The sequence below is a fragment of the Vanessa atalanta genome, chromosome 30, assembly GCF_905147765.1.
Source record: "Vanessa atalanta chromosome 30, ilVanAtal1.2, whole genome shotgun sequence".
Taxonomy (NCBI): domain Eukaryota; kingdom Metazoa; phylum Arthropoda; class Insecta; order Lepidoptera; family Nymphalidae; genus Vanessa; species Vanessa atalanta.
Window position 1 is genome coordinate 1,464,041 of NC_061900.1, and position 128,757 is coordinate 1,592,797.

The 128,757-nt window shown below is 35.0% G+C and overlaps 6 protein-coding genes across 9 annotated transcripts; 1 reads left to right on the forward strand and 5 right to left on the reverse strand.

Annotated features, from left to right (window-relative positions):
• Positions 1 to 1,576: 1,576 nt before the first annotated feature.
• LOC125075345 (alpha-1,6-mannosyl-glycoprotein 2-beta-N-acetylglucosaminyltransferase-like) lies at positions 1,577 to 53,053 on the reverse strand. Of its 4 annotated transcripts, XM_047687071.1 has the most exons (13): positions 52,725 to 53,053; positions 33,409 to 33,629; positions 31,345 to 31,404; positions 26,486 to 26,584; positions 25,700 to 25,839; positions 16,101 to 16,244; positions 15,900 to 15,997; positions 15,404 to 15,549; positions 14,436 to 14,596; positions 11,262 to 11,393; positions 6,712 to 6,929; positions 5,630 to 5,809; positions 1,577 to 4,292 (listed from the first exon to the last, which is right to left on the reverse strand). In XM_047687071.1, exons 2-13 carry the CDS (start codon positions 33,521 to 33,523, stop codon positions 4,223 to 4,225), a joined length of 1,563 nt encoding a protein of 520 aa, XP_047543027.1. In that variant the 5' UTR covers positions 33,524 to 33,629; positions 52,725 to 53,053; the 3' UTR covers positions 1,577 to 4,222. The 4 variants fall into 4 exon arrangements, with proteins under 4 accessions (XP_047543027.1, XP_047543028.1, XP_047543029.1 ...); XM_047687072.1 differs by lacking the exon at positions 31,345 to 31,404; XM_047687073.1 differs by lacking the exon at positions 11,262 to 11,393.
• A 1,469-nt stretch (positions 53,054 to 54,522) lies between these two features.
• Positions 54,523 to 58,239, forward strand: LOC125075347 (EEF1A lysine methyltransferase 2). Its single transcript, XM_047687077.1, has 5 exons — positions 54,523 to 54,748; positions 55,658 to 55,857; positions 56,561 to 56,697; positions 57,026 to 57,185; positions 57,715 to 58,239. Exons 2-5 carry the CDS (start codon positions 55,662 to 55,664, stop codon positions 57,873 to 57,875), a joined length of 654 nt encoding a protein of 217 aa, XP_047543033.1. The 5' UTR covers positions 54,523 to 54,748; positions 55,658 to 55,661; the 3' UTR covers positions 57,876 to 58,239.
• Positions 58,240 to 64,410: 6,171 nt separating this feature from the next.
• LOC125075346 (motile sperm domain-containing protein 2-like) lies at positions 64,411 to 67,585 on the reverse strand. Its single transcript, XM_047687076.1, has one exon. The coding sequence runs from the start codon at positions 67,471 to 67,473 to the stop codon at positions 66,109 to 66,111; it is 1,365 nt and encodes a 454-aa protein (XP_047543032.1). The 5' UTR covers positions 67,474 to 67,585; the 3' UTR covers positions 64,411 to 66,108.
• Positions 67,586 to 74,850: 7,265 nt separating this feature from the next.
• LOC125075216 (motile sperm domain-containing protein 2-like) lies at positions 74,851 to 77,028 on the reverse strand. Its single transcript, XM_047686907.1, has one exon. It carries the CDS (start codon positions 76,934 to 76,936, stop codon positions 75,590 to 75,592), a length of 1,347 nt encoding a protein of 448 aa, XP_047542863.1. The 5' UTR covers positions 76,937 to 77,028; the 3' UTR covers positions 74,851 to 75,589.
• A 3,494-nt stretch (positions 77,029 to 80,522) lies between these two features.
• On the reverse strand, positions 80,523 to 82,686 carry LOC125075217 (adenosine 5'-monophosphoramidase HINT3-like). The gene is made up of 3 exons (XM_047686908.1): positions 82,174 to 82,686; positions 81,423 to 81,616; positions 80,523 to 81,216 (listed from the first exon to the last, which is right to left on the reverse strand). Exons 1-3 carry the CDS (start codon positions 82,493 to 82,495, stop codon positions 81,190 to 81,192), a joined length of 543 nt encoding a protein of 180 aa, XP_047542864.1. The 5' UTR covers positions 82,496 to 82,686; the 3' UTR covers positions 80,523 to 81,189.
• Positions 82,687 to 108,377: 25,691 nt separating this feature from the next.
• LOC125075385 (hornerin-like) lies at positions 108,378 to 116,653 on the reverse strand. The gene is made up of 4 exons (XM_047687127.1): positions 116,630 to 116,653; positions 115,210 to 116,293; positions 111,808 to 114,831; positions 108,378 to 111,555 (listed from the first exon to the last, which is right to left on the reverse strand). Exons 1-4 carry the CDS (start codon positions 116,651 to 116,653, stop codon positions 108,380 to 108,382), a joined length of 7,308 nt encoding a protein of 2,435 aa, XP_047543083.1. The 3' UTR covers positions 108,378 to 108,379.
• Positions 116,654 to 128,757: the final 12,104 nt, after the last annotated feature.

A 128,757-nucleotide genomic window follows, 5' to 3' on the forward strand; every position in this document is an offset into this window, starting at 1 on the left:
ATTTAAACAATACAGTTATTTTACAAAAATAAAAATGTATTAAAAAAAACAATTAACACAGATTTAAAATACATAAATCACGCAACAAATATATTATAAAACAAAAAATAATTAATTTTCCGAAATGCAGTCAGTAGTTTTAAATATACATTTTATTCTTGTTTCTTGGAAAAGGTATTGCACTAAACAGCCTCAACAATAATTATTTAATTTTGACGGAATCTCGTATAAAAGCAAAAATTTTGTAAACGTTTTGTAAATGTTTAAAGGAAAATAAACAAAATCATCTTTAAAAGAAACGTTTTATCATTCAATATATTAAATGCAAATTTTGTCAAGCAATATTTTTTTTAACGGCAACACTTTTTAACTTATTTTGTACGTCTAGATATTGTTGAAACCTTTAGAGCGATGCATTCCTCTGACTTCGTCAGCGTCCTAAGAACTCTGAACTCAGGCACCCAACATTTTGTTTCAGTATTTTAACCTAGTGATTCTGTAGAGGCCATTAGAACCAAAAAGTCCAAAAAACAAGACCTTGATGTCCCGGTGATAGTGCAGAGGCCAAATAACTTCAGTCAACAGTAAAGCTAAATTTAACGAGCTCGACAATTACATATTTCGACAATAAGTCGCAACATTCAAAGTTCAAACTCTCTCATAGCTAACAAAATAGCCAATATAGCCTTAAAGCTGCGTTCACACTTCACACGTTCAACGAAACATTCATAGCCACTGAACGGACGAGTGACGGTTTTTGGGAAATTCCCAAGGATGAAGGTGATTGTTTTTCTATCTCGTTTTTGTTGTGTACTGGATAAACGATAATTCATAATACAAAAGATGTCGGATCGGTCAAGAGGCATTTTCCATGTATTCACAAGATTGAAATTCGCGGTGTGCGTCATGCTCGCACTGGCTGGCGTGTTGTAATGCGTGATTGTTTAGTCCGCAGAACCGTCCTGGGTTACTTTTCGGACTTTCCAGGACTGCATTACCAATAGGTAATCGGAATACCTACTTGTAGCATGTCCATTACGACATCGTTACGACCCATCGACAAGGCGTCTATACGTATACGGTGTACAATGGCTACGTCATAACTCCCTCTCAAAGTCAACGGTGTCCTAAGCCAAGGTCCAGCCTCACTACACCATTAGGACGTAAGTAATTAACCCCTTAATTGGATTCCAGACATCTGACTTAAGTTAAATCTCTCGATTCAGTGATGATGACGTCATCGGGCCGTAAAAAACCTGATGAACTAAGATACAAAATTTTTCCTCATATTTAAACCATACGATCATTGATTATTTTAACGCTGTGTGTTGTTCTTGTAATGCTATTTATTAACAGTTCATATTAATATATGTTTTTAGCAGCCTGTAAATTTCCCACTGCTGGGCTCAGGCCTGCTCTGCTTTTGAGGAGAATGTTTGGAGCATATTCCAATGCGGGTTGGTGGAATACACATGTGGCAGAATTTCGTTGAAATTAGACACATGCAGGTTTCCTCACGATGTTTTCCATCACCGTCGAGTACGAGATGAATTATGAACACAAATTAAGCACATGAAATGTAGTGGTGCTTGCCTGGGTTTGAACCCGAAATCATCGGTTAAGATACACGCGTTCTAACCACTGGGACATATGTTGCAGTCAATTGCTTCAGTCTTAATGAACCTTGACTGGAAAAGTTGTAACACCTTGACCAATATCGACTTCTTAACGTCAACTAGGCAAACATTACATGTTACAGTTCACAGGCGTGTGCGCAAATAGAGCTTATCTACCGTCTCTGATTTTCCAATTGAACTGCGAATAATACCTGAAAAGTGTTCAAGTCAAATCTACCGTCTCCCTCTGATTTTCCAAAGTCAAGAGTCCAAGAGGTCGCAGTCGCAGAAACAATGGCTGTTTTGAAGATTGGAATGTTAGCGAATTGACTGCAAGATATTTTGCAGTAGATTTTAGCCGAAGCCGCTTGAAGTAATGCTTACATCTGCCTCGCAGGGTATTCCTTCACTCTTTTAATTCGATTGGACGGCAAATGCAACTCGATCGGAAAGAGTTCAGGCGCGTCCCAAAGGCTTCACGTCCAAGGCGAGAGTGTCATACAGCCAATGTTATAAAAAATATGTTATAAAAATTCTGTTAAAATTCACTTTTTAAACGGTAAATTCCGGTGTTTTCTCCAGGTTCTCGGAATATAATGATTATTAACTAATAGATCAACGGTGAATATTTTAATAGTACTGAACGAATTAAATGAACGCACTTTGATTAAGTCCATACATAATTCAGATAAATTTAAGAAGGGGTACAGTAATTAGAACGCATAACAAAAACTTTTATACAAAGAAAATATATTTCAGCACAAAAATAATAATTCCAAATTTAAAAAAAGTACCATCAGCATAAAAAATAACAAAAAAAAAATAATAAGATGCGTAAGACAGACATAATCTTCCTCAATTTTCTAATATCACACATATATTCCAAAACAAAATTTCAATATAAAATATATATTTATACAGAAAATAAACATATATATACGATACTGTAAATCCAAAAGGTCTTATGAAAAAATTTGTTAAGAAAAAAAATACTTAGAAACATTATAAATAAAATCGTTGCCATGGAAACACTTAAAAAATATATATAAAAGGAAATTAGCATTTATGCTCATCTATTAAGTACAATTTTAACATACGACCTTTGGCTCAAACAGCAGCGCTACCCATCTCTTTCTCGCATAAAAACAATTCATATATTAGACAAGGACAGATATAACAATTCAAGTTTATAATACTGTGATTTTAACATATCATTTATTAACTCACGATGCAAAACAACTAGAAACTTCAAAGCACCTTAATGTTTGTGAAAAAAAATAACGAAATTATATAAAAAAAAAAATTATCTTATCAATACAACTTGTCATTTTAATAACAACATTTCGACAGCTCACTTGTTTTGCTAACCCTCAAGTACGATGTGGTCTAACAGACCCGAACTTTTAACGCTGCCAAAAAAATTAGTACAATGCATTGAATCGTAACATTTGAATGCCTGAACAGATTTCGATGTAATTTGTATCTGTAACATTCATTCAGAGTTTTTATATTTGAATAATTAAGATATATTTATTTTCTAATGGTATTAGAAACTGACAGCTGAAAACTTATACCTAGAAGTCTACGAACTAATAATTCTGTTAGATTTTGGTGAACACGTCCTTGTTCATTTGTCTTAACGACTAATATGATTAAAAACTATACAATTATGGCAACATATAATAATTTTGCACTAAATCTAGACTAAATGAGCAATGTCTTTGTAATAACTAACTGAAAAAAACCTAAAAACCAATACATAAAACTTATACCAGCTGACGCAGCTCGTTTCGAAGAAGGTTTAAATCAAAAGTTTTCTGTTAAGCCGATTTTAGTGATAATTTGGGTCCTAGAACTTTTAGACTGTTATTTCATTCGAACGAACGTACGAGCCAGAATTACAATAAATTTCAATTAAAAATGATTACTTAACAGACTAGATTTGTTCTTTTTGTTTTTAATTATAATACCTAATGATAAATAATCCAATTTATAAATATTAATAATTTAAAAATACTTGATCGATTTTGATGCGGTTACAATATCGACTTTATATGTGAGAATAGGATTCATTGCGGTCTGTGAGACCAGAGTTCAGTACTTGAAGGTTAAAACAAATATATCTATATAATTATATCGTACATGTCTGTACGTAATATTTGATATAAAGACTATATTATAAATAATTAAAAATAATTTTTAAGTTCGAATTTGTGCAACGTTATTCGTGTAACGCTTCTGACGCATAAACGTTTCAATTAATAGTGGATCAAAATATACATCTTCACGTAACATTAAAACAATTTAAATGTTCAATCAATCAAGAAATTGTAACACATTCTCGCCGGTTCTGAATAGAATCTATATTCCAAACCAGCTAAACATTAATTTTAAATTTATATTTCGAATACACTTTAAAAGTAATTTAAAAAAAAAAAGAGTATATTTTGTATTCAATTCGACTACACAGCCGTCAGTTACAAAAAATGACAGTTGACAGATAAAACAAGATGGCGGACGGATAAGTACATCGTGAGCTGTCAAAATATAATTACTCGTTTACGTTTTAGTTTAGTATTTGGTATAGCAGACCTGTATCATATAGACTACGTGTAATATATGTACTTTCTCATTTGACGCTCAACTCTTGTCATATTCGTGCAAAGTTCTTGATCCCTGGAAGAGATAATGTTAACTTAACTACCAGTAATTCCAGTCAAATTGATCACCAACGTCCGTAGACATTGGCGCTGTAAGAAATGATATCCCTTGAGACACACCAACGCGCCACCAACCTTGGAAGCCAAAATGTTATGTCCCTTGTGCTTTTAGTCATCCTTCAAATCGGAACACAACAATACCGAGTATTGCTTTGGCGGTAGAATACTTCATGAGTGGGTGGTACCTACCCAGATGGGTTTGCACAGAGCCTGCCACCAAGTAAATCTTATATTTCTGTTAATTGTGTATTTTTTCTTATGTTTTTTAATATACGTAATCCATCAATGATGCAGTTCTAAAGGATTTCGGCTACTGCAACCAATCTTAACATCAGCCAACGAGTGTAAAAGCTTAGCGCAAATACAGGTGCAATCTCTATGACATCACTCTCATAATTAAATTAATATTTATAGTATCTAAATAGTAATTAAAGTTAACTACTGTTATATAATTACTAAAGCCTAATTTGTAATCGATAAACGTACCTTTACAAAAATATCAATGGCAGAATAAAATTGGGCACATGCCATGTTATGAAAAAAAAAAAACTACCAAAATGACTACCGAGCATCTATTGTAAACAATCTCTTGTTATTTATCGTTTTATAATTGAAATTGTTCTTTGATACAACTAATTATATCGTTCTGACCAAAGTAGACCAGTCAACTACGATCACACGAACAGCCAATTAAGGACATATTTAGTGCACGGGTGTGTGCCCAAACACAGATACAATCTCAATGACGTCACCCTAACAACCAGATGGGATGGGAAATCCGTTACGACCTGGGAGAGTTCAGGATGCTACTGAGAAATTCCGACGAAAATCTCCAATAATTTTAAGCCTCGGCATTTGCGGTCTTATCTTGCCAATATACCAAAGATACCCTTAAACATTACTGATAGCTACGGCTTAAAAGCATGTGTCCGATACATCAAACTAATCTAAAATCGGATGACGTCGGAATATCAGATCTCATCGATTTGATGTTGACGTTAAAAAACTATGATTATCGTTCTGGTACGTAAAAGCATTCAAAGTACGATAACATTAAACTCATGAAATATTCGCCCTATCTCTCTTCACCTTTACAGTAACCCATCTGTGAGAAAGAGATGAAGCGAGTGTTAGTCGATAAAACATTTGTTTCATCTCTTTCTCACATATCGTACAATGTTAAGTTAAACAAAGACAGGGCGACATCTAATCCAAATACTCTTTAGACAACCGATGTCACAAAAACAGATATCGTCCATGCCTAACGGCTTACTTGTCCCTCCCCTATCTTACCTCAAGTCCCCCCACCCTCCATTCCCCTTAATTAATTTCTTATTGTGCTTCGCGCCACCGGCGCTGATCGTCGCCGTCACTCGCGGCGGGAACAGGTACGACTTCGCGTCCTGAAGCAACTTCTGCACTTTGCTGATAACCGTTGACGCGTTGCAGTTGGATTTCTTATGATGAAAACCGCTGGAAGAGATTATAATTTTCCTTTATACAAATTTCATTATCAGTGTATCTATGAGCCGAGATGGCCCAGTGGTAAGAAACCCAGACAAGCGCTACTGAATTTTCATGTGCTTAATTTTTGTTTATAATTCATCTCGTGCTCGGCGATGACGGAAAACATCGTGAGGAAACCTGCATGTGTCTAATTTCAACGAAATTCTACCACATCTGTATTCCACCAACCCGCATTGGAGCAGCGTGGTGGAATATGCTCCAAAACCTTCTCCTCAAAGGGAGAGGAGGCCTTAGCCCAGCAATAGGAAATTTACAGGCTGCTAATGTAAAAAAAAAAATGTAATGTATCTATACTAATATTAGTTTTCGCCCACACGCGTTTTAAGGGTTGTCAGACCTTAGGCATAAAAAAATTTGATTCAGTTCGGCCGAACGTTGGCGACTTTTAGTTATATTATTTATCTTAGATTCAAAATGTTTGGACCAATAGTAGGACCTAGTTATAAGACCATATGGACCTGCAAATGGAACACCTGATGGTAAGTGGATACTACCATAAACAGGGGCACACCTTCATCAATGATTAGATCTACACATATAACTACAAGTATTATAATAAAAAAATTATCCCACTGCTGGGATAATTTTTTCTGCCTTCTCTTCTTATGAGGAGATTTCGAGCTCCTCCACGCTGCTCCAATGCAGATGGATACATTTGTATACAGAATTAATTTGAAAAAACACATGCAGGTTTCAAGTTCCCTCGCGATGTTTCCTTTCACCAAGTACGAGATTAATTATTAACACAAGTACATGAAAATTCAGTGTTTTGAATCCGTAATTACGGTTATGGACGCGTTCTAAATACTTGGCCATATCGGCAATATGCAATGGGTAAATCCACTAACCATTCTCCAATATGGAATACCCTGGGACCTTTGCAGAGTATCACTTTAAACTTCTCCCTTCCAGGTCTATTCTGGGACAGGTGCAGTAACGAGTAGTCCCAATTGTAATCATCATAAGCGCAGAACTGTTCTTGGAGCTCAAGAATATTAGTCCAGACTGTTCTATTGAACACCATGCCCATGTTGTGCATGCTGGAATGCCATGGAGTTATTTCCACCTGGAATTTTAGAGGAAATACAATGAGACGACATTTTTTTTTTCCTTATCTTTCAAAGTCAAAATCTGTCACCTTGAAGCTAGAAGAATGTGTGTTGATTAATACAGATAATACAATAGATTAGGCGGAATAATTTAGACTTTTGCTTGATCATTTTAAAATTTGTCGTTAAAAATAAATCTTCTTTTTGTAATATTATTAAAATGTACTTATTTTATTTCAAACATACTTTTAATTTTATTTTTAAAAACGATGTGTGATTTCACTTACCTATTCTACGTTATTATCTGTAAGAATTTAAACTTAGATTTTAAGTTAAATGCAAATACAATATTTATTATAAAGTCATTCTTTACAGCCTTATAATATATATAACTATTGATATAATTACCAAAACCACATTTGTAATTGATAAATCTCTAACGTCTTTTCAAAAATACCAATGGCAGAATAGAATGGGACTCATGCCATGCTATGAAAAGAAAAAAAACTTGCAAAATAAAAATGACTACCAAGCATCTATTGTAAACAATCTCTAGTTACTAATAATTAAAATTGTTAATAATATCCTCATCTGTAACTAATGATAACGTTCTGACCGCTTTTGGTTTCAGAGGGCAACGTCAAAAAATATAGGTGGTGCAGTGCACCAGGGCCCCGCAGCTCAAGGGGCCCTCTAACTTTGACGTTGGTTCAACCAACTCGGCAGCTCCCAAAGCAAGAAAACCTCGACCCAAGACATGATATTTTTTTTCCTATCTATAATTTTGAAGGGCAATATAAGTTAAAGAGGGGATGAGGGCCTGATTTTTTTTCTTGGGCACCTTGTCCACCTACGCCGCTGCAACTATACAGGACATATTAAAGTGCACAGATGTGTGCACAAACACAGTTACACTCTCATAATCCGATGGGCAATTCCATTCGGAAAGAGTTCAGGCGTAGAACCAACAGCTTTAAGTCTTTCCAAGGTACGGAACACATTTCCAACGGTCAGACTCCGAGCTGTTACTGAGAATTTTTGGACTGATAAACCCATTAATCCTATATCGGTCCTACATCGGGATCTGCGGTCTTATATCTAAGTACTAAATCAACGAGATAGACAACATACACACATAGTATATCCATCCCTTTCTTATGTTACCTAGAAAGGACATTTGCATGTGTTTATGTAATAGGTAGACGGACGGGCTGATGTATCACTTGATGGTAAGTGGTCACCGTTTCCCATAGACAGAGGACATTCCTTACATAACCCCAAAGCGCCAACAAACTCGGGAGCTAAGATGTTATGTCCCTTGTGGGTGTAGTTACACTGACTCACCCTTCAAACCGAAACACATAAATACTAAGAATTGCTGTTTGGCGGTAGAATATGTGATGGGTACCCAGACAGCTTTCAGAAACAAGCAAGTAAAGTTTTGTATTATCCGTCAGATAAATTAAGAAATTGTTTACACCAGACCTTGACATCACTACGGTACAAATAAAAAAAAACGATAACTATTAAGAGTCATACAAAAGTCTATTTGAACAGACACATATAAATGCACAGATAAAAAAATCATGCGTTAAAAACTAAAGAAATCGTATTCAGAAATGCTCTAACGCACAGAGACACACCTAAACGAATTGAGATTTAAAAATAGAAAAACAATTTTTTGTATCAAGTGTCAATTTTTTTTTTTTTTTATTTACTATAGCAAAGACATAACATTATAAGGCTTGGAAAAAAATATAAAATTATTAAAGAATAACTAAATAATATACATAAAATGTTAATAATGAAAGCTTTAAGACTTTGGAAGCGTGTTTGTGTGACATATTTACTAATTTTAGATGCGAAAGTAACTCTCCGTTGTTCTTCAACCACTGAATCGAATTTGATAAGATTTGTATAAAGCAAGCTTGAACCTTAACTAAGGACAAGTTTCTTCTTTAAACCTCAAATCTACGACCGCCACCAAATACCACTTAAATTCGATTCATTCAATTCACAGCGTGTATTGAGAAATGTATACTTGTCTCTTTTTAACAACAGATTCTCTGTCTCCTTCGTTTAGAAATTATATTATATATGTTACTGTAAAAGCTCGAACTACGGTAAATCTTAAGATTTTCCAGTTAAACCTAAGATTTACCGATTATAATTGGTAAATGTCCATAAAACTTTGCGATTCGAACTTTTACCATCATTCACTTGGTAAATCTTAGGATTTACATGTTAGGTTAGGTTAGGTTGGAATGGCAAAAGTTCGAAAAAGTCGTCCCTCTATAATAAATACTTACATTTACCAACTCATGTCGGTAAATCTTAGGTTTTACTGGAAAACATTAAGATTTACCTTAGTTAAGAGCTTTTACAGTAACATATACATTGAAAACCACGTCATATATAAGCCATTAAATCATCTAGTTTCTGATACACAGATCAAAATAAAGTTCACTAATTTAGCTTTAATCTGAATTGTTATTCATTCATTGGTCGATAGAATAAACGTCAGATGATGACGTGATCAACGGCCAATTAACGTTTAGTATTAAATCACGGTTCAGTATCATATCACGTTACTTTGTTTCGCTTTCCGTACAAATAAATAACACTGAAAGGTCATTGGTCAGTGGCTGACGATGACGTGATAGCCGACCAATTACAAGAGGTATAAATCAATCCTTATTTCAAAATCAACTTGTATATACAACTAAGATGTTCTGTATTTAAACCGGATCTCTGATTACTGTGAATGTTATGTGAAATGATTGATGATGAATATCTACGTGCCATTATATAATTAAATACATTAAACGAGCTAAGCAAAGATAAATTATATGCATCTCACCGTATAATGTCTATAACAAAACAAACATCATTATAATTAAAATTTTGTAACTGAAATTATTTTAACGGGCAACACTTTACAATTAGACGTCTGTCATCGGCCATTTTAGATTTCGATGACGTCATTTGTCCCGTTCTTAACTAGTTAACTAATAATATAAATAAACAATAAGTACTAGTTGGTTTACTTTTATTAAATTTGAATATAATGACGTCATCGATTCAATATGGCGACTATGACACGTTCAATATATTCGTTATATGGTTAGTCCGTTATTAAGCCATGCTATATGATTCTAATGGCAGTCAGAGTACAGATAACCAAACCTTTGATTTACATATTGCTTGTGATTCCACAATTAATACAACAGATGAATTATTGACCAGTGACGTCACGACAATTCAAGGTCAAAGATGTTTACTACCCCAACTTCTCCTCCCATTGAAATGGACTGTACAAAGTTCTACATACAAAAATCTATGGATATGTTTATATAATCTAAGTATATGAGTATTAACATATAATATACATTGAAATGAATCAATATGTCAGTTTATTTGGAAACCATTGTTATAAGATCGATTTATTATTGATTTAACTATTTAATATAACATATAGAAGGTATAAAAACTTTGACACATTATATTTATTGAAATACTCTCTATTAAAAAAAAAGATTTATCTTTAGAGTCCCTTGTGTCTGTGGTTACACTGACTAACTCTTCCAGCCGGAATACAAAAAAAAATCGGCCTATTAAACTCTACCAAGTAGATAATAGTATTCCAATCGTGACATACTCATCCATTTCTTAATAAATATTTACAATTTAATCTATAATTACCGATATCATGCATCACTACGTGGTATGAAACTTCACTACGGCCGAACGAAACGTCGACATAAAAAAAAAATATGTCAGATGTTTTCTAACTTATATTTTTCATTGTTAAACCATATTACAGTGATCTGATTAGTTACTAAAGTCTTAACCTTTATTTTTTAAAACTTTATCTCTATAAATAATTCGAAAATGTTTTTTGACAGGTCGATTTTATTGACATTACATAAATTACCACAGATACGGTAAAACCAAAACAAAAAAATAATCTGTCTACATTTAATCTGTGGTTTCCAAGTAGTTATATATTAGTTTAGATTATAAAAAAGGAAGATGGAGTACATGTGAAGCAATCCATCCAAATTACACAATTAAAATCACGTGTGCGTTTTTTTAATTAACTAAATACAGTACTAAAGCATGCCAAGCTTAAGCCGTGTTAGTAACATGCAGATTTAACAATAAAAAAAAAATTAAAAATACATTTATTTAAAACAAAAGAATAATAAAAATTTCGAATCATATTTAAAAAAAAGATCTTGCAAAATTCGACACCGAGTTTTGATCACAAAAAAAAAAACTAACCATTCTAGCAATGAACTGGGGTATCTAAGGAGGTTCGGTATAAAACAGTTTTCAATGTACCAAACCTTTTGCGTGTTCGCATATAAATTCGGATAGACTTGGTAGTTCCATGTTTGCGTGTCGTGTTGCCGTTTTCTTCTCTCTTCGCTGATAGCACGGACTTGCTGTATGTAGTTCAGGGTAAGGTGCTTCTTTCTCTATTAACCACGTGATAAGGTTCAAAATCGATTGTCATATTTATCTATTATACAACATTGTTAGGCGGACGGTTACATGGGTCACGTGATGGGTTATCACCAATTCCCAACAGACATTGGCGCTGTAAGAAATATTAACAATTCCTTACACCGCCAATTCGCCACCAACCTTGGGAACTAAGATGCTATGTCCCTTGTGCTAGTAGTTACACTGACTCACTGATTTTAAGCCGGAACACAGCACAGCAGCTGTTTGACGGTAGACTATTTGAAGAGTAGTACTCAGACAGATATTAATTAATTAATAAGAAAATTATTCATGACTATTCGAATATAAAAAAAAAAAACAAAATGACTCGTCATTTTATGAGGAATAGTTACCGAGACCAACCCCCCTCCCCCTTGCTGCCACAGACATAAATACCGATTAAATTAATACAGGAAGATTAACCATTCGTTACTTTACGCGAGACAATGATAAGATCCACGTGTTGTCTGTTACTAAATCGAACAAATGCCACTGCATACAATTAAAATTCTGGGTTGCCATATAGAAAAATGTTATTTTAATTATTTAGTTTAATATATTTATGATTTTCATTCGAAACATAAAATATAGATTACCTTATTTAATAAAACATACAATTTGTAATCAAATACATAATTAAAACTGTATATTTCGAACGTAGAGATCAAGAGTTACTTACAAATTTTACAATTCCAGACAAAGACAAAGCTACTGTGACTACACCTGTCTCCCTTCTATATTTATCAACGAAATTTACGCGGGAATTCAAATCAAAGATTGTCAACAAGACATCGTCAGGGAACGTCAAGTGAAATTCCCAAACATCTGCTATCACGTAGAGGGCCATGTTAGACAAGCTTTGAAATCGCTTCAAGATATCTTTGTCTCTTTCGCACATTACGATAAATATAATTTGAACGCATTTCATTAATAGATAAAACTTGCTGAACCTGTGGCTTTACTCGCACGAAATTTATAAAACACCAACTTCCAACCCCCGTTTTACCCCCTCAGGGATGGAGTTTCGTATAATCCGCATTTAGCGTATGTCTAGACCCTACAAGGAACATACCTGCCAAATTTAAAGTATAAAGGTGTTATAGTTTCCGAGATTTCGTGATTAATCAGCGAGTCTTATTTCGCTTAAATAGTAAATATTGATTCCGTTTGGTTATTTTTTAATTTGTTTTTACTAATTTCAATTACTTTGCTATGCATGTATTTAATTTTCTATTAGGGGATGAACTAATTATCCTTAACACGGTCTATGTAAATAACTCGTAAAGGATAAAAGGTTATCCTTTAAGTTTAACTCTTTTTAAAGTAAATGATAATGTTTAAATACAGTCTTTTTAGAATACTTTGTAACCTCACATATATAAGCTTACTTTGTAACACTGTAACCTTTCGCCAATAAATTATTAATCAGCAAGCGATTTATTAACAAACGTAAACAATGCAAGAATCGATTACAATAATCGAATAGCAATTAAAATAAATCGATATTCGAAACGTCATAATTTTAATACAGATTAGAAATTAAATAAATAAAACATTGATTAGGCTGTGCGGATCTATTTTTTTTTTTTAATTATTAATGTTATTTGTGTAAAAACAACAATCGCTGTGTATCATTTTTTTTAAAAGCAACAACATTGAATGATTTACAGATGATCTGTGAATGGATGAACGTAAACCGAATGAAACATTCTTTAATAGATTTTATTAATATCAAGTATTTGTGAAACTTTCTTTGCCTGTCAGAACGGCAAAATTAAAAAAAAAAATATATCGGTGTTGTCATAACTCCACACTTATACTTCCCAAATATATGTAAATAAAAAACAATCCCTTAGAATCGTTATTTCGTCGTACACATTTAATAAACCAATCGAAAAAGGAGTAAAGCTAAACAAACCACAGATATACATATTCCAAGCGAATTGATAATAGATCAGTACAGGTCTTGATGAATATTTATTCGACGACCTCCGTGGTCGAGTAGTGTGTACACAGGCTTTCATGGGTACGCCACTCCGAGGTCCCGGGTTCGATTCCCGGCCGAGTCGATGTAGAAAAGTTCATTAGTTTTCTATGTTGTCTTGGGTCTGGGTGTTTGTGGTACCGTCGTTACTTCTGATTGTTCATAACACAAGTGCTTTAGCTACTTACATTGGGATCAGAGTAATGTATGTGATGTTGTCCGATATTTATTATTTATTTATTTATATGTATTATATATTAGTAACGTAAGCCGTTTTTTGTCCCGTTGTTTGTGACTAGGGACGATGGCTGCACATAAAAAATCGGCTATGGTCTCATTTTGAAGAGCTCCAGCCGTAGATGTGCAGATAATTAAACAGGACTCCTAATTGCAATTTACTAAATTGTTACGACTTAACAAAGAATTAAATTTAGAGAGCGGAAATAAGTTACTTGTCGGTTAGAGAGCGGTACTACGACTGTATAAGAAAAAAAAACGTTAACAAAATTAAAGTAAATTTTTATCGACAAACAATAATTATAACTGAACTAGTGTATACTATTCGGTATTAAAAATTTCAATTAAAAAAGGTTTCATCATTTTGGCGCCAAATGTAGCCGACATTGACAGTGACAGTGACAGTGACTTGCAGTTCACAATGAAATTAAATCAAAACAAAACCTGTCATAGGTTTCGAAATTGCCAAAAAATCTTTTAAATAAACGCGACGTTTCACTGGAGACCCACTAGTCTTTATATATAATAAAACACTATTCCACATAAATACTTAATACACACAAATACATACATACACATTAATTCTACTTCCAAGTTCCGATGACGATTACTAAAAACGCATTTTTTCTCGTATATAGGAATATCACAGATCATACGAGCTCTCGACCAATGACATCGCGTCAATTCAAGGTCAAGTGTTGTTTATTTAGCTTTACTCCTCTCCTGATTGGAATAGGCTTTAGACAGAATTATATTCAAAAAAAAATGTATGAAAATGTTATGCTACACATACCTTATCGCTCGTGCTGTGGTACTGATAAGTCTTAAGATATGTCCCGAGACATAAGATCTCGCATTGGGGACACGTTTTATCGGCGGTGGTCCGGAGTAGATTGAGGATGTGTATGAAATCCTCCGCCACATAGTGATCCTCTTCTAGAAATACCACCATACCTGTAAAGCGAAAACATAATTGTACTAGGGTAGCATATTCTGTCAACCACATAGGACGTCTGTAGACATTGGCTGTTTAATATTGAGACGAGTAATGTGAAGTTAGGATCGGGTGGAACAGGCGATATATTAGCGGTGTGAAGTGAGGCGAGTATAGGGGACAGCGTCCTGATATCACGACGGATACAAGGTTTAGTTGGTGGAAGGGTTTTGTGCAAGCCCATCTTGGTATGTACCACCAACTCATCATATATTGCACTGCCAAGCAGCAATACTTACGAATTATTTTTTGGAACACATCAATTCTAAGTATTTTTTTTGTTCCGGTTTGAAGGGTGTGAGCCAGTGTAACTACAGGCACGAGGGACGTAACATCTGGTTCCGAAGGTTGGTGGCGCATTGGCGTTGTAAGGAATGTTTAATATTTCTTATAGCGCCAATGTCTATGGACAACGGTCGCTAAGATGTTATGTCCCTTGTGCCAGTTAAGAGAACTGTCAATTCAATGTCTACTGTAAACCCTGCCACGTGCAGAGAACCTGTCCCTTTCTCTCTCGTTATCTCCATCTCTTTCTATTATATATAAAAAAACGAATTTTTAATTCACATAGCATTTTAATAACAATTTTAATTTCTTGTAATTTATATATCTCAAACGCTGCTAATTTATTTAATCGTATATATTTAATACATAATATATACCGTAAGCAACTTCGTTCCAACCGGAAGTCCAACTATTTAAAGTTTATTTATAGAACGTCTCTCTAGTACCGTTCGAACAACTAACGACACTAATATTATTCATACCCGTGTGGCTCGCTGTACACTGAAGCTGATTGAAGATCCTGTTCGCCTTCCACCACCAGTGGTGTTTCGTTTGTGCATACTTCGCCTCCCGGTAGTGTCCGTGCAGGTCGGGGTGCAGAGCATTGTTGCATTTTAGTTTTAACGCCCTGCAATTTTTGCAAACAGTATTGTTATCGAAGAGCGATGTTTTCCCATTGATTACAAGACGTGAATATTATTATGAGATTTTTGTGTCATGTTCGACAGTGGAAAACATCGCGAGGAAACTTTCGGCGGACAAAAGATTGGAGCAACGTGGTGGAGTATGTTCTACACCTTCTTCCCGAAAGGGAGGGCAGGCTTTAGCCCAGCAGTGGGACATTTACGGGCTGCTAATGAGCAGGAGGCTCACCTGATGGAAAGTGATTACCACCGCCCATGGGCATCTGCAACACCAGGGGGGTTGCAGGTGCATTGCCGGCCTTTAAATAAAATAAAATAAAACTAAATACTCAACTGTTCCAATTTCGCATCACGAGGGCAGTCATTGGGATCCATCCCCGGAAACTCCAGGGGGTGGGTCTGAACGGAGTACGGGTAGAAGATTTGCATAACCTAGTAACATGCTTAAATTTTAAAAAACACATTACAGGTAACTTTGTCGCGACATATTTTTAGATCTTACCAAATTTTTGCAATTAGATAAACAATTCCTTACCTTCGTAAAATCAATACTCCTGACTAAATTATTGATTTCTTCATCATAGTAATCATGGGAGAAGATCAGCAGGGTCCTGTCGATGTCCTTCGCCTGGGCCAGAGACACGATCAAGTGACGGAGGTACGTGAGCCGAGTGTGGACCTGTGTATGGAATTGGGTAAAATGTCAAAGTGAACGTCAAATTTTACATCATTTTAAAATCACAGCGTTCAGAAAAACTACCGATGGACGATCACCTTTGAAGTTTCGCGAAATGCCGCTTTTCGTCAATAGCGCAAGCTTATCATTTAAATTTCTTGTATGTACTAATAGTAGTACATGTATACTCTATTCCTGTATGTGTAATTTGCTGTTAACATTTGACAGCAAATTGTCGCGATATCATTGGTCGAGAGCTTGATTAATCTATGATATTCACTGTGGTAATGCGAAAAAATGGCGCTTTGATCGTCGACGAAACTGTTATCGGAATTTTCGAAGTAAAAATTAAGTGGAAATACAATAGTGTTGTATTATAAATAAAGATATACATTAATCATAAACTCTTAATAGTGCACGAATTAGCTGAGTTATTAGCAAATCGCATGAAATACGTAAATCTAAGGTTTGTTTATCGTTTTCCTACGTCCATTGGAAAAGGTTATTTGTACGAATATAATCCGTCATATATAATTACAAAATAATTAAATCGCAACGAAATAAAACGATGAGCTTGTCTCGTAAACTTTTCACCCTTGAACGGTGTGTCTAATACTCAGTATTGTTGTGCTCCGGTTTGAAGGGTGAGTGAGCCAGTGTAACTACAGGCACAAGGAACGTAACATCTTAGTTTCCAAGGTTGATGGCGCATTGGTAATGTAAGGAATCATCGCAATTTATGTTTATCGATATATTTAATAATTCAACGCAACAAATGATAAATATTGAATCAATTACATAAAAATATAGAATCATTAATAAAAAAATATAATTATTTAAATAAAATACAGTAAAGAAGGATATAGTAATATAAACTATTTATGTAATTATTTTTTTGGCTGTATGATCAAACATCCTTAACCGAATAGAAAATTTAAAAAAAAATGTGTCACTGTTAATGTCAAACAAAATTACAAATTTGTTTACGCGTTTTAATTTTAACGTTACATTAATTATGTTTTATATATAAATTTAATAATATCGAAACATAATATCGTTGTGGTAAGAAAATATATAACTAATATTACCCATAGACAAAAACGCTGTTAGAAATATTACCCATTCCTTACATTGCCACCAAACTTGGGAGCTAAGATGTTATGTCCCTTGTGTGGGGTCTCGCCAAAATAGTGTACAAGTTACTCAAAGTTCAGCCATTGTTTATTCCCAATCCGTCACAAACAAATCAAATGAAATACTTTGATTCAAAATAACCGCCGGTTCGGAAAATAACATACCCTGACCTGAGGAGAACTGGCCAAAGAAACTTAGCGGGCTTTCAATGATATCCAATATCTAAAACAAATAGCATATGTCAAGTCAGTCTAGTTAAATACTATTTGTGACGTTAAATTTGACAGATAAAAAAGGAATTCAGAAATGCCATCACTGAGTAAGAAGAAAATAATTATACCACGACGTGTCCCATCCGCCGTCATCCCTATTAGGAAGCCGGTTTTCATCACGGCTGATAAAACTACATGTTTAGAATGTCCATGTTTTCCCAAGGAGGATCGCTATGTTAAGAATAAGTATGTAATTTTGTCATAGGTTAAAAGACAGGCGAAAGTCGAGTCACCAATTTGAGTAGTATTTTCTACGGAGAAGAATCAGCTAGGTTCTCAGTAGTTAACCATCTTTACATAGTATAAAACAAAGTCGCTTTCTCTGTCCCTATGTCCCTTTGTATGCTTAAATTTTTAAAACTACGAAACGGATTTTGATGCTGTTTTTTTAATAGATAGAGTGATTCGAGAGGAAGGTTTTTGTATATAATATATAGATAATATAGTTAAGTAACACTGATAATTTTAAAAGTTTCTAATGTGATGTCGTAAATTTATACATTTTTTGCGCTTACATTGCAAACGCTGGCTGAAAACCCTACGAGATAGATCAAAATAATGTACAACAGCATTGTACACCTTAAATAGGTATTCAAAAATGTCCGCGATCTCTTATGGCTAACCCACAATAACCATTTTTTATCCTTTACTTTTTACTAGAAATAATGGCTTATTTTCGAAGCTATTTTAAGAAGTTTAGCATTAATGCTTATCCAATTACATTACATTACATACATTAGCAGCCTGTAAATTCCCCACTGCTGGGCTAAGGCCTCCTCTCCCTTTGAGGAGAAGGTTTGGAGCATATTCCACCACGCTGCTCCAATGCGGGTTGGTGCAATACACATGTGGCATAATTTCCTTGAAATTAGACACATGCAGGTTTCCTCACGATGTTTTACTTCACCGCCGAGAACGAGATGAATTATAAACACCAATTAATAAGCACATGAAAATTCAGCTCTTATCCTATTAAGTACCTTAAATACAATGTTCATTTAATATAGATCAATATGACCTATTACAGCATGTAATTTAAATGAATATTTTCGAAGATATTACAGATTTAATACGCAGGGACATAGCGATTTGTATTTTCTAATGACTGAAAAAACTACATTTTGTAGTATATTTAGTATCAGTCACCCGTGTGAAGCCGGGGCGGGTCGCTAGTGAAACATATAATTGTTTTACTCGTTTCCGTCCACGGCTTTGCCAGCGTAAAATGGGGAGGAGCTGTACCCCTGTACCTGATACCGTGTATGCTGATTTCATGTTGATTTTATAAAATTAGTTACTATATAATAAACCTTGCCAATCACTTGGCAAAATTAATTTGTGTATTGCACTACAAAAGAACTAAAACAACTTCATTATCTCGGTGTGCGTGACAGCTACGCTTAACACTCGCCGAACGTCATACTACTTTACTAGTGTGCGTGTATTTAATGGCCAATAGTTGGTTACTATATTTTTTGCCGCGTTATCAGCTTTGTCAGTCTATTTAGACATGTACGTAATCAAAGATTTTGTTATTAAATGTATTTCAGGAAAATTAAACCTTGCCAACAGTCTCCTCTGACATTATACGAATTGGCGGCAAAAGTCGTTGACGGTTTGAAATTGACAGATGTATTTGATTGGTCGGAATCTGACGTCGCAAGATGGCTGGCTGATGACGTAGGATTACATCAATATACGGTAACCTGAAGTAAAGATAACATATCAAACTTTACAAAGAAAACACGAAACCGTCTGTTTGTAAAACCGTATGTAAGTCCGTTTAGTAGTTTTTGATTTAAACGCATTCAGACACGACTGGTGCCCAGGGCGGTAAAATAATAAAAACAAAATCTTGGTGTTATCAAAAATCTTTTTTAAAATATATAGTAAGTTTCGTTAACTATGCGCCATTTGCAGTGCGGAGGATTGTCGCTAAGGTTGAATTCGGCACCAAAATCATTTTTTATATATAAGACACACATTTAAAATCATTCAATTTTATTCAGTTTTCCCTTCCATCTCGCTCGTACACATACATATGTTTATATTTAGATTTGTACGAGCGTGCAATGCTTGTGTTAACGCTTCAATGATGACACTTGCAGGAATGTTTTTTAAATAATCACATCAATGGAAGACGACTTATTCTACTGGAAGATCCATCGAATTTGGCTCAAATAAACATAAAAGACTTCGAACATATAAAGGTACGTGACATTAATTGATTGATTCTTGCTGCGGCATAATTCTCAGAACCATAGAAGGGAAACTTTTAGAAATATAGCTCTTTCACTCTACGTCATATCTTTCGTCTCTTTCATGTAACGAAAGCTCCTTAAACGTGACGCGTCCTTAAAATTTTCCTTTTTTTTTTTAATGGCATTGGTTGGCGGACGAGCATATGGGCCACCTGATGGTAAGTGGTCACCACCGCCCATAGACAAAGGCGCTGTAAGAAATATTAACCATTCCTTACATCACCTATGTGCCACCAACCTTGGGAACTAAGATTTTATGTCCTCTGTGCCTGTGATTACACTGGCTCACTCACCCTTCTAACCGGAACACAACAATACAGTGTACTGTTATTTGGCGGTAGAATATCTGATGAGTGGGTGGTACCTACTCAGACGGGCTTGCACAAAGCCCTACCACCAAGAAAATTCGTCCCAATTATCGTCCACCTATTAATTGTCGAATCGAAGCTAAGTCCTCTAATTTTCATGGACATTTTCTTTCAGATAATAACATCAAAAATACGCAAATTATTCGACATGGAAATGATAAGATTCTCAAGAAATATGAATTTACCGGAAAGGAAACCTTTGACCCTATGTACCCTATTCAAATCTCGAACTGGACCTACATGGGGGATCAGACGGACGTGGAACAGGTACGAATATTTCATTCATTTAGAGAACAATCTGTATACAAATGTATCAAGGCTGGGCTTAGTACCTTTTTCTCCTCGGTTTGTTAACTACTTGGTAGGGCTTTGTGCAAGCCCGTCCGGGTAGGAACAACCCACTCATCAGACATTTTACATAAAACAGCAATGGGGTGGGAGGGTGAATGAGCCAGTGTAACTACACACACAAAGGACAAACATCTCATTTCAATCGGTCGGCAGCGCATTGGCGGTGTAAGGTATGGTTAATTTTCATACAGCGCCAATGTCTATTGGCAATGGGGCCCAACCATCAAGTGAACCATTTGCCAAAGCCCCCCACCCCACCTACCTATTTTATATATTTTTTTTTTCTTCGCTATGTTTCCCTTGAACGTCGAACACGATGATTTATAAACACAAATTAAACACACGATATTTCAATATTGGTTTGTTCAAGCAATCTTAGGTTAAGACGCACGTCTAACTAGGGGACTGGGACCTGGACGGAATGTCCTATCAGATACTACAACGCGTAGACCTGGACATTTTAAGAAATATTCATTGAACCGTATTATGTGATATTAACCGTATTATTGATTTATCAGCTTTTGTTTGTTTTTCTTTTTTTAAGTTACCCTATTTTTATTAATTAGCTTATGTTTTATAAATATATATATATGCCGTATATGTTTTCGTATAGTTTTATTTTTTATGCTAGCTGTAACTACCTTTAAGTGAAATTATATGTATAATTGCAACCTAAGGATAGATAAATTTAATGTAAAATATCCACATGTAATTCCAACAAGAGGTGTTAAGTAAAAAAACAATTTGGACCTTGACTTTCGCGATATCGAGAGCTTGAATAATCTGTGGTGTTCATATTGGATTGGCGTAAAAATTGAGTTTATTATATTGTCTAAGTTGGTATCAGTTTTTTGTCAGTAAAATTAAAGTGTATAAAAGTATTTAAATTGAATTGTATTGTATTACTAATTTATTAATAAAAATGTACTAACCAAGAACTGTTTATGATACACAACATAGCAGAGCTATTAATAAATCTCATGGAATATGTTAACCTGAGGTTCGTTTATCTGAGGTTGATTTTTTTAGATGCGACATTCTTCGCTGGATGAAGATACTAATGCCGAAACCAGAACATCTGGATCATTGGGATCGTGTATGGTAACCATTCTCAATCGTTAATTTAGCCAATAAGATAAATCTCAAGGCTAGGAGATATTATCCACTTTTTGTGTCGTTAATGCACGAAAAACTTTGGGAACTAAGGCTTTATGACCCTTGTGTCTGTTGAAACAACTGTTGTGTCTGTAGTATTGCTATATGGAGGTAGAGTGATGAGTTAGTGGTGTTTACACAGTCCGGCTTACACAGAGCAGTATCACAAAGTAGATTAATTTTATTTCAACTTTTATAGGTATCAAAAACCAGATTTTCCGAATGTCAAGTTCTGTAGAATTGAGAGACCTTTGTCAATTCCATCTAAATACATCCCCCACTACAAAGCTCAGCCAGATGTCTGTCGGGAGATTATAGTAAGTCGTATTTAATTTCATTGCGAGTTGTATGTATTTTATCATCTCCATAATTATCACCACGATTATAATCAGCATCAACATCACCATCATTATCAACACCATCATCACCATCACCATCCTCATCTCCACCATCATCATCATCATCACCATCTCCACCATCATCACCATCACCATCTCCACCATCATTACCATCACCATCTCCACCACCATCATCATCATCATCACCATCTCCACCATCATCACCATCACCATCTCCACCATCATCACCATCACCATCTCCAGCATCATCATCATCACCACCATCTCCACCATCACCATCTCCAGCATCATCATCATCACCATCATCATCTCCACCATCATCACCATCATCACCATCACCATCTCCACCACCATCATCATCACCATCATCATCCCCACCATCATCATCTCCACCATCATCACCATCATCATCTCCACCATCATCACCATCATCACCATCACCATCATCATCTCCACCATCATCACCATCACCATCTCCACCACCATCATCATCACCATCATCATCTCCACCATCATCATCATCACCATCATCACCATCACCACCATCATCACCATCATCTTCACCATTATCATCTCCGCCATCATCATCATCACCTTCATCATCTTCACCATCATTATCAACACGATCATCATCAACTTAATTATCATCACGATCAACATCACCACCAACAGCAACAACATCCTCTATCATCTGCGCCGTTGGTCTAGCGAGGTTAGATAGTTAACGTATAGTGTATATTATGTATCCAATCAATAGTACTAAAATCTGTCTATATAATCTAAGCGTACAGACGGAAAGCGACTTTGTTCTATACTATGTAGAAAATTAAACGAAATTAATTAATTTCAGGTCCCACGTAAATTCATCATTCAAATAGACATACCGGAAACCGAACAATACATATGGATGGAAAATAGACCAGAACCAATAACAGACGATAAACCAGAGATAATAGACATAAAAGCAAGAAAATCGAGATTCGCCATTAAGAAGATCAGCCTGACCGGTTTAAAAGGGAAAGATCTGGTGCTCGCCAGACGAAAAATGGCGAAACCGAAATTTTTACCATAGACGGGTCACCTTCGAATTCTGAAATGATTAAATATATAAATTAAATGATTTTATTGGTCGATTGTGACTGATGACGCGATAATTAACCAATGAACGTGCAGTATTTATTAAGATTGAAGTTCGCCAATTGGTCGAAGAAGAAATCTAATTTTTAACATTTATTTAAACGATTACTTCCAATAGTTTTATTGATACGATACGACCCTACAAGTTTATTAATAAAGAAAATCATATGATATTTATATAATTTATTATTGACTTTAGTGGTAGCTCATGGCTTTGTCCGAGTGCTAGATGCAGTGATTGATTTTAAACAGCAAAAACATTTACAATATTGGTATAGGTAGGTCTCGCGAGATTGTGAATTATCGAATTTGTATTCGTTTATTGTAAACTAGCGACCCAAATATACTAAAGGATTTCTTCATTTATTTCTTTTTTTTTTATATTGGATAACATCACGTACGTTACTCTGATCCCATTGTAAGTAGCTAAAGCACTTGTGTTATGGAAATCAGAGGTAACGACGGTACCACAAGCACCCAGACCCAAGACAACATAGAGAACTAATGAACTTTTTCTACATCGACTCGGGACCTCGGAGTGGCGTACCCATGAAAACCGGTGTACACACTACTCGACCACGGATGTCGTCAAAATATTTATTGCATATAAAGATATACCATAGTATATATATTATCATATAATATCTTTATTCTTATTGAATTGCAAGGCATTACAAAAGCCCCCCCCCCCCCTTTTATTGCCCACCAACGCTTCATAACAAAAAAAAAAAACATCTCATTTATTTATCAATATAGATTTAACAGGTACAATAACTAAGCACTTTGGTTAAAAAATTAAAAACGTCATTAGAAACGACACTTAAATCCATTTATAACAATTCACGAGGCAGACATGCCTATTCGGAGCTCTTTGTGTAAGATTCGAAACGCTTGAACAATTCCGTCTTTAAGACTTGCGTAGTTGAAAAGTAAATACTTATTTTCAAAGGAAACATTTGTTCACACACTATGTTACTTGAACGAGTTTTATTAAGAATCTTATATATTAAATATCGTAAGCTAATTGTCCCGGTGATTATGGGACGATGGCTGCACATAAAAAAATGGCTATGGTCTCGTTTCGAAGAGCCACAGAGACTAAACATGAATGTGCATAAATTTACTAACAAATAATTAATTTTTACGAATAATTTTGTATTATTTTATTTCATTAATTATGTAACTTATTAATTTAATTACGTACACTAATTGTTATATAACTTGATTCTTACAATTATTTTGGCGAAATCGATGTTACTATTTATTGTTTTGTTTTTTTTTTTATTTTGTTTTTGCTTTTGTAATCTGTTAATTCATAATTCTTTTGTTTTTTTTTTTGTATAATTATAATTAACGAATATGTGCAATTTAAGTGTGTGTAAATAATAGAGCAATGTCGCTTTGTTGGCGGGTGTTAGTAACTGCACCATAATTTTTTACTATCGCAGTTATTAACGTTAACATCTTGTTATTGTTCAATATTACGCTTAAATAATTAAATTATTATAATTAATTATTAGTAAGAAGTATTAATCATTCCTTACATCGCCAATGCGCCACCAACCCTGGGAACTAAGATGTTATGTCGCTTGTGCCTGTAGTAACACACTCATTCAACCTTCATACCAGAACACTGTATACTGAGTACTTCTGTTTGGCGGTAGAATATCTGGTGGTACCTACCCAGACGGGATTGCTCAAAGCCCTGTCAGCAAGTGAAAAATAGGTATATCTATATACGTATATAGCAACTTATCGTCCTAACGTCGATCGATCACAGCGCCACCTGCCAGTTCAAATCTAAACCTCCAGCAACCATCGAAATCTGTCAAACCGTTCAGTGTTTAACACCAGAGTAAAATCAAAGTATACTATATATACGAATATCCTTTAGGGATGAATTATTACAGAAATCGAACGCTGATCCTAATGACTGTAGTCATAGAATAGACAATTTGATTGATTTTTAAAATCCATTTTATACTATTTAGTAGAGATTAAGGAACCCAGTAAAAGTTGTTTTTTTTTTAATTCTAGTACATATTTGCTAAAAACATCAAATTAAAAATTCCATATTTAAATAGCGCGCGAAAACGCTACTTTGACAATATGGCGCTGCAATGGGGTCGGTGACGTCACTCGCCTGTATCGTAATCTGCGGCACATATAATCCACATACAGTAGGCAAACGAGGTTAACAAGCAAGTGACGTTATCATAAGCCCGACCAATCAGAAGCGTTTCGTGTTGCGTGACAAACGTTTAAAGAAATGCATTGTCAAATATTACACTAGATATAGAAATGCAGTAGACACAAAATTATAATTTTGGGTTTGTCGCCATATTGACGTCAGTCTTCGGTTAATGTCGGCGTGATAACATTAAGGACACCAAAGCTTCCTTAGTGTTTATTTAAACTCACCTGAATTGCAATAATAATTGTGTCATTCTGAACCGGACCGAAAATGTCTTCGTTGTAAATAGTTTGGGCATCGTTCACCCTCTGAATGGCGCGCAATATGTCCGAAACATTCTTGGGACTGTATCGTTCTGTCGCGTTCGCTGAAACCATTAGATATTATTCGTTAATTATGGGGATGTTAATTCGATAAGGTTGCAATTAGCAACGTCTAGATGTTTCGAATCATTGATAATTATTTAAATAAATATAATTATAATGTATACGATATTGAGAGTAGAGAAGAAGAATCAACATCGACCTTGAATTGACGTGACGTCATTTGTCGAGATTTGAACGATCTGTGGCATCCATTGTGAAGTCGTGTTAATTTTTAATTAAAACAAGTAAGATAATTTATACTTTAATTTATTATAAAGTACGTAAATATATCGGCTAGCAATGTTCACAGAGTATATATAAAAAAGGAAGGAAGCTTGACACGTAACAGATAACGAATGTCAAAATTGAACAAACGGCTCGAAATTTAAATGTTACGACAATTCGTGAATGGCGTTTTGAACGTCGACGATGTTGCTATCGGAACTTTGGAAGTATATTTAATTGTATGTGACTAGTTAATTGCAATAGTGTTGTATTATAAATAAAGATATATTAATTGTGAACTGTTTTTAGTGCCCAATATATCTGAGCTATTAGAATAACGCAAGAAATGTGTAAATCTAAGTTCATCTTTTCTTCTTCCATTGGAATAACGTATAAATTTAATAGTTATAAATTGAAACGTACCGCTGCTGTTCCTCGGATGAACGGTCAGGTACTTGTGTAACTCAGGTGGTACCAGCGCCAGGACCTGTTCCGACGTTTCATTTGAATTCATCAACTCTTCTGCAATTGGAATAATTGTAAAATCATTATGGACATTGTCATAAAGTTTATATCCTTTACAGGTGATTTGGAATTTTGAGTAATGTCAGCTGACTGAGTTCCTTGGTAAGCGTAACGACAAATGATCCACCTGATGGTAAGTGGTCACCACCGAAATATTAACCATTCCTTACATCATCAATGCCTCAAAAGGCAATATTTTGTATTGTTGTGTTTCGAGACACGAGGGACATAACATCTTAGTTCCCAAGGTTGGTGGCGCATTGGCGATGTAAGGAACGATTCAATTTCTTGCAGTCAATGACTATAAGCGGTGTGAACTTCCCATCAGCTGACCCATTTGACAGTTACACCTTTGCCTGCTATATCCGAAATTAAAAAAAAAACATAAGCATAACATTACCCTCTCGTTACCACATTGACAGTGTAAATAAATACATAAAAAAATTACAGTGCTAATGTTTTAACAGAACACAAAACACCACCACCGTTTACACATCGCACTTTATTGAATAACATCCCATTGCTTCTATTGGGTGACATTCCTACCACCAGCAGACGCAATGAGGCTGGTTTACTCACCCAGAATTGGGCAGACTATACTAATATTAAAAATGCGAAAGTTACTCTGTTACCTCTTCACTCTTAAACCGCTGAACCGATTTAGATGAAATTTGGTTTAGAGATAGTTTGAGTCTCATGGAAGGATATAGGATACTTTTATAATACACTTCCGAGGGGGTAAAATTTGGGTTGACATGTTTTAGTTCTCTATTATTAATATTGTTGTGAATACTAGCAACACCAAGGGTAAAATTTGATTGTTACCATCAGTTATCCGACCCCCTCCCCCCTCTTTTCGCAGCGAATGATCTTTTGTTTGGACGTAATTCGGAATCTTTTAAATAAATAAATTCTTAAGTTTTTATCAAAATAATTTTAAAAAAAAATGCTACATCTATTCCAATATTAGGATGTAAACTTAGCACGTCACTTTTAAAATTGTATAACGTCATCGGTACTCTGACGCTACGTCTGAGACACAGGCTTGGCCTAGTTCGCGCATGTAACTATTTAATAAGTACGTGCCTAATTGTAACGTATTCATAAAATAAAGACAATAAATGTATACATTATTGTTATTTAAATGAATAACATTAAATATTTTTAAGACATTTTATGCCTCGCAGAAACCAACCACTCTGTGGAACCAGCTTTCGCCGGCGGTTTTTCCGAATACGACTTGGGAACTATCAAGAAAAGAGCGTACTTCCTTAAAGGTGTTGCAGATGTTCATGGGCGGTGGTAGTCACTTTCTATCAGGTGAGCCTCCTGCTCGTTTGCCACCTATCATATATTTTAAATATATGTCGGAGAAGCAGGATGCCGAACAGTTGGGTTCGGGGATTGATCCGACATTTGTAAGACTATGTGGGTGTGCAATGGAGATATTCATAAAATAAAACGTATTTAATATCGTCTAATCACTGTATTCATTGATTCAATAATCGTACACCACAATAATAATTCATCTCGATTAAGAGCAAATGGGTTTGCAAGCAACCATCGCATTTGAGAAGCTTGTCAAAACATAACGACTCGCGTTGCCATGACACTTACAACTCCATTCGGGGTGACCCGCTCTTATAAGTAAATCAGCCATCAAACATTATTGCCAACTACTCGATTCATTAATTATCCAAATCAACAACTAAAGTAACCACGCTCCGATATATATATATATATATATATATATATATATATATATATATATATATATATATATGTATATAACGGGCATATAATAATAATGTTTGATGGCTGATTTACTTTTACCCATTTGCTCTTAATCGAGATGAATTATTGTAATCGGTTCGGTTCAACTGTTCGGCATCCTGTTCCTCATATATATATATATATATATATATATATAAATTTGTAGCCCTTTTTAATTATATTAAAGGAAAAAGTACAAATATCCAAAATGTTTTTATACGTGTTACAAATACGTTCAACTAAATAACCCATATTCCAAATTGTTTTGGTCCTATTTGCAGTTGGTAGACTTGGACTTTTGGATACAGTATAACACCTTATTGCCTCCACTGGTGACAGGGCTGGTTCGTTTATTGACCAGAGGATCGGAATTGCGATTCAACGGTGTAATGCTGCTAGCATTCTTGCCAACATTCCACAAGGTCATGATATATATACAGTAACTGTTTTTAATTCTTATTTGTATATAGTTAAGGACTTAATGTTAATAATTCTTAATAAATATTTATTAAATATTAAAACTATTATCTTTATTTAAATAAAACATCCCTATATAGTTCACATTCATACCGCCAATGACAACACACGTCAAGTCAAAATTTAAAATCAATGACGTTTGTTTGACACTTTGTTTGTTTTTTAATAGTAATAATGACAAGGTATCGTCCAGCTGAGCCTAATTTTTCGTCATTCGAATGAATGTATCTAATATTTTAATTAGCATAATATACGAATTTTGACGTATGAACGACCACTTAGCCTTACTAATAAGCATTAAAGATCATTTTTGTCCAAACTATAATTAGAAGATACGACGTGAGTGACAATTGAAAAAAATCTTTTTAAAAATACAATAAGGATAATTATTGTTGACACTTTAATTCTTCCACACCATTATGAGATTTAATACAATGCATTAAGGATAATTTTTGTCTGTTACTTATAGCCGGACGTGACCGACTGTTGTTTAATAGTATTTAATATAAAAAATATGGAATTCTCACGTACTATTATACATAATACATATAAAATGTAACATTACGTGATATTTATACATATTTAATGAGATTATTAATATTTGCTTAGTATTAAAACAGTTTAACTACATCGTCGTTCTCGTGGCTGCTGGTAGCTTGTTCAGCGGCGTATAAGCCTTTTTTCAGTTTCAGATAATCAAATAAACTATCTATTCATATAGGCAACAAGAACTTTTAAGCTATCGGTATGACTGTCTACGGAAAAGAACAAGAATCTCTCTAATACGTGATAGAGTATCGAAAAATTGCATTTTTAATTACGGATTATTTTTTTATCGGACAACCCGGTATTTGAATATAGAACGTCAGGACGTTGGGAATTATTTACTAGCTATGACAATTATAAAATCAATTCTATTATTTTAGAACGATGTTCTTTTACTTTGCTGTAAGCCACAGTGGAGTGAGCTGAAGTCGTCACGTAAGGAAGAGCCTTATGCCCAAGCGATCTTTCCCTCTCTCTCTCTATCATTCTCGCGGTCTCTTTCTAATATATACAGTTTTATATAAGAATATTTTTTATTATTTTTTTAATTCACACGGGATTTTTTTTATTCTCAAATTTTCTTCTTTGTTTTATTTGGTTATTTATTACATATGTAGGCAGAATGACAAATGGGCCCCCTGATGGTAAGTGGTCACCACCGCCCATAAACATGGTCACGTCATAATGCATGTTATGACCCGTTTACGATAGATGGCGCTGATTGAAAATGACACGTTTCTGAATCGCGCTGTCCAAATATTCGCTACTGGGTATATATGTTATTGTAAAAGCTCGAATTACGGTAATTCTTAAGATCTTCCAGTAAAACCTAAAATTTACCGATTATGAATGGTAAATGTCCATAAAACTTTGGGATTCGAAATTTTACCATTTCCATTCACTTGGTAAATCTAAGGATTTACATGTTAGGTTAGGTTAGGTTGGAATGGAAAAAGTCGTCCCTTTATAATAATAACTTACATTTACAAACTCATGTCGGTAAATCTTAGGTTTTACTGGAAAATCTTAAGATTTACCTTCGTTCAAGCTTTTGCAGAAACATACATATAAATAAATTGTAGAATAACAATCAAAGCCCCACCGACTACGTTCTAAGCCGAGGTGTCTCATAGGTGACACCCTCAGGACGAACGTCAACCCCGAGCCCGAAAAGGCTCAAACTTCAAGGCTGAGTCTAGTACTCGCTCCAACGTCCGGTGACGCTGTAAAGACCAGAAGGGCCAACAGCACTACATCATTCAGGAAAAAAATAATCAAATATCATGGATTCTTTCGACAATTGTATCTCCCGATAATATTTGGGCATTATGACTTTATCAGCGGCAATCGACCAATAACAGTCCAGATTAGTTAAATCTGACTTTGATCATATTACAAATTAGAGTTTAGTGAAATTAGTTTTTGTGTAGTGTTGCGAACTATCGATAGTTGACCTTGGAAATTATTCAGGATAGTTGAGGATAGTGATAGTACTATCGATGGTATCGTCTTGTGTCGATACTATCGAAGCTAGCTCTCCGTGAGCTATACTATTGATAACAGCGTAATATCGATAGTATCCATGGTTTGGGACTATCGATAGCTTTTCTTTAATCAAAGAATTGTTAGAGCCGTTACTTATATCAAAAATCACTGGCTATCAATACTACGAAACCATCAAAACTATCGATAAGTTTTAGTTAAAACGAATAAGATTTTTGCAACACTATCGATAGTATGAATGTTATCAATAGTATTGCTAAGGGAAACTATCGACACTGACACGTGACGATATTATCGATAGACTGCCGATACTGTCGATAATGTATCCCGATAGCGGACTATCGATATTCAAAACTATTTTAGTGTACAAATCAGCTATGATAATGACGTATAGACACATAAAAGACACAAACAAAAGTGGGACGAAAAAAAAAAAAAAAAAAAAAGAAAAACGGAACCTGTAAACGGCTCTTCATTGTTAGTGAGATTAGTCTGTAATAAATCTGCTAGTATGTTATCTGAAAACCATAAAAAAAAAAAAAACATTTTATTTCGAAATTCAATAATCCACCTGACAAGAAACCACCACCAGTTATTGGCGTTGTAAGAAATATTAACCATTCCTTACATCGCCAATGCGATCCCTTGGCGTCTAAGATGTTTCGTCCCTTGTGCCTGTTAAACTTGCTCAATCACTGGCACAACTATCGAACCGGAAGCGAACAAGCGCTGTATGTTTTAAAAGTTTGATTAGACGACATAATCGCTGCAGCGAACTTTAGTTCTTATCAGTGTTTGTACAAATTTTTTACTTGAATATATGTATGTCAATGACTATTACGAAATGAAATATCAATAGAGAACCGGGCAAGTGCGATTCGAACTCGCGCAGTGAGGGTTCCGTACCACCAGACCGGAAGGCAAATTTAAAACTTTCCTATAATTCAATTTTAAACGAAACTTTAAAAGGCGTTTGTTTGCTAAAGGATATTACAATACTAATGACTTTTTAGTTCTAAACACACATCGGGAATGAGATGATCGGATGATCGCCTTCAGGCTGTTTCAAATAACGTAATATTTATTGTTATCGTATGAAAACAATAATTGTTTAATATGACATTTAAAAAAAATCCAGCTGAATTTCTTTCGCGGAGTTCTCAGGTCCGAGGTGTTTGTTTCCGAACCGGTGGTAGATTTTTGACTGTCAACAAGCAAGTGAACACTTCTATATTAAATAAAGACTTTTGACCCTGAATTTAACTGTGCTACAAAATATATTGCTTCTTGTCAAATGTCAGGTTTCTAAATTTTTTCTCTTTGATTTGATTCCCTTTGAGAATGTATTGGAAATAAGCCATAAACGGCTACATCGTTTGATTTCGTAGACTTAGAGCCTTAAGACCTCAGTATTTGGTACTTATTTCAACTTACCCATACGCGTTTCTAATAAAAAGAGCTTTCACGGACATTTAGATGAACAACGAATTGATCTTTTAATTGCTCCGTTTTTCCTTTACAAATACGGAACCCTAAAACACAATACAACTCTACTCAAAATAATACTCAAGGTCTGGTCAATACTCTGGTTCCAGGTCAAACGACAGTTCTTTTCTATTCATTCTGGTCGTAAGCGGATTTATCATAAAAATAGATTAGAGACTACCTAAGCCTTAAATACAAGGCTTTTTATGTTTTTCTGTGATTCAAGATCAAAATCAAAGTATACTTTATTCAAGTAGACTTTTAAATTAAGTTTACCACCGGTTCGGAATGTAGATTCTACCGAGAAGAACCGACGAAAAACTCAGCAGCAAACACATCATGTCAGTTAAATACAATTACATATGTATCCTGACTGAGATTTTTATTTATGATATAGGTAGGCGGACGAGCAAATGGGCCACTTGATGGTAAGTGGTCACCATCGCCCATAGACATTGACGCTGTAAGAAATATTAACCATTCCTCACATCGCCAATGCACCACCAACATTGGGCACAAGATTGTCCAACTACTGAGTAGAGTTGTTGACTCCATTTCTATTCTCTCCTGATGCCCCATGCTTTTTGTCATCTACATAATGTCGTAGTGAATAATATGCCTTATGTGTGGATGGTTTAACAAATGTTTTGAGTTCATGAATCGGCAAAGTTAAAAATATTTTATCATAGAAAATTTGCCCCAAGATTATTCAAACTAATATCTCTGTATCTTTTACAATCAAAACTAATATTATAAATGCGATTGTCGTTATGTCTGTATGTTGCTGCTAAACTACAGAACCGAATTTGTATAAATTTAGTATGAAGCTAGCTTGAACTCCAAGGATCGACATCGGCAAAATTTTTATAGCCCTTAAAACGCGATCGAAATCGCGGGCGACGAATCGTTTCTAAATAATCATCAGTAACAATGTTCAGTTGTGAAATAACACATTCATAACATCCCCGATACCGAGAAAACATTTTGTTTACGAAGAAATATAACCCGACCATTTGAAAACGTCGTCGCCAACTCACCGCCATCTTTGTCCAAAGCACCATTCGTCGCTGACAGCATAATCTGTACCCAGACGCAAAACAGGCCCAGAATAAGCAGTACTCGTAGGATTGAGGCATATTTTAAACGGGGCATTGCGTTTAAACATTAATCTCTGGATAGTTCATTTTAAAAGCCGATAGATGGCGCTTTACGGGAGTTTTCTCAAAGGCCGCATTGTTCCTGAAGCGTTTTTTTCTTTCTGTAACAAAAAAAACAGTAAATTAATCATTGTTTTTTTTTTAAATGTTGCAAGATCGAGGCAGATATACATCGTCTAGTCTTATTTCCAGACAAACTTAATTATTTAGTATATTTTCACCGACTCCAAATAAAGAAGGTTATAAATTCGGTCATATTTTTCTTTATTGTAATGGTATATTAATCCGAGATGGACATCAGTAAGAGCATCTTAATCGATGATCACGGGTTCAAACCCGTTGAAATTAGACACATGCAGGTTTCCTCACGATGTTTTCTTCCACCGAAACGAGATGAATTATGAACACAAATTAAGCACATGAAAATTCAGTGCCTTTGAAGCCGAAATCATCGGTTAAGATGCACGCGTTCTAACCACTGGGCCATATCGGCTAATGTAAAAAAATCTTATGTATTCATTTATAACGATATTAAGAATTATACTATTATCAGATTTATCAAATAGACCGTCGTGTCAATCGTAACGTGGTCCATGAGATAAACTCGTTCAAAGAAAACAATCACGAATTCCTAAATTCCTTCATAAAACGTTCAACAAAGATTTTAAAACAAACATTGACGATCACAACACAAATGTTTGATCCAACATCTAACCAACTTGACTAAAAAGAACTTTGCCTTTTCCCACCGAACTCCGCACAGAATGCCTTTATATACAACGTTCACAGCATTTTCAGTCAGTTTAGGGACATACTGATCTATATTAAATGCACAAATTATTTAAGGTACTTAATTGGATAAGGATTGAGGATGAAAATCGCTTCGTAAATAAGCCATTATTTCTCGTAAAGGGTAAAGGATAAAAAATGGTCGTTGTGGGCTATCCCTAAGAGATATACATATACCACCGCGGATTTTTTTGAAGACCTTTTTAAGATGATACTGTAGTACATTATTTTGATCTATCTCGTAGGGTTCAGCCAGCGTTTGCAATGTAAGCGCAAAAAATGTGTTCAATTACGACAACACTTCGGCAACCTCTAAAATTATCAGTGTTTCTCTACTATATTGTGCATGTATTGTACATATAAACCTTCCTCTTGAATCAATCTATCTATTAAAAAAAACCGCATCAAAATCCGTTGTGTAATTTTAAAGATCTAAGCATACACAGGGACAGACAGCGGTAAGCGACTTTGTTTTATACTATGGAATGGAATGGATGATGATTTTGTATTCTTAATCGAATTTAGGGATACGGAAACCAGGTGTTACAAATTTTTATTGACCTCTCATGTTATGACAATGTTCATTGCTTCTATAAATAAAATAAAAAACTTAAGTTGATACGACTAATCGTTAAAGCGGACTATCCAGCCGTATTCGTAGTCGGCGACTATTTGGCAAAGAGTGCCGACTAGCCGGCTTGGTTTAATATATCTCTCGATAAAATGTATATAGGAGGAATTACATTATTTTATTACAATTAAATGAATTTTAGATAAAATATAATTTGTCTCTTGACTTAAAATCAATCATTGAATCAATCCAATCGGTCAAAGAAAATCCATACGCGAGACCTTATTTTAGACATGTGTTAACGACTAGCCCTTGCCTCCAATAACGGTGTTACATCATGGGATGTCATAATTATATATATCACATTATTATATATAATGATTATAATCGAAGCTATTTATTTTACATTATTATATATTTATAAAGTTATTATTATAATTAGTTGTTTCATAATTTGTTAAAATCTAATTAATACTATTTTATTTGGCACACTATTTAATACTGGCACAAATATACCTACTTCTTTTTTTTTAAAAGTTCGATCTGTCACGAGAAATAATGACATTTTAAGTTATTGAAAAATATATTTGTTGGAGAATTATTATAAAAAGTGATTTTATTTTGTCATCTTAAACTACTGAAATTATACATGATTAAATCTTAATTAACTTAAGCTTAACCTTATTCTAAATATCTTAAACTTTAATGAACAATAATGCTTTTTTTTTTACACAGAAACACCACTCTGTGCAAAGCAAGAGTCAACCGTGATCGGTTTTCCGATAAGTCGGCCGACTAGTCGGTCTCTGTACAACAGAGTAATCGATTAATCGGCTAGTCGGTCAAAGTTTTAATCGGCACATCTCTATAAAAATCATATCAGGCTTGTTTTATGAGACTCTTAACCGAAGGGCCGTGACTTTAAGTGACGTCTACTTTATAAGCGCTGTTAATCCATTGAAGTCCATTTAAAGCCTAGTATATAGACGCTGTCTAATCTTATCTCCGCTTCATATATGACTACGTTGTGACGCGATAGAGTTTTTTCAAGAATTTTCTAGTAGTATCGTCGGAAAAAACACTCATAATTTATATTCACTAACGACATGATATATATGTAATTAACTAGCAACTCGCCCCGGCTTCGCACGGGTGCAATGCTGATACTAAATATACTACAGAAAGTCTTTATATACAACTTTTACTCCCTTTTGTCATTAGACAATACAAACCGTCATACAATACAATACAAAACGTCCCTGCGTTTTAAATCTGTAATAACTTCGAAAATATTCGTTTAAATTACACGCTCTAAAGGGCCATATTGATCTATATTAAATGCACAATGTATTTAAGGTATATAATTGGATAAGGAATAGTGCTATATTGCTTAAAATCTCTTCGTAAATAAGCCATTATATCTCGTAATAAGTATAAGATAAAAAATGTTTATTGTGGGTTATCCCTAAGAGATAGACAAATGCCATCAGACTTATTTGAAGACCTTTTTAAGGTGTACAATACTGTAGTACATTATTTTGGTCTATCACGTAGGGTTCTGCCAGCGTTTTCAATGTGAGCGCAAAAAAATATTTATTTACGACATGACATTAGAAACCTCTAAAATTATCAGTGTTTCTCTACTATATTATACATGACATACAGACCCGCTGAGTATCTTTCGCCGGTTCTTCTCAGATCAGGGTGTTCCCTTTTCCTTTGACTATCAATAAGTAAGTGTAATGCTTCTATGTTGAATAAAGGAGTTTGAGTTTCAGTTTGCATGTATTATACATATAAACCTTCCACTTGAATCATCAGGAATAATTTAGCTTTCTACCAGTGAACTATTTAGAATTGGGTCATTAGTTGCGCAGATTACCTACGCCTCTTCCGAATTGTATTTTTTTAGGAATATAATTTTAAACTATCGATTCGGTTAGTAAATTTTATGGACAAGACAACGTCTGATTCTAAACGGAAATTGAATTGCACAAAATTGGCTAGCTTCGTATCACCTATGAGTTTTGTGGGACATCGTTTAACGAGAACACACGAACATTAAAAAAAAAAACCATTTGACCTTGAGAATAAAATTTACGGGTTTTTCGAATAGCGTTCGTTATCAGCTTTATCAGTTAAAAACTTATCACAATCGGAAGTACGGAATAAACGGTTGATTATCCTAAAAAAAATTACATTCGTAATCAAATACATAAAGGAGATCGCTTACTAACGATTTTTTATCAGACATTTTTAAAATGGTTATTTTATGGGAGCGCCAGAATCGATCAGAAGGGCACCGCGAACTTGCTTAGTATTTAAATACAAACGCCTGCTCAAAATGATTAGCAATTAAACATTTTGACGTGTAATAATAATAATATGTAAGGAAAAGTATTTCATCTCTACATAGAATAAAATAAAGTCACTTCCCGTATGTACGCTTAGATCTATTAAATTACGCAACGATTCAGTAGTAAGTTTTATATTTATAACAGTGCAGTCATTATATACGAAAAAAGGCCGAGAAATGCAAATGACCCAAATTATCGGACTATAATACAGTCATATTATAAGGAATTAAAATAGTTCGAAAAAATAAAAAACACTAACACAAAAAATTACAAAAGCAAACCCTTTCATTTAATACCCATATCATCGGGGTGCATTTCAAATAGCCTGTCCGCCATCTTGGACGTCCGCCATGTTGGATTTAAGTCACGTGACTATTTCTTTCGTATTCCTGACAGCAAACCCTTTCATTTGATATCCATCATGGGGGTGGATATCAAACAGCCAGTGTGCCATCTTGAGCAGGCAGCCATATTGGATTTGTAATGACGTTTCTTAGCTAGTCATGTATTGTCATCGGAACTCAGAGCGTGTGCAAAATTTCATCCTAATCGAAGACCGGGAAGTTGGTCAAAAAATTCCAAGTTTTTCTTGCATACATAGTTACAAGTGAATTTAATATAAGCGTGTTAAAAAGCGGAGTAATTCAACTCTCTTAGTCGGAAAAAAACCAATATACTTTTTCCAGATCCTTCCTACAAGTTGTCAATCTATTCGTGTGCAGCCGGAACGGAAAGCTAGTTATTAAAATATGTAAAAAAAAAAATCTGTAACGTTTAATGATAAACAAATTAAATATTTACAATGTATTACTTAAACATTATTCACATGTAACGTTCCTATTTAATTTAATTTAACTACTTTTTATTTTAAAGGTCATTGTCCTTTTGACACTAGTGTATACTCCATTCCAACCATAACAGGAAAAAAGCCAAATAAACATTTGACAGCAAATTTAAGCGATATCATTGGTCGAGAGCTTGATTAATCTGTGATGTTCACTGTGGATTTTCGAAAAAATGGCGTTTTGAACGTCGACGAAACTGTTATTGTTTGCGTGCAATAAACTCGTATCAGAGCTATTAACAAATCGTGTAGAATACGTAAATCTAAAGTTTGTTTATCTCTGGTCTTTCTTCGATTGTAATAGACTATAGATGTGTTTTTTTTTTTTAATACATTAAAAAACTTCACCCTGACCGCTAATGCTGAATGCAATTATTTATCAAAATAAATAAACACTTCAGTGGAGCGTATAATTGTACACGAAGAATAACAGGGTCGTCGTCTGTACGAGGTTTTTTTCTGATAAAAATAATCGCGGTAAATATAATTGATATTTCAGCCGATAACATTTTTATCTGCGCCTGCGCATCGTTAGTTATATTTCAACTGATAGTACAGTTAACTCTTGGTACATTAACCGAATTATTAAAAGATTATACATGTAATAAAAAAATATTAAGTTTTAATGGCTTTTAAATTGAAGAACAAACATGATAAAATACTAGCTGTGCCTGCGGATTTGTCCGCGTGGAATTTTATGACTAAGAGATAATAAAAACACTTTCAGTTTGTTATCATCATAACATAGTATAAAACAAAGTCGCTTCCTGTTGTCTGTCTGTCCTTATGAATGCTTAGAAATTAAAAACTACTCAACGGATTTCGATGCGGTATTTTTTATTGCATAGAGTAATTCTAGGGGTAGGTTTATATGTATAATACTTACATAATATACTAGAGAAACACTGATCATTTTAGAGGTTTCTAATGTGATGTCAATGTCACAATAACTATTTTTTATCCTTTGCTTTTAACGAGAAATAATGGCTTATTTTCGAAGCGATTTTAAACAATGTGCATTTAATTATTAGTGAATTACAAGATTATATTGATGATAAAAAAGCGTGTAGTTAATGCTTGTTGACTTCCAGACAGAAGACATAACATACATATATAATTGTATTTAACTAACATGACTGTATTTTTAGATGTTGAAAAAGAGTAAATACTGAGTTTCTTGCCGGTTCTTCTCGGTAGAATCTACATTCCGAACCGGTGGTTTACTTTAAATAGTTTGTTAAATGACGATTCAAAAGTGCTTGTAAAAGCCTACTGGAATAAAGTATATTTTGATTTTGATTGTGAATATAGATCGATATGGCCCTGAACTGACTAAAAAAAATTGTGAACGTTGTATATAAAGACATTATATAGTATATTTTCTATCAGCATTGTACCCCGTTCAGCCGTCAAAAAGCCGGTGCGGGTGACGGGTGACGGCTGTTTGACGGCTAGTTCGCTGAGATTCTTTCGACGGTTCTTCTAATCAGGTATACTTTTACAAACCGTTGATTAATTTAAAGATCAATAAGTAAGTCTAATGCTTCTAAATTTAATAACGGAATATGATTTGATTTGAATATTACACGATTGAGATCCTCCTCTTGTAAGTCGGTTAAATAAAACAAAACGAGGTTTTGTATCAATTGTAAGTTTATTAAAAAGATAAGCGATCACGGATAAGCGGATACTGTAGATAACACCCCTGTTCGAAATAAGTAACGATAAATTATAATAAATAAAATGGCCGCCGCAGAACGGCCGGCAGACGTGACGCATCGAAACAGCTATTGAAAATATTTTGTAATATTAATAACTAGCCGCGCCCGCGACTTCGTGCGCGTCTGAATTTAATAAAAAAGCGTGATTTTATTATTATACATTTTACATATCTGCCAGTGAAAGTCCCGTCAAAATCGGTCCAGCCGTTCCAGAGATTAGCCGGAACAAACAGACAGACAAAAATTGTAAAAAAAGTTATCTAGGTATATGTACCGTGTATACATATGCATTTAGTAAAACGCGATTATTTTAATATCACAAACAGACACACCAATTTTATTATATGTATAGATTACTAGTGTTTCGCGCGTGAATCTTCGCGTTTATTCAAAAGAATCTCGCATTGAGGACAGACAGGGTGTGTCCTCAATGCGAGATCTTATGTCTCGGGACATATCTTAAGACTTATCAGTATCACAGCACGAGCGATTAGGTATGTATAACATTTTCATACATTTTTTTTAATATAATTCTGTCTAAAGCCTGTCCAATCAGGAGAAGAGTAAAACCAAATAAACAAAACTTGACCTTGAATTGACGCGATGTCATTGGTCGAGAGCTCGTATGATCTGTGATATTCCTATATACGAGAAAAAATGCGTTTTTAATGAACCGTCATCGGAACTTGGAAGTAGAATTAATGTATGTGTTTGTGTGTATTAAGCATTTATGTGGAATAGTGTTTTATTATATATAAAGACTAGTAATTTCATTGTAAACTGCAAGTTACTGTCATTGTCACTGTCACTGTCAATGTCGGCTACATTTGGCGCCAAAATGATGAACCAAAATATTGGCGGACGAGCATATGGGCCACCCGATGGTAAGTGGTCACCACCGCCCACAGACAAAGGCGCTGTAAAAAATATTAACCATTCCTTACATCACCAATGCGCCACCAACCTTGGGAACTAAGATGTTACGTCCAAAGTCAAAGTCAAAAATCTTTATTCAATATAGAAGTGTTTGCACTTGCTTATTGATTGTCAAAAATCTACCACCGGTTCGGAATTTAGCACCTCGGACCTGAGAAGAACCGGCGAAAGAAACTCAGCGGGATATATTATTTTTTTCATTTTTTTTAACCCTCCCTTGCGACTCACTCACCCTTCTAACCGGAACACAACAATACAGAGTACTGTAGGCGGTAGAATATCTGATGAGTGGTTGGTACCTACCCAGACGGGCTTGCACAAAGGCCTACCACAATACTAAGTATAATGCATCAGTTCAGTTAGAATGTTTACGTTTTCATTTTTTTATTCTTATACAGCCGTAGTACCACTCTCTAACCGACCAGCAACTTTTTTCCGCTCTTTAAAATTAATTATTTCTTAAATCGTAGCAATTTAGGAAATTCCAATCAAGAATCCTCTTTATTTATCTGCACATCTACGACTGGAGCTCTTCATATCCACTGCCGATCTCCTACGTGAAGCTATCGCCCCATAACCACTGGGACAAAAATCGGCTTACGCTATAAATATCAATACACAGTATAAAACAAAGTCGCTTCCCGCTGTCTGTCCGTATGTATGCTTAGATCTTAAAAACTACGAACGGATTTTGATGTGGTTTTTTTAATAGATATATTGATTCAAGAGGAAGGTTTATATGTACAATACATGCACAATATAGTAGAGAAACACTGATAATTTTAAAGGTTTCTAAAGTGATGTCGATGTCATTTTTTTGCGCTTAAATTGTAAAACGAGATAGATCAAAACAATGTACTACAGTATTGTACACCTTAAAAAGGTCTTCAAAAAAGTCCGCGATGGTATATGTCTGTCTTTTAGGGATAACCCACATTGCACCCCGAAGCCGGGGCGGGTCGCTAGTATAAGATAAATACTTTCAATAGCTAGAGAGCCAATTAATGAACGGGGGGTTGATATACATAAAAATAGTCCCACTATTATGTCTGTCTGTTGGTCATACACGACCAAACCATTGAACCAACTTGAAGAAATTTGGTTTGGAACGAGCTTGAAGGTCATAAACTACTTTTTTTAAAAACAATGCTTATATGTGTGCGGCTGAAATGACTGACGAAGGGGGCTAGACGGAAAATATCCTCACGAAAAGTTGTAACGACACTTTTTACTATTGTAAGCTGTGCGGCGTGCGCATGTTTCTCTCTCTCTCTCTCTCTCTCTCTCATAGAAAGCAAGACAGATATATTTTTTTATAAAATTGAAACTTGAGTAAATCAAATTATACTTTATTCAAGTAGGCTTTTACAAGCACTTTTGAGACGTCATTTAACAAATAATTAAGTAAAGCTACCACCGGTTCGCAATGTAGATTCTACCGAGAAGAACCGCCAAGAAACTCAGTAGTTACTCTTTTTTTCAAAATCTAAAAATACAGTCATGTTAGTTAAATACAATTATATATGTATGTTATGCCTCCTGCCTTGAAGTCAACAAGCATTAACTCCAGGCTTTTTTATCATCTATATAATCTTGTATCGAATAATATGCCTTCTTTACCGATGTATTATTTACAAATGATTTGAATTTATGAAACGGCAAAGTTAAAAGTGTTGCTTTTGTTCTATATTATGTATTAAATGACAGGCGCGATAAAATAAATTAACAACGTACGAGAATAATACAATGGCAATGAACTGAATTAAAACAATACCAGAACAAACAATAACTTCATAAAATATACTCCATTCCAAACATAAGAGAAAAGCCAAATAAACATTTGACAGCGAATTGTCGCGATATCATTGGTCGAGAGCTTGATTAATCTATGATATTCACTATGGATTTGCGAAAGAATAGCGTCTTTAGCGTCGACGAAACTGTTATAGGAATTTTGGTAGTAAAATTAAAGTGGAAATAAGTAGTTAATTGTAATAGTTTTGTATCATAAATAAAGATATATTAATCATAAACTCTCAGTAGTGCACAATGTAGCTGAGTTATTAGCAAATCGCATGAAATACGTAAATCTAAGGTTTGTTTATCTTTTTTTAAGAGAAAGAAATGCAAAGGTCGTCCTTTTTTGTAACGTTTTTTCCGTACGTGACTCATTATTTCCTGATGTGATTACTAAGTGTCAATGTCACTTGTCCGTCTATCTGTTCAACGATAATTTATTAACCTTGAATTGGACAATTTTCTAATATTAGATGAAAAATGTCTATTACGTCTAATTGCTATACAATCATCTGATTAACCAAACGGATGTTACACATTTCCTCCGTAACAGAATATCAAATTATCATGTAAAGAAAACCGGGGTAATTCTACTAACTTATAACGGTAACAATACGTTCCCGATTATATTCGGATCCGACATATATGTTAAAAAAAAATTGATTGAGTAACCTCAAAAAAGTCACAGACTGTTTTAATAATTTATGCCACAGCGGATATTAAGTGAGCCGAGATGGCCCAGTGGTTAGAACGCGTGCATCTTAACCGATGATTTCGGGTTCAAACCCAGGCAGGCACCACTGAATTTTCATGTACTTAATTTATGTTTATAATTCATCTCGTGCTCGGCGGTGAAGGAAAACATCGTGAGGAAACCTGTATGTGTCTAATTTCGACGAAATTCTGCCACATGTGTATTCCACCAACCCGCATTGGAGCAGCCTGGTCGAATATGCTTCAAACCTTCTTCTCAAAGGGAGAGGAGGCCAGTGGAAAATTTACAGGCTGTTTATGTTATATCTGAAATTTCAACGATGCACCCCAACCTTGGGAGCTAAGACGTTATATACCTCGTGCCTGTAGTTACCAAATTGTGTGCAACCAAAATTCGTCCTCTAGTAATAACTTTTGATCATTCTTTAGTAACAAATTACGTTGATAGTAATTAAAAACAACGAAACCTCTGTTGATCCTCTTTATCCGAGTCATGTAAGAGTTCATGCTCTTGTAGTCAAGCCGAACTCTGCACGGCCGAAGCCGTTATCAGCTAGTTATCATAATAAAAATTAATTACGCAAAAACTGGTACTAGCCAATTTATATTACAAAGTTATAATTGTCTGGGTTGGTATAGTTTATCAGGCCGTATTTCCCTTGGGATACGATGATGGAATTTATGGGAGGGGTCGTGGTTATAATGGCACGTGTAACATTGAACGTTTTTCGAACAAACGTCTAAACCACTGGTGGACTAAGGCCTCGATACCCTTCTGAGGAGAAGTTTTGGAACTTTTTCCACGAAGATCCATTGCGGGTTGTTGGATACACGTGTGACGGGATATTGAATTAGACATCATATTCAAATTACAGGAACATGAAAATTCTGTGGGTTGCCTAATCGAAGTCACTCAGGAATAATGTATCTAACCAGTGGATTTTTTTTTTCGAATTGGATCATAAATTCCTGATATCACCGTTACAAACAAACAATCAAATTTACCTCTTTAAAATCTGTATACACAAAAGCGAAATACAACTCACTGTTCAATCACAAAATCTCAGAAAGTACAACACATCCGCTAGTGTAGTGTAGTGTAGACATCCGCTAAGATTTACGAAACTCCACCCCGAATGGGGTAAACGGGGAAAAGATTGTGTTCTATAAATTTCGCGCGGTTAAAGCTTCTTCAACTAATATTAGTATAGATTACTTATTTGTCATAAGTAGGTCCACAGGCGAATAGATCATATTTTAATAAGTTTTCACCACTGCATAGACAATGTTACTGTCAGATATACATATTCATCACTCCTCATAACGCAACTTTGAAATCACGCGATATCATTGGTCTAGTTTTTAAAATGCATTTTATATTATTTAGTAGAGGTTAAGGAACCCAGAAAAAGTTGTTTTTTTTTTAATTCTAGTACATAATTGCTGAAAAATATCAAAATAAAAATTCGATACTTAAATAGCGCGCGAAAACGCTACTTTGACAATATGGCGCTGCAATGGAGTCGGTGACGTCACTTGCCTGTATTGTAATCTGTGGCACATATAATCCACATACAGTAGGCAAATGATGTCAATAAGCAAGTGACGTCATCATTATTATTTTCAACTTTCGTTGATAAATAACCATTTTTAAACTCATAATATATACTGATTACAATAATTGACGCTTTATTTTTCGCATTGTCAAATAGCCTATTGAATCGGACCTTTGGAAATAAAATTAAAGTCTATATAAGTAGTTAAGTGTAATAGTGTTGTATTATAAATAAAGATATATTCATCGCGAACTGTTTGTAGTGCACAATACAGCTGAGCCAATAGAACATCGGATGGAAGACTTAAATCTAAGGTTTGTTTAGCTTTACTCCTTCGATTTGCCAAAATCAAATTCTTACTCCAAAACGCTCATCAGACAACTTTTGAATCGACATGTTACAATATTCAATTAAATATTCGAAATGAAAGTTCTACCGACAAGAACCGTCAAGAAACTCAGTAATTTATTTCAATCTTGTACATTATATTGTTTTAAACATATTGTATCGTAACTGTTGATATATCAAATTGTTTATCATCCCGAAGGCTCCTTTGAGCTTCAAGATTATTAATAGATCGAACATCTCTTTTGCATAATAAAAAACAATAAGACAAAAAAAAGTGGTCGTTTAATATTGAACATTTGTAACCTTCTGAACTCAGTCGGATTTTATCTTAATAAATTAATTATCAGTTCTTAGCACGAGTTATTAATTTCGTTGATTATCGTTAATTATACTTTATGATATTTTAATTACATTTTTAATCAAAAGTTTGATATACAAGGGAAAATTAAAGAGGTATCGTCGGTTGGAACTATGTTGCTTTACTTTTATATTATATCGCGTTTTTTGCGACTTTGCTCGCGTGGAAGTAGTGTGTACACCGGTTTTCATGGGTACGCCAATCCGAGGTTCCAGGTTCGATTCCCGGCCGAGTCGATGTAGAAGAGTTCATTAGTTTTCTATGTTGTCTTTGGTCTGGGTGTTTGTGTACCGTCGTTACTTCTGATTTCCATAACACAAGTGCTTTAGCTATTTAAATTGGGATCAGAGTAATGTACGTGATGTTGTCCAATACTTATTTATTATTATTATTATAAAATATTACGTTAATTTAAGACATCTTTGTATACCAATTACCATACTTTTGTTTCGAATGTCGTGCACTAGAACCATCAGACTGTTCGCACACGCTCGTACAGGCTACATAGAACTGTCCATACGGAAAACAGTCTTTTCTTAGGTGTATTCCAGATATATTAAAGGTTTGACCTTGTGTTTTATTAATTGTCATGGCAAAGCGGACCTCCAGACTAACCTATATACAAAATGTCAATCCCAAATTCAACCCTTTGGGTAGGGTATCTATTCATTTTCAATTTAATTCAATCAGTAGCCCAAAAATGAAGTTTCATGTTTCTAACTTAAAAATGACGGACTTCCATAAAACCTTTAAACCACTATTTTGTCTCTTTAGAATTTATTAGATTTTGAAACAGTCTGACAGTCAATCAGGACATGTTATTTTATAAGTAAAGATTAAACGACAGACACAAGGAAAAAAATTAACTACGTTTGAAAATAATTAAATTCCCAAAAAATAAAACTGTTATTAACTATCACGATGGAATTAAAAAAAATAATTAACATCAATTATTACATTTACTGTATAAATCTAGACCGTGTGGAATGTTGGCAAGGATGCGAGCAGCATTGCTCCGTTGAATCGCTATTCCGATCCTCTGGTCAAAAAACGAACCAGCTGTGTCACCAGTGGAGGCAATAAGGCGAGGTGTTATACTTTTAATGAAGCTTGCACTACCGCTCCAAGGTGCAAGTGATTCGACAGCAAATGGGATAATAATATTGACATAAGGCACGAATATTTGGCTTGGTTTTTGTGCTTCAGCCTTCTCCGCAGCGGCACCGGCCCTTAACATTGTTTCTCGGATATGAGACGTGTCGTGTCAGCAAAAGTAGCGTCCCACACAAGGATCCGTCTTCGTTCCCAGGATAAATAATAACTGATTGCCATTTCCTAAGACCGTTTCGCCTTTGACGTTTATACGGAAGAACGCCTCACAACGCACGACCGTGCTCTTCAATCAAAGCGCCGCTATGTGAAAATTGTTTATACTAATATTATAATTGGTACAATTTTTTTTTGTCTGTACGCTGAGGGAGGGAAGGTTTATGTTCAGGGCGTCACGGTTGCATGCGTAAGCGATCCCGTGGCGCTCGCCGAAAGACGGAGAGGGTACCGCTGGTTTTTTAGTGGGCAAGCCCGGCGTATCTGGGCGCACTCGGCGTCCAGGGCTCCGGTGAGTCCCACACACCTTACTTACCATCACGTGGGGGAAGCGCGTAAAGCGTTTTTCCAGCGAGAGAAAAAAAAAGGGAAGGTTTATGTGTATAATACATGCATTGTAGAGAAAAGCCGAGAATTTTAACAAGATATATATATATATATATATATATATGTATACAGTTAAATTTAATTTAACTTGTTGTACAATGACGATTCAAAATTACTGGTGGTAGGGCTTCGTGCAAGCCTTAGGTACCACCCACTCATCAGATATTCTACCAAACAACAATATTCAGTATTGTTGTGTTCCGGTTCAAAGGATGAGTGAGCCAGTGTAACTACAGGCACAAGGGACATAACATCTTAGTTCCCAAGGTTGGTGGCGCGTTGGCGATGTATGGAATGGTCAATATTTCTTGCAACGCCATTGTCTATGTGTGGTGGTGACCACTTACCATTAAAACTTACTTAAAAAGAAAAGTATATTTCCATTTTTTATCGACACAAATGAACCGATCATGAGATCAACGTCAATGAACTCTACCATATTGAAATGCCTTAAACATAATCTTTTACATACTTGATATTCAAACTCCTACACCCGAATTCCGTTGCCGTGTGTGCTAAACACGAAACAGAAACGTTCAATGTACCGCGATTGAGGGCAAGGCTCGTCAACCTTTCGAGATTCATCAAATATTACGCCATCTTTGTAACTTTCGCTAGGCCCGCTAATTTTTATTATGTCATCGAATATATAATATGTTTAACACGTCGTGTTTATAGTAACTTCTCGTTCATCCGCGGAAAGGAACTCTCGTTTTGTCGTTTTCAATTTTTTATACAAGCTTCGGTCCGCGACACGATTCGAGTATAAGTTGAAAACATTTGTAGGTACATTAATACTATTCCTATTTTCGTATTGTGTGAAAGATTATATGGCTGGAAAGAATGTTGCTTGTGAGATGACGTCAGATAGGTAAGTATGGAAGAAGACATGCTGCCCCAAGTGAATTGGGATAAGGGCAAACCAAATCAAATCAAAATATACTTTATTCAAGTAGGCTTTTACAAGCACTTTTGAAACGTCTTTTAACGAAACTATTTAAAGTAAAGCCACCACCGGTTCGGAATGTAGATTCTACCGAGAAGAACCGGCAAGAAACTCAGTAGTTACTCTTTTTCAACGTCTAAAAATACAGTCATGTTAGTTAAATACTATATATGTATGTTATGTCTCCTGACAGGAAGTCAACAAGCATTAACTCCACGCTTTTCTATCATCAATACAATCTTGTATCGGCAGGAGAATGATGACAAATCCAAGCATTTACCTAAATATTTGGCTCTTTATTAAAAAAAAGGATTATTATACTATTTATTAAATTCAATATAACTCCACAGATTTACCTAAATATAATATGATATAACTTGAAAACGACCATATTATTAGACATTTTTTTAATTGTAAAAGTACAAGAAATAGTAAATTCAAACATCCGATTGTAAAATCATTATCGTGATAGGATTTTCCGTCGTCTATATAGAAAAAAAAAAAATGCTTATCTTTAACGTTTTATCAGTAACCGTCCCGTACAAATACTCCACTTCAATGCACAACAAACAGTTCTCGATGAGTATCTACCACGAGAGTACAAAAATCAAATAAACAACATTTGACCTTGAATTGACGCGATATCATTGGTCGAGCGCTCGAATATAATCTATGATATTCACTATGGACTTGCAAATAAATGGCAATTTGTACGTCGATCGAAACGTCAACGGAACTTTGGAAGTAAAATTGAAGTAGGTATAAGCAGTTAAACGAATAGTGTCCTATTACAAATAGAGATATATATTGGTCAAACATTCTGAGTAGGGCACAACATGGCTGAGATAAATAGTAAATCGCAGATAAATACTTTCATTCCTATAATAGAAGTCTATTGGAAGAGACTATACATATTATCTCATCACACACACACACACACACACACACACACACACAGACGCACATTTGCATTGCATTAGCAGCCTGTAAATTACCCACTGCTGGGCAAAGGCCTCCTCTCCCTTTGAGGAGAAGGTTTGAAGAATAATAGGTAGACTGGCAACTGAGCCACGTGATGGTCACCACTGCATACTGAGACATATTAACCATTCCTTACATCGCCAATGCGCCACCAACCTTGGGAACTAAGATGTTTTGCCCTTGTCCCTTGTGCCTGTACACAGCAATACCGACTATTGCTGTTTGGCATAGAATATCTGATGAGTGGATACCTACCCAGACACACAAACCCCTCCCACTAAGTTCATCCATCTTTATTCATTTGATTTTAATTTAAATAACTTCGTTTCGATTGTAAAAAGGTTTCATTCAAACATATTTGTTTTTAAAACAATAAAACTACAGATAACGATATCAACATTATTTATCGTGTAACTGCATTTAACGTTATATAAATAACATTTGTTAATACAGTGCATTTAACACATGTGTATGTGCGTAAGAGCCCAGATTGAGCCCAGAATGAGCCTAGATGGTCCAGTGGTTGAAATAGTCCCCTTTTTTTTTCTTAAGCTTATCCCAATGCGTTGCTGTCATTTCTCAAGGCACCTATGGGTAGGGGGTGACATATTAATGATATTTAAAAAAATAAAACGATTACTTATTTCCTTAAACAAATTATATGAAGGAAACTTGGTGGTAGGGCTTCTTGCAAGCCCGTCTGGGCAAACAGCTATATTTATCAGTGTTGAGGTTTTGGAGGATGAGTGAGCCGGTGTAACTACAAACAAAATTTACATAACATCTTAGTTCCCAAGGACGGTAGCCCTTTATTGTTATGAGGAATGATTTATATGTCTATGGGCAGTGGTGACCACTAAGAGGTGAACCATTTGACAGTCCACCTACCTTACAAACGAAAAGGACACTATCCACATTTGTTAGAATTCCTCTCGATGACTTTTCGCGTTCTGAACGTGACGTGACGTGGTTGAAATCTTTAATATACCCTGTTCAAGTTAGCTTGATCTTTTTGTCAGACGGGCCAGTGATGGGAAACAGAAAATATAACATATATAACAGTCGATGGAACGATGGAATGCGTAATTCAAATTTGAATTCAATTATTTTTTTAACTTATTTTTCTAAAAAGGTTTATACCAGTTAAAGAGACCCCAACCAAAAGGACCCCTGTTCGTAACAATAACTTAACAGTGATCTTTAATAAGGATTTTTGTAATCGATATTTGTAGCAGTTACTGCCTGTTATTCGCGTCCCTACCGTCCGACCGATGTAACATTGTACAAGCGTCTATAATTTTCAGTGTTTCTATTAAAATTTTACTTTGAAGCAATAATATATAATAGAAAAGGTCTTAAAATTTTCGGATTACGCTTGAATCTTTAGGGACTTTTGTATTACAATTTTTAAAATAATTAAATTAAGAAAATAATACGTTCGTCATTGCAAAGTTATGTCGATCAGAAAAAAATACATCTGTCAAAAATATCGAGCTATCTTGTACAGGTTATGATCTCTAATTCAATAAGAATAAAAGTAGTTGTCCGTCTGTTGCTCTTTCACGGCCAAACCACTGAACCGAATTCGATGAAGTTTTTTATCAAGCAAGCTTAAACCCCGAGGGAGGACATAGGCTACTTTTTTATACGTAAAACGTAACGACACACCCAGAAAACGCGAGCGAAGTCGCGTGCGACTATTGTTATAATTTACAATATCTGTTGACAACTTCAGTTGTGTTGCACAAATCGAAGTGGAGTGCTTAATTATCGTCATTAATTAATAATCCCCTTAACTACTAATACCACCTTAATTTCACTTCCAAATTTCCGATAACGACTTCGAGGATTTGAACTTTTTTTGCGAATATAATTAATACGATAGATTCAAAATTAGCCAAAACAAGTCTTGATTTGTTTATATGTACTAGATACGCGTCCTGACTTCGCACGGGTAAGAAGGGTCTACTTAAAAGATAGGCATGTGTTCGATACATACGTCCATAATACTGGTTTATAATTTTTTGACTTGATTCGATATCAATCCGCAATAAATATTTGATATCAACAGTCACTCTAACTGTATTACCCACAGATGTCATTGAACCAAGGAAAAACCCCTTCAATAGACCTTAGGCTCTCATTTCTCCTTTCTCCTTTCTCCCTGTCTCTTTCTGTTATATACGGTATAATATAATATTATTTAAATTTAATTTCGTTTTTTTTTATTAAATTTATAATATATAGTTATATCAACTTCTTTCCAACCGAGTTCCCCATGACTTATTTCATTAAAGTTTTTTTTTTTTGTATCTAGTTCAAAAGTTGGCAGCCTTGGTTTTACTATATCTATCATCAAACAAAAGACATCAACACTTAAGAACAATGAGACATTTAATACGAAAATATTAATATTAGACAGAACCTTGAACACAACATTACAAACAGTTATCTCTTAGAAAAGATAAATAGGAGTAATAAAATCTCTATGTGCCTAGTTAACGAAATATTTTTCATATCTTATTTAAATTATCTATGATTCAATAATAAGATAAATCCAACTGTCATTTAAAACATTTTTTATCTGTATATTTTAAGTTTTAAACATCACAGTTACTAATAGGACTAATATAGTTCATAAACTAATGCCTCTTTATAATTGTAATGAGTTATAATTGTCACTAGATGAGTTAAGGTACAAATTGAAAGGTATATATGACACTTCTATGGGCTTTTATTTTATTTTACCTTGGCTGAATGTTTGTGGGCTGAAACAATGAAATATCATAAAGAAAAAAAAAATACCTTCACATCTTAATGAGTGTGGATTAAATCTAGTTACCAAATTTTAAACCTTCACACAACTAATAGACTTATTTCATTGTTATTATAGAAAACATTAAATTGTAAGTATTTGTTTTTAAATAGAGAACAAATCATTTTTTTTTCTTTTTACTACAATTTCATTCAAATCAAAATCTTGTAATATGTAACACTTAATATATTTTCCCTAAAAACAAATACTTGTTTAATAAAGACAAATTGAGTTATAATATAATTGTAATGAAAAAATAACTGTAAATTTCGTATCACTTCTGGATTAAATCTGCATTCCAAAACAATTTTAATTACAGTTTTGCTTTTAAATGATTAATTAGAATAATTAAAAGAGAATAATTAAAAATGATAAATAAAAAAAAAAACTATTTTAAGATATTTTAGATATTTTCCTATATTTTATTAAAATTGCCTTTAGGAATAACAAGTTTGTACTGCTAACTTTTTTTTTTTCAAGCATATTATAAAATTGTTGACCTTAGCAGAAGAGCCGATACGATTTGTTTTTACAATAATGTTGCGACGCAACCTCTTTTTTTAATTAATTAAATTATTCGTAATGCACTTTGAATTGCTAATTATTTGAATACATCGAAAGTAATAAAACAATAATTTGTAACTTCAAAGTATTTTTTTTTTTATATAAATAATTTCTATTCTGCCTAATTGGCATTCGAATTTTAAATGTAATATTTTATACGTAACAAACATAGCAAGTTATACTCACCAATATAAATAAATCTTGTTCCTAAATACCAAATATCTACCACGTTACGTAAATATTTCGACAACTGAATATTAATTAGTTGATATACACAAGCACCTTCACAATAAACATAACACTATTAGAACACGATGAATATATCACTGCGATATAATATCGATCTTTAAAAGAGTTTTTATATGTCAACTCTATATTTCTGTGTGCATAATTTAATTTATAAAAAAAAACTTTTCTAACGTGCGTGCTCCGTCACATGATTCTCATTGAAAATTAACAGTTAAATTAAATACGCGACGACATTGGTTGAGTACTTTATCGGTAAACGAAATGATTATGAATTATATTTTTTTTTTGACGTGATGTATACTGTAAATAGACAGTTATTTTTTATGTTGCCAGTAAAATAAAATCTACTAAAATGGTATTTATATGTAATAAAAGTTTTTTTTTCATAAAATGTGACAAAATAATAACAGCATATTTATCGGGAATAATAAAATGTCACAATAACTTAATTTCATCTTTTCATAATATCAAAAACAATTATCTCGTTTAGTTCAATCTTAACTACTAAATAAGGTTGAGAAATTAAATCTTAAAGTTACGAAAGTTGGTATTTTATTTAGCTCCCATTGAAATTAAACCGTATACGTAAAAAGAACACAATAACTACATACATATACCTTAATTTTGTTCTTTTGAATAATCCTTTGGGTTCATTCGAATAATGAACCCAACTGACTATAAACTAACGTCAACAAATATTCAATATTTAGGATGAAACATCGTAGAAGATGATGGAGTTTGGCATAGTTTGGCAAATTATCAGATACAGAACCTCAAGGCTATATTCACACAGTGTGTGAATGGTTACTTATTTATTGATCTTCAAACACTATTCACAAATTATCGAAAAAGACCAGGAAACTTCTTGCACAGTGTAATACAATGCTACAGTTTACATTATACACTAATAACAAGTACACTATACACTACAAGCCTACGTTATTTTATATAAATAAAAAAAAATACATCAACAACGAGATAGACGAACATAAACTAAAAAATTTAAAAGAAATTAAACCATGAAATAAAAAAAAACTTATCGCTAATGAAACAAAGAGGTTTACAGTGTCTAAAAACTTTACTAGAAGCGATATCATTGTAGCTCCTCATATAACTTATAACTTTTTAAATAGCCTTAATACCCCTATACATTTTCAACATCAATATTTCAAAATTGAAGAACTTAGATGCAAACCCTGCACCTTTTTACTTTACACAACCTTGAGGGTTGAATAAAAAAAATAGCTCAGACTTATCTTTTGAATTCAAGCATGTACCGTATCTAAATTTTATCAATATCGATTTAGCTGTAAAAACAGACAGACAAATTAAGTTACTTAGACTTATAATATTAGTAAAAATAGTTAAAAAAACAGTGCATGTGTACATTGGGAATATAACTTTCTAATTATAGTAATGCAATGAAAATTAGGGCTAACAAGACGTGTTATAATAAATGCAGCAATGAAGATGACTTTTTCATTCACTTGAACTATCCATTATGAAATTAAGTCGATTGAGATATCATTGTGTCATTAATAAAATAGTAATGCATAATGACTAAGGCTTAATTCGATAGTAAATATTTGTATTTAAGTTTGAATATAATTTTTGTAACATTACGGATTTATCGTAAATATTTATATATAGTGTGGACTTAAAGCAAACATTTGGTATTAAATGGGATTTTCGTTAAGGGCATACCAAACTGACAGTTATACTTCAAAGTCAGCTGTCAAGAAGCCATCGATAAAATTCAAAATACCAAATTTAGATAAATAAATATAAGTGAGCCGTGGCAAGAATAAATGCAACAATTTAAATAATAGTGCCGATTATAATTTAGCTAAAAGCAGCTAAAATATATATTTTTACAATAAATACAAATTCTTAAAACTTTTAGATTAGTATTGTAATCGTTTAATTAATAATTTTTAATATTTCGAGAAAGAAAACGCAAGGTGGGTAAAAGAAAATTAGGACTTTTAAGAAGATTAATTGTGTTGTGATTTGTGATACAGATAAAAACAGTAAATCTTAAATATAAACATGTTAAATTTACGTAAGTTATGTGATAATATCTCATATCTTCTAACCTCTAATAACTTATTAGTGCTGTCCCTCACCTATAATATAATATTTAAATAACAAAGATTCGATTTTGTGCCTTTGCCAGGATTCGATTTTGTGCCTTTGCCTGCAGTTTTAACAGTTTTTTTTTACAGTGTTGGACAAAAATATTTTAATTTTGAATCGATTATGTTGTTTACGGAAAACAACCAAAAGAAATGATATTGACGTCGCATTTTATTTCGAAATCGGCGAATTTTCAATTGTAATTTGGTTACAATTATGTCAGCTGTAACCGAATATTCTATCATTTCTGGTTGTTCGAAAAGAAATCTTTATAAATCATTCCTTTTGTATGTTTTGTTCATATATCTTACAGTATGAGACTTTATTCCAATGTGAGAATGAGCAAAGATAAAAAAATCTTAGATTTACTTATTCAATGCAATTTGCTTATAGCTTGGCTATATTGTGCACTATACTGTAGACAGTTCTTGGTTATTATATCTTTTATAACCTTAATGTAACTAATGAACACAACTGGGAAGAGTTCAAGCACAAGACGGTTACTCTGTACACACTTCTAACGTTCATAAGAGGCTGAGATGGAGAATTTTTCGAGAGAAAAATGCCAATCTTTCTATCTATCTGGTTTTTAAGCAAGGTCTTACTAATAATAAAAAAAAATCAGCTCATTTAACGAGAGTACAAATAAGGATTTACAGTACCTAAAACCTGTCCCCCACACTTGTTACTTATATTTAAAATCAAAAGTTTTATCAAATAATTCATTATTCCAGATAAATGGAAGACGCTGAACTTGATTCTTCTGAACTTGGCACCCACTCATATTGGCAGCAAGCATATATCAAAGAAATAAACAACTTCGACGAGAATGGGGATCCCGGTGATGTCTGGTTTGGTGAAGACAGTGCCATAAGGATAGTTAACTGGATATGTAAATGTGGAATTGACAAGGATACTGCAATTATAGATTTAGGTAATTACTATTATAATGGTACCACCTGTTCAATCCCTTTGTTTAAAGGGTAACACGAACAACAAAGTAGTCGAGTTAGTATAATAAAATTGGAAAAAAAAATTTACTAAATGCATATGTATATATTTTTTTGTTGTTGTTTTGGCTTTTATTTGCGGCAAGACACAGATTATTTCGCCAATGTCACGTGCGATGGAGATTGAACAGTACGTTCGATATGTATGTCTGTGTAGGATATGTTTATTTTATGACAGATGTCAATGAACCATCAGTTCTGTAAATGTTTTCACGAGACGATGTGTTTCACTCTTCACCTCGAAATTAGCAATACACAATAGTATGCACGGTACATATACCAAAATAACATTTTTTACAATTTTTGTCTGTACCGATTTTGACAAGACTTTCATAGGCAGATAGCTGATGTAATAAGGAGTAACTTAGGCTACTTTATTTTAGAATTATAAATAAAATAATAATGAAGTCACACTGCAATGTCCAAATACTATTCAGTACCGCGCGCAGCCCTCGCGCCGCCATCACGTCGGGTTCCTCCCACCAACGACTAAAAATCACAAAAGCTGCCTAATATTTAGAATTATATAGAATTACTAAGTTATAGTAAAATCTGTGAACTGAACAATAACTTTTTGTTTAAGTCGCGGCCACAGATAGTCTTTAATAATCTTGGTAATTATTTTAGGTTGTGGGAATGGCTACACGTTATCAGAACTCGCGAGGGAAGGCTTCACGAATTTATTGGGTATTGATTATTGCCCTGAAGCGATAATATTGGCTGAAAAAGTTGCTAAGAGTGAGTTTCCAGATTTGAAATTTCAGGTATGACTTTTTTTTTATTTAAATTGAGTCAAAAACTTATCCATGGAGCCTGATGTTGGAGGAGCACGATATTCTTCCAGATATATTTAATTACTCAAATATGTTTCAATAATTTATGTAATGGATATGAGTGAAACATTTTTCATTTTAAAATACGACGCTATAGAGGCCATTAGGGCTAACAGCAAATTAGGGCTAACAATTAGTATTCTCGTATTCCAGTTTGAAAGATGAGTGTGCCAATGTAACTTTCCCGTCTCGTCGACGCCTAGGCGTATGAATGCACACGTCATACAACACCGATTAATATAGTTTTTTAATTCTCCAGGTCTTCGATATAACCAGAGACGATGTGAACATTCTGGGCAGGAAGTTTGGTGTTGTCCACGATAAAGGGACATATGATGCGATTAGCTTGAACCCCGAGAATCCAAAGGAGCATCGTCAGAAATATATAGAAAAAATGGTGGACATGTTGGATGATAATGGTAAATTAATATATATATTATATATATATTAAACCATAAAGATAACTTTATTGTCAGAAAAGAGTCATCTAGCTTGTTGAAGGTTCTTCTAGACAGAAGATTATCTAAAGCTTCTTCCAATGGAAGTAGGAAAAAAGATAAACAAACCTAAGGTTTACGTTTTTCATGCGATTTGCTAATAACTCGGCTATATTGGGCACTACTAGGAGTTTATGATTAATATATCTTTATTTATAATACAACACTATTGCACTTAACTATTTAATATTTTAATTTTACTACCAAAATTCCGTTAACAGTTTCGTCGACGTTCAAAACGCCATTAATTCGCAAATCCATAGTGAATATCATAGATAATAAAGCTATCGACCAATGATATCGCGTCAATACGCTGTCAAATGTTTATTTGGCTTTTTTCTCTTATTGTTGGAATAGGCTATAGGTAGAGTTTACACTCCGAACACGTAAAAAGTTCTCGTAAGATACTTTAACAAAGTAGGCATTCATTTTAATATTATTTATATTACAGGTATGTTTATAATAACATCGTGCAACTGGACGGACAGTGAATTAATAACACAGTTTCAAGATAAATTGAAACTAAAACAAGTGCTACCAACACCACAGTTCAAATTTGGCGGGAAAGTCGGAAGTGTTGTGTCGTCTGTGGTCTTTGAAAAAAAACAGTGAAATATAGATTATTAATAAACAATAAATGTTGTTTAAGTGCCGGCAATAATTATGTATTCATGATTGTTTTCTACGATTAATATTCGATACAGATGTCATATTGATTTAATACTTTTATAAAAAGAAAAAAAAAAAACTGCCAATCAAAGAAAATATTATTATTGTTGTTTTATTATGAATGTCGTTTATTAAATTTTGATATTTCACGTTCGTATTCTGCGGTGAGTTTCGATTTTCTTATTTCTGTACAGGTCTTCCATCATGGTGGACTATGCGGGATTTCCGTCTTTTTTATTGCACCAGGTGGCGCTTTAAGAAGTTCAGTGTAAAGTGTTTTAAAATGGCATAAGAAAGTGAGTTTTGTTATTACAAAAATAAAACAAAATATAGTGTTGAATAGTTTTATTAAACATTTCTTAACAATAACTTAAACAAAAATTTTACACACGTTAAATTTGTCCTTACTTAAATATTTCTTTACTATAAATTATAAAATAAAAAAAACACCTAGAAGGACACATACATAAAAACAAAAAGTCCATTGATGTAATGTGCGATAGTACAAATATATATTATAGTTTTATTTTCTTATAAATAATCAACTAACTGTCAAACAGTTACACTCAAATTAATTTGACATTGACATTTATTAAGTTAAAATTAATTTCTGCGATTGCAATAACAATTTTGTTTAACCCTTGAACTTAAGCAATGTCTCGATCAGAGTTAGAAAATACTGTTACGAGACTAGCCCTAGCCTCCAATACGGTGCTACGTCATAGGATATCATAATTAATTATATTATTAATAATGTCACATTATTACATATTATTCCTTTTTATTTATTTTTACTCATGTATAATAACATTTTTAAATATAAAATACAAATTTATAAAATATATTTAAAAATATAGAATACAGAGGCCAACCAGTGGCGGGAGCAGGGTCCAAGCCACCGGCGGTCAGGGCTCCAGAGAGAGGAACTTCCTCACAATACGTGCCGTGCCGAGGAGTACTGCCTTCTGCATCAAGCCCTTGACCCAGCTGCCTAACGAGAGCCTCTTAAGATGTTGGTCGAGGCTCTTGGCCATTAGGCCATTCGCTGAAACGACTATTGGCACAATAACTGCTGTATCCACATCCCACATGTCGACAACCTCGTGAGCTAAGTCGAGATATTTTATTTGCTTATCTTTCTCAGCCTTCACGAGATTCTCGTCATGAGGGATGGTGACGTCAACAATTATCGTGCGGCGCTCTGACCGATCTATCACCACTATATCAGGCTTGTTGGCGACAACAGCCCTGTCAGTGATTATAGATCGGTCCCAGTACAGTGTGATACGACCATTCTCGAGAACTGGGTCGGGCACATACCTGTAGTATAGTACCTCTGATACCACAAGACCGTATCGAAGTGCAAGTTGTTGATGGATAAACTTGGCCACTTGATTATGCCTGTGCAAATACTCTCTGTTAGCAAGACGAGAACAACCGGAAATAATATGTCTAAGGGATTCGCCCGGAGTGTGACACGCCCGACATATGTCCACCGTGCCATCCCTCACAATATACCTCCGGTAATTGTTCGTCATGATAACTTCGTCCATAATTGCACAAACAAAACCTTCGGTTTCACCGAATAGGTTACCGAACCGTAGCCAAGAAACGGACGCCATAAAGTCCACATCGGGTCCATGAAGGGCCCGATAGAAGCGTCCATGTAACTCCTTGCTCTTCCATACCCCCTTGCGATTCTCAGTACTTAGTACTACGGGTTTGCGCCAGTTCTCTTTGCCTAAGGAGAGCGGAGTTAGCCCCTTGTCCATTGTAACTACATCTCGGTGCATATCCAAGTCAGTGTGGAGAAAATACTCCCTGAGTTTGTATACTTCACGGTTATGTAGGGTCTTGGCATTTAAAAAGCCTCGGCCACCACATCTCCGTGGGATATACAATCTCATCACCGAAGACCGAGGATGATGCATCCGATATGCAGTCAGCAGGACACGGACTCTCCTATCCAAGGCGTCTAGTTCTTTTTGAGTCCACTTGAGTATGCCGAAAGAGTACATCAAGATCGGCATGACCCAACCATTGAAAGCACGAACCTTATTGCCACCCGACAAAAGACTTTTGAGCACTTTTTTCAGGCGACCAAAGAAACGCTCCTGCATTGATTGTTTCATGTCGGTCACGACACACCCAAGTATTTGTATGATTCGTTTGCGGACAGTGATCTAAAGTTTATGGAATCTGAAAGTTGTAATCCGTCAGATTCCATAATCTCTCCTCGCTCTACATGCATAACCGCGCACTTGTCAACTCCAAATTCCATTCTAATAGAATTACTAAAAGTTTCTGTTACCTTTAGTAACTCCATTAATTGTGAACCTGAAGGTGCAAAGAGCTTTAAGTCATCCATGTAAAGTAGGTGGGTTATTACTTTACCTCCTCTCCGCAAACGATAGCCTAACCTTGAACCCTCCAACAGAGTACTTAGAGGGTTCAAGGCTAAACAAAACCATAATGGACTCAAACTATCGCCCTGAAATATTCCCCGCTCAATCCTTATCGGTTCGTCATTACCATGAATCGTTCGACATCCTGGATAGCGAAGGACTGTCCGCCATTGCCCCATACATGATCTCAAGAAACTGCATAGAGTTGTATCTAATTTATACAACTCCAGCACCCTCAAGAGCCATGTATGCGGCACGGAATCATAGGCCTTCTTGTAATCTATCCAGCATGTCGACAGACTCTTTCGAAAACGACGGACCTGTTGGCTAATGATCATATCAATGAGGAGTAGCTCCTTAGTGCCTTGTGATCCACCCCTACATCCATTCTATATATTTTATATTATTCCAATTATTATTGTAAATAATTGATCAATAATTGATATAAGGAAAACAATTAGATGATTGTGAGCATTGTAAAAATAGAGAGAGAGATTGAAACGTCATTGTACAACATAATTTTATTTTGCCATCCCGAACTACTGAAATACAATACATTTATTTAGGCCTGTCAAATGACCATTAAAAGATTCTGTACTAAATACGAGCCACGGTTTAAATTGAACTCATGTTTTATCATCCAATTCCGAAATTAATCCTTCACAATGAAGTTTAAATATAAAAAGTTGACAAACAAAAATCACTATCTTGTCAAAATTAAAATGCGAAAATCTTTTCGCGTCTGAAGCGAAAAAAAAGTTATTATCTGTGCCGCTGCTTTAGCTGTTACTATGGCATCTGACTTAATATTCGCACGACTTTTCTGTTCCGTCTGTTTTTTTTTTTTTAAATGAATAACATTCACAACTGAACTACCTTTTAATTATTATTTTTTTAGCATAAGCAGCCCGTAAATGTCCCAATGCTGGGATAAAGGCCTCCTCTCCCATTGAGGAGAAGGTTTGAAGCATATTCCACCACGCTGCTCCAATGCGGGTTGGTGGAATACACATGTGCCAAAATTTCGTTGAAATTAGTCACATGCAGGTTTCCTCACGATATTTTCCTTCACCGCCGAGCACGAGATGAATTATAAACACAAATTAAGCACATGAAAATTCAGTGGTGCCTGCCTGGGTTTGAACCCGAAATCATCGGTTAAGATGCACGTGTTCTAGCCACTGGGCCATCTCGGCTCAATTATTTTTTATTTGTCTATAAAATCAATGGTTTATTTATTTTGAGTAATTGCCGAACTAAAGGGCTGTTGTTATCACCTGAAAACCAGTTAATCCTTTTGATTGAGCTATGTATAGCTGCCTCTTTTTGCTATACCACAAACGAAATTTTGGAAAAGGTATTTTTGTCTCAATAAAAGAAATCTTTCTATCTTGATGGTATTGTAATAGCATTATACTACACTTTTATACAACAAAACAAGAGGCGCGTTTACAATACTTTTTTTAAAACATGTATTTTGAACAGTATTGTTGTATCGGCCATACCGATATATCGGAGAACCTGCTGTATCGTCGATATATCGGTATCGGTATCGGATGCATCCCTAATAGCAATCGAGCGTTTCGAACGTTATTGTTGCCCATTTCTTATTCTACAGGGTTTCTCAAACTTTTGGCTGCTGTTAAAGTTTCCAGATGAAAGCGTATCCCTTAACTAATTGATTAAATCCTCGTAAGTTTTTATTTCAATAGACAATTTTAACCTTAGTTCTGATTTAAGAAAATAAGTTTTTATTTACTTTTAAAACTCACTCACACAATAATATTGTAGCAAAGGGTAAAAAAAAATCACCGTTTAGCGTGACAGCTCGGAATACTCTTGTTACTCAATCTCAATCGTGTCTTCTCCATTCTACGTGACATTGGCGAAATAATCTGTGCCCAGTCGGAACAACTAAAAGCCATTAAACTAAGTATATAATTATATATATATATATACTCTTGTTACCAACTAACACAATGGTCGAAGTTTCTTTTGTGCGGAATAGTCGATGTTAGTTCTTATCATATCCGTTAAATTTTAGAAAATAGAACCCCGATTCCATTGACACGTCTGTAGATATTAAATAACGGCAGTTTAAATACATCCTTAGCAAATATTATACCACAATTGAAAAAAAACAGCACCTAACTCTTATATGACTTAGCACTTTTAGTAAGAAATTAACGTCTCATAGCTAGTAAATAATTTGAACCTTCGACTCCGGAGGCCACACAGGTTAAGAGCGATAGCGTTTCGTAAACAAATCAATTTAATTGTTACATCGTCCTGTAGTGACCCTTGATATATTGCCAATAACACAATAATATGGCGATTACTATGTTGATTCTGGAATACAAACAGAAATGGCGATAGAGATGAGCCGATTATGAAGAGGTTAAATACAATTCTGACCAGCCATGTTTTACTCACCTGTTGGAAAGTGACTGCCCAAGGACTGCAACATTATTTATTGACCAGGAATAAATAGGTTATTTTCTTGAAATGTAAATTGTAAAGAAAGGTTCTAAAGAATAATTGTAAAAAAATCGAAAAATAAAAAAAACGTACTAGAAAACTAGAGATCATATAAGTAAGGTAAACATGATGTTTTGGCTGAGTTGTCATGAATATTGATGAACCTGGTCGACTTTGGAGCGCTTTAAAATTGACCAAAATGAAAAAAAATTATAGAGGATATTTTTTAGGAGAACATGCTCTATAAATTCGTTCTGACCTAATATTGTGCTAAAATGAACAGAAAAAAAAAGTTATTAAGCAAAAAAGAACATTTTTGAGCAAAAAAGCAAATTTTCTTAATTTTTTTTGCTTATAACTTTTTAAATTTTAAGTTTATTGTAAAAAATCTCATAGACATAATTGTAGCCACAACGATTTGCTAAAATTTTTCCGTACAATTAATAGTTTCGGAGATATAGTTAAAAATATGTTTCCACCCCTTTTTTCAAGAATTTCGACTCAGACTTAGATTAGATCTTAGTTCTCAAGGTTGGCGGTACCGCCACGATCGATCATTGGCGATCTAAAAAATTATTAATATTTAATATAAATTAATTTTGCCGTTACATCAATTCAAATCATTTGTAAAAAATGCATTGTTGAAGGAGGCATATTATTCGATACAAGATTATATTGATGATAAAAAAGCATGGAGTTAATGCTTATTGACTTCCAGGCAGGTGACATAACATACATATATAATTTTATTTAACAAACATGACTGTATTTTTAGATGTTGAAAAAGAGTAACTATTGTGTTTCTTGCCGGTTCTTCTCGGTAGAATCTACATTCCGAACCGGTGGTAGCTTTACTTTAAATAGTTTATTAAATGACGATTCAAAAGTGCTTGTAAAAGCCTACTTGAATAAAGCTTATTTTGATTTGATTCTTTTGGCGCCAAAGTTTATGGGCGTTGGTGATAATTTACAATCAGTTAGGCAATTTAAATGTCGGCATAATAACATTAAATAAGCGTGACTGCACCATCCCATGGGACCCTTTCGAGGATTCTCAGTAAAATATAGTAATATGTTACATATATAACAGTAAGATATATATTATTTTATATAATCACAACAAAGCAAGAAATAGAACTTGCACGTACCACGTACGTTTGGCGAGTGTCCCGCACACCAAGATAATAAAGTTGGATGATAAGCATTTTCGAATGGAATATTTTTTGTTATATGTAAATGAAGCCTTATATAATCAAACAAACTTCAATGACATTTTAATTTTAAATATGACGGCGCATGGTTCGCCGTCCTGTTTATTTACGATTAGACTTGACGGAAATAAGTGTCTATGGGATTTGAACTACACTCTAGTGAAGCGTCGCGCCGATGGAAGTGTGGCGGCCATCTTGTATCGACGGTTACATTCAAGGTTTTCCGCGCACCTCATATGCGACGAATCGCTAATTATCATTATTCTTTTGTAGTTGATTCAATGATTTATATGATATATTAACGAATCGATATTGATGACTTAATACATTTTTAAATAATCCTTCGAAAATACGTCCACTGTTCATGAATAATATTGGCAAAAAAATATCTATATATTTTTTTATTACAAGTATATTTTGTGTTAATTGTAAACAACATCGATTAATATAACTTCAATGTCATATTAATTTAAATACAATAAAAAGTTTAGAGTTGCCATTTGAAAAAACAACAGTTGTAAAATTAATTTATAAAATTAAAATTTAGATATTTATACAATGAAATAGTTTTTTATAATCTGATAATTTTTATTCATATTTAAAATACAAAGTTTGACGTAAGGGCAGATAGCGCTGAGATTTTTTTTTAATTTGGAATGTATAAAAACCGTGCCCGAAAGCGCTCCGAACATTGGACGCCCACCAAACTAGGGCAAATCCGGTGATAGAACACCTACCTATATCCTATTGCATACCTCTAAGCACGCATGCGTAACAATAGTTAAAAAACTATGAGAGAGACAGACAATTTCTTTTAATCTAAAATTACGGATGTTAAAACGAGACATATGAGTGTGTATCAATATATAATTAATGTATTTAAATTAAATACTTGCCATTATAAAAAAAAATACATTCTGAACAAACATTTTTCATGGTCAATTTTTTTACAAATTAAATTATACAAAAAAAAATCTATTTGTGGCCTCAGCCCATTCCGGAACTCTAGAACTTGCAGTAATATGGAGCCCTAGGCAACCTCTTTATTATCCTCGACTTAATTTACTTATAATATATTTAAATTGATTTTTGTCCTATCCGAGACATACATAAAAATGTACAGTAGTCTTTCGAGGGCTTCTTGACTATTGAAGCCCTGAGCTCGGGCTCCACATACCCTTACATTAAAGACGCTATAGGAAATGAATATTATAATACTTTCCCAAACATTAGCATGTGAACATTAGTTTTTTCATAAGACATTTGTTGTAAAAAATTTACATATATTTGTTTATGTAGGAGACATGTTGTTTAAGGTTAATAAATAGGTATATTATATAACTGGTATCCCCATACCGTTCCTAAATCACTTCTTCTGCCCTATGTTTGCCCGGTATAGACATATTTTAGCGACAAGGTTTCCATTTGTATTATCTATTGTATTGGCGGCTCTATTAGGCAAAAGGTTCAAGTCATCCATGACTAATTATAAAGCAAACTTGATAATAACTATTCTTATCAAAATTTTCTACCCAAAGCAAAATAAATTGTTGTATATGTTGCTGAAACCTATCGTCAGTGAGATTAAGCCCCCCTTTAACCTGGATCGGCCATTGACATACCGTTATATTGATTACCATTATTAATTATGACGACATGTGTACATTTCTAAAACAAAAATTTAATATATAATGGCATACTTTGTACTACACAATGTGATGACTACAAGTATATGGTAAAGACTTATTATATAAAAATAAATATTAAAAATGCCTTCAAATTCCCCAAAACCGTATTCAATCAATAAGAACATACAAATTTATTCCTAAAACATTCATTCCTACTATTAATCAATAAATATAAATACATTATTATTATTATACATTAAACATGTTCTGAGGGCGGCTTAAAGCCCCCTGATATACCCGAACCTTACATAACAGTATGTAATTTACCAATTAAATGCATCAAATAGCAATATTTAATAAACATTAATGTGTTCAACATGAATAAAAATATTGTTAGACAATACAAATATGCGTTAATGTTAACAGTGGCTTCATAAACCACTAAATTTAAAGGCTAGATACGTTCACAGTATCTTTCATTGTCGTTTGTGCTCTGATAAATAAGATAAGTCAAGATCACGGATACGGCGGTCAGGAACATCGTCAAGAACTGGTAAACCTTTAGCCTGTCTACTTGCCTGTGTAGTATTTCATAGTTCATTTGAAGATTGTTGAGGGCGTTCGCAATTGAGTCTGGCTTATCTTGATGTTTCGTGTCCCCCATGCTCCCATTTTTAGGTAAATCTTTTACAGGAAATTGGCATTTCAATCTATATTCGTCTATCTTACTTCCCGTAGAGTTTTGCCATATCTCACTTATTTCTTTTGGAGTTAAATCGGTTTTGGGTATCTGTACCGACATGACTAAGAACATGTCTTTCATAACATTCCGTAATTGGAAGCCTGGCTGGACAACAATAACAATTGTTTGTGTGGAACCTTGTGACAGAATACCAGAGCTGGGTCGGACGCGGAATTTCTCTGGCGACGTTGTTCGAATTTTAAATGAAACAGGACTTTCATCCATATTCGTGATAGAAAACTGGCCCGTTACTTCCTCATTCTCAGTTTTGAATATTATAAGATTGTTAGGGTTTAGTCTGAGCATTTCACCAAGGGAATGATTGTCGCCTTGCTCGGCAAACGTAACCTTCTTCGGAGTATGTTCAGGACTGCGATTTTCCGTTACAAATTCAAATTCGTAACTATCACTCCCGCCCCAGCATTCCAAAGCGTGTTCAGGCGGCACGAAAGTCTTCAAAGTGTCTCTATTGACAAATTTCATCTTCTCAACACCTTTAGCTGGTAGGAGTGACTTGATAATTTTAAACGCTGCAGACATTACCCACGGCATTTGATATATTATTATATAGTTCAAGAAATTTGGATAGAAGCTCTTAAATAGCGATATTAGATAGTTTGTTAAGTCCATATCCATATTATTAAGACCACATCCGTCAAGATCGAAGAAGAGGGTCACTTTATTGCCGTTCTCTTCTCGTTCGATGCGATCGAACCAATATATTATAATCTTCTTAATTTCGTCAAATTCTTTAACACCCTTGTTATGTTTTTTAGATTTTATTATAAGTAACAAGCAGCCATCGATGTCTCGTCCGTGGGGGAAGAATATACCTTCATTAACGTAATCCATTCTTATGTTATTTTCGTTAATGTCATTCGCTCCTACAGCTTTCCTCCACGTGAAAATATCCCACAGCATGTCTGAGGCTTGTTTCAAATCATTTTCAGTATGTTGTAAGACCCTTTTTAAGTATCTATCGTCTTTTACGCGATCTAAATCCAACGGGTGGAATTCATGGTCGGTTTTTTCTTTTAGTTTCGCTTGAAATAACGACCGTAGATCCCCCGTCGTCATGTTGAACTGTTTAAACGATACTGTTTGTTTAAGAGGTGTAAACTTTTAAGTAGGAAATATCAAATCAATGAATCAGGAACGAAAAAGAATTTACAGACCTGTACTATACCAACTGTTGTGACATTTAAATGACATTTGCACAATGAACAGTTTATGACTTTTCTTCTACTTCACTAATAGTCAAAGGCATTTCTGTATTCAGCTACATGAAAAAATATACTTCTAATGTAAATTTTATTAGAGAAAGGTATTTACCTTTATATAAAATTCTAATATAAAAAAAATAATAATATTACATTCTAGTTCAAAAAAGAATTTAAGAACAGGCAAATACGAAGTTCGTTTGTTTCGGAATATTTCAAAGTGACTGGAATATGTTTACTTTCTTCGGTGTCTGTAAATAGTATTTAATGATTTTTAGATCATTTCACTTATTAAATTTAATAATTCGATACTCATTATTGTTTAAATTTTATTATCTTTGATATATGCTAATCAATAATAGTCTATTCTAATGGAAGTAGGAATAAAGATAAACAAACCTTAGATTTACGTATTCATGCAATTTGCTAATGATACAGCTATATTGTACACTACTAAGACTATGACTAACATATCTCTCGACCAATAATATCGCGTCAGTTTGCTGTCAAATATTGTTTATTTGGCTTTTCTCTTCTTATGGTTGGAAGAGAGTATATATATTTTTATTTTATCTCTCCCGGAGAACTCTGTAATCTGTAATAATAATTAGTATTTGAATTTTTTACTTAAACAAGACAATAACTCAATAGTATTATAATGCAAATACATAAAATTTAAGAAAAAATACAGAAAAGGTGATGAAAATTATGGTTTAATAAAAAATATTTTACCCCAATAACAAAACTATTTTAAAATATACGTTCGTGTGTTGTTTACTTGCTAAGATATCCTGTGCCTTACTAAAATAAATAGCATTTAATATTGTACAAATATGAAATAACCTTCTATAATAGATTGCAAAGATTTACAAAAGGTTGACAAGGTTTTTCTCAAATGCATGTCGACGATGTACAAATATAACTTAAAGCTAACTACACACTAGTAAACTAGTTTTTTGCGTATTAGCAATGTTAATTGTTATAGTCTTTAATTTAATCTATTTAAAATAATATTTTTAAAATGTTACTTCTTCTTTGAGCATAAATTTGAGCGTTGTCTGGTAAAACGCTTCTGACGCTGTCAGTACCTAATGTTTTCGTTAGTCACAATATGCTGTGCAAAAAAAAACTTACTTGTATCTGAAGTTATACTTTTTTGGAGTGTTTAACGAACTTTACTATATAATACGATAAATTTAGCCTGTTTGTTTTAGTTCCTTTGTAATGGGACACTCTATCTAGCTATAGAAAAACCTAAGTATGACGTTTTGGTCGTAAGAAAGCTATTCTCTATAAGCGATCTAGCGCTGCAAATTTTTATAGTTTAATATCTGACACAATGAAGATATATCGCTGCAGCGAACTTTAGTTCTACCTCTTACCAGTATTTAAACAAATTGTTTACATGAATGTCCTTGTTTTAAGATATAATATTTCAATGATTAATTATTTCTGTAATTAATAATCCCATCAAAAACATAAATGTAAAAATGAGAGCCAAGTTAAATATTATAATATATACCTCGGTTGTTGTCTTCAACGACAAAAGAAGTGAGATCTAAATTTGTGCCAAGTTAAATATTAGTCCTTTCTGAAATTTATTTATAACTACATAAAATATCATTTCTTCTTATAACTTGGGGTAATATATTGTTGCCTAAGGTCTGACTTGGCTAGTTCTTATATGTTTATAAACACAAATTGTAGTTTGTGTTTAGAATAACAAATTATAACTCAGAACATCTAAGAAGAATGGAGGACAGCTCAGTATTGCTTAGTTAGTATTAACGTACATTAAGAGCTGCGATAGTCCAGTCACTAGAAAACATGAATCTTAACCAGATATTGCGAGTTATCATATCCAGACAAGTACCATTGAATATTTGCGTGCTTAATTTGTGTTTATAATTCATTTGTAACAGGCTTAGAACTTACGAAGGCTATAATATAATTTGTATATGAGAACTAGCCAAGTCAGACCTTAGGCAACAATATATTACCCCAAGTTATAAGAAGAAATGATATTTTATGTAGTTATAAATAAATTTCAGAAAGGACTAATATTTAACTTGGCACAAATTTAGATCTCACTTCTTTTGTCGTTGAAGACAACAACCAAGGTATATATCATAATATTTAACTTGGCTCTCATTTTTACATTTATGTTTTTGATGGGATATCACTACTTTTTGTATATAAATTATTAGTAGGTACTTATTAATAATAAAATGAATACCAAATGGTTTTTGTTAAACTATTCTATTTTCTTATATTTAAGGAGTATAATTGTCTTTTTTTTTATACGTTCTTATTTTTCTTGTAGATACCTCTGAAATGTTCGAGTGAATTGCCCATTCAGTGTCCGGATTTTTTTACGCGTTTTCTGTTTATACTTAATTTGCCCAAGAAGGGGTGGTATAACGTGCGCAGACGGCTGTACTCTACAATAGAGCTCTCTTGTGTCTTGATTTGACTTGGACCTAAATTGATAAGATGTACTCTATCTAAGGTTTTAACTCTGGAGAGGCCAACGTAAGCCTGCTCTTTACTTAATATAGAGGAGCCTATGTCGAAAAGAGCACCGTCGAGGCGAAGGCCTTGTGATTTGTGTATAGTAGCAGAATATGCTAAGCAAATAGAGAATTGTTTCCTTTGAACATATATGTACATTACTTAATATCTGTAACTTGATTTTGACTTCTAGTTCGCAAATTAAATTATGTTTAAATTGAATTGTTATTTTACGTGCCCTATTGCTGTTGTCGACGTCCTCAATGTACTTTCTCTATTTTTCCATTGGACCCATTCACCAGTCCTTTGCTGACATCAGCATGCTCGCTCGATACTGTTCTTCCAAGCAATAAGGATCCCCGTTTGTAGCGCTAGAGTACAAACTTAAATCATTCCTGTTACGGTATACATACTCTACTACAGTCTCACGAAAGCTATTTTATTGTTGTATACTAGTATACTCAAACAAAAAATATGCAGTCGAATAAACTAGGAAGCTTCCATCGGAAGGCATTGAAATAATTCTTATGAGCGCGGTTGCCACTCGCTCAGACACGTCCGCGTTAAGGTTTAATCGCAACGCTCCTATCCCGCTGCTCCGGCGTCACGTCGCGCGCCGTGTACCGAAATGCCTATTATTATTATTTTTTAAGTATAATGATTTTGCACCACTGATGTGCGCTAAATGCTAGTTAATAACGTAATAAATACGAAAGTTGGCTATACTAATAAGTAATAAAACGGAAATATTTGGATTTAAAAAACTTAAGGGTGGTATTCAACTTGTTATATATTCACGTGAAGACCTTAAAATCCACATTAAGACCGGCTGTCATAAGTTTTGATTGCTGGTTCTTACATCATTTTTTTTATTACAGTTATTACAGGAACTAAGTATATAATTGTTCCTATAGACCCAATAAAATGAAAAATTATAATAAAATGATAAAAAATTACCAGTTTCAGATTTTTTCCTTTATATTGGCTTAATTATCTACCTACATGCCAAATTTCAACTTTCTAGGTCACCTGCAAGTAGGTTATAGTTTTGATCTATAGGTCAGTCAGTGATAAAAATGTCGATTTTTAGACGTTAATGTCTAAATAACCATTTGAGATGCGTTTATGAAATTTGGAACACATATGTATCTCGCGAGTCTCAATATATGCGCCAAATTTGACACATTTATGTCAGACAGTTTTTGAGTTATGAGGAGGTCAAAAGTGGCTCCAAATGGTTCGTGTAATATTACACACGGTGCTGTACGCCAGTTCTGTTACTAGAACTTGGCTGACACGCTACCGCGTGTCTAGATTATTGCTTAAATTGTTAAATACTGTTTTTTTGAAATAGTACTAATAATAAGTTATTGTGTAATATTAAGTCGAGTTGAACGTAATATCAAAATAGGAATATTTTTTTTTTTTTACTCTTGGATGTTTTATTAATAGAATTGTTCCTTAAAGGATGTTTGCGCTCGAATATTTTTGTCTATTATTTTTTTTTAATTGTATTTAGTTGTTTTACTTTTTTTTATTATGTTTTTTTTTATTTATTTACTTTTGCCTTTTTTATTTCAACGATGGTTCGTGTTAGTAAATTTTTGGCGGGATAATCTATGAGCGTTAACAAGAACATACTTGATTATTATCTATCAGTATTATTAAGGTAGAACTAGAAGTAACAATCTTCTTTTAGTTTAATATAAGTGTGATATTTTCAAAAATAAAAGTATCGCTATTTAAGAGACAATTTTTATCCTTAAAGGGTATTCTATCCTCCTCTCAAGTGATAGTCGGATGAGCTTGACGACAGTTCAGCACTAGTCGTGGTATGGCTTTGTCTTGGCTTGGCGTGGCGTTATAGTATACAAAATAATATCGGACTACGTAAAATAATTGAGTCACTAACTTTCAACAAAATAAATCTTTTTTTTTATTATATATAGAAGCATTACACTTACTCAGTAAGTAAGTAAGCCATTGAATTTCCCTTTGATGAGAAGGTTTGGAGCTTAGTCCACCACGCTGCTCCAATGCGCGTTGGTGGATATGTAGCAGCACTTTGTAAGACGCCGTAGTTGAAACAAGATTAGTCCCGAAAAGGACTGTTTTTCGCACCGTGTTTATATTTCGTCGTTGAAACAAGATTAGTCCCGAAAAGGACTGTTTTTCGCACCGTGTTTATATTTCGTCGTTGAAACAAGATTAGTCCCGAAAAGGACTGTTTTTATTATTACGTCATGTTCGATTGAAACAAGAAACGGCACGCAAGATAGCTCTGATAAGAACTGTTTTTAGATTCGTTTATCTTCATATCTCTTCAAGCATCTTCATCTTTCTTCAACACTTCAAGAACTTCACTTCACAACACATGGCGAGTCGACACGGCGATCTTCGGTGCAGTCGTCCTTTCTCCGCGCGGCGCTCGAACAAAATGGCCGACGCGACGTGCCGGAGCGTTATTTATAGCTACGGTGTCGCGGGTATGCGAACTAGCATGATGCGCGCGCAGCTCGGCGCGTGACGTTAGCGTGTGCGAGCAGAACGACATCTCCCGCCTCTTTTGTTACTTATTGTTTTTGTATACTGTTTTTTAATTGGCTAATTGATTTTGAAATTTTTGTATATATACCGGTGCAATTTTCGATTAAATCATTCATTCATTCGACCACTCATCAAGAGTATTATTCAAGAAGCCTGAACTCTCCTCTAAAGATACATCTGTGGCAGAATTCCGTTGAAATTAGACATATGCAGGTTTCCTCACGATGAAAAACCTTCACCGTCGAGATGAATTAGTGCTAATTGCCTGGGTAAGACAAGTCACAAAAGAGACAAATCACAAAAGTATATTCAACAAATATTTTAGTATCTCAGTTGATTATTTCCGCTTGGATTAAAATATTTATTTTGATTAATAATCTGGTTTTTATTTTGACTCGAAATTGATACCGAGCAAGAAAGGTATGATGGCAAATAAATAATTATTACATAAAATTATTATGTGTCTTTCATTTTAATTAAAAACCTAACGTCCCCAAAGTAAAGTGGTGTGCAGTATGTGTGACTAAGATAATAAGAGAAGGCTGTAACACTTCAACCTGGACACTTATTTCCGAATAAAAAAAAAAAGAAGAGCTATCAAATCGGTTATATATTCCAACTTGACCCCCATGAGACATTTCTCTTCGCCTACCCTCCAATGTAATTGTAGCTTATTTTACTTAAATACTGTATTTAATTAAACCTGTATATATATTATGTTGTTCAATTTTCGATGCACACAACCCACAATTAAGAATTATTTAATTTACATATTTTATTAATATGTGGATAGTAAATATTGTTGTCTGCAAAATGATTATTTTCGATTCATTTGTTTGCAGCGAATATCGGTCACCTCACTAAATGGCAATTAATGTAACTTTCTTTATGATGCATGACATTATAGTTTAAAAAAAAAAACAATGCGTTTGCAGCAGCGTTGCAGAACTATCGATAGTTTGACTATCGATAGTTGACCTCGAAAACTATTGAGGATATTGATAGTATCGTATTGATCAATACTATCGATACTAAACAAATTCTCTGTAAACAATACTATTGGTATTAGCGATACTATTGCTACTATCGATAGTATCGATAGTTTTGGACTATCGATAGCCAGCAAAATTTTTCATTATTCCTTATTCCACACAAAATGTCTTAATTCTAAAAACAAATATTGTTGTAAATTTAATTTCATTTATTTAAATATACACTAAAGTTGGCCTACTAAATGACTTATCTTGAGAAAGTAATACTGTCGGAAATTACTGGCTATCGATAGCACAAAACTATCGATACTATCGATAGTACATGTTAAAAGTATCGCTTACACCTTAACTATCGATAGTCTATCGATAGTGAACTATCGATATGCAACACTAGTTTGCAGTTTACACTTAGTTTATTTTATTACTCGAATTTTAAAGTTAACTTGTACGCAACAACAGTTACGTTCAAAGGTATACATATAATAAAATTGGAGTGTCTGTTTGTAATATTAAATTAACCGCTTTTTACCAAATGCATATGTAAGTATACACGGTACATATGTCAAAATAACATTTTTTTTTTCAATTGTTGTCTGTCTGTCTGTTTTTCCGGCTAATCTCTGGAACGGCTGGACCGATTTTGACGGGACTGTCAATGGCAGATAGCTGATGTAATAAGGAGGAACTTAGGCTACAACAATAACTTTTTTCTTAAATTCAAACGCGCACGAAGTCGCGGTCACAGCTAGTAATAGATATTTTTCTGTCGGAAAGTCGTATTTAGTTTTATTCATTATTAATAAAACACCCAAAAAGATTTAATATATTTATTTATAAAACACTATAAAATCTATAGTTTACAACAATTATTTTTTTAAGGCTATGTTATTAATTTTAATATTTTTATGAAACTTTTAACTTAACAAGATATAAAATTTTTGTTACCTTTAATAAAATATTATAACAATTTTCAACATTTAATATATATTTATTATTTTAATAGGAAAAAAACACAGTTGACAACGATTAAGTCTTTTGACTAGTTTTACAATTATAATATAAACAATAATAAATAAATAATATCCAAAAACACCCAGACCCAAGGCAACATAGAAAAACACCAATAAAAAAAAAAACGCCCTTACACCAAAAAGTAATACTTAATGAATACTTTTTGGTTATCTATGTAATAAACAGACAAAGAAAAAAAAACATATATAAGCACAAACATGCATTTCATATGTTTTCATTTGTGATTTGTTTATAATATAACATTTTAATATAATACAAAAGTTTTCTATATAATAAACTTATATATTTTGTGATGTGTACTTAGCGATTATGTAAATTAAGATCAATGATCTATTTAACGACAAGGCGATAACTAACCTCGTCGTTGAATTATTATGAGCTTGCATTAGTGTGAGTGAATTATAAGATACTTATAAGATGTCTTAGTGTGCGTAGGACTATTTAAAGTTCAAGTTCAGCAACAAATTCGATAATATTATTTAACATTATTTCATTAATAATGTATTAATTTAACGTGACGGGCACACCTGATTTTATATACATTGGTAAATAATTCATTTGGTTATATAATAACTCTAGTAATTGTTAATTTTATATAATCACAGTATTATCGTTGATGAGTTTAATGATGTTTAAATTTTATTTTTCTTAGTTTTTTAATTTTATTTATATTAACTAATTTATTAACAACTATGTTTAACACTGGCTGGTAATCGTTTCACTCGAGTTGTAGTTATTGATCGTAAAGTGTTAGGCTTAAAAATTACTGTGTTAGGCCTTTTCTGAAGTTTAAGCATGCCTGATAGTAAATATCAACAAATTTCGTTCAGTTTTTTGACCAGACAGAGTTACTTTCGCAAATCTGATGTATATAAATAATTGACACGTGCATTAATACTGACAGTGTTTCGTATTTTTGAACGCTAAATATCCCAAAACGATCGTAAGGAATATAAGAAACATGGATAACAGTTGGTACATATGCAACATTTCTAAGCTCTTTACGAGCGTGTTATGATTGTTTTGTAAATTATTTAATTTATAAACGATTGATTCTGGATCTTTACTCGGTTCGGTTTTTTTGTTTTCCTTGAACTCTATACAGGAACATTTCAATCTATATTCATCGGCTTTGCTGTCAGCATTCTTCCATATTTTACTTAAATCTTTTGCGGATATATTAGAACTTGGAACTTGCATTGATACAACTAGAAACCTGTCTCTTACCACGGAGGTTATATGGAAACCGGAACTCACAATAATTTGTATCGTCTGTGATGTTTTACTTGCCAGTATACCCGAACTCGGACGAACGGTATATTTTTCGGGAGCCGTTGTTCTTATTTTAAATGATATACAATTTTCATCCATATTCATAATAGTCAATTGAGCAACTATTCTATCATTTTCCAACTTAAACATTAATAATTTACCCGGATTCAAGCTTAACATTTCTCCTGGTGAATGTTGATTATCATCCTCGGCAAATGTAACATTTTTCATTGTTTTATCGACATTTACCCTGTTCTCTGGAACGAATTTGAAAACATAATCATTCCTCCCACCCCAACAAGTCAAAGCTTGTTCTGGCGCGACCAATTCCTTCAGTTTATCCTTGTTAACCATTCTGAGCCTCTCTACTGCTGCAGCGGGCAGAATACCCTTTATAATTTTAAATCCCGCTGACAATATCCATGGTAGTTGAAAAACTATAATATAGTTTATGAGATACGGGTAATAGTTTTTCAATAACGTGATCATATACATTATAACTTCGATATCCATGTTATTTAAGCCACAGCCGTCCATATCAAAGAATAATGTAATCTTTTTGCCATCTTCCTCCCTTTCAATTCGTTCCAACCAATAAATAACAACTCTCTTAACTTCCTCTATATTTTTTGTGCCTTTTACGTAAAGTTTAGACTTCAAAATGAACAGTAAGCAACTATCTATGTCTCTTCCGTGAGGAAAAAATATGCCTTCTTTTAAATAATCTATATTCACTGTATCTTCGTTTATTTCGTTGACTTTATTTGTTTTTCTCCACGCCATTATGTCGTATAGCATTTGGACGGCTTGCTGAACATTATTCTGCGAATGTTCCAACACGCGATACAAATATTTATCACTTTTTACTCTTTCCAAGTCTCGCGGATCGAAAGGGCCAGGCGGATCGGGGATGCCATCTTTAATTTTTGTTTCGAATAATAATCTTATTTCCGCTATTTTAGCCATATTCAATGTATTACAGCATAATTATATACAAAACTATACGAATAACAAAACTTATTTTAAAGTTCAAAAGTTAAAAACTGTCGTCACTCTACGTCAAGTTGTCAACTGTCAAAGTTCTCCAATTTTTATCGACTATGACATCGGCAAGAGCAATAAGCGATTCATTCCAATTGCCTACTTTAAGCTTGTTACAAAATATCGTAAAAATAAAAATTGTTTTGGAAGATTAGTGTTACGTACTTGTGTAATAGGAATGTTGTAACTGGACTTCGATTATTATTTTATCTATAACCAGATAACTCTCACTGAGTTACTAAATACACTGTTAATCCACAAGTAAATCTTATCTTATCAGTATTAAATTTATACAGAGTGCCCTATATTTCAACAATAATCTTAGTAAAATATATATATTAAAAACAAGTATTTTATTTCATTCATTTTTAATAGAAGAATATGTCCATATAAATAATTTAAAAATAATGTAGTTTATCTCGGTTTATGTAGTGTTATATATTTTTTGTAGAATTTGCCTATCATACTAAAGTTGGACTACAAGACAAAATTTAATACTAAAATTACTCAAGGAATCGTAATAACCAGGCTATACCCCAAAATATTTGAATATTTTATTATGATTCCTATGTAATTTTATTTTCTATATACTTGAAAATAAAATATATAGAAAATATAAGCAGAATAAATAATGTAATAACAACACGATGCTTTATATCGATTGACTTGACTTTAGTAGTTGTGCTTATACACGCATACACAGTTACACGCACACAAGCTCAAAAATAACAGCAACTGAGAAGCGACAAAATAGACTTTGTTGGAAAAAGTACTTCAAAATGAAAATAATAATTTAATTAGTTTTTTTTACTTTTTTTTAATACGTCATTAATCGTAAACCGCAATTTAACTTTCATTCAAAAGTTACAACGAACTACAAGAACTTATATTACGTGCTGCTACAGAACCCTTCATGGGCGAGTCCGACTCGCATCGCAAGGTATGGTGGTTTTAAAAGGTCGTGCATCTATATCATCATCAAAAGACGCATTTACCTCAGGTGGCTAAAATACCATTACAATTATAGCCAGTATCGAATCAAATAATTAATAATTAAATTTCTTAATTTTTCTAATAAAGAGCCAAAAAATATATATTTCGGCAAAATAAACACGTTATCGTAATTTTATTCATATTCATTTCATAAAATAAAATAAATTAGAACCTTTTTTATTCCCGCACAAACGCTGTCAGTCATTTTGGTGACGTAATATTGGTAAAAACAAGTCGTGTATGTACGACCGGCACTCGTTCAACGTAAACAGCTATAAATATTTGGTGTGTTTTTGGGAAAATAATGAATTACAATCGCTCACGTTGATATGTAGTGTACAAATACTAGCATTAAAGCTCCAAAAAAGTTTTTTATCGTATCGTATTGTATCATGTTTTAAGTCACGTGATATACAGACAAAAAATTACGACTTTTAGTTTTATATATAATATATAATAAAACAATAATGTTATTTTATTACTTAAAATCAGAATTTTTAAGTATAGTTATTTTTACCAATTTTTATAATTTATTTTTCACTACCGAAATTATCTTATTGGAATAAGCGCTCATATTACTTAAGACATTTACAATAAAATATTATAATGTTTATATTAAATAAATTTAGTAAGAGGGCATAAAAAACTGGCGCGAAACTAATTATGCCGGCTTATCACTTGACTAGTGAATCGTTTGCATTCACAGGCTGCTCCAAAATCTTAACCTATATTATGTAATGTCATTGCTAATCAAGGTTTTTTATGATAATTTTGCAAACATACTTATAATCTACAAGTATTCTAAATTTGCGGATAATAGTCGATGTAATATATCATAAAAATACCATAGTTAAACCACTGCAGAGAAAGGCTGTCGTTAGGGTTTAGTAAATAGTGAGAGAGATAGAACTACACTTCTCTCTCTCTTTCGCACGAAGCAGGCTAGCCGAAGGATTCACAGCGGAATAAAAGAAAATATCTTACCAAGAAGTAGGACAACTTTATTATTGGATATTTAATATCAAATAATACATTTAATTATCTAATCTATACGAATATAATAAATTATATAAATGCGAAAGTATCTCTGTCTGTATGTGGCTCTTACACAACTTAATTTAAAAAAAGCGGCTAAGTGCTAGTCGGACTCGCCCATGAAGGGTTCCGTAGCAGCACGTAATATAAGTTCTTGTAGTTCGTTGTAACTTTTGAATGAAAGTTAAATTGCGGTTTACGATTAATGACGTATTAAAAAAAAGTACTTACTAGATCTCGTTCAAACCAATTTTGGGTGGAAGCATAATAATGTACATCATGTATTGTTTTTAGTTTTATCATTCTCTTATATGAAAGCGGTGGTAGTTATAAAGTGTTGTGTTTCTACGATATCACCTGAGGCAAATACATATTTGCATTTGTATCAGGTGATAAATTAATATAATACTTACTTGATAAATTTATGCCCTCAGAAGACTTTATTTTTTTCTGATAATAGTTTTTACAGTATCAAAGAGTGCTATTTTGTAAAAATAGTATTTATTAAAATATATATTTTTTTTTTATCTTTTCCGCTTTTGGCACATCTGTTTTAATTATGTTCCGTGATCTATGACGGCATATCGGTTGTACTGCTCGCTCTTAGATAAATCTAGCAGAGTGAGCGAAATGACATATCAAGATGTCTGTCGCACATGTAATTTACGTCAAATAATTTGTTTACAAGTAAATACGAAATAGAATTGTTACTAAGAATTTATTAATATTAAATCGTGTAAATAAGTGCGCGTGTGTATAAAAATGTTGTTTTATGACCCACTACAAAAAATATGTCCGAAATACGTGTATTAACGGCTGCTTTACAATATATTTATGATAATATAATGTTTCTATAGAAAAATATACACCAATATTCCATTAAAGTTGATATACATATAAAATACAAGAAATAAGAATAAACTCGTAACCCCTACTTTCCGTTTGCATACGGTACAGAGAACGTTACTAAGCAATGGTTTATACCGGGAAATATAATCAATTTACCATTAACAATATTAATTAAAAGTATACTTTTTAGAAAAAAAAAAACCGCCTGGATTTATGCTCGGGTTCCATCACAGGACATGAATTATTGTGTAAAACAATATTGTAAATATATTTATTTGTAGAGTAACTATGCGAGTTTCATGACGTTTCTTCTCACTGGAGACTGCTCTCCGAAACGGTGCTTAAATATTTACGATTCAAAAACACTTCATTTTGAAGTTTACTTGAATAAAATTGATTTGATTTGATTGATTATTAAGAATTTAAATATAACACTGATGTCAACAACCGTGACTTTCGCTTGCTTACTCGCATTCGACTACATTTAGTTGTGGTCAATTGATCGTAACTCAGTACCAGACAGAGCGTTTAATTATGTGTTAATGTATAAATACTATTTTCTGATATCTCTGCTTCAGCATCAGTGGTTGCGCGACCATTAGTATATCCGTACAGATAATAAAAAACACTATTCTTACCATTAAAACAAATTTAATAAATAATTTGAACTACATAACAATATCATTACTTATGAATAATTGCGAAAAAATAAATTGTTTTTATTTCGTTACGTGTTGTTAAAACAAAGATTCCGGCAATTGTTTTATTTAGTCACATTCACCATATGACCTTGGCACTGCGAGAGTTAAAAATTTAACCGAAACTATATAAAATCAAAGAAATGTTACGTTCCTTGTGTCTGTATCAGCTGTGTCACTGGCTCAGTCACTAATCACACTTTAACCCGAAGCGTACATATCAATTGAAATAAATCATGCCGATATGAATACCATTTTTGTATTACAGAAGAGCTTTTCATGAAATCTATTACAAGCCCAAAAAAAAAAATCATTACAATATAAATCGTCGCTTGTCAATATATTTGCAAAGAGCAATTAGTTAATCACATGGTGTACGTAAATCTGTGGTTCGAGTATTTTTATTCCTTCTTCGATTGGAATAAACTTCTTGCATATTCTTCAGTAACACAGTCAAGATTACGTACCATACTTTACAAATTTACAGAATTTATTTACAGAATAATAAAACTTATAACTATACCGACAACTAAATTACCATTTCAACACCAAAGTTAAAAAAATTTAAGCTGCTGTTAATAATGACAAAATATAATTACATTTTCATAGTCTTGAAGCAACATATTCCGGCTGAAAAGAAAAAGTCAAAAATTAATTATTATTCAGTGTGGCAACACTTGAGTTTTGTATATAGACATAGGATTTATATAATTTCTGACTGTTTCTGAGACGGCTTGGATGATAACTAATAAGAACATTCATAAGAATAAAAATTTGAAGCTAGGAGTTTTCGATAAGCAATGTTATTATCCACTTGACAGTTTAAGTAAACTTACCGAAACAAACCAATATGAATTTTCCTTGAAAATCATTCTTCCGATCAACCCCATTTTGGATTGAGGAGCTATGGTGTGAAGGTGCAAATGTCTGACGCTTCTGAATGGTGGCCAGTGGTAGCCGTACCTTGCATCATCGAGTGACAAATTGTTTTTTTGCAGCATTTCTTTTGCTATGGAAAGCATCTTTTCAACTGGAAATATAAAATAATATTTTCTGTTATTAAAACAAAAAGTATATTTTTAAACATGGAATGATTAATTTTAATAAAAATTTGATTTAAGATGTAAGATAATAAAAGTATTTTATAAAGTCTATAAGCAAATAATCCAAACCAATATGGCCTAGGCAAACACTAATTAATTTTATCTTCTGTTTAGTACTGAAAATGTGTCATTTGAAAATCTGTATGTAAATATTTTAATATTCTAACAATTTTGTCAATATAGTGCATGACAGTCATATATTATAGGGTTACACAAAAGGGTAATAAAGGTCTAATGATTAACTATCTGAGACTGACAGCCTTAAAAAAAAATTTAAAAACATAAACAACAAACGATTAGTGAAATATAATATTATGCCAAATATAAAAAAAAAAAAACGATTTGTCGTGAGGAATAACTTAATGACAGGGTATAAAATTGGTATAACGTTAAATTAAACCGTATGTAATGCAAAGAGATCGTCTGGACATTTCTGTCAGTTCACTCTACTGTAAGCCGCGTAAATGATGTTTCAAAAACTTACCGAGTTCTTTATCAGCTGGTTGCAAGGACTTCGCATCTTCTATATGACGTTTCGGCACAGTCAGTATATGATAATCGCTAGCTGGTTTAATGTCCCGAAAAACACAAACATCGTCATCTTCATACAATATTTCTGTATTCTCTAACTTATTAACTATATTGCAAAACACGCAAGGGGATTTCTCAACCGTTGTACTTTGAGAATTCATAGTATTTGTAACGTAAAATTTGGGATACAGAACTGTCAAACGATTACAAAATGACGTTTTCAGCTTGACACTTCGTAGTATTGCTGAAGTTAATGTTGGTAAGCATACAGTCATGTCATGAATAGTGTTATTAAACAGAACAAAGGTCGTTGATTGTAATTAAAAATTACTCGTTATCTATACAAGAAAATAAGATATAATATACATCTGATTTCGGGAAAATTGTGCCAAGTTCTGAGCTTGTGCTGATTTTTCACATAAAAGAAAATTAATAAAACATACTTTTAAAGTAGGATTACACTCACACACAAAACTGTCACCTATATGTTTAAATTGACATAGCTAAAAACAGCATACTAATGTTGAGCGATATTTGGTTACTAGTTTATCAAATGCAAGCAACATTACATATGAACGATTTATTTAATTTCGTTTTTTAATAAAACTGTTTTATATATAATTTTAAATGATTTTGTGTAAAAAATAACGAATAAGTAATCATGGTAGAATCTCAAAGAAATATTTAAACGTTTCAAATTACCATAACAGTGTTGTTAGAATCTTCGTATTAGATTTTTTTTTTTTATTTGATCACCAACAAAGTACACACTGATACATGACAGCACACAGTTCATAAAATAAAAAATAAAAAAAGTGGCACCTCAATTACAGGTGATAACTGCATGAACATTTTAAATAAACTTTGTTATATTTATTACTACAAGTATTTAATACGGGATATTTACCATGTTTTTTATTTTTGTTTTGTGAGGTGAGAGATAAGTGAGTAAGTATCGTATTACTTAACGCATGATACAGCTAGGTAAAAATTAAATTGTGATTCTGAGTGTAGATTTATGATAGAACCAGAATACTCTGCTGTATAAACGGTTACAAACTATAGAATATTAGGCAGTGACGGTTATTAGGTTAACGACATATTGCCATTATCATTATTTTCTGTATCCATCTGTGGCTGCCGAGCGATCGTGGGTAGGCGGGCGAGGAGAATTAAAACCACGTGTTTGAAGGTTTTACAATATAACGGTAATACATTCAGCACTTTCAATGTTATAATAAAGTAACGACGCTTCAGGCACGTCTTGCTTACGCGAAATGCAAACGAGCCTGAAGTTGCGTCAGAGTGAAGAAACGTCCAACCGCACTATTTATTATCATCATTATACATTTAATGTTGCTGTCAAAAATGTCATTAATACTTTTTTTCGTTTCTTGACACTCTCAAAACACAGTGGCCCGTCAAGGTATATATAAATTCATTCTTAATGAAATTAAAAATATGTCTTTTAGGAAATTAGTAAACGGTAACATCGCCGAAGACGTGGAGTGCCCACTGGCCCTGAGATTATTAGTACGCCCCTACGTATCCTATTTAATGTATTCAAGTCAATATATTTTTGAAATTATGCCTTCTTATGGGAATATAAACCGCTTCGTTACGTAACGCGTTACGGTACCAGTCTGTTTGATTTTTCTTTCTGTTACGCATACGGCAGCGGTAGGCAGGCTCCTTCCACCCACAGCGCTAATCGTATTTCGGAAAGACGATTATTTTAAGATTTCACTTCTGTCAGGCGTCCCGAGAGGCACAATTTTTTTTTTATAATACAATTAAAACATAAAAATAAATTTACTAACATGAAAGATTATCATTGTCACAAAACGTCCAGTGGCCTCGTACTAGGCAAGTCTGGTACCAAGTACCGTTTATAATTTCGCACGTTTAAACAATAGCTCGGACGATATACAATCTCGTAAAGTTGTATTTATTAAATAATAATATTTCTTTATACAAAATGCAGTAATATATATATATATATATATATATATATATATATATATATATATATATATATATATATATATATATATATATATATATACATATATATATATATATATATATACATATATAAATATATATTATCTACCGTCAAGTAATATAAATTATATAACTGGACGGTAGGGATTTGTGGTAGCTCGTCTGGGTATGTACAACTCACTCATCAGATATTCTACCACCAAATAACAGTACTCTGTATTATTGTGTTCCGGTTAGAAAGGTGAGTGAGCCGCAAGGGACGTAACATCTTAGTTCCCAAAGTTGGTGGCGCATAGGTGGTGTAAGGAATGGTTAATATTTCTTACACTGCCTTTGTCTATGGACGGTGGTGATCACTTACTATCAGGTGGCCCATATGCTCGTCCGCCAACCAATGCCAGAAAATTAGGCAGGCATTATACATCGCCAATGCGTCACCATAGCAGCTAAGATGTTATATCCCTTGTGCCTGTAGTTACACTGGCTCACTCACCTTAAACACCTACCAAGTATACTAGCAAGCAAATATGGCAGCTCCGATAGTGGACCAGCAGCTTTATTGCAATATTGAATTAGTGAATTACGAAACTAAAGCTATTTGCGCAGATGTTTTCATTGGTTTCGTATTATGAGTTCTTTTAAATCTGTCTCGAAATATCCTACATGATATCATACATTTAAACAAAAACAAGAATTGAATCAACTTAAAACAAATAACTAACGAAACAAATGTTTTCCTAACTTAACCGAACAAATAATATATAATGACGTAAATTATTTACTCGATTAATCCTAAGAATCCAAAAATAAAACAATCACATTCAACCCTTCTAGGTACCACACTCTCATCAGATATCGCCAGCCGAACAGCATTGCTTAGAATAGTTGGGTACCGGTTTGGAGGGTGAGCGAGCTATAAATACAGGCACAAGGGCATATTGGCTCCCAAGGTTGGTGGCGCATTGACGATATACAAAATGGTTAATATTTCTCTGCGCCAATGTCTTTGGGTAGTTGGGACCACTTCCCATAAGGAGACACAGACAGACAAAGAGACAGAGTAAAAAAAAGGAACACCAATATCGACCTTACTGTCCGAGAATCTGAAACAAAACTTAACGGCAATTCAGATTAAGACGATTTTTTAAGTGATTGTAGGAATAATTGAGTATCCTTCATATGTAATATTCTAGTCGCCCGCGGCTTTCCTTGCGTTTTAGAAGTTGGTCAAGTGTTACATGAAATGTCGGTGTCGTTCCTTGGGGTTCTATATTATTTCATACCAAACTTCATCAAATTCTGTTCAGTAGCTTGATGAAAGAGTAACTGTCAGATAAACATACAGACAGACAGAGTTACTTTCGCATTTATAATATTATATTAGCTACATGTCGGCTTCGCGCCATTAGATATATTATGTATATACGCGGCGCCAGCGAAACTCGCAGTCGACATGACTTTTCCCGACATCTTCAACAATCGTCATCCTTTACCTAAATCTCCTTGATGATTCTCGATGTCCTTTGGTGAAAACCGTATCAAAATATCTTTAGTAGTATTAGTAGTTTTTGACTTTTAGTACCTAATTATTTAAATTTAATATTTTTTTATAAAACAAATCTGAAATTGCAAATATCTAATTTACAGTTACTTTAAAATATTTGTAAGCAGCGGGATATACAATGTTAATGTAATAAATAAAAAAATATTTCGTTATTAATTAAAAGAGCTAAAATAAAAATAAATTATTATACGAATATATAGACGAAAAAAAGTCTCGTGGCATTGTACGTAGGACTCTAGTGCTAACTATCCTCTCTATTACATAAAAATAAAATACAATCATTACGAAAGTGAATTTTATGACGAACAGGGTAGCATACAGACAAACTAAATGATACGATGAATTTTCATACAAGCTTGAACGTCTGTCTTTGAAGCTTAACGGAAACTTCTCGTACCTCTCAAACTCAACTTAAGGCTGGCTATGAGCAAATTATTTTATTATTCCCTTATTCTAGTGGCGCGAAGCCGACATCTTGCTTATTTAATATTATAAATGCAAAAGTAACTCTGTCTGTCTGTATGTTTATCTGACTGTTGCTCTTTCATCAAGCTACTGAACAGAATTTGATGAAGTTTGGTATGAAATAATATAGAACCCCAAGGAAGGACACTACTTTAAAAATATTTGATATTGAAATAATTACAAAATTAACAAATAAAGGAATTATAATTTTTTAAACTGATGTTTTTGGCGTAAAATCTTTAATTAAAGAACTATGCGAGCCGAGATGGCCCAGTGGCTAGAACGCGTGCATCTTAACCGATGATTTCGGGTTCAAACCCAGGCAGGCACCACTGAAATTTCATGTGCTTAATTTGTGTTTATAATTCATCTCGTGCTCGGCGGTGAAGGAAAACATCGTGAGGAAACCTGCATGTGTCTAATTTCAACGAAATTCTGCCACATGTGTATTCCGCCAACCCGCATTGGAGCAGCGTGGTGGAATATGCTCCAAACCTTCTCCTCAAAGGGAGAGGAGGCCTTTATCCCAGCAGTGGGACATTTACGGGCTGCTAATGCTAAAAAAAAATGCGATTAAAAAACCGATCTTCAAGTGTTTTGAGGCGCGATATATTATGTTCTGAATAAATGAATTAGTTAACTAACTTTGTTTTAATTTACTGTTATTTTATAACCTTAATAAATAATTAGGAATCAAAAACAATGGTTTAAAAAAAAAAAAACTATTTCAATTTTGCTTGGATTTTTGAGCGAGGCCCCTGCAAGAGCGAGGCCCCGGGCGATTGCCCTGTTCGCCACCCCCTAAGGCCGCCGCTGAATTTTGGTATGAAATAATATAGAACCCAAGGAACGACACCGACATTTTATGTAACACCTAACCAACTTCTAAAACGCAAGGAAAGCCGCGGGCGACTAGAATATTATATATTAAGGAGACTCATTTATTTCTACAATCACTTAAAAATCCTTAATCTGAATTGCCGTTAATTTTTGTTTCGGATTCTCGGACAATAAGGTCGATATTGCTGTTCCTTTTTTTTACCGTATGTGTAGGCGTGGCAAATGGTCTCCTTATGGGAAGTGGTCCCAACTACCCAAAGACATTGGCGCCGTAAGAAATATTTTTTTATATCGCCAATGCTCCACCAACCTTGAGAGCCAATCTAGACACGCGGTAGCGTGTCAGCTAAGTTCTAGTAACAGAACTGGCGAGCAGCACCGTGTGTAATATTACACGAACCATTTGAAGCCACTTTTGACCTCCTCATAACTCAAAAACTATTTGACATAAATGTGTCAAATTTGGCTCATATATTAAGACTTGCGAGATACATATGTGTTCCAAATTTCATAAACGCATCTCAAATGGTTATTTAGATATTAACGTCTAAAAATCGTCATTTTTATCACTGACTGACCTATAGATCAAAACTATATCCTACTTCCAGGTGACCTAGAAAGTTCAAATATGGCATGCAGGTAGATAATTAGGCCAATATAAAGGAAAAAATCTGAAACTGGTAATTTTTTATCATTTTATTATAATTTTTCATTTTATTGGGTCTATAGGAACACTTATATACTTAGTTCCTGTAATAACTGTAATAAAAAAAATGATGTAAGAACCAGCAATCAAAACTTATGACAGCCGGTCTTAAAGTGGATTTTAAGGTCTTCACGTGTATATATATCAAGTTGAATACCACCCTTAAGTTTTTTAAATCCAAATATTTCCGTTTTAGTACTTATGAGTATAGTCGACTTTCGTATTTATTACGTTATTAACTATCATTTAGCGCACATCAATGGTGCAAAATAATTATACTTAAAAAAATAATAATAATAGGCATATCGGTACACGGCGCGCGACGCGACGCCGGAGCAACGGGAAAGGAGCGTTACGATTAAACCTTAACGCGGACGTGTCTGAGCGAGTGGCAACCGCGCTCATAAGAATTATTTCAATGCCTTCCGATGGAAGCTGCCTAGTCTATTCGACTGCATATTTTTTGTTTGAGTATACTAGTATACAACAATAAAATAGGTTTCGTGAGACTGTAGTAGAGTATGTATATCGTAACTGGAATGATTTAAGTTTGTACCCTAGCGCTACAAACGGGGATCCTTATTGCTTGGAAGAATAGTATCGAGCAAGCATGCTGATGTCAGCAAAGGACTGGTGAATGGGTCCAATGAAAAAATAGAGAAGGTACATTGGTGACGTCGACAACAGCAATAGCGCACGTAAAATTACAATTCAATTTAAACATAATTTAATTTGCGAACTAGAAGTCAAATCCAAGTTACAGATATTAAGTAATGTACATATATGTTCAAAGGAAACAATTCTCTATTTGCTTAGCATATTCTACTACTATACACAAATCACAAGGCCTTCGCCTTGACGGTGCTCTTTTCGACATAGGCTCCTCTATATTTAGTAAAGAGCAGGCTTACGTTGGCCTCTCCAGAGTTAAAACCTTAGATAGAGTACATCTTATCAATTTAGGTCCAAGTCAAATCAAGACACAAGAGAGCTCTATTGTAGAGTACAACCATCTGCGCACATTATACCACCCCTACTTGGGCAAATTAAGTATAAACAGAAAACGCGTAAAAAATATCCGGACACTAAATGGGCAATTCACTCGAACATTTCAGAGGTACCTACAAGAAAAATAAGAACGTATAAAAAAAAAGACAATTATACCCCGTAAACATAAGAAAATAGAATAGCTTAACAAAAACCATTTGGTATTAATTTTGTTATTAATAAGTACCTACTAATAATTTATATACAAAAAGTAGTGATATCCCATCAAAAACATTAATGTAAAAATGAGAGCCAAGTTAAATATTATGATATATACCTTGACAACCAAGGTATTGGTATTGGAAAACATTTGTTTCGTTAGTTATTTGTTTTAAGTTGATTCAATTCTTGTTTTTGTTTAAATGTATGATATCATGTAGGATATTTCGAGACAGATTTAAAAGAATTCATAATACGAAACCAATGAAAACATCTGCGCAAATAGCTTTAGTTTCGTAATTCACTAATTCAATATTGCAATAAAGCTGCTGGTCCACTATCGAAACTGCCATATTTGCTTGCTAGTATACTTGGTAGGTGTTTAAGGTGAGTGAGCCAGTGTAACTACAGGCACGAGAGACCTAACATCTTAGCTTCTAAGGTAGTTCTTTGCTCGTCCGCTTACCTTTATCACTAATACGGAGCTTTGTTGTTTCAGTGGATTCCTATCCACTGAAACAACTGCGATGGCCGTGCGCACTCCCAATCGTGTAGATAACTCAGGACATAAGGACTTTAAATATTAATTAACAACTCAAACTAATTAACTTTAATATTAAATGACTGATTTTCGCATAAGTGACTACATCAATGATATAACCTAATACTATAGAAGTAAGAATAAAGATGAACAAACCTTAGATTCACGTATTTCTTGCGATTTGCTAATAACTCAGCTATATTGGGCACTACTAAGATTTTATTATTTTCTAGGTCACCTGGAAGTAGGTTATAGTTTTGATCTATAGGTCAGTCAGTGATAAAAATGACGATTTTTAGACGTTAATATCTAAATAACCATTTGAGATGCGTTTATCAAATTTGGAACACATATGTATCTCGCGAGTCTCAATATATGAGCCAAACTTGACATATTTATGTCAAATAGTTTTTGAGTTATGAGGAGGTCAAAAGTGGCTCCAAATGGTTCGTGTAATATTACACACGGTGCTGCTCGCCAGTTCTGTTGCTAGAACTTGGCTGACACGCTACCGCGTGTCTAAATATTATTATTGTTGAAATTAAAATAAGTAACGTGGCGAGGCAGTGACGTCTCCTGTCAGATGAAGTTATACAAAGGGGCATCCATCTTGGGTTGTCACGGTGGTAAAATAATGAATTGTCATTTGCGTCCTTGATCAATTTCATAATATTTTTTGGTATATAACTAAAAAATATCTAATGTTTTAGTAACAGACGTCCACTGTTGGACAAAAGTTACCTCCAAAAATCTCTACAAGAGCCGGTCTTGCGCTACTCGCATCCAGTGGCCTTCCGCGACCCTCACCAGATCGTTAATTAAACATACAAATATTTATTTAAATCGATTTAGTTTCATTAAATACTAGCGACCCACCCCAGCTTCGCACGGGTTCAATGCTGATACTAAATATACTACAGAATGTCTTAAATCGTTCACAGTTTTTCAGTCGTTAGACAATACAAACCGCTATGTCCCTGCGTTTTAAATCTGTAATATCTTCGAAAATATTCATTTAAATTACATTCTGTAAAGGGACATATTGATCTATATTAAATTCACAATGTATTTAAAGTACTTAATTGGATAAGTATTAATGCTGTATTGCTTAAAAACGCTTCAAAATAAGCCATTATTTATCGTAAAAAAGGATAAAAAATGGTTATTGTGGGTTATCTCTAAGAGATAGACATATACCATCGTGGACATTTTTGTAGACCTTTTCAATATGTACAATACTGTAGTACATTATTTTTCTATCTCGTAGGGTTCATCCAGCGTTTGCAAAGTAAGCGCAAAAATGTGTTTATTTACGACATTACTTCAGAAACCTCTAGAATTATCAGTGTTTCTCTACTATATTGTGCATGTATTCTATATATAAACCTTCCTCATGAATCATTATATCTATTATAAAAGACTGACAGCGGTAAGCGACTTTATTTTATACCATGTAATGATAATGATGGTGATATATAGTATATATTGTTCGTTATTAATAATAGCGCTTATTCGAATCTCTATTTTATGTTCCTGTTTCTCGAAAAACTGTAAAGTTACCAGCGCCGTAATTCTCTCCAATAGTGTCAAATATGTCTTCTTGAATTATAAAAAATAGTAACAGAGAGGCATGGACGATAGATGAATTTGTGACATCGTTTGTAAAACGGATATTTGGATTAAATATCGGCGTTGACATCCGATTTCAGATGTCGCTCTGTCTTTCTTATCTTAAACTTTACATTGTACGGTTTGTGAGAAAGAGATAGTGGTATCATCTCTTTCACACAGATGGGTCACCGTAAAGTTGAAGAGAGACACGACGAATGTTTCATGCGTCTTATGGACTTTGAATGGACAACATCACATCACATACATTACTCTGATCCCGATGTAAGTAGCTAAAGCACTTGTGTTATGGAAATTTAAAAGTAGCGACGGTACCACAAACACCCAGACCCAAGGCAACATAGAAAATGAATGAACTTTTTCTTCATCGACTCGGCCGGTAATCGAACCCGGGACCTCGGAGTGGCGTACCCATGAAAACCGGTGTACACACTACTCGACCACGGAGGTCGTCCGTCAACGTCAAACCGATGACGTCTGATACTCCGACGACATCTGATTTTAGATGTGATTCGATGAATCGAACACAATTCTACTAATACATTATTAGTATCGCAATCGAATCGAAATATAAACGTTGCTGTTCAGTCGTTCTCCTATTTACACAACGATTTAGTTGGGATCAGGTCGAAGTTGAATCGAAATATAATCAAGAACGTATTATAACTGGTATAAATAAGTAGATTTGGCGAAGTTGAGTTTAATTTGTGTGAGGAATATTCAAAGTGGGACCGGAGTCGAATCGGGACGTATCATCCCCTATATGTTAGTAGAATATCACTTGAGCGTTGGTTAGTCTCGTTTGAGAATGGCCGTTATTACCGTCTTTAACGCACACAAGGCACACAGGGCACGTGCCCAGGGCCCCCTTCCTGAAAGGGGCCCGAAAAACCAACGATTTCTCTCACACGCTGACTGAAATATATATTTTCGAAATTACAATATTTGTAAGAACAACTAACATCTTTATCAAAAGGCTAGTGACCATAGTCGATATTAAAATTTGAAAGCTATAGACGTGCTCTTCATGACAAAAACAGAGATCCTACGGCCATGAGATCGTACCACCAATCAGATTCCTAAGAATTTATTACCGCACCGTTTATTTGAAACTAAACTTAAGGCCTGGCCTATGAGCAAATTATTTCTACGTGGTAGACGAATTTTAAAAATTAAAAATATATTGTTTCATCGGCATTTTGTTAAATATTTTGCTAGATTTAAAATTTTAGTAATATATCTAGAAAAAGGGCCCCAAATTCATGTGAATGCCCAAGGGCATAGCTTGAGACGGCTCTGGCCTTCCAACAGTAATTTACACAGCTCAACAGCGCTGTGGAATGCTAACCTTACGCTGTTTAAACAGTCCAAACATTAGATTTTGTTTGTAAAATTTTATGTATGTTGATTCAGCTTGATCGCCATTGTGATGTTTTTGTACATAAAGTCTGAATCCGTTGCGATTATTTATCATTTTCAGTTAAACTTCTGAAGGAAAACACCATGAGATTCATTCTTGTCGCAACTTTGGCACTTCTGGTGAGAATACATTATATATTTAATTGTGTTTAGTATTGATATTATAGTGGTATTTCATTGATTCTACTTTAAATTGAGCCTAGGTTCCACAATATATCCGTTTTGTGACAAATTATCACATCTTTTTTGGGATTAAGGAGTTATTGCATATACTTACATAAATGGACCATTTGATGGTCAGTGGTCATCACTGCTATTGATATTGGGGCTGTATATTTAATCATTCCATTCATAAATGCTACTAGTCTTCGGAACTGAGGTGTTATGTCCCATGCGCCTGTATTTAGGACATGCCCAGAAGAGCTTGATCAGAGCCAAGGGTTTCGGACTTCGCAAATTTAATACATCCTTCCTTGGGCAAAGTATTCGATTTTATACGGCTTTGCACTTTTAAATTTATAAAATACAAACTTCCAACGTCCGTTTTACCCCCTTAGGGGTGGAGTTTCGTAAAATCCGTTCTTAGCGCATGTCTACACGCACATAGGTGTTATAGTTTCCGAGATTTCATGATAAATCAATGTGGTAGTTCCCTTTTTTATACAGAGTGTCCGGTTACGGACTAGCGATATTTTAGATGCTAATAGAACAACTATTTTAATATACAAATACAGCATAAATTTGGGTCCAAACCAACTTCACGCTAAATCGCAGCCATTTTGTTTTTTTGTAATGAAATTTCCCTATGTGTGTACAAAAAACATAACCATTTACATTATAACGTAGTAAATAAAGAATGCGTTTACTATCTACAGACTTTAGAAAAACAATACGTAATTAACAAATTATTGCAATTTACTACAGAATCACTTATCTCAATTCAATCAGCTCTCGACCAATGATATCGCGTCAATTTGCTGTCAAATGTTGTTTATTTGGCTCTTCTCCTCTTATGGCTGGAATGGAGTATAGTGTGGTTTAATGCTTCTTTTTGTTCGCAGTGCGTGATGGCCGTGCAGTCAACACCAACATGTAAGTCTGAGTTTTTTTTCTAGAAAATTTAGCTTGAGTGTGGCAACATTTTACCACGGATAATCCTTCACTGCACGATTGGAAATCGATTATAGAAAGAGTTGTCGTGTTACAACCGTTCGGATCGAAGTTGGTCTCGCTCTATATGATGTATAAAATAACAGACACAATGAAATAAATTAATATCGTTTTAGAATATTTAAACGACAAGAAATAAAATTGTTATAAAAAAAAACATTGTGATTTAAAAGGATAAAAAATATATATATTGAAACGTATATAATGAAAAGGATATCTAATAGTGAGGGAAAGGTTAATATTATATATCCTGTACAAGGATAGGTACCACCCACTCATCAGATATTCTACCGCCAAATAACAGTACTCTATATTGTTGTGTTCCGGTTAGAAGCGTGAGTGAGCCAGTGTAATCACAGGCACAAGGGACATAACATCTTAGTTCCCAAATTTGGTTTCGCATAGCTGATGTAAGGAATGGTTAATATTTCTTACAGCGCCTTTGTTTGTGAGCGATGGTGACCACTTACCATCAGGTGGCCCACATGCTCGTCCGCCAACGAATGCCATAAAAAATAAAATAAAAGCCTTTTGATTAAGTGACTATTTTTGCCAGCTCACTCATACTGTAAGGCGGGCAAAACGAAAAAAAAAAACAAACCTAAGATGCAAAAATATTCCCAATATAAAGAAAAGTCATATAAATATTAATCGCTATTTATTTAAATTAAAAAAATGATTTATTTCTTCTTGTTTGTTTAGTCCGCTTTAGTGATCTAGGCGCTGACGTGGGTGCTGCAGTGATTGACCAAAGCCAGGGTTATGGCAGCGGTTTTGAAACCATTGAACACTCTCCGCAATTGGTAAACGGAGCAGGTTTCGGAGATGTTGCACACGATTGCGGAAGAACAATTGAAACGGGCAAATCTGTCGGCCTCGGAATCGAAGCATCCCTCACCAAAAGTATTCATTAAATGTGCAATAATTAATTATTAATAAGACTTTTATTTAACAAGTAACCTGTCCCATTAAAAAAACATATCGAAAAACATATAACTCTATATTGGCTATTAGTCTAAGAATATCATACAAAGATAAAAAATATACAAACATAACCTTATCGCCGGCCGTGAATACTGTAAATAAATCTACATAAGTTATATATATGTCGGAGAAACAGGATGCCGAACAGTTGGGTTCGGGGATTGATCCGAGATTTGGAAGACTATGTGGGCGTGCAATGAAGATATTCATAAAATAAAAGGTATTTAATATCGTCTAATCACTGTATTCATTGATTCAATAATCGTACACCACAATAATATCAAAGGATTACAATAATTCATCTCGATTAAGAGCAATTGGGTTTGCAAGCAACCATCGCATTTGAGAAGCTTGTCAAAACATAACGACTCGCGTTGCCATGACACTTACAACTCCATTCGGGGTGACCCGCTCTTATAAGTAAATCCGCCATCAAACATTATTGCCAACTACTCGATTCATTAATTATCCAAATCAACAACCAAAGTAACCACGCTCCGATATATATATAGTTAAAGTAACAGCCTGTTATTTTTCACTAGCCGAGGCTAAGGCCTCCTCTCCGGTTGAAAAGGTTAAGACAATATTCCACCAAGCTCTTCCAATGGGCGTTAGTGAATTCACAAGTGGTGGACTTTTGAAATTAGACACTTGTAGGTGTTTGGTACTTGTAGGCGATACACAATTATTAAGTTAGATGACTTATTCATGGAAGCTATAGGAATTATTAACATTATTTTTGTTTTAGGCCTTAACACTATATTCTTGGCCAGAAAGATTTAAAAAAAAGAAGCTATTTCAACACAATTTTATCTTACAATTATTAACAAACTAAAGAACATATCATAGAACTTAACTGTCATTACATAGTATAAACAAAGTCGCTTACCGCTGTCTGTCCGGATGTACGCTTAGATCTTTAAAATTACACAACGGATTTTGATGCGGTTTTAATAGATAGATTGATTCAAGAGGAAGGTTTATATGTATAAAGCATGCAAAATATAGTGGAGAAACACGGATAATTTTAGAGGTTTCTAAAGTGATATCGTAATTTTTTTTTTCGTGCTTACATTGCAAACGCTGGCTGAACCCTACGAGATAGATCAAAATAATGTACTACAGTATAATGTACGCCTTAAAAAGGTCTTCAAAAATGTCAGCGATGGTGTATGTCTATATCTTAGGGATAACTCATGATAACCATTTTTTATCCTTTACTGTTTACGAGATATTATGGCTTATTTCCGAAGCGATTTTAAGCAATACAACATTAATCCGTATCTATTGTGCATTTAATATAGATCAAAATGGCCCTTTTCAACATGTAATTTAAATGAATATTTTCGAAGATATTACAGATTTAAAACACAGGGACACAGCGGTTTGTATTGTCTAATGACTGAAAAACTGTGAAGGTTGTAAGACATTGTATAGTATATTTAGTATAAGCATTGCACCCGTGCGAAGAAAGAAGTATACTACATTATAACTAACAGCTCGAATTTCACCGGGCGCCATTTTATACATTTAATTTTCCCGCGCTTCACAATGTGTCACTTGAGATGACACGTCGATAAAAACACAGATAAAATATTGTGAAAATAAACGATGTTCACATTTTTACAATTTAAAAAAAAAAAGTATAAAAAGGACCCCAAAGATAGTTCGTCGTTATGCCGCTCAAAGCAAATGTTAGCTTTGATGTAATTTTCACGTGTTATATTGTCAGTTTTTTTTATGTAAACGTTTTTGTTTTTTATGTGATTCAAAATAAAAATGATTTAATTACGAAATTACTGAGATACGATATTATAAATAAATTGTTTAACTGTATATATTGGAACGAAGTTCCTTATCGCGCGTTGTGACAGGGGGCTAGACGGAAAAAAATCTCACGAAAAGTTGTAACGACACTTATTGCTATTGTAAACTGTGCGGCGTGCGCATATTTCTCTGTCTGTCTCTCTCTCTCTCTCTTATAGAAAGCAAACCAGATATTTTCATTTCTATTTCGCATTAAACAGTGTGGTGTCGCGACGATTATTTTTGGTGAGTGTATACAGGTTTTTTGTACATAATAAATAATAAAAAAAAATATTATTATTATAACTTAAAAAAAAAAATTATTACAATTCCTTCATTAATGAATCGAAAGGAACTTCGTTCCATCCGGGTGTCCCTTGACACCTCTCAACTTTCTTTTTATGTTTTTATTATTGCCACCGTCCTACGATGTTAATTTAGTAGTAGTTATCAAAGAGGGTACCATTGAAAACCAGCATTAGGTGTCCACGCCTATTAATTGCTGAATGGTACACCTATTTGGGACACGTCATATATGTTTATTGTAATATAGTATTATTTTTTTTTGTTTGTTTCTTTTAACCCTTTTTTTGTATCAATTCATTTTTTATTGTTAATTTTTTTTTTATGTTCTTTTGTGTAAATGTTTTGTACGGTCCCAAATAAAAGTGTTCTTTCTTTCTTTCTTTCTTAAAATATATATGGCCAAAATATCGTGGATCAAACGAACCAGGGTAATAGAGGAGGTGACTTCCAACAAAAAATCTTTCTACAGCATGGTCATAACTTAATTGCGTAAAAAGTGATGATCATTTTAGTTTTTTACAAATAAACTACCGATTTTTTTACAATTTCATTAATACAGAAAAAAGTTGATAAAAAACAACAAAACAAAAGGTGTTTTAATATGACTAGATAATATATCATTACAAAAAAAAAAAAATATTGTAGCTCTGGGTACCAAATTTAAAAAGAAATTCATATTTTTCCGTCAATTTTGAAGTCATTACAAAAAATACTATTCACTTTGAGAGCACCTGTGAAAAAAAAATGTACTACGGAAAAGTGACCCTGTATTTATAATAAACTTAAGCTTAAAGAATTTATTATCTACAAAGACAAACATTGTCACTTATGTGATAACAATAAATTACAGTAATGTTCAGGTACTTGCAGAACTTGCAGATTTAATGCTGATTTAAATGAGGTATAACACTTTAGTGTAAGACTTCTAGTTTGTGTTCAGGTTTTATGCGAGTTTTTTTCATGTCAAGGACCAAATTTGTTAGAAAGGGAAAATTTTAATAAAAATTATTTAGTAATTAAAAAACCATCCTGAAATAAAAGAACAACAATTAGTATGAGTTGATAATATCCGTGTACACTACAATATATATTTTTTCGACAGGTCAATTCAAAGTCAAATTTATTTATTTTTACTCCTGTGGCTTAAAATAGGCTATAGAAAGTATACTTATTTTTGGTTTATAAAGAAACGAAAATAGAAGTCAACACGGCACGCGGTGAATTACAGATAATTAGATTAATGTAAACGGTCTCTTTTCGAATACAGATTAAAAATAATTTATAATATGACTACAGGGAAACAATGTCATTGGATAAAAATAGAATATTAGTTTTTTTTTAATTCTTAGTAATTTTCGATACAAAAAGTCGTTTTAGGGGTTGGCCGTCTAGTGTTACGTGTACAAAGTATGACTGTACCCTTGGGTTTTCGCCTTCATTCTATATCTTTACATATTCATACGAAATTTAATAAAAAACGGTTCACTAGTTTGGCCTTGAATACATATTCAAGGTCAAACTAGTGACTAGAGTTTTTTGTATGTTATGTAACAGATAGAAAGATAAACTCCATTTACAATATTAGTATAGATAATAGATAAACACTTAAAAGTCGATTAACGATAATATAATTTAAAACAATATTGGCTATTTGACAATGCAAAAATAAAGTGTCAATTATTGTAATCAAATGATTATTTATTAATTTATTAAAAAAACCATAAATAAAAATGACACGAAACGCTCCTGATTGGTTGGGCTTATGATGACGTCACTTGCTTGTTAACCTCCTTTGCCTACTGCATGTGGATTATATGTGCCACAGATTACAATACTGGCAAGTTACGTCACCGGCCCAATTGCAGCGCTATACTGTCAAAGTAGTGTTTTCGCGCGCTATTTAAATATGGAATTTTTAATTTGATATCTTTCAGCAAATATGTACTAGATTTAAAAAAAAAAAACAACTTTTGCTGGGTACCTTAACCTCTTCTAAATAATATAAAATTGGTTTTAAAAACCACTCAAATAGCTATTATTGTTTGTTTTGGAGTCGGTGTGAGCCAAGGAAAGACTACAATCAAATCATAATCGGCTCACCCAGTCGAATGTTCTGAGGTGACACATAAAAAAAAATACAGACGAATTAATAGCATTAGCAGCCTGTAAATTTCCCACTGCTGGGCTAAATGCCTCCTCTTCCTTGAGGAGAAGGTTAGGAGCAAATTCCACCACGCTGCTCCAATGCAGGTTGGTGGAATACACATGTGGCAGAATTTCGTTGAAATTAGACACATGCAGGTTTCCTCACGATGTTTTCCTTCAACGCCGAGCACGAGATGAATTATAAACACAAATCAAGCACATGAAATTCAGTGGTGCCTGCCTGGGTTTGGACCCGAAATCATCGGTTAAGATGCACGCGTTCTAATCACTGAGCCATCTCGGCTCACTCCGAATTAATAACCTCCTCCTTTTTGAAGTCGCTTAAAAACTATTATCACTTATTAACTTCAAATCCAAAGTTCCCCTGACGCTGTTATTCAAAACGCAATTTCCATTTCAGAAAAACCATTATCGGCGCACCCTAACTACGAGTATTAGAAGCAAATGTTCTTAATAATACAATTGCCGCCATAATTAAATTTCACCATTTTGATAACCCCCAAGGACTAATAAACGGAAGCGTGGAGATGAAATGGCGTTACAATATTTAGAAAGACATTTATTTGTGCCGTGAAATTTTTGTTAGATATTTAAATAATCTCTAAGTAGTGGCTTTACGCCTGTGCGTTTAGATCTTTTAAGCTACGCAACGGATTTTAATGCGGTGTCCATCAATAAAATATGTATAATACAAGTAAAATAAAACAACTCACATCACATTGACTTCCACTATATTAATAAACCACTCGAGACATGTATTACTTATAACTTTAACAGCAAATATCCGTCTTTAGTAGTTTGTCCTCCATTTTTTTTTGTTCCCGGTTCCAAAATCCCGCGCTTAACTCCGTGCCAGGCAGTACCAGCTCGCCTCACCCCGCCACGAGACGGAAGTGGCGGGAGTGCTAACACGGTATCGATAACCGAATCAATAATCATACTTCTTAGTTTCATACATGTTATTTTAATGTACTAAATATTATTATTTCAATTAATATTATGTAAGTATATTTAAAAAAATCGTGACACGTTATTATAGCAGAGTAACCTAGCCAGTTTTTTTGTTTTTTCAATTGCTCTTAAAACTAAAAATTGTATTGTATATAGACACTTAATAAACGTAATAGTATATATTATATTATTAGAAGTTTTTTTGTGATGCCTTACTGAATTTTTTTTTGTTTTTTTCAGCATTAGCAGCCTGTAAAATTCCCACTGCTGCTAAAGGCCTCCTCTCCCTTGAGGAGAAGGTTTGGAGCATATTCCACCACGCTGCTCCAATGCGGGTTGGCGGAATACACATATGGCAGAATTTCGTTGAAATTAGACACATGCAGGTTTCCTCACGATGTTTTCCTTCACCGCCGAGCACGAGAAGAATTATAAACACAAATTAAGCACATGAAAATTCAGTGGTGCCTGCCTGGGTTTGAACCCGAAATCATCGGTTAAAATGAACGCGTTCTAACCACTGGGCCATCTCGGCTCTCAACTGAAAAATTACTAGACCTATATACATAAAACTTTTACCAGACGATGCAGTGCGTTTCGGAGCAGATTTAATCAGGGTTGTGCGTAAGCGAAACTATCGCATATTGGATATAAAAATTTAACCGAAACCCAGTGGCGGACTAACAGGGCGGCTCGCCCCGGGCCTCTTGTCTTGGGGGGCACCCAAATGCATCCCCGTTCCCCTGACCAAAACCTAAACAATAATATTAAAATGTGCTTAGTGCCTACATAATTAATTATATGTGTGCAAAGAACAAAATGTTTTTTTCTTTAATTTGAATTCAATAAAGAAGTGTTTACACTTGCTTATTGATTGTCAAAAATCTACCACCGGTGCGGAATTTAGCACCTCGGACCTGAGAAGAACCGGCGAAAGAAACTCAGCGGGATATTCTTTGTACGTAATTCATAAGTACGTTTGTAGGCACTATGTACTAAACATAAACATTTATACACACAAATGTAAATTGAATATTATGAGCAGTGGCGTAGCTATCGTAGGGCCAGGTGGTGCAGTGCACCAGGGCCCCGGAGCTCAGGGGCGCCCTCCAACCTAAGCTTTGAATAGAGATGACATATGGATTTAGCCTACTAATGATAAGTTCATCTCAATGTATCCTGTATCCTATTCTTATTGCTATCTATAGTTTTGAAGGGCAATATAAGTTGAAGAGGGGATGAGGGCCCGTTTCTTTTTCTATGCACCGGGGCTCTTGTCCACCTAGTTTTTTTAAATCGAATCCGACACAAATATTGCTTAATATTATAATTTAATTTTGCGTAGTTAAACAGGGCCCCTGGCTAACACTACTTAGGGGCCCTAAGACATATCTGAACATAGACTTGAATTAAATTAATTTAATGAGTTTGATTAATTGCAGGGACTCGCAGGGCTGCAAACCATACGACCTGTTTAATTTAATAAAGTTATGGATTCTTTCGTATTATCGTCTATTTTTGACTTTGCCTTGACTTAGCTGGGGCCTCCTTGAATCCACGGGGCCCCCGGGCTTAAGCCCAAAAAGCCGTATGTTAGATCCGGCCCTGTACTTACAGAGAGTAACTAAACTGTTTTTTAAGCTTATTTGTTTTTTATTTTGATCATACCAAGTCTTGCAAATTTAGGTTTCGGTTTGAGCTAAACGCGAGCAGCTAGCGTCGCTGCGATTCGTGGGACATTCGTGCATCACACTGGCGTTGATCCTTAACCCAAAAGTCCTGTTTATGCAAAACTAACGATCCGCGCTGACTTCGCACGGTTGTAATTTATCCATACTATCTGTCCGTCTGATATCTTTTCACGCTTTAACCGCTTAATCGATTTAGAGGATATTTGGATGGAGTTTGAGCCCTGGGGAAAGATTTTTTTAATTCAACCCCCGGGGTGGTGAAATGGGGATGACTATTTGTTTGCTATAGGCTATCTATTTCAAGCAGGTTCAACTGGTTAATTGTAAAAATTAAAATGGCGTTTATCGAGAAAATATTAAATTAAATATAACGTTAGTTTAAAGTTTTGATTAACTTATGTTTATGTCATTAATTAATAATAAAAAAAGCGGCCAAGTGCTAGTCGGACTCGCGTATGAAAGGTTCCGTAGCAATACAATATAAAAGTTCTTGTAGCTCGTTGTAACTTTTGAATGAAGGGTACATTGCGGTTTATGATTTATGACGTATTAAAAAAAAACTACTTACTAGATCTCGTTCTAACCAATTTTCGGTGCATGTGCAATGTGCAATGTGCATCAAATATTATTATTATATGATATTATTATTAATTTTTCAGTTTTATCATTCTCTTATTTTAGAAGTTACAGGGGCTTCACACAACCCTAAATTTTTTTTTTCATTTTTGTGTGCAAATCTTAATGCGGTTCACAGAATACATCTACTTAACAAGTTTCAACAGTATAGTTTCGGAAAAAGTGTCAGTGACATACCGGACATACAAACATACATGACGAATCTATAAAGGTTCCGTTTTTTGCCATTTGGCTACGAAATCCTAACAATGATTCGAGTTGTAACTTTACTATAAAACATTTGTTAAAAAGACGTGTTTGCATTTTGTATAGGTCATTGGCGAGGTTAAAAAAGTCTAGTGCAAACACAGATATTGTCTGAATCCGAATTTAGTTTACTAACGTAACTATCTTAAGGGAACATCTAAAAAATTGCCTTCCTTACACAGCAGTGTCAACAACTCCAATATACAGTAAAAATATTTATATAACTAGCTGTGCCCACGACTTCGTGCGCGTTTTTTGAATTTAAGTTATTTGGATAATGTAGCGTGATTTAATTTTTATTCTATATATAATTCTAAAATAAAAGTAGCTTAAGTTACTTCTTATTACATCCGCTATCTGCCAGTGAAAGTCCCATCGAAATCGGTTCAGCCGTTCCAGAGATTAGCCGGAACAAACAGACAGACAAAAATTGTAAAAAATGTTCTTTTGGTATATGTACCGTGTATACATACATATGCATTTATTAAAAATGGGTTATTTTAATATTACAAACAGACACTCCAATTTTATTATATGTATAGATATTAACAAAACACGTTTATTTTTAAAAATATTAAAGGTTCCTTAAGAATTATCAACATTAAAGCCTGAACTATATACAAATTTAAATAAAATACTTACCTACTGTACAAATCATGACCGCTTGGAATGGTGGCAAGAATGCTAGCAGCTTATCCCCGTTGAGAATATCCGATCCTCTAGACTCCCGGACCAGCCCTCCTGTCACCAGTGGAGGCAATATGGCGAGGTGTTATACTTTTAATGAAGGTTTTCTACATTACTCAAAAGTTCAATTGCTTCAACAACAAAGGGGGCACAGACATAATTTGGAATACGAAACCAATATTTGGATCGTTTAAAATTGTTTCTCTGGTATAAGACGGGGCCAGCGTGTCAACGCATGTAGCGTCCCACACAATGAATCTCTCCTCATTCCAGGGGCATAGTGACAGTCCATCAAGACTCTTGCCACCAAAAATACCCTGCATTAGTCGTGATACCATCAGTAGTGAAAAATAAATTATGAATTTTGATTAAAATAAAAATATATGTAGAAATATAGTTATATATTTTGATATAGAGTCATTATCATTATTAATTTATTATATGTCTGTATATATTATTATATGTCACGTGACCTAAAACACGAGCCGCCATGTTGTGACGTCACATAGGCAAAAACTGTAATTTCAATATCATCTGGCTTGACTTGGTGGTAGGGCTTTGTGCAAGCCCGTCTGGGTAGGTACCACACACTCATCAGATATTCTACCGCCAAATAACTGTATTGTTGTGTTCCGGTTAGAAGGGTGAGTGAGCCAGTGTAATCACAGGCACAAGGGACATAACACCTTAGTTCCCAAGGTTGGTGGCGCATAGGTGATGTAAGGAATGGTTAATATTTCTTACAGCGTCTTTGTCTATGGGCGGTGATGACCATCTTACATTTTCAAACATACTAGAATACCACGGGGCTCAATAAGAGCAGGAACATCGATGGTCGTCGACATTATAAATTAAAAAAAAAAACACTGGGAATTGGGTTTTCTATCGAATCAGAAACCCCAGTATAATATATCAAAATATTTTGACAAACGTCATTCGCTGTCATTTACAGATTAAAATATCGCAAGGGGCGTTGATGCACTGACATGGGGTGTTGAGGGTTGAAAGATATAATGATAAAAGTAATCAAATTATATAATTATTAAGGGATGAACTTTTGCGGTTATCTAAAATGAATTAGATCGTAACTCGCCCATTTTTATTAGATTAGGTCGCACTGTTTTCGATTTGTTAATGAGACCCCTGTATCCCAAGTACGAGTTTAAATACGTCTTATTTTAATGACGTTCCGCTTACTCGAAAACGTTTATGAAGTATGTATTTTTATTTAGTTCTAAAAGTATGACTAAATCAGTTTGAGAGAATATATAGATATTTCGCACCCTATCACTATATATATATATGTTTGTATGTCTATTTTGTTGATAAATCTGCTATATGATTTACTAGAAACGGTTCTTGATTAATATTTATTCTATTTTAAAACAACAATATTTTACTGAATTACGTAAATCCACTTTAATTTTACTTCCAAAGTAAAAAAAAACAGTTTTGCCGACATTCAAAACTAACGACCCAATTTTTATTTAAGACTGCTACCTAAAAATTTGAATATCTACCTTACCTGCAATTTATATAAAATTCATTTAAAAAATAACATAAAATTACGTAAAACCAATAAAATATATCGTTCCTTAGCGTTCATTCATCCATTCCATTTAATCAATAATTTTCTCCTCACTAGTGTAACTCAAATGTCATGTAAATTCAAGGTCAAATTTGTTTATTTACATTCTTTCCTATTATTATTGGAATAGAGTATATATATATCTAAAAATTACAATCCTAATTTAGATTCTTATAAAAAAGTATCGTCTGTGTGTCGCTTGCTCTAAAGCGCCTGCCGTTTACTCGATTCGACTTTCGCGTTGCTATTAAGGTAATTCAGGCGCCAACATTATTTTGTTATTGACCCGTCTTACTATACGTAGTAATATTATAATGCTAAAGCAGGCATGTCTGTCTGTTGCTATTTCACGGCCAAACCACTGAAACAAATTTAATGAAAGTTAGTTTGAAGCAAGCTTGAAGCATTTTAATGTCTAATACCTAAATAAAAAAAGATGCATGCACTTGTAGGTGAATTATTATTGTGTATATAATTAGTTTATTAATTTATGATATTTATTTATTACACTATACAATTACACAAATACAATATAATATTCTACTTATTAGCATTAGCAGCCTGTAAATTTTCCCACTGCTGGGCTATAGGCCTCCTCTCCCTTTGAGGAGAAGGTTTGGAGCATATTCCACCACGCTGCTCCAATGCGGGTTGGCGGAATACACATGTGGCAGAATTTCTTTGAAATTAGACACATGCAGGTTTCCTCACGATGTTTTCCTTCACCGCCGAGCACGAGATGAATTATAAACACAAATTAAGCACATGAAAATTCAGTGGTGCCTGCCTAGGTTGAAACCCTAAATCATCGGTTAAGATGCACGTGTTCTAACCACTGGGCCATCTCGGCTCTACTTAATATTTACTAAATATTAAGTAGAGCCGAGATGGATTTATGTAATAATATTATATACATACACAATACACACATATATTTATTTTCATAGCAATATTAACACAAAATATTAATACACAAACATACTCGGGCGAAACCCGTAGTATGAGGCGGATCGGCGGAGCGACGCTTTTGTTCCGCGTCTGCCCGCCACCGCGTAAGATCGTAAGTCGCCAAAGAGTGCATAGCTGATAAGTTTTAGTTAGTCGATCTCTCACGCTCGATGCGATTCGTTTACTATCCTTTAATATCAAATTGTTTCCGTATTTAGTTTTAGTGATTTATATGTGTTATGAATTCTATCAGAACTGTTGCTTTCTCCTTCCGTACTCTCTGTTACCTTCTGACTTTTTCTTTCTGTGTTCATTGTGTGCGTATTATACGAGTTACTATCTAGTGGTAGTATCTATCTAGTGGTAGGTAGTTACACTAAAGTAATAATAATCTACTTATTATTATTAGTAATTTCTTAATAAATGTAATTGTCATCACGACTATGACACTCACTAACAAATTTAAACATTCCCGACCTCATCACTACATAATATAAAACAAAGTCACTTCCCGCTGTCTGTCTGTCCCTGTGTATACGCAACGGATTTTGATACGGTTTACTAGAGTGATTCAAGAGGAAGATTAATCTGTATAATACATGCACAATATAGTAGAGAAACACTGATAATTGATGATAATAGAGGTTTCAAATGTGATGTCGTAAATACGCCATTTTTTATCCTTTAATTTTTACGAGAAATAATGGCGTATTTACGAAGCGATTTTAAGCATTCCAACATTAACCATTATCCAATGAAGTACCTCAAATATATTGTGAATTTAATTTAGATTAATATGGCCCTTTACAGCAATGAACATTCAATCAATATTTTCAAAGATATTAGAGATTTAAAACGCAGGGACATAGCAGTTTGAATCGTCTAATAATGACTAACAATTTTATTATCTCGGTGTGCGTGACTGCTACGCTTGACACTCGCCAAACGTCATAATACTTTAGAAGTGTGCGTGTACTCTGTGGCTATACCCTGTTCAAGTTAGCTTGATCTTTTTGACAGACGGGCTAGTGATGGGCAACAGAAAATATAACATATATAACAGTCGATGGAACGATGGAGTGCGTAATTCAATTTAATTTTCTAAAAGAGTTATACCAGCTAAAGAGACCCCAACCAAAATAACCCCCCCGTTCGTAACAATTACTTAAAAATGATCTTTAATAAGGATTATTGAAATCGATATTTGTAGCAGTTTTTGTTATTCGCATCCCTACCGTCCGACCGATGTAACATTGTACAAACGTCTATTATTTTGTTTGTGTGTGTGAGTGTTTCTATTTAAATGTTACTTTGAAACAATAATATCTAATAGAAAACGTCTTAAAATTTTCGGATAACGCTTGAAAAAGATTCAAAGGAACTTTTGTATTATATGTATTTTTTTAAAATATTTCTACAATTTTTAAAATCATTAAATTAAGAAAATAATATGTTCGTCATTGCAAAGTTATGTCGATCAGAAAAATTTACATCTGTCAAAAAGTTGGATTTTCGACATGTTCTCAGCTTTGACAGTTTATCTAGACCAGTAATTCCCAAAGTGGTCCAGGTGGACTCCCAGGGGTCCACGGGAGACTTGCTGGGGGTCTACGTAGGCGTGAATAAAAAATGGGGGTCTATAAGATGTTAATGGAGGTCCACGAAAATTTATCTGCTTTTGACAGTAAAGAGCAAAAATGTAAGCATAGTTTTTATAAGGGCATACGACTGTTACTTGTCCAAACTTGCGTATTCGATATTAGGTACAATTTCGTGTACAGACTTGTAAAGCGCTATCCGCCCGCCATTGCTTAATGCTTGTCCAGAGGTAAACTTGATCACCCGTTTTTTTTCTTCATCTGTTTGAGAGAATCACTAACAAATTCATAGATTTTAATTGCTGAAAAACTCATAGGGTTACTAAGAGTAGAATTAAAAGCACCAATATTAAACAAATTTAAATTTAGTTCATATTTTAGTGTTTCTCTCAAACTGTGGTTACGCACACATGCCAATAGGTGGTCCACGAGAAAAATAAGTTTGGGAACTACTGATCTAGACAAAAAAACAAAGGGCGGACGCTCAAATGGGCCAACTTTGGAAACTTTTGTTGCCCATAGCAAGAAAATATTAACCATTCCTTACAACACCAACGCTCCAAATATCAACACCAATCTTGGAAACGAAGATGTTGCTTCTCGTGTCTGTAGATATACTGGTTCATCATTCATTCCAGCACATCAGCTGATGTGTGGGTGATACATACCCAAACGGGCTTCCAGTGAATATTGTGTAGTACCAGTTACCACATAGTATTAAATGGTGTAATATTTAGGGGCCGGTACCACATCGTACCACAAAACCATGTACTGCTTAAACAATAAAATTAATACTAACATAAAAATGGAAGGTAAAAAGGAACGTATTTGAAATTGATAAACCTTTTGAAGTTAGATAAGGAGTAAAATAAAAAAAAATATGACAAATTGTGTTTATTCCGAAAATTATATAAAATTACAAATTCGTATATAGCAACATTTAAATGAAATAAATTATGAAATTATTGTTAATTTTCTCGTGTCTTCAATGGACATTGTTACATACTATTAATCCCTAACGCCATAGTTTCCGCGAATTTCCGAAAAATTCTCTGAAGTTACTTCACGCGCGACATTACTTGTACTAGCTTCTTGATTAAAATTATTTTCATAGACAACCGTATTTGTGGAGTCGTTCAAATTCCTGTTTGCTTTCTGTAAAACTTTGGAGGCATACGCAGTATTAAAACTCGATGCGGTATGCTTAGAAGATTGAAAATTCTTATTGTAGGAACGATCTACGTAATAATGGGGTACTCTTCCACGTCGAACCAGTCCAACACCGTGTCTCTTCGTATAGTCAACTCCATTTAGAGTAAACGAGCTACTGCCAGAACCTACGTTAGCGCTTGTCTGAGACTGAGCTCCTCCGTTATTGCTGCTTGACGAGCTGTCTGTGCTGCCGCCACTATTAGACTGGGTGAGGAAACCACCATTACTCGTGCCAGAGCTACTGCCAGACCCTACGTTAGTGCGTGTCTGTGACTGAGCTCCTCCGTTATTGCTGCTTGACGAGCTGTCTGTGCTGCCGCCACTATTAGACTGGGTGAGGAAACCACCATTACTCGTGCCAGAGCTACTGCCAGACCCTACGTTAGTGCGTGTCTGTGACTGAGCTCCTCCGTTATTGCTGCTTGACGAGCTGTCTGTGCTGCCGCCACTATTAGACTGGGTGAAGACACCACCATTACTCGTGCCAGAGCTACTGCCAGACCCTAGGTTAGTGATTGACTGAGACTGAGCTCCTCCGTTATTGCTGCTTGATGAGCTGTCTGTGCTGCCGTCACTATTAGACTGGGTGAAGAAACCATCATAACCGGTGCCAGAGCTACTGCCAGACCCTACGTTAGTGCGTGTCTGTGACTGAGCTCCTCCGTTATTGCTGCTCGACGAGCTGTCTGTGCTGCCGCCACTATTAGACTGGGTGAAGACACCACCATTACTCGTGCCAGAGCTACTGCCAGACCCTACGTTAGTGCGTGTCTGTGACTGAGCTCCTCCGTTATTGCTGCTTGACGAGCTGTCTGTGCTGCCGCCACTATTAGACTGGGTGAAGAAACCATCATAACCGGTGCCAGAGCTACTGCCAGACCCTACGTTAGTGCGTGTCTGTGACTGAGCTCCTCCGTTATTGCTGCTTGACGAGCTGTCTGTGCTGCCGCCACTATTAGACTGGGTGAAGACACCACCATAACTCGTGCCAGAGCTACTGCCAGACCCTACGTTAGTGCGTGTCTGTGACTGAGCTCCTCCGTTATTGCTGCTTGACGAGCTGTCTGTGCTGCCGCCACTATTTGACTGGGTGAAGAAACCAACGTTACTCGTGCCAGAGCTACTGCCAGACCCTACGTTAGTGCGTGTCTGTGACTGAGCTCCTCCGTTATTGCTGCTCGACGAGCTGTCTGTGCTGCCGCCACTATTAGACTGGGTGAAGACACCACCATTACTCGTGCCAGAGCTACTGCCAGACCCTAGGTTAGTGATTGACTGAGACTGAGCTCCTCCGTTATTGCTGCTTGATGAGCTGTCTGTGCTGCCGTCACTATTAGACTGGGTGAAGAAACCATCATAACCGGTGCCAGAGCTACTGCCAGACCCTACGTTAGTGCGTGTCTGTGACTGAGCTCCTCCGTTATTGCTGCTCGACGAGCTGTCTGTGCTGCCGCCACTATTAGACTGGGTGAAGACACCACCATTACTCGTGCCAGAGCTACTGCCAGACCCTACGTTAGTGATTGACTGAGACTGAGCTCCTCCGTTATTGCTGCTTGATGAGCTGTCTGTGCTGCCGTCACTATTAGACTGGGTGAAGAAACCATCATAACCGGTGCCAGAGCTACTGCCAGACCCTACGTTAGTGCGTGTCTGTGACTGAGCTCCTCCGTTATTGCTGCTCGACGAGCTGTCTGTGCTGCCGCCACTATTAGACTGGGTGAAGACACCACCATTACTCGTGCCAGAGCTACTGCCAGACCCTACGTTAGTGCGTGTCTGTGACTGAGCTCCTCCGTTATTGCTGCTTGACGAGCTGTCTGTGCTGCCGCCACTATTAGACTGGGTGAAGAAACCATCATAACCGGTGCCAGAGCTACTCCCAGACCCTACGTTAGTGCGTGTCTGTGACTGAGCTCCTCCGTTATTGCTGCTTGACGAGCTGTCTGTGCTGCCGCCACTATTAGACTGGGTGAAGAAACCATCATAACCGGTGCCAGAGCTACTGCCAGACCCTACGTTAGTGATTGACTGAGACTGAGCTCCTCCGTTATTGCTGCTTGATGAGCTGTCTGTGCTGCCGTCACTATTAGACTGGGTGAAGAAACCATCATAACCGGTGCCAGAGCTACTGCCAGACCCTACGTTAGTGCGTGTCTGTGACTGAGCTCCTCCGTTATTGCTGCTTGACGAGCTGTCTGTGCTGCCGCCACTATTAGACTGGGTGAAGACACCACCATTACTCGTGCCAGAGCTACTGCCAGACCCTACGTTAGTGCGTGTCTGTGACTGAGCTCCTCCGTTATTGCTGCTTGACGAGCTGTCTGTGCTGCCGCCACTATTAGACTGGGTGAGGAAACCACCATTACTCGTACCAGAGCTACTGCCAGACCCTACGTTAGTGCGCGTCTGTGACTGAGCTCCTCCGTTATTGCTGCTTGACGAGCTGTCTGTGCTGCCGCCACTATTAGACTGGGTGAGGAAACCACCATTACTCGTGCCAGAGCTACTGCCAGACCCTACGTTAGTGATTGTCTGAGACTGAGCTCCTCCGTTATTGCTGCTTGACGAGCTGTCTGTGCTGCCGCCACTATTAGACTGGGTGAAGACACCACCATAACTCGTGCCAGAGCTACTGCCAGACCCTACGTTAGTGCGTGTCTGTGACTGAGCTCCTCCGTTATTGCTGCTCGACGAGCTGTCTGTGCTGCCGCCACTATTAGACTGGGTGAAGACACCACCATTACTCGTGCCAGAGCTACTGCCAGACCCTACGTTAGTGCGTGTCTGTGACTGAGCTCCTCCGTTATTGCTGCTTGACGAGCTGTCTGTGCTGCCGCCACTATTAGACTGGGTGAAGAAACCATCATAACCGGTGCCAGAGCTACTGCCAGACCCTACGTTAGTGCGTGTCTGTGACTGAGCTCCTCCGTTATTGCTGCTTGACGAGCTGTCTGTGCTGCCGCCACTATTTGACTGGGTGAAGAAACCACCGTTACTCGTGCCAGAGCTACTGCCAGACCCTACGTTAGTGCGTGTCTGTGACTGAGCTCCTCCGTTATTGCTGCTCGACGAGCTGTCTGTGCTGCCGCCACTATTAGACTGGGTGAAGACACCACCATTACTCGTGCCAGAGCTACTGCCAGACCCTAGGTTAGTGATTGACTGAGACTGAGCTCCTCCGTTATTGCTGCTTGATGAGCTGTCTGTGCTGCCGTCACTATTAGACTGGGTGAAGAAACCATCATAACCGGTGCCAGAGCTACTGCCAGACCCTACGTTAGTGCGTGTCTGTGACTGAGCTCCTCCGTTATTGCTGCTCGACGAGCTGTCTGTGCTGCCGCCACTATTAGACTGGGTGAAGACACCACCATTACTCGTGCCAGAGCTACTGCCAGACCCTACGTTAGTGATTGACTGAGACTGAGCTCCTCCGTTATTGCTGCTTGATGAGCTGTCTGTGCTGCCGTCACTATTAGACTGGGTGAAGAAACCATCATAACCGGTGCCAGAGCTACTGCCAGACCCTACGTTAGTGCGTGTCTGTGACTGAGCTCCTCCGTTATTGCTGCTTGACGAGCTGTCTGTGCTGCCGCCACTATTAGACTGGGTGAAGACACCACCATTACTCGTGCCAGAGCTATTGCCAGACCCTACGTTAGTGCGTGTCTGTGACTGAGCTCCTCCGTTATTGCTGCTTGACGAGCTGTCTGTGCTGCCGCCACTATTAGACTGGGTGAAGAAACCATCATAACCGGTGCCAGAGCTACTCCCAGACCCTACGTTAGTGCGTGTCTGTGACTGAGCTCCTCCGTTATTGCTGCTTGACGAGCTGTCTGTGCTGCCGCCACTATTAGACTGGGTGAAGAAACCATCATAACCGGTGCCAGAGCTACTGCCAGACCCTACGTTAGTGATTGACTGAGACTGAGCTCCTCCGTTATTGCTGCTTGATGAGCTGTCTGTGCTGCCGTCACTATTAGACTGGGTGAAGAAACCATCATAACCGGTGCCAGAGCTACTGCCAGACCCTACGTTAGTGATTGACTGAGACTGAGCTCCTCCGTTATTGCTGCTTGATGAGCTGTCTGTGCTGCCGTCACTATTAGACTGGGTGAAGAAACCATCATAACCGGTGCCAGAGCTACTGCCAGACCCTACGTTAGTGCGTGTCTGTGACTGAGCTCCTCCGTTATTGCTGCTTGACGAGCTGTCTGTGCTGCCGCCACTATTAGACTGGGTGAAGACACCACCATTACTCGTGCCAGAGCTACTGCCAGACCCTACGTTAGTGCGTGTCTGTGACTGAGCTCCTCCGTTATTGCTGCTTGACGAGCTGTCTGTGCTGCCGCCACTATTAGACTGGGTGAGGAAACCACCATTACTCGTGCCAGAGCTACTGCCAGACCCTACGTTAGTGCGTGTCTGTGACTGAGCTCCTCCGTTATTGCTGCTTGACGAGCTGTCTGTGCTGCCGCCACTATTAGACTGGGTGAGGAAACCACCATTACTCGTGCCAGAGCTACTGCCAGACCCTACGTTAGTGATTGTCTGAGTCTGAGCTCCTCCGTTATTGCTGCTTGACGAGCTGTCTGTGCTGCCGCCACTATTAGACTGGGTGAAGACACCACCATAACTCGTGCCAGAGCTACTGCCAGACCCTACGTTAGTGCGTGTCTGTGACTGAGCTCCTCCGTTATTGCTGCTCGACGAGCTGTCTGTGCTGCCGCCACTATTAGACTGGGTGAAGACACCACCATTACTCGTGCCAGAGCTACTGCCAGACCCTACGTTAGTGCGTGTCTGTGACTGAGCTCCTCCGTTATTGCTGCTTGACGAGCTGTCTGTGCTGCCGCCACTATTAGACTGGGTGAAGAAACCATCATAACCGGTGCCAGAGCTACTGCCAGACCCTACGTTAGTGCGTGTCTGTGACTGAGCTCCTCCGTTATTGCTGCTTGACGAGCTGTCTGTGCTGCCGCCACTATTTGACTGGGTGAAGAAACCACCGTTACTCGTGCCAGAGCTACTGCCAGACCCTACGTTAGTGCGTGTCTGTGACTGAGCTCCTCCGTTATTGCTGCTCGACGAGCTGTCTGTGCTGCCGCCACTATTAGACTGGGTGAAGACACCACCATTACTCGTGCCAGAGCTACTGCCAGACCCTAGGTTAGTGATTGACTGAGACTGAGCTCCTCCGTTATTGCTGCTTGATGAGCTGTCTGTGCTGCCGTCACTATTAGACTGGGTGAAGAAACCATTATAACCGGTGCCAGAGCTACTGCCAGACCCTACGTTAGTGCGTGTCTGTGACTGAGCTCCTCCGTTATTGCTGCTCGACGAGCTGTCTGTGCTGCCGCCACTATTAGACTGGGTGAAGACACCACCATTACTCGTGCCAGAGCTACTGCCAGACCCTACGTTAGTGATTGACTGAGACTGAGCTCCTCCGTTATTGCTGCTTGATGAGCTGTCTGTGCTGCCGTCACTATTAGACTGGGTGAAGAAACCATCATAACCGGTGCCAGAGCTACTGCCAGACCCTACGTTAGTGCGTGTCTGTGACTGAGCTCCTCCGTTATTGCTGCTTGACGAGCTGTCTGTGCTGCCGCCACTATTAGACTGGGTGAAGACACCACCATTACTCGTGCCAGAGCTATTGCCAGACCCTACGTTAGTGCGTGTCTGTGACTGAGCTCCTCCGTTATTGCTGCTTGACGAGCTGTCTGTGCTGCCGCCACTATTAGACTGGGTGAAGAAACCATCATAACCGGTGCCAGAGCTACTGCCAGACCCTACGTTAGTGCGTGTCTGTGACTGAGCTCCTCCGTTATTGCTGCTTGACGAGCTGTCTGTGCTGCCGCCACTATTAGACTGGGTAAAGACACCACCATTACTCGTGCCAGAGCTACTGCCAGACCCTACGTTAGTGCGTGTCTGTGACTGAGCTCCTCCGTTATTGCTGCTCGACGAGCTGTCTGTGCTGCCTCCACTATTAGACTGGGTGAAGACACCACCATTAATCGTGCCAGAGCTACTGCCAGACCCTACGTTAGTGATTGACTGAGACTGAGCTCCTCCGTTATTGCTGCTTGATGAGCTGTCTGTGCTGCCGTCACTATTAGACTGGGTGAAGAAACCATCATAACCGGTGCCAGAGCTACTGCCAGACCCTACGTTAGTGCGTGTCTGTGACTGAGCTCCTCCGTTATTGCTGCTTGACGAGCTGTCTGTGCTGCCGCCACTATTTGACTGGGTGAAGAAACCACCGTTACTCGTGCCAGAGCTACTGCCAGACCCTACGTTAGTGCGTGTCTGTGACTGAGCTCCTCCGTTATTGCTGCTCGACGAGCTGTCTGTGCTGCCGCCACTATTAGACTGGGTGAAGACACCACCATTACTCGTGCCAGAGCTACTGCCAGACCCTAGGTTAGTGATTGACTGAGACTGAGCTCCTCCGTTATTGCTGCTTGATGAGCTGTCTGTGCTGCCGTCACTATTAGACTGGGTGAAGAAACCATCATAACCGGTGCCAGAGCTACTGCCAGACCCTACGTTAGTGATTGTCTGAGACTGAGCTCCTCCGTTATTGCTGCTCGACGAGCTGTCTGTGCTGCTTCCACTATTAGACTGGGTGAAGAAACCATCATAACCGGTGCCAGAGCTACTGCCAGACCCTACGTTAGTGCGTGTCTGTGACTGAGCTCCTCCGTTATTGCTGCTTGACGAGCTGTCTGTGCTGCCGCCACTATTAGACTGGGTGAAGAAACCATCATAATCGGTGCCAGAACTACTGCCAGACCCTACGTTAGTGCGTGTCTGTGACTGAGCTCCTCCGTTATTGCTGCTCGACGAGCTGTCTGTGCTGCCGCCACTATTAGACTGGGTGAAGACACCACCATTACTCGTGCCAGAGCTACTGCCAGACCCTACGTTAGTGCTTGTCTGAGACTGAGCTCCTCCGTTATTGCTGCTTGACGAGCTGTCTGTGCTGCCGCCACTATTAGACTGGGTGAAGAAACCATCATAACCGGTGCCAGAGCTACTGCCAGACCCTACGTTAGTGCGTGTCTGTGACTGAGCTCCTCCGCTATTGCTGCTTGACGAGCTGTCTGTGCTGCCGCCACTATTAGACTGGGTGAGGAAACCACCATTACTCGTGCCAGAGCTACTGCCAGACCCTACGTTAGTGCTTGTCTGAGACTGAGCTCCTCCGTTATTGCTGCTTGACGAGCTGTCTGTGCTGCCGCCACTATTAGACTGGGTGAAGAAACCATCATAACCGGTGCCAGAGCTACTGCCAGACCCTACTTTAGTGCGTGTCTGTGACTGAGCTCCTCCGTTATTGCTGCTTGACGAGCTGTCTGTGCTGCCGCCACTATTAGACTGGGTGAAGAAACCATCATAACCGGTGCCAGAGCTACTGCCAGACCCTACGTTAGTGCGTGTCTGTGACTGAGCTCCTCCGTTATTGCTGCTTGACGAGCTGTCTGTGCTGCCGCCACTATTAGACTGGGTGAAGAAACCACCATTAGTCGTGCCTGAACTGCTGCTCGATTCCAAACTGCTGCTGCTATACAATTTATTACTTAAATATTGAATTATGGGGTTTTTTTGTAAACTGCGCTTCTTCAGATCTTCAGCTGAGATCAGATATAATATTCTTGGTCTTCTATTTCCTGGTAGATATTCGTAGTAAATGAGGGGACTCTGTTCAATATTGTTTTTACATACTGCCTGAGTTTCCGTTTCGTCTGTAATGATAAAAAATAATTTTATTGGTTTCAATTTTATAATTTATTTATTTTGTTCATATTCTATCGCTTATAGGGATGTCTGGTATTGTAAGGATATAAGTGGGGGGTTAGAGTGAGCCATTTTCTTTAGAAAGATAACTTCCCAGTCCCAGGGTTGGTGGCACATTAAATGTTATGTTTTTGGACTACCCCAACAGCCTCAGACTTTCTTTTATGACATAAATATTCGAATAAAATAGCGTTATATTTTCTACAATTTTTTTTATTAATAAATTGTAATCGTGCGAACCAGGGGCTGGTCGAGAGCTTCCATAGCGTTGCGTATATCAAAAGTTATTTTTTTATTTTGTCATTAATAAGTTTAGAAAATATAACTATCAATTTAGTGCTGATGGATTAACATTGATTTCCTGGGAACGAGGAGGGGCCCTGATGTGGGACGCTACATGCGTTGACACGTTTGCCCCGTCTCATACCCGAGAAACAATGTTAAGAGCCGGTGCCGCTACGGAAAAAGCTGAAGCAAAAAAAAAGATCTAAATATTCATGTCTTATGTCAAATTACTTTTTTGTCCCATTTGCTATCGAAACACTTGGAGTAATGGTGCAAAAAGCTTCATCAAAAGTATGACACCTCGCCTTATTGGCTCTACTGGTAACAGGAGGGCTGGTTCGTTTTTAGCCCAGAGGATCGGAATTGCGATTCAACGTGGAAATGCTGCTTGCCACCATTCCACGCGGTCAAGATTTATACAGTGACTATTTTTTACTAAAGCACCTAATTTTATCAATTTTTATTTTAATAAATTAACTAAAATTTAGTGCTAGCCCTATGAAATGGTGGAAATGTTGCTACTTTTATTTATTCAGATGGCAACACTAGCTTGTTAGTACTTTTTATTTCGGCTCATCTGTCTCATTCCTTTAGAGAGTATTTTGTAATTACTGTTCCTTTAAAAAATGTCAAAAATGCTTGTATTGAACCATTGGGTTTCGTGTAGAAATTAACCACGGGTAGGTACGGTAGTTCCACAAACTAGTATTTACTTTTAATTAGTAACAATTTAGTTCTTCTAAGCAGATTCTACCTTTTTCAAAAGGTGGTAGTGCTTGAAGATTTAAAAGTATGTACTTGTAAATTTAATAGGAAAAATGTAATTACATCATGGACTATCTTTAACTTAATCCTAAAATTGTCGACAATCTTTCCATTTACCGCTACCCCTGTTAAGCGTGTTGTTGTTCTGGATCATCTGGCTCACTCTCGAATAGTCAATTTTATACTAAGCAGCTTTACATTGGGTGTGTGTTATACTTACGAGGTGTTGGTAAACAGGTAACTGCTGTTACAATCTGTGAAATAAAAAATAAAAGTGACATTAAGTTTTTGACAGATAAAAAAGAGTTACGAATTTTGGAAAGGCGTGCTGCACTAAGCCCTATAGAGTTTTAGTTCTTTTTCAAACCTGGAACACAGAATTTCCTCAACAGGTTTCCTCGTGAACTCCTTGGTCACCGAGCACGAGATGAAAATTCTTTGATGTTTGTAAGGCTTTGAGCTCGAATTCTTGGACTGGAAGTTTCCCGAGAAAAGGTATTCCATCCAGATATGTTGTAAAAACAAGCTTTTTTTAATAGTAGTGTACAAAGAAACCATTTTTTTTAGTATTTAGCAAAGAAATAAAAATATTTAGCTGTCATTCATTAAATTAAAATATGTAATCAAAAAAATTTACTTGTACTCATTATCGTCTTTACCATAGGGCCCTGGGCACATGGGCCACGTGCCCAGGGCCCCCATCCTGAGAGGGCAACGAAGAACCAATAATTTCCTTCACACGTTTGTGCTCACGTTGACTGCTATGTATATTTTCGAAAGTGATATATTTGTAAGAAATAACTAAAATATTTATCAAAAAAGGCTATTGACGATAATCGATATTACAAATAGAAAGACGTGCTCTCTATGATAGAAATATAAAATATACTATATAATAGCCATAAGATTGTACAACCAATCAGATTCCTACGAATTTACGAAAATTACCGCACCGTTTATTTGAAACTATACTATGGCCTGGCCATAAGCAAATTATTTATACATGGTAGTAAATATCTACCAAAAGGGCCCCAAATTCATGGGTGCCCAAGGGCCTCAGAATAGCTTGGGGCTCTGCTTGTACTTATATATTCGCGTGTAATTTCTACATATATGGCGTAATTAAAAACAGTTTTTAGTCGCAAGCAAATAATGAATGAACCGAGATGGCCCAGTGGTTAGGTAACGTGCATCTTAGCCAATGATTTCGGGTACAAACTCAGGCAAGAACCACTAAATTTTCATGTGCTTAATTTGTGTTTATAATTCATCTCGTGCTCGGCGGTGAAAGAAAACATCGTGAGGAAACCTGCATGTGTCTAGTTTCAACGAAATTTTGCCACATTTGTATTCCACCAACCCGCATTGGAGCAGCGTGGTGGAATATGCTCCAAACCTTCTCCTCAAAGAGAGAGGAGGCCTTAGACCAGCTGTGGGAAATTTACTGGCAGCTAATGTTATGTTATGTATGTAAATAATTAATTATATTAAAATAATGTACATGTTAATTATAAAATAATAATTATTAGAAATTGCTCTTTTTTTCATAATGCGCCAATAGAATAATAACTTCAAAAATAGTAACTTCACTTCCGTCCCTTTTCACGAAATCACGCTCACAAATTGCAGAAAAGCGGGAAAGACGTTACATGTCAAAAAACGTTTGTAAATTTCTGAATTATCTGTGCAAGTAATTATTAATTAGTAAGAAGAATAATATTATAGAAACAATTCAATTTTGGCGGATTTTAATAATAAATCTATTGGCTGAGTAGGCCTCGACAGTAAATTTAAAGCTCAGTTTAGTATCCATTTTTTTTTTTAAATAGAAAAATGAACGCATGTCAAGGTTTAAAAATTCTTAAAAGATCGTTAGTGATAGATCTTCATTAAATTTTTCGTACTTTAGTCAGCCAATGTATCAATATATATAACGGGCAAAATATATTCCTAAACCATAGAGAATCTACTTTAAAACTGTAAAAGCGTAGAAGTAAAGCGTATAACACGAATTTATATAAATAAATTGTAAATGAATTATTTATAAAGTTAGGCAAACATTTATATTTACATTTAGTTTAGTTTACATTTTTTATGGTATATATTTGTGATAATAGTGCACAGATTATTTCATAAATGTCACGAGCGAAACATATTAAGAGCACCTTGGCATAAAATCATTTAAAGTAAAGCTACCACCGGATCGGAATGTAGATTCTACCGAGAAGAACCGCCAAGAAACTAAGTAGTTATTCTTTTTCAACATAATAAAAAAAACACTAATCTAAAAAACAAAGCTTCTAATTAAAAAAAAAAACTTACCGCCAAAACAACTAATATGACAGACGACGCCATCTTGCTATCCAACTCCGTTATGCCGTTAGTGGCGAAGACTGAAGCTTATATTCCGAAAATAACAATAGACTTGTAAATGATTTTTTTGAAAAAATATATTATGAATAATAAATAATAGCTGCAGCTGAATAAATATTATTTTAAATAAAAAAAATATATAGATTGAAAACATATATTTATTAGCATATAGTTAATTTAACATAGCAGAATAAATATTTGTATCGTTACTTCGCTTCGACATTTTTGATTCCTCTGAAGGGATACACTTGAAGTGCGTTAATGGATATAACATCCCACACGTCCTCCCAGGAACAGGAACGCTATCCGTTGACTTGCAAATATGTTCCTCTGGGCAATAAACTAACCAACCCTCCTATCACCAGTGGAGGCAATTAGATTAGGTGTTGTAGTTTTAATGAAGCTTTTTCCACCAGTACTCCAAAGTCCAAGTTTTGTAATAAGACACGAATCTTTAGATTTTAGATCGTTTGTTTATTTTAGCTTTTTTTCGGATCCTGTTCTTAACATTGTTTCTCTGATATGTGATAAGGGCAACGTGTCAACGTATGTAGCGACAAATACTAGGGCACGTCAAATTCCAGGTAACTAGTCTCAGTCCGTCAGGTCAGGATTCCACGGGGATCAGTAAGAGCAGGGACGTCGATGGTGGCAATAGCTAAGAGTTTATAGTAAAAGTACCACAAATTCATCATATATACTTACTGACTTACTTACTTACAATACTTAGAACTGTTGTATTTCAGATTGAAACATGAGTTAGCCAGTGTAACCATTCCTAACATCAGCAATGCGCCAACAACCTTGGGGACTAAGTTGTTATGTCCCTTGTGCCTGTAGTAACACTGACTCTTGAAATCGGAACACAACAATACTGTTTGTCGGCAGAATATCAATAATAAGTGATACCTACCCAGGCGGGCTTGCACAAAGTCCTACCACCAAGTTTACAGTGGCGACCACTATCCCCATCAGCATAAACATACACAAGTTATATTCAACATACCAATAAACAAAAATAATTGAATCATAAATTAACAATATATATATTTACTGCACATCTTTAATTAACCTTCGAGTTCATTAACTCAGCACTTGTTAATTTGAATAATATTTTATTTGAACAAACGTTTTTATGTAATTTAATAAGTTATTTATTAAATACATTTTAAATATAATAACATCTGTGCTCGGTTTACAGATAATAAATCAATCAAAAGACTAATAGCCGACTAATTATAAACGGTTCTCATTTTAAAAGTGTTAACTCTTCGGAAAGTTGCTTTAAATCTAACTTTGAAAATAGAACGCTAAAGATTTCAAATCTCGTAGATGTAAAATATTCAGTCGCATTCGTGAATCTCCATTAGACGCTACGGTTGTTTGCGGAGTAAGCATCTAATCTTTTTGAAGCGCTTATCAAGAACCATAGAACGCTGGCTGCCATTAGGACTGATGATATGCTAACATCACACGTGTCAAAGTCAAAAATCTTTATTCAATATAGAAGTGTTAACACTTGCTTATTGACAGTCAAAAGTCTACCACCGATGCGAATGAAAGATTTATTTTCATGTTACATGTTACATGTACAATAATAAACACATTTTTGTCATTTGAAACAGCCTGGAGGCGATCATCTCATTCCCAAGGTGTGCAGTCAACTAAGTCATTAGTGTTGTAATATCCTTTAGGATACAAACGGTCTTTAACGATTCTTTTGAATTTTATAATTGAATAATTTTGAACGTTTTCTGGGATCCTGTTGTAAAAACGTACACAATGTCCCAAAAAAGAGCTACTAACACTGTGCAATCGGGTACTTGGAGCAACAAGTTTATCCTTGTTCCTAGTATTTATTTATTTATTTATTTATTTATTAGATAATCCAACAGTTTCAATACACAACTTTTTACTTAAAATATAATATATCAATTACTAAAAACCAAAATAGGATTACACTGTTTGTTCTATAATATATTCTTTTACAAACTAGAAGACAATCTTAAGAAAATTTACAAAAAATTAAGTTGAGAATCTAATTGAATGAGAATTGTTGTGTGTGTGTGCGTGTGTGTGTGTGTGTGCGCGTGTGTGTGTGTGTGCGTGTATGTGTGTGCGCGTGTGTGTTGGTGCGTGTGTTTTAACTAACTGCATCTTTACTTTTCAGTGTTTTTTTTAAAGTTGTTTTTGATATGTTGAACAAATCTATTTCTGAATATGACTCATTGTATGTGTTGACTATACGGCTAAGGATAGAATTACGTGCATAATTTGTATGTACTTTAGGTGTATAAAATAGTTCTGTGTGACGGGTACGACGATTGGGTACTCTGAAATATAAAGCACTGACCAAGTCGTTACAATCTATATGTCCAGCTAGTATATCGTATAACATATACATATCACATTGCCGACGTCTGATTTCTAAAGCTTCTATTTTATAATGTTTACAGGTTTCTGTATAATTTTTATATTCTCTAAAATCCACAAAGCACAGGAATCTTAAAAAATGTTTTTGTATCGCTTCTAGTTTATCCCTATACTTTGAATAATTTGGTGACCATATGCTACAGCAGTACTCTAAAACACTTCGAACGTATGAAAAATATAACATTTTTATGGAATCAACATCAGTAAATGTTTTGCATACACGTTTAATATAGCCTAGTTGTTTATAGGCTTTGTCAGTTATAATTTCTATATGTTCTGTCATCAGTAATTTATGATCCAACTGAATTCCAAGATCTCTCACAGTGTTTACCTTTTGAATGGGGTTATTATCTATGTAATAGACAAATTCAATATTTTTTACTTTTCTTGAAAATGTTATATTTACTGTTTTTTTAATGTTGACGAGTATTTTATTTTCTTTGTAGAAATTGGAAAGACTATTTAAGTCATGCTGCAATTCCACACAATCCGAAATATTATTTATAGCCTTATAGATTTTCTTATCGTCTGCAAATAGTAAGAAACGAGAATATTTGAAACATCTATATATGTCGTATAAATAAGAGTTGTATAATAATGGGCCTAGAAGAGAACCCTGTGGGACACCTGAGGTTGCGTGTACAAAATCACTACGAGCACTGCCTATGACAACAGCTTGCTGTCTTTTTGATATATACGAGCAAAACCATCTATGTAAATCGCCCTTGATTCCGAGAGCTTGAAGCTTTTGTAGTAAAATCACATGATCTACCCGGTCAAACGCCTTCTGAAAATCCGTGTATATCACATCTACTTGTTGTTTTTTATCCATAGCCATATGAACAAAATTGGTAAAGACAGATAGATTTGTTTGTGTTGATCGCTTAAGCATGAAGCCGTGTTGCTCTAGTGGAATTGATTTATGGATAGTTGGTGCAATTGCATTGTAAATCACTCGTTCAAAAATCTTGCTTATAGTATTCAATATTGAAATAGGCCTATAATGTTCTATTTTGTGTCTTGCTCCTGTTTTATGGATTGGTATTATAAGTGCTTCTTTCCATTGGGTTGGAAAAGCTCCAAATTCATTGACAGATTTGTCAAATATGATTGATAGTGGGTCTGCTAGGTTATTTGCACATTTTACATAGAATATAGCTGGTATTCTGTCAGTTCCTGCTCCTTTATTTATATCTAGAGCTTTAAGTATTTTGAGAACTAGTCCTTTATTTACATTAAGATTACAAATAGTATCGTCCGCATAAGATATTGGGACATGATTTTTATCGTTATTATGGTTCTGTTTTTCAAAAACGCTTTCAAAAAATTCACTAAATCCCACACATATTTCTGTAGGATTGTTAAACTGACGGTCACCTAAGGAAAGGGAACTTGGATAACCGCTTTTGTTGTTTCTTAAGTATTTTTGATACCGCCAAAAAAGATTTGGATCTTTTTTGATGTCATTCTGCATTTTTGTTTTAAATTTCTTGTAGTAATAATCTTGTAATTTCTTTTGTCTTCTTCGTAATAAGGAAAATTCGTCGTAGTCTCTAGGATTCTTAAATGATTTCCAACGAGCATGAGCTTTTAGTTTTTCTTGAATGATATGGATCAATGATTTGTTATACCAAATAGGATAGTGACAAGAAAACCTTTCTGTAACAACCGGTACATGTTCATTTATTATGTTGTTGATAGTTTCATAAAATTTATCAACTATTACATCTATTGAATCACCTCTCAATATATTTTGCCAATTTAATTTATTGAGAACTTCATTTATAACACTGTAGTCAGCTTTCTTAAACTTCATTTTACTCAAAGGTGGTTTCGAAAGTTGTTTTAGAAGCAAATCAGAAGCGTCAATTTCTAAACAGGGATGATATTTGTCCTCAGTGACTAAAATTTGATCAGATTTTTGAACATTTAAATAGATGTTGCTAAAAATTAAGTCTAGAGTGTTATTACTCGCATTTGGTATTTGATTAAATTGTGTTAGGTTAAAAGAGCTACATGTTTCGATGAAATCACTTGATACAGTCCGCAATAATGTTGATCCGCGATTAAGATATAATGGCCCTTCACTCTTCCAATCAATATTAGGGAGGTTAAAGTCACCAGTGATTATAAAATACTCTTCAGATTTAGATGTTAAAATTGAGGACAAAGAATTTGTTATGGTCTCTAGCCTTTTTACTTGGTAATCATCTGGTGGTATATAAAATAAGCCTATATTAAGATTGTGGTTATTTCCAATTACGCTTTTGGGTATTGTTATCCAAATGGATTCAACTCCAGCACAACTCCAATCCGATCTCTCCTGTGCCCTTAGTATGGATTTTGTACATATCATTACTCCACCTCCATCAAGTTTGTTTGATGTTTTGTTACTTCTATCTGCGCGAAAAATGTCGTACCTACTGTCACATAGCTCTCTCATATAAAATCCGCTTTTAAGCCAGGTTTCGGTTACAAGCAACACCTCGTAGTCATTTTGAAGAATATTTAGTCGGAATTGATCTGTTTTTGTTCGTAATCCACGAACATTTTGATACAACAACTGAAATGGTTTATTCATAAAGTAAATAGCTTAATAGTTTCTTAATTAAATTAATAATTTATAGTAATAATAATAAAAGTAAGCATTAATAGTAATCATTAGTTTTAAGACACAACATAATAATCTAGAGATTTGTTCAGCAGTCCATATAGTTACGGTCGATCTTATAAATTGTGTTGTTACTTTGTAAAAGAGTGTAGTGTAGGTCAGTATTGTGTATGGTGTATATATAGTGTAGGTGTGTGTAATTATGTGTAGTTTTAGTTTAGATTCCCATTTAGGTTCGTTAACAAAAAAATGTACTTTAAGTTCACAATCTTGGAAATTAATTGGAAATCTTGGATATTAATGGAATGTTTGTCACAATTTCTGGAAAAATCTTATATGTTATAGCGTACATACATAATATTATCAAAAACAAATTGAGAAGCGACAGTCATTATTTTAATTGCTTTAAATTTACATCTTAACGAATCTTTTGGGCCCAGGTTATAAATTACACGAATAGCCCTCTTCTGCAGTACAAAAATGGTATTAATGTCAGCTGCATTACCCCAGACTAGGATACCATACGACATTATACTGTGGAAATAACTAAAATACACAAGGCTAGCCGTATCCACATCAGTCAAAAGTCTAATTTTTTTTACCGCATAGGCTGCAGAGCTGAGTCTATTCGCCAATTTATTTATATGGGTCCCCCATTGGAGCTTAGAGTCTATTGTCATACCAAGAAACTCTGTTGATTCAAACATCTAATGCTTCTCCATTTAAAAGTACACTCGATTTGACACATCTTACATTGAGAGTAGTGCATTTAATACATTTTGTCTTTTTACTATTTAACATTAAATTATTAACACTAAACCAATGTATGCTCTCTCTGTACTAGACAGAGAGAGCATTGTTCAAATCGTCATATATTGAAAGACGTCTTTTTATTTTAAAAATTAAAGAAGTTTCATCAGCAAACAATACTATCTCGAGTTTATCACCTAAGAGATGTGGCAGGTCATTTATATAAACAAGCAAGAGAAAAGGTCCAAGAATTGATCCTTGAGAGACCCCCACAGTAACTGCAGCCCCGGGAGTTCTCTTTTCATTAAAATCGACCCTCTGAATCCGAATGCTCAGATACGAAATCAGAAGACTGAGTGCAGTGTCCCTAATTCCATGATGACGTAGCTTCCTGACCAAAGTTTCGAGTTGCACACAATCAAAGGCCTTAGATAAATCACAAAATATCCTGCGTTAAGCTCGTTAAGAGCTCAACATAGTGACAATTGTCGAGCGACCCCTTGTAAAACCAAATTGTTTTTTGTGTAGCAACTTGTTATTGTTAAAATGGACTAGCATCCACTCACTAGCATGTACTCGATCCAGATAATTTAAATAATGTCATTTCCAATATATTCTCAAATACGTACCGGGACCATTCAATTTTACTACAACAGATCACATTTGAAAGATTTTTTTTTTTATTTTTTCATTTGACACGAAGAAATTAGAATTATTCGTGTCAATGACCTTTGGATCAATTTTAATGACGTCAACAACAACAATAATTTTGTTTTGATTTAAATATGTTTTAGAGTAGAGCCGAGATGGCTCAGTGGTTAGAACGCGTGCATCTCAACGATGATTGCGGCTGCAAACCTAGGCAAGTTAATTCATCTCGGACACGGTGAAAGAAAACATCGTGAATAAATTTGCATGTGTTTAATTTCAACGAAATTCTGCCACATGTGTATCCAATGTTATTTATTTTAACGAAGATTATCTTCATTTCCCTAAACTATTCACAGTTTGAAAAAAAAAAAGTCATAAAAGAATCAAAGACAATCGAAATAAACTTGTCATCCAATTAACACAAAGAACGTCATTACACAGTAATAAGTATTGCCAGTGATAAAAAACAGATAATGTTATATTTAAATCTATTAACTTCTTTACAATCTGTGGTTCGACTTATTGCAAATTGATTATCTGTAAACATCAAAGCTGAATGTATCGCATTCGAAATTGAGCTATAAAATAAATTATCTGATATTTTTATACCATACTATTGTGTCTATGGTTTTAGAACTTTGAGGAAGGAGGAAAAAAAACATCACATGTCCTGGTACACCATTAGACTATTCAGTATTAAATAACAGACATAAATAAACAAATTAACAACGATTGAGATTTATTAAATGACGGTGATAACATTGTTATTAAAATTCAAGTTGAATTTAAACAATAAATATATAAAAGTGAAATCTATATAAAATCGTATGTAACAGAAAGAGACAGGTAGTCTAGAGGCATAACCCGTTTCCCTCTACCTCGAAAAATTCTTCGAAATCAAAGGACAGTTTAACGGGTATTTACTTAAAGGAAATATTATAATTCTAATCTAATTCTTAATCTTATCTAAGATTGTTCGAATCAAACAAGCAACTGATTATGGATGTACTTAATTCGTGTGAACGATGCTTGCTTTTTTTTACATTAACAGCCAGTAAATTTCCCACTGCTGGGATAAGCCTCCTCTCGCTTTGAGGAGAAGGTTTGGAGTATATTCCACCACGCTGCTCCAACGCAGGTTGGCGGAATACACATGTGGCAGAATTTCGTTGAAATTAGACACATGCAGGTTTCCTCACGATGTTTTCCTTCACCGCCGAGCACGATATGAATAATGAAGCACATGAAAATTCAGTGGTGCTTGCCTGGGTTTGAGCCCGAAATCATCGTTTAAGATGCACGCGTTCTAACCACTGGGCCATCTGATGCTTGCTTGAATTCTTTGAATTACCTGTATTAATGTTAATATGATGGTCACCCTACACAGCACACGTTCAAAAAACACATGGCCCGGCGTGCAGCGGAAACTGTTGATAAACTAACGAACAACCTGCTCTGGCTTAAAATAGATTAAAAAAAAAAAAACATTACAAAGAATTAGAAAATTCCTAAAAAATATATTAAATACAGAACTCAGACAGGTTTAATCGACAACGCTTGAGAATAATTATCAGACTTAAAAATGTTTGAATTAAAACGATAACAAAAATAAAAGTCAAATTAATATAGAACCATAAACAATAAAAAGGGACAAAGAGAAAGAGAGGTAAAGGTCGCCTGAAGCCATAACGCTTTTTTCCTCACGTGACATAACTCAAACCACCATTTTGTATTTGTTGTTTAACCTTTCTTCCTTTTCAATGAAAATATAAGTATATAAACTAGCTAGCTACCTCGGCTTTAACAACAAACAAACTTCCAACCCTTGTTTTACCTTAAGGGTGGAGTTTGGTAAAATTCTTTTTACCAAACTCCACCCTTGTTTGTTCGTAGGTGTTATAGTTTCTGAGAATTTGTGATTGATCAGTGAGCGGTATTTCGCTTTTATATACATAGATTTCGCGTTGTATTCCAATATATGCACGGGATATTATTATCCTGTTTAAAAACCTCCATGACGAAGAGTATAAAAGAAGAAAAAAAAGTATAAACAAAGTTTCCTTTTATGTATTCCATTCGATTTGCTAATAGCTCAGCTATATTGTGCACTTTAACAGTTTATGATTAATATATCTCTATTTATAATACAACACTATTACACTTAACTACTTATATCCACTTTAATTTTACTTCCAAAGTTCCGATGACAACTTCGTCGACGTTCGAAACTCCATTATTTCGAAAATCCAGAATAAATATTGCAGACTATTCAAGCCAATGATATCGCGTCAAATGTTGTTTATTTGGCTTTAATTGTGCTCTTATGGTTGGAATAGATGATTAAACAGACATAAAGACTAATGATTATGCAAATATAACAATTACTGATTTGGTATGATTTTTTTTTTACTCAAAATTAACAGCGGGAATGTTGCGAAGTTATCAAGGAGAATCACGATCGCGTCCGCCCGAACATACTTCTAATTGCATTTTAAGAATA

Bases quoted from the DNA above. Each gene is read 5' to 3' on its own strand.
- LOC125075385 (XM_047687127.1), bottom strand. From the start codon at position 116,653: ATGGAAGCTCTCGACCAGCCCCTG. The intron at 116,294-116,629 runs GTTCGCACGATT...AATATTGAACAG, and splicing joins AAGCTCTCGACCAGCCCCTG to AGTCCCCTCATTTACTACGA. The intron at 114,832-115,209 runs ATAGTGGAAGCA...TCACCCAGTCAA, and splicing joins TGGTTTCTTCACCCAGTCTA to ATAGTGGCGGCAGCACAGAC.
- LOC125075345 (XM_047687071.1), bottom strand. From the start codon at position 33,523: ATGCCCCGTTTAAAATATGCCTCAATCCTACGAGTACTGCTTATTCTG. The intron at 31,405-33,408 runs GTGAGTTGGCGA...TATGGTTTTCAG, and splicing joins TGCTTTGGACAAAGATGGCG to ATAACATACTAGCAGATTTA. The intron at 15,998-16,100 runs GTAAGGAATTGT...GCATGTTACTAG, and splicing joins GGAGTATTGATTTTACGAAG to GTTATGCAAATCTTCTACCC.
- LOC125075216 (XM_047686907.1), bottom strand. From the start codon at position 76,936: ATGGCTAAAATAGCGGAAATAAGATTATTATTCGAAACAAAAATTAAA.
- LOC125075347 (XM_047687077.1), top strand. From the start codon at position 55,662: ATGGAAGACGCTGAACTTGATTCTTCTGAACTTGGCACCCACTCATAT. The intron at 56,698-57,025 runs GTATGACTTTTT...TTAATTCTCCAG, and splicing joins TTCCAGATTTGAAATTTCAG to GTCTTCGATATAACCAGAGA. The intron at 57,186-57,714 runs GTAAATTAATAT...TTTATATTACAG, and splicing joins GGACATGTTGGATGATAATG to GTATGTTTATAATAACATCG.
- LOC125075217 (XM_047686908.1), bottom strand. From the start codon at position 82,495: ATGACTGTATGCTTACCAACATTAACTTCAGCAATACTACGAAGTGTC. The intron at 81,617-82,173 runs GTAAGTTTTTGA...TTATATTTCCAG, and splicing joins ACCAGCTGATAAAGAACTCG to TTGAAAAGATGCTTTCCATA. The intron at 81,217-81,422 runs GTAAGTTTACTT...TTTTCTTTTCAG, and splicing joins ATTCATATTGGTTTGTTTCG to CCGGAATATGTTGCTTCAAG.
- LOC125075346 (XM_047687076.1), bottom strand. From the start codon at position 67,473: ATGACGACGGGGGATCTACGGTCGTTATTTCAAGCGAAACTAAAAGAA.